The 103,944-nt window shown below is 42.7% G+C and overlaps 6 protein-coding genes across 11 annotated transcripts; 2 read left to right on the top strand and 4 right to left on the bottom strand.

The window, feature by feature from the left end:
- Window positions 1-3,127: 3,127 nt before the first annotated feature.
- SLC51B (SLC51 subunit beta) lies at window positions 3,128-7,092 on the top strand (the record flags this gene model as incomplete). Its single annotated transcript, XM_081336996.1, has 3 exons — window positions 3,128-3,505; window positions 4,976-5,066; window positions 6,873-7,092. Exons 1-3 carry the CDS (start codon window positions 3,310-3,312, stop codon window positions 7,090-7,092), a joined length of 507 nt encoding a protein of 168 aa, XP_081193122.1. The 5' UTR covers window positions 3,128-3,309.
- A 4,317-nt stretch (window positions 7,093-11,409) lies between these two features.
- Window positions 11,410-30,074, bottom strand: RASL12 (RAS like family 12). The gene is made up of 7 exons (XM_081337241.1): window positions 29,953-30,074; window positions 24,975-25,101; window positions 24,282-24,338; window positions 18,683-18,756; window positions 17,067-17,257; window positions 12,018-13,565; window positions 11,410-11,662 (listed from the first exon to the last, which is right to left on the bottom strand). The coding sequence occupies exons 2-6, from the start codon at window positions 25,090-25,092 to the stop codon at window positions 13,202-13,204; spliced, it is 804 nt and encodes a 267-aa protein (XP_081193367.1). The 5' UTR covers window positions 25,093-25,101; window positions 29,953-30,074; the 3' UTR covers window positions 11,410-11,662; window positions 12,018-13,201.
- Window positions 30,075-35,406: 5,332 nt separating this feature from the next.
- On the top strand, window positions 35,407-37,118 carry KBTBD13 (kelch repeat and BTB domain containing 13; the record flags this gene model as incomplete). The annotated part of the gene is made up of 1 exon (XM_081337718.1): window positions 35,407-37,118. One exon carries the CDS (start codon window positions 35,407-35,409, stop codon window positions 36,766-36,768), a length of 1,362 nt encoding a protein of 453 aa, XP_081193844.1. The 3' UTR covers window positions 36,769-37,118.
- A 3,364-nt stretch (window positions 37,119-40,482) lies between these two features.
- UBAP1L (ubiquitin associated protein 1 like) lies at window positions 40,483-60,976 on the bottom strand. The gene is made up of 6 exons (XM_081337588.1): window positions 60,775-60,976; window positions 58,265-58,412; window positions 53,457-54,218; window positions 46,497-46,706; window positions 42,437-42,538; window positions 40,483-40,696 (listed from the first exon to the last, which is right to left on the bottom strand). The coding sequence occupies exons 2-6, from the start codon at window positions 58,388-58,390 to the stop codon at window positions 40,562-40,564; spliced, it is 1,335 nt and encodes a 444-aa protein (XP_081193714.1). The 5' UTR covers window positions 58,391-58,412; window positions 60,775-60,976; the 3' UTR covers window positions 40,483-40,561.
- On the bottom strand, window positions 60,907-70,731 carry PDCD7 (programmed cell death 7). 3 transcript variants are annotated; one of them, XR_014027722.1, is made up of 6 exons: window positions 69,729-70,731; window positions 67,285-67,423; window positions 64,648-64,884; window positions 64,225-64,312; window positions 62,960-63,146; window positions 60,907-61,129 (listed from the first exon to the last, which is right to left on the bottom strand). XR_014027722.1 is itself a non-coding variant. In XM_081337587.1 (6 exons), exons 1-6 carry the CDS (start codon window positions 70,500-70,502, stop codon window positions 61,476-61,478), a joined length of 1,368 nt encoding a protein of 455 aa, XP_081193713.1. In that variant the 5' UTR covers window positions 70,503-70,731; the 3' UTR covers window positions 61,189-61,475. The 3 variants fall into 3 exon arrangements, 1 of the variants encoding a protein (XP_081193713.1); XR_014027723.1 differs by lacking the exon at window positions 60,907-61,129 and adding an exon at window positions 61,189-61,491; XM_081337587.1 differs by lacking the exon at window positions 60,907-61,129 and adding an exon at window positions 61,189-61,491 and having other exon boundaries at window positions 63,033-63,146.
- A 1,391-nt stretch (window positions 70,732-72,122) lies between these two features.
- Window positions 72,123-99,900, bottom strand: CLPX (caseinolytic mitochondrial matrix peptidase chaperone subunit X). 4 transcript variants are annotated; one of them, XM_081337583.1, is made up of 15 exons: window positions 99,644-99,900; window positions 97,222-97,248; window positions 94,683-94,843; window positions 92,589-92,706; window positions 89,698-89,852; window positions 88,424-88,583; window positions 86,678-86,719; window positions 84,494-84,670; window positions 82,428-82,592; window positions 82,069-82,157; window positions 80,914-81,078; window positions 77,630-77,929; window positions 75,961-76,053; window positions 74,335-74,441; window positions 72,123-73,614 (listed from the first exon to the last, which is right to left on the bottom strand). In XM_081337583.1, the coding sequence occupies exons 1-15, from the start codon at window positions 99,714-99,716 to the stop codon at window positions 73,524-73,526; spliced, it is 1,923 nt and encodes a 640-aa protein (XP_081193709.1). In that variant the 5' UTR covers window positions 99,717-99,900; the 3' UTR covers window positions 72,123-73,523. The 4 variants fall into 4 exon arrangements, with proteins under 4 accessions (XP_081193709.1, XP_081193711.1, XP_081193710.1 ...); XM_081337585.1 differs by lacking the exon at window positions 86,678-86,719; XM_081337584.1 differs by lacking the exon at window positions 97,222-97,248 and having other exon boundaries at window positions 99,644-99,899.
- Window positions 99,901-103,944: the final 4,044 nt, after the last annotated feature.

The following is a 103,944-nucleotide window of genomic DNA, read 5'->3' on the forward strand; positions in this document are numbered from 1 at the left end:
CTAGTCATGCCGGCCACATGACCACGGAGACGTCCTCGGACAAGCGCTGGCTCTTCGGCTTTGAAACGGAGATGAGCACCGGCCCCTACAGTTGGAAACGACTAGCACACACGTGCGGGGGAACCTTTACCTTTACCTTTTTACTACAGTTACCGTATTTTGCAACTCTGGTTTTGCTTCTCCTCTTCCACTCCAGGGAGCTGGGGAAAATGTGTAACTATCAGAGTGGTAGAAAACAAGTCTAGATTTGTTCATAAAATGCACTCACAAGTATTGTGTGGCATAGAACATAGTCCCCAGATGAGGAGGGGCAAGAAGTTTGTATAAAGTCCCAGCTATCTTCGCTGTCTTATTATGATGCAGTAAATAAAGACAGTTCAGAACATTTGTGCGCTGGAATATAAAATGGTCTTTGCTTTTTAAAAATCTGAGGTTGTTAGAAACTTGTTCAGAAAACTCTACGGAGATGCTCAGTCATCCGAGCCACGGTTGTCCGAAAGGTGCTTTTTCAAAAGGCAACTGGATTTTGTCTTTTCCTTGAAGGCATTTCGCTTCTCATCCAAGAAGCTTCTTCAGTCCTGAGCTGAAGAGAACTGAAGGAGCTTCTTGAATGAGAAGCGAAACATCTTCAAGGAAGACGTTGCTTTTTGAAAAAGAACCTTTGGTCAGGAAAGGAGAACTTTTCATTAATGCCACCTTCATTTGTGCGTATTTTCAGTTTTTCATGCAAGCAGAGAATCCCTGTGTGAGGGAGATGAGCAGTTTGTAAATTTGACAAATAAAGAAAGAAAACAACAACAACAGCAACAACAAACCAAGTAGTGAGAGCGGCATTCTAGCAGTCTACATCACACATCACAATCACAAATCACGATGATAGAAAACAGCTTCAAATTGGTTCACATGACATGTTTGTCCAAGTCAGAGAAAGACTCACAACACAACCGACTAAGCTTGGTTAGTTTAAATCTTGCTTAGCTTTTTTGGGGGGTTTTATCCTGTGGTACCAACCCAGCCCTTTAAGAAACTTTATGATTTACTGTATTGGCAAATCCAGTGAATGGATTAGTTTAGGGCAAGGGTAGGCAACCTCGGCTCTTTTATGACTCATGGACTTCAACTCCCAGAATTCCTGAGTCAGCTATGCTGACTCAGGAATTCTGGGAGTTGAAGTCCATGAGTCATAAAAGAGCTGAGGTTGCCTACCCCTGGTTTAGGGAATGAATGAATGAAATGTGTTATGTAAATGCAGAAGTCCAGAATTTTTGTTGTTGTCGTTCTCTCAGTGGTCAAAGAGTCACGGACAAAATTTGTTCTAATATTAACTACAGTTGGACTACAATGTATATTTCTCTGCCATGTTTCCCCCCCCACGTCTTTTCTCTTTTAAACTCATGTTTTCCACTTTTCTTTGAAGAGAAGGTCAACTTGCCCTCTCGTCCTCTAGCAATGGCTTTATCATTGAGTATGGAATGAACATTTTGTGTGATGATTAAATAGGAATATTATTCAAGAGCAAATAGATCCCACCCTCCCATTAAGAGAATCACACAGCCTTTAGGCTTGCTAGAGTGTGTAGGGAGAAAAAAGAGAGGAAAAGATGGAAAAAAGATGAAATTGTGCTAATTCTTGCATTGCACAGTCCCTTCTTCAATACAAGTGTCATTTTGCTTCTGCTATTGCAAACCGTTGTTTTAGGTAATGTGGGTGTTCACTCTCATTGAACTAAGTGATATTTACACCTTAATAGAGCTAGATGACAACCACAATTTGTGTGTTTGCAATTTGTTCTGAGGAAGGCAGGGGAGGACATCCTGTGGTCCCCATGCCTGTACTTTGCAATCCTTGGAGTCCTTCCAAACATAGTCTACAATAAACATTAATAGCATTTTTTTTTAAAAAAAATGATAAAACTAAATCCACCGTTGTCTTTTTGAGGTAGGCCAGGCTGGGAAACAATTCTTGAGTTTCTTTCTCACTTTCTCTTCCCTTCCTGGGCCAAGCTGATTTATGCATATATGTATGTATGCATATATGAATGTATGTATGTATGTGTATGTGTGTAGATAGGTAGATAAATAGATAGACAGAGATAGAGACATAAGCCAATAAAGGAGAACATTTGTAGTTGAACTGAGGAGTTGCAATGAGGGGTCCTTGGTGCTCTCTGAGCTTGCTTGATTTTCTTGCAGATGTTTTATTACCCACACTAGGTAACATCATGAACCCTGATGATGTTACCTAGTTTGAGTATTGAAATGTCTACAAGAAAAAAAAGCAAGCTCAGAGAGCACCAAGAACCCCTCATATGGATATCTATCTATCTATCTATCATCTATCTATCTATCTATCTATCTATCTATCTATCTATCTATCTATCTATCTATCTATCTATCTATCTATCTATCTATCTATCTAGAGACAGTAATAGCTCCTGCATACCTTCTTCAAGGCCATCTCCATATTCCCGTACAAATATCAGGTGCAAACAATCACATCCACTCATATGAAGGTCCAACTAAATTGATTTATTGCTACTCATGACAATACACAGGAATATTCTCAACTAACGGTTGGCACCTGCTAGGAGATAAGGGTGCACAGAATTCAAGAGGGGTTGGATTTAGTCCACTTGTGGCGGTGCAGTGACTCCAGGTTGATGCCTTTTTTGACTCCCCCTCCAGGCTCTGCCACTCCTTCTAGATCACCTGCCTTTCTCTTCCCTCCCTGTGGCCCACAGGCTCTGCCCCAAAGCTTCTTATGTTCTAATTCCAGGAGCTTGTCTATTCAGCAGTCTACAGATCAGCATGGCCGAGATGGGACGTTTCGGACACCTTGGCTCAATCTGAGTCACTGTCCAAGGCCTTTGGATCATGCACAAGGGCGTTGCTTTGTCTTTTCCAGCTCTGGATTGTCTCTGAAGCCACGGCTCTCTTCTTTCACCCCCAGCGAGAGCTTTTCGGGAAGGGCCTCCTCCAGTATTGTTGCCAGGCTTGCTCCATTTTCACAGAGCTATTCAAAGTTCAGGAATCTCATAAATCATAGATAGATTCATGAGGCTCTTTATCTAAGGAGAGAGTTTTATTAAGATGATAATTCAGAGCTCAAAAGCAGATCGCTCTTACTTTAGCCTGCCAGCTTCAGCAAGATGCTAAGTCTGAATGTTGATACAACGGGCAGTGTTCAATTAAATAAAACATACGAGGTCTTAAAGAGGTAGCTCATTTGGAACAATCTGCAAAAGTAACCGCTGGGTTGCTTGTCCTACCCCGTCCTACCCTGTCACATTTTAGCCTGGACTGGCATGTTATGTGTGTCCATAGTAGCGCCATCAATACTCACTGTCTCCTGATTTCTAACCTAGCATTGAACACAGACCTGGGTGTCCTGGCTAGGATGAGCTCACAGCCCCAGAAGGACTCAGAAGCACTTGACAACCTTTCAGAAGACCCCTTGTCTCCAGAGATGCTGCAGGAGATGTTGTGGCTTTTCCGACGAGAAGACCGTAAGTCCTTTCAAGGGGTTAACTGCAGAATTTGCTTGGACTAGGCTGAGTCCTGTTAGTTCAGGCTTTGGATCTTGAGTAGGAGAGCTGTGGGGAGCGTGGCGGGTGTCTTTAAAAAGGCATGAAAATGAAGGAACTCTCCTAGAAAAGAATCTCCGTAGCTCAGGGTTGAAGTGGGCAGTCCTTGGTGCCATCTGAGCTTGGTTCTTTTCTTGCAGACTTTTCATTCACCATCTAGGTAACACCATCACTGCAGCGGACTGTGTGGATTACTCTCTGTTTACATATAGCAGCTTGCCCTGCCAGTACTGTGGTTTCCTTGATTCTCCTTGGTACTTTCTTAATCAAGGAACTACCAAGGAGAAATCCAGACCTTCGCTAGGACAGGTCAGGAAACAGACACCAGAAGGAATGCAAGAATTTTATGTTATGGTTCTAGGGTATAATAACATAATCTTGAAAGCCTAATAGAGTTTCCCTCTGCCCCCCCCCCTTATACTAAATGGAATGAGGGTGGGGTTCTTTCAAATCTCCTTCCTGCATTCCCTCCTTTCCCAGGGCTGAAATGTCATTGGGTGTTTCTTATCTGCTAACAATTAACAATTCACCAGTGAGTAAAGAACAAGTAACCAGTGGAATGACTTGTCTCCAGAAGCTGAGAAGAGATTGGAGAACCTATTGTCTGGAATGGTATAGGGTAGGGGTAGGCAACCTGGGCTCTTTTATGACTCATGGACTTCAACTCCCAGAATTCCTGAGTCAGCATTCTGGGAGTTGAAGTCCATGAGTCATTTTATTTATTTATTTTAATTCCATTTATATCCCGCCCTTCTCCGAAGACTCAGGGCGGCTTACAAGCTTAGCAGTAGCCTTCATTCTATGTATATGCCTGCTTATTAGGGCTTTCACACACACCCCCAAGCGGCATTATTACAAAGTCAGCTTATTGCCCCCAACAATCTGGCTCCTCATTTTACCTACCTCGGAAGGATGGAAGGCTGAGTCAACCTTGAGCCTGGTGGGACTCGAACCTGCACTAATTGCAGGCAGCTGGTGTTACTTAAGGAGGCATTAGCCCACTGCTCCACCAAGGCTCATAAAAGAGCCCAGGTTGCCTACCCCTGGTATAGGGTCTCCTGCTTGAGCAGGGGGTTGGACTAGATGACCTCCAAGGTCCCTTCCAGCTCTGTTATTCTGTTATTCCTTTACCAGCTTTGTTTAGTTCCTCTACAAGGAGCAAGTCAAAAAAAGTCAACGTGATGCCTGCAGATGTGTAATGAACCCAGAATGTTGTGATTGCAGTTTCCATCTTTTTTTTTTAAAACTCCTTGCCTTCCACAGATGCCCTATTGAGGTATCTCCTTAGTGGTGATGGGACAAAACTGGACATGAGAAGCATCTCTTGAGCACTTGGACAATAAGCCAAGGTCATTAACCCATCAACATGAATTTTATTATTTTCTCTTTCAGCATCTGCATGGAATTACTCTATCCTGGGCCTTTCGGTTCTTGTTCTACTCATTGGTGTGGTCCTCTTGGGAGCAAATATTAGGGCCAACAGGTATGAAGAAGTCATATTTTGGAGTGGTAACCCTTGGTTGGCAGCCGGCATGCCTCTCTACCTCTGAATACAGGATTCCTTAGTTGCTAAACGAACCCACTTTCTGGGTTTGCCTGGTGTATTCAACGGCAACTTAACCAAACACAGTAGGATGGCAGAAAAAAAACCAAGGCACAAAACCCACCATGGTTAACTCAAGCAAAACTTGGTACCTTGTGCAAACAAAGTTGCAAGTTCTCTTAATAATTTAGTTGCACTAACCTGGCCAACTGTGTTGATTTTCACTGCAGACATCTGTGGAGATTTTCAGTCATCCAGGTCCTCATTTTTCCCAAACACGCTTTTTCAAAAGGCAGCTGGTAGAAGAAGACAGTTTGCTTCTCATCCCAAGAAGCTTCATCAGTTCTGGCAGGATGGGGGGGGCAATGGAAGGATTGGAAAGTCTTCCTCAAGGGAAAAACGATCCAGTTGCCTTTTGAAAAAAAAAAACACCTTTGAGCTTTCCCTGTAGACCTCGTCTTCAAACCACTTCTTTGCCCAGAAAGCATGAAAAGTTATAGTTTAAGAGGAATCCAGTCAAAGATGAGAATAGTCAGCATGTTCAGCTTCTTCTGAGCCCGTTTAGTGTAGTGCCTAAAACTACTAGGCTAGAAACTGGGAGACTGTGAGTTCTAGTCCTGCCTTGGACACAAAGCCAGCTGGGTGACCTTGGGCCAGTCACTTGTGGGAAGTCAGTTCCCCAGAGAAGGAAATATTGAAAGGGCAGGAAAATATATTTCCTAAAAGGATCTTAAAGAGACAAGAAAAAGCATGCCCAGGTTTTCTTAGTAGCCCCAAGTCTCCCTCCCCCAAGCGGAAACCTACTCTATAGAAATGCAGATGTAAACCGTTCAGGGAGGTTGAAGCTAAGAAGACTTCAGACTTCTCAAATCTACATACCCCTGCCCCAGGGAGGTGGGCTGGGACAGACAACCAGCAAGAATCCTAGAGTGGCACACCTAGGCTCAGGACAGAATACAAAGCTTGAAACAGGAAATAACTCCAGACAATAGAGTCCAGGGGTTATAAAAACTCACTACCCACATGTGGTCACTCTCTTCTCTCGCTCTTTTCTGTTGGATCCATCTTTCTGTCTGGCTTTCCTCTGCAATAAACCACAACCCTCTTCCCAAAGCAGTTGCCATGTTTATTCCCCGCTTGGAGGAACCATGATGGAGACTTTTCTTCCTACACACTTTCTCTCAGCCCTAGGAAGGAAGCAATGCCAAGCCACTTCTGAAATCTTGCAGGGACTAGCCCAGGCAGTTGTCAGACAGTCAAAAATTAACTCAAAAGCACACATACACAATGGGCAAACCCCCAAAAGGGCTTTTTTTTCAAAAGGCAGCTGGATTTTGTGTTTTGTTTTCTTTGAGGATGTTTCACTTCTAATCCAAAAAGCTTCTTCGGCTCTGAAGCTTCTTGGATGAGAAGTGAAACGTCTTCAAGGGGAACACAATAACAACAACCAAGTCTGGTTGCCTTTTGAAAAAAAGCACTTCTGGGACAACCATGGCCTGGATGACTGAGAATCTCCATAGACACAAAGAGCAAGCCAATATTATATTTGTCGTGTGATTAGGCTTAGGGGAGCCTGGTTCATTCCATCTTGGTTTCCAAACTTTCCCCAAACAGGGTTGATGTCTTTACATCCTTATTTTGAGCGATTCTTTGGTCCCCCTGAACTGCCCGCTATCATACAGTATCTGGAGGGTTTCACTCGGAAACAGATGGCTGAAAAAACATTATTTTTTCTCCACTCCGCAGAAACCAGAAAGTCCTTCACCTACACAAAGACGGCTATGAAGCCACCCCGCCTGATGAGATAGAAACGAAGCAAGCCTTTCTGCTGCTAAACAAAGAGAATTCGGATCAATCTGGAGACAGTTTGCTTCCCAAAGCACCAAACATGGGAGAAGTGATGGTAGAGTGGAAGGATGGGAAAATCTCATCGCTGTATGCTGAGCCCAATGAAGCAGAGGCGTAGCACCTAATATCCACATACTGGCTTTTATGAAACCCGTGAGGATTTCTGGACTATTGACATTTTTGGACTGTGGGTCTCAAAGCCAAATTCATTCAGCCAGCAAAAAAGCAGACCCCACACTGGCTGCCATTGAGTTGTACAAGAAAAACAATCCCCCAATCAATTCATCTACCAGCTGTCTTCACACGACATGTTGAGCTAGGTTGGCCTAGTGGCTTCACAACCTGCTAAGCCTGCTCAGTTGGTTCCCATTAGGGTTAACCTGGATCGGTTTTGTTTGTGTCCTAGTGTAGTGTCATCAGAGCGTTCACGGGGTCAAACAAAGCTGTGACAGGCCCCTCAAAGCAGCCAGAACTTCAGTTCCACACTTGGAGTTACCGTCTTGACTTGACCATCCTTGAGGAGACCTCCCCCACACACAACGCCAACCTACCTTAATGAGTTGAGCTGTGTGTGAACCTAGAAAAAGTGCTAATTCAAGAACCAATTAAGGATATTGTGTGAAGGTAGTTGCTTTGCTGTATTGCGCCAACCTACAAGGAATCTATCAGATTATCTGGAAAGAAGTTCAAAGTCTCCTGATTTTGACTCTCACTGATTCTGTCAAGTATAAGTTCCCTCACGGGGTGCTGTGCAAATCAGGTGGGTCCGTCACTCCCGAAATTCCTACTCAAGAGGGGTTTTAGTTGAGAATGTCAGAGGCAGGAAGGGTGAAGTATGTCTTGGGAGTTTTCTAGATTGGAGAAAATTCTTTATTAAAGATCATTCCACACACACACACACACACACACACACACACACACACACACACACACCGCCTTCCAGTTAAGAAATATTGAACTCTATTTTTCAGGGTCTTTGACGTGAAAACATTTGAACCCAGGCCTTTCAATGCCTTATTCAACTTTAATTTATATATTTGCTGGCTTGAAAATCAACTTTCCCCCCCCGCCCAAAGAAGCTATGTCAGAGTCATAGGTGTAGATTTTTTTAAAAAAAAAACAACATATAAACAGCCAGCCAACATGTACAGTACGTATAAACCGATCATTCCCCATTGATTACCTAGCTGAGTAATGAAATGTCTGCAAACAAACCAACAAACAAGAAAGAGCAGTGAATCCTCAGAGCCCAACCATTCCACCCTGAGTACAGATACTCTCTTCTATGGGAAATGTACCTAAGTAAACCTAAGAATTACAAGCCTATGCAATATAGGGATGGTGCCTGGAATAGTTGAAATGTAAATCTGTGCATATGGCGTAAAATTATTTCAGGATCGTAGAGATCAAAACAGATCAAATCCTAACCAGAGAAGGAAAGCTACGGTTGGGCCCAGAAGCAGAATGAAAAAGTAAACGCAGACTTGAATTTCCCCATTTATTGAAGGATTTTTCCTCAGCAGTTGCTATACTGGAGGTTTTTAAAGCAGAGAGTGGACAGTCCCTTGTCTGAGATGGTATAGGTTCTCCTGCTTGAGCAGGGGGCTGGACTAGAAGACCTCCAAGGTCCCTTCCGGCTCTATTCTATTCTGTTCCGTTCCATTCCATTCCATCCCATTCCATTCTACAGATAGTCCTCCACTTACAACATTCGTTTAGTGACCGTTTGAAGTTACAATGGCACTGAAAAAAGTGACAGATGACTGTCCCAAAGGTGGCTGTTTTTTTTGCAAAAATCAGTTCCCTTGGGAACAGCACCTTTGGGACAATTATTTTATTATTATTATTTTTTAATCCCATTTATATCCCACCCTTCTCCAAAGACTCAGGGCGGCTTACAATCTAAAGCAGAAATCAATGTGCTTAGCAATTATGACCTGGATGATTGAGAATCTCCATGACTTATGACCATTTTTGACACTTACGACTCTTGCATCATCCCACCATCACATGACCAAAATTCAGACATTTGGCAACTGACACATATTTATGACGGTTGCAGCCTAGCGGGGTTCATGTGATCACGTCTGCAACCTTCTGACCAGCAAAGTCAATGGGGGAGAGCCAAATTCCCTTAACAACGTTGACACTAACTTAAGAAGTGCAGTGATTCACTTATCCACTGTGGCAAGAAAGGCCGTACAATGGGGCAAACCTCATTAAACAACACTCTCGCTTAACAACGGAAATTTGGGGATCCATTGTGGTTACCACCAGTCGAGGACTACCTGTCCTGTATCGAAAGATCATTTGCAATTTGCATGTTTGAAAAGGGTGGAATTTGATCGTGCAGTCCCAGCCCTCATCTTGATCTATTTGGGTCTTTTCAGTGAACGCCACTGGTCTGTTCTTTTTATGCCGATTTTAGCTGGATTACAGTAAATAATAGTTTGAGGCAATTGGAGTCTCCAAAATTTGAAAAGGGACGGGGAGAGGGTCGGCTATGATGAGAGCTTTGGATGATATTTGAGCAGCCCTGTGAGTTCCAAGAAAACTAGGTTAATATTTTCACCCTCCAAGCCAAAGTCCATTGAGAGGCTTTTAAAGGCTGCTAGATCTCTAGATCTATCTTTATGTAATATAATGCCCATCTTTCCGATGAAAACCAGGGAGATTCCTTTGTCTTTTCTGTGATGCACTTCAGACCAATCTAGATATTCTCCAGTTGTCTTGATTTCAATCCTCTGAATTCTCTGGAATGATTATTTAATTTTAATTTAATAACCATAATTATCATGGCTGGTGTTGGCTGTTTCATATGTGTAAAAAAAAGGGGAAGGAAAGAAAGAGGGATCAAATTTGCAGATGACGCCAAACTGGCAGGAGTAGCCAACACCCCAGAAGACAAACTCAGCATCCAAAAAGATCCTGACAAACTTGAACAATGGGCCCTATCCGACCAAATGAGTTTCAATGTGGAGAAAAGCAAAGTCTCACATTTAGGCAGGAAAAACCAAAAGTACAAATACAGATTGGGTGAGACCTGGGTTAAACCCAGGTCTCGCCCAATTTGTATTTGTACTTTTGGTTTTTCCTGCCTAAATGTAAGACTTTGCTTTTCTCCACATTGAAACTCATTTTGTTGGATGATCACTTGACTATGAGCCAGCAGTGTGCAGCAGCAGCCAAAAAAAGCTAATACAGTCCTGGGTTGTATAAACAGAGGCATAGAATCAAGATCACGTAAAATATTATTATTGCTTTATAAAGCTCTAGTAAGACCACACCTGGAATAACTGCAGCCAGTTTTGGTCACCTTATCACAAAAAAGATGTTGACAGTTTGGAAAAAAATTCAGAGAAGAGCAACCAAGATGATCCAAGGCCTGGAGACTAAAACATACGGAGAACACCTGCAGGACTTGGATTTAGCTAGTCTAAAGAAAAGGAAATAGGGGAGACATGATAGCAGCATTCTACTATTTGAGGGGCTGCCACCAAGAAGAGGGGGGGTCACGTTATTCACCAAAGCTCTAGAGGGCAGGACGAGAAACAATGGTTGGAAACTGATCAAAGAGAGAAGCAACCTGGATTTAAGCAGAAACTTCCTGACAGTGAGGACAATTAACCAGTGGAACAGCTTGCCACCAGAAATCATGGGCACTCCATCACTGGAGATTTTTAAGAAGAGGCTAGGGGTGGGCAACCTTGGCTCTTTTATGACTCGTGGACTTCAACTCCCACAATTCCTGAGCCAGTTGAAGTCCACGAGTCATAAAAGAGCCAAGGTTGCCTACCCCTGGGACAGTCACTTGTCTGAGATGGTAGGTCCTCCTGGTTGATCAGGGGGCTGGACTAGAAGACCTCCAAGGTTCCTTCCAGCTCTATTCTATTCTATGTCCCACATCCTCTGAAATTATATCTGCCCCATGACTGAATTTATATTGGTTGATTGTAATCATCCCTACTCCTAATTTTAGGGCTGAAGTAGATCAGACAAACAAGTTTTAGCTTTTTTTCTTCTTCTCTAAGGCGCAGACTTCCAAGGAAACTAGGTAAATATTTTTGCTGCCAATCCAAGCAAAAGTCCATTAAAAAGGCCTTTTAAAGGCTGCTGGATCTCTAGATAGGCCATTCTTCCCAATGAAAACCAGGGAGATTCCTTTGTCTTTTCTGTGATGCCCAGCAACACATTCATTGGGAAATAACTAACATCTCTGTAGGGATACAGTATATCAAAATTTGCACAATGCCACGCACAACCCCATGATAGTGCCTCTTTTATACCCTGCATCACCAACCCACCCACCCCCAATCAAGGTGGGCTTTATTGCAATGCCACACCTGTGATCTTCCCAATTTAGGATAGCTGTCTTGCTTCCCCGGCTTGCATGTTCTGGTATTGTGTCCTGTTATATTTCTGACACTGGTGGAATTTCTACACGAGCAGTCACTTTAGATAGGGTTTGTTTAACTAGCTGCGGCTGGTTAACATTTACCACAAAAATAAGGATGCTTGGCACTTGGTGTGCAAGGGTGAGATTTGGGGTTCAGAGGAATTGTCTTAGATTGGCAGGGGGAACTGAGCTTGCTGTGCCCAAGACAGGATTTGTGCAAATTAGTGCTCATGGGCTCCATAATAGTAAGCCCCAGGCCTGACCATGGAACTTGATTCAATGCAGGAAGTTTCTTCTCGCGTTGATTATTTATTTTATTTATTTATTTTATTTTAATCCCATTTATATCCCGCCCTTCTCCGAAGACTCAGGGCGGCTTACAATTTAAGCACAAATCAATGTGCTTAGCAGTAGCCTTCATTCTATGTATATGCCTGCTTATTAGGGCTTTCACACACACACCCCCAAGCGGCATTATTACAAAGTCAGCTTAATTGCCCCCAACAATCTGGGTCCTCATTTTACCTACCTCGGAAGGATGGAAGGCTGAGTCAACCTTGAGCCTGGTGGGACTCGAACCTACACTAATTGCAGGCAGCTGGTGTTACTTAAGGAGGCATTAGCCCACTGCTCCACCAAGGCTGAACAAGTGATTCGTGATTAGAACAAGTGATTAGGACAAATCAATTTGAGTTGATTAGGAGAAATTAGCACAAAGGACAAAGGACTGAAAAAAGTTCCATTAACTCTCCAGGAACACTAGAGAGCACTGTGCATCTATACAATCTACATTTTGTCAATGCAAGGGGATCGTCACAAAACCCATTATCGGTGCTCACAGTCACATTCTCTGGCTGTGTCTTGCTGATGCTTCTGTGTGCATTTGTCCACTTTGTTCTTTCCCCTATTGTCCTGCCTTTGTTTTATTTCTACAAAAAGCTCATCCAAGCAGAGGGGGATAGGTAAGCGCCATGGATTATTTCATCCCTGGGTTGAACAAGCTCTGTGGTTTTGTTTTTCCAAACACCTTCCTGTTATTGATGGAAGAGAACTTAAACTAGGAATTAAGAAAAGAATGTTGGTGAAAGCATGACGTGGAGTGTGGTTTTCTTAACCACTTAGGGACATGGAAAACATGGGTTGGGTATGAATGTTCAAATTTCCAAGTGTCCAGAATTCCAAAGCATCCAAAGGCAAGACAAGAAAGAACAAATAGAAGCTAATCAAAGAGACAAGCAACATAGAATTTCCTGACAGTGAGAACAATCAACCAGTGGAACAGAAGTTGTGGCTCCTCCATCACTGGAGGCTTTTAAGAAGAGACTGGACAGCCACTTGTCTGGAATGGTGTATGGTCTCCTGCTTGAGCAGGGGGCTGGACTAGAAGACCTCCAAGGTCCCTCCCAGTTCTGATATTCTATGTTCTATGTCTTCTCGTGGTAGAATCCTTTCTTTGGCTGGTTGTAGCCTCTCTGTCTTCCCAAATCTCTATTCAGTCCCAAGAAAAGACTTCAAGAGCAAACTCTTTCTATGGGATTCTTCCACCAATTGCTCAAGCAGCATGTGGCAGGGTCCGTCACATGTTTATGACCAAGAAAAAGGTTTAGAACCACCTTCTCCACCTGGTGGTCCCATCCATAGTTTGTCCATTGTCAAGTCATGGTCTTTTTCCCAGAATGCTTTGCTGCATTCTTACCCAGCCACTTGGTCTGCAGGAAAGGCCAGGAGATGGATATTCAAATCTGGCCCCATCATTGCTTGGGGATCCAACCCATCCCAGCCATAACTCTGTTCCCTGTTCTGCCTTGCAGCGGCTCTGCAGAATCTCTGCTTAGAATATCTTAAACCCCTTCAGCAAAGTTAATGCTGGAGCCTTCCTCTTGCTTTGAGCTCTTGAGGATTTGACCGTGACCAGCTTGGCCCGGGCAACTGAAGGGACCTCTTTGAAGTTGACAGTGGAGAGCGAGTTGTAGGTGGAGGCAATGGTGGTGGTTGGGGCCAGGTGAGCTGAAGGCTTCTCCTCAATGATGAACAAGGGCCGGACTGCCAGAGGTCTGTCCGCCTCCCGCCTCACTTCCCGTACCGCCTCGTGGAAAATGTGCTGCACAGATTCGAAATCCAGGCATGCCGAGACTTCGTGGAAGGAGGAGCCATACTTGGTGGCAAGAGACATCCCCTCGACTTTGGTGACCTGTCTGGAAGAAGAAGCCAGGATAGAACATCACTGCAATGTTAACTTCACTTGCAATGCCCCAACATGCTGTATTATGGCTTCATGTGATCTCCTGATTCATGTCACCCCTATCAATGACTGGGAGGGGGTGTTTACATGATAGCAGTCTTCCAATATTTGAGGAGCTGTCACAAAGAAGAGGGGGCGGGGGTCAACCTATCTCCAAAGCTCCTGTGGGCAAGACAAGAAGTAATAGATGGAAACCTATCAAGGAGAGATCCAACCTAAATTTAAGCAGAAATTTCCTGACAGTGAGAACAATTAACCAGTGGAACAGCTTGCCTCCAGAAATCGTGGGTACTCCGTCGTTGGAGGCTTTTAAGAAGAGACTGGACAGCCACTTGTCTGAAATGGTATAGGTTCTCCTGTTTGAGCAGGGGGCTGGACTAGAAGACCTCCAAGGTCCCTTCCAACTCCTATTCTATTCTATTCTATTCTATTCTATTCTATTCTATTCTATTCTATTCTATTCTATTCTATTCTATTCTATTCTATTCTATTCTATTCTAGAAACATCCTGTTAAATAGCGGGTTCTTTGGCGCAGGAATGAAGACGCGGAACGGAGTACAGGGTAACTCATCGTTTATTTCGTGCAATGACTGTACTGAGGGAATGGCTGCAACTAGCCGCAATACATAGTCTAGCCCCTAGGCGGCAGCCAATAGGTTTGAATCAACCATTGCCGCCTGGAGATAGCCAATTGCAGCACAGGAGACTTGTAGTCTGGGTTGCTGGAGAGCCGTTAGCTGCTCCAGCAACCCACGTGGTATTCCCTCAAAAGCCCAGTACAAAACAAATCCCATATGAAAAGAGGCAATACAAGGAACTGGCCCATGCTCCTTAGTTGCCAGATGCAAAGCACTAAAAAAATTAAACAATATTTTAGCAATATTTAGCAGCAACCTTTTGGGCACCAGGGACCAGTTTCATGCAGAAAGTTTTTCCACTGACTAGAGGGGGAGTGGTTTTTTTCTTGATGCCTCCTGGGGCTTCGTTTGTTTGAATGGCCTGGTTGCTGGCATGCCGTGGCCCAGTGCTGGTCCACAGACTTGGGATTGGGTACCCCTGTTGTAAAATACTATGGAGCACAATATCAGTCTAAGTGCTACTGCTAACATTTGCTCTTTCCAAGCCAGCCTGCCAATACAGGACATCTGAAGATATCCATCCCTGTACAGCTGGTTAGCCATGCATTTTGTCAACTAGTTTGGGTCTGGTGAGCCCAAGGCACACAGGGGTTGTCTTCTAGCCTTTGCGTGTGTATTTGCTGGGGCTTAGAGGACACTCCAATCCAGCAAGACTTTGAAAGGCTTACATTCCAATCTAGCGGTAAGAAGATTAAAATAATAAAACAGGATACGCAAACAAGAGAGCTGCAATAGCATGAACCATCACAGAAGATTCCAAAAGAGATTAAGTTTACATGCTAGACTAATATCCAAGTGAGATCCCAGGTTGAATTTCCTATTTCTACCAATTTCAGTTCATCTAACGCACCAAAGTAAGGTCTGGTCTCAAGAAATAACCTAATTTTAATGAAGAGGAGTCGCTGTACTTGTTACAGCCATCTCTCTCTCTCCCTTCCTATCCATACTGGCTGAGAATTATGGGAGTTGGAGTCCCCATAGAATCTGAAAGGAGTCAGGCTGGGGATGACTGTGGTTAAAGACAGTCCCTAGGAGCAGAAATGACTCTTAAGAGATTAGAAAGGGGAGACCTGCCCAAGTGGGGAGAAAGAGTATGTCAACAGCTGTGTGAGTTTGAGTAGGTCACGTTGCTCTGACACTTAAGAATACAGCTGATGTTTCTTTGATATGATTTTGTAGCTCAGTATGATGTAGGTGGCTCAGTGGGTTAGGACGCTGAGCTTGTCGATCAGAAGGTTGGCAGTTTGGTGGATCGAATCCCGAGTGCCGTGTAACAGAGTGAGCACCTGTTACTCATCCCAGCTTCTGCCAACCTAGCAGTTCGAAAGCACATAAAAGCGTCTAGTCATGCCGGCCACATGACCACAGAGACGTCCTCGGACAAACGCTGGCTCTTTGGTTTTGAAACGGAGATGAGCTTTGGCCCCTAGAGTTGGAAACGACTAGCACGCATGTGCGGGGGAAGCTTTACCTTTACCTTTTATGATGTAGGACCCCCACCCCAACCAAGTTTCACTGTGTGAGGTGGGCAATCAAAAACATCAAGATAGCAGCTGCAATTGCCCAAAGCATCAACGTTATTTTGCAACGTATGTAAAAAGCATCCGGGCTTTGATAGGGTAGTTGCAGCCAGTATGTTGACTTTCTTCACCCTCTGCGTATGCTCCTGACCACAGTCACTTGCTCAGTCAACAACCCTGTGTGAGCTGAAAAAAGGGATTGAAGTGACCAAAACAAGACCGTTTTTCCCCAAGAGGTTAAAGAGCAATCCAGGAGGATAAATCAAAACTGGAACAGACAGGTTTGCTTCCTTTCCTCCCTTGTTTGCTTACTTCTCCTCCTTTCCCCTTGAAATCTTTCTTCTATCCTTCGCTGAGACAACCCCCTCCCCATTTGGGAAATAGTTTCAGAATCCAATAATTCATGTCAACCTGGATTCTTGTGGTGAGAAGAAACCTAGAGACAGGAAGGTAGGGAATAGAGAGGTAGGGTGTGTGTAGGAAAAGGGCAGACAGAGTTGGGGAGGTGGAGTTAAGCATGCCATCAGCTTAGAGTTGTTACATTCCCATAAATGGTTTCATTCCAACCCCTCTTGAATTCTCTTGACCATTAAGGTAAAGGTAAAGGTTCCCCCGCACATGCGTGCTAGTCATTTCCAACTCTAGGGGCCAATGTTCATCTCCATTTCAAAGATGAAGAGCCAGCGCTTATCCGAGGATGTCTCTGTGGTCATGTGGCCGGCATGACTGGATGCCAAAGGCGCACGGAACGCTGTTACCTTCCCACCGTAGTGGTCCCTATTTTTCTACTTGCATTTTTATGTGCTTTCAAACTGCTAGGTTGGCAGAAGCTGGGACGAGTAACAGGCGCTCACTCTGTTACGTGGCACTTGGGATTCGACCCGCCAAACTGCCAACCATCTGATTGACAAGCTCAGTGTCTTAACCCACTGAGCCACCACGTCCCTCCTTCTCTTGACCATTATCCGGTGCCAATTTATCACGGAACTTGAGTTGACTAGATTCTTGTAGACAGGCTTGAACGATCAATGTCTGAACTGCAACTTAACTTATGGTCCTGATCCTTTACACCTGACGTTAATCTAGTCAACTCAAGTTCAGTACTAAATTGGTGCCAGGTAAGGGTCCATGGAATTCAAGAGGGATTGGACTTGGACTGTTTGTGGCAATGTAATCATACATTAACTCCATCCTTCTGCAGCTTTGCCTGCTCTTCTCCTACACGATGCCCCATTTCCCCAGTGTTATGAATCAATCCACCCCCCCTCCTTTGGCCAAGCACTTAACCTCCTTACCTGTACTGTTCCATATCCAGCTTGTTCCCTACCAGGAGAACTGGAGATTCATGGAACATGTTCTTCAAGTGGAGAGCAATGAGATCCAGGTACTGCTGACATCCTTCAAAGCTCTTCCGGTTGTCTATGCTGTAGACTACTAGAAAGGCATGGGCCCAGTTCAGATACCTCTCACAGCTCACTGGTATGTCCTGACAGAGAAGCATGTGGGAATGGGTTAGAAGGCCCAGCATCTCCCTCATCTAACAGCAAACAACACATTCATCTTGGCAGGAATGAAGGTAAAATGGAACTGGGGGAGACATGTAGCAAGGCCAAAGGAGGCCCAGTTCCTTCTCCAGACATCTATTGTTTCAAAGCCCCTTTGGACCCAAAACAGTTGGACGCTGCCCTTGGCACTGCATTAAACACCCATTTTGAGTTTTGATGAAAGGAGTGAAGTGTGTTGCCTTGAGCCACAAGTAACTTTTGATCATATCTCAAATCAGTGTATTTTGATCTTCCAATAAGAGAGGGGAGTTGCATGCCTTCTCCGCTCTTTACCCTTTTAAGCTGCAACTCTGCTTTAATTTTAATTAAAAGAAACTTTGTTTTCCATTTTAAACAAAACACAATTCCCTTTATTTGACTCTGGCCTCCTGAGAAATATTCTAGAAGATAGCAGGAGACACATGAAACTGCCAAACTCCAAAGAATGCAGGGCTTATTCTTAGGTAAGCTGATCTGGAGAGAGAGAGAGAGAGAGAGGGAGGGAGGGAGGAAGGGAGGGAGGGAGGGAGGGAGGGAGGGAGGGAGGAGAGAGAGAGAGAGAGAGAGAGAGAGAGAGAGAGAGAGAGAGAGAGAGAGAGAGAGAGAGAGAGAGAGAGAGAGAAGCAAATAATATGAAAATAAAATATCTTAGTCTTGCTCTTTGCATTGACAAAGTCAAATGAGAAAAATGCCACGACTCAGAGATGGACTATTAGGTCCCATCGTTACTTGTAACTTTGCGTCTTGTAACTTTGCGTTTAGGGCAAAAACTCATGGATCCTGGCCACTTGCTACAAAACTGCACATTTTTCACCTTGTATACATCACTCAAGCACTTGGGTGATTTGCAAAGAAGGCAAGGTAGATACGGAATCACTGAATCACAACTAGCTGTATTCTAGTTAACCCAGGACTGGGAAAGCTTTTGGTGGGGGGATCCTTGACATTCTCGAAGCTTGGCTGCAACCAAGCTGATAGAGCATCAAGGACCCCTCATTGCAACCCTGAGGTGCAAATATTCAGCCTCAGGACCCTGCCACACAGCCATTAGTAAACAGCCCAACCAAAGAGTCCCTCAGACAGCCCCCACCCACCCAGACAGGCAAGACACCAGAATATAAACTGGTAACAAACCTCACTCCTCCTAACACTGATGATGTTACCTAGTTAGGGTGATGAAACGTCTGCAAGAAGACAAGCAAGCTCAGAGAGCAGCAAGGACCCCTCACATTTTTAAAAGTTTGACTGATGAGGTTACTTGGATGAGTAACAAAACATCTCAGATTAACAAACTTTACTCCCGTTGCCATGATTTTAACCTTTTCAAGATACTTTTGGCCTGGATGAATGAGCTTTCACTGACATACCTGATCAGCTGTATCCATCACCTTGAGCAAGACATGTCGTTGGTCTACTATCTCTTCCGAAGCGTAAGTGTCTTCTGCAAAGAAAACGGTTTACAAAGTTGGTAGGTCATTTTGGGAGAAGCCAGCATTTTTCTACCACCTAAACTAAGCTGTGCCCCTCAGAGGAGGGGGCCGATCGTTACTCATCTTTCTCATGTAGAGCAACAGTCCTTCTAGGGTGCCCCTGGATTGAAATGAGCAAAATGCATGCACGTCTTGTTGAGTCAAGAAGCCCTTGAGAAAGCTCTCCAACTATCCAAGCAAATTCCCTGGAAATTATTGCTCAACTCATGTCTGAGCACAGGAGGCAGACAGCAACAAGGCCTTATCCTGCAACCCATTTTTAAACATTAAAATAATAAAAAGGCAATGTTAAACAAATCGCATGCTTGTCCATCATCCGGTCACTTTTGTACTGATTGTTCAAAGGGGAAAAAAAGGAATGTGGAAATTAGATTGCTACTTCTTATTGAATGCTGCCTGCTTAAATATTGCCTGCATAATTTATTTTGTATACAGATAACCCTTGACTTACAACTGTCTGTTTTGTGACTGTTCGAAGTTACTTCACTGGGAAAAGTGACTTATGACTCTTTTTCACACTTATGACTGTTGCAGCATCCCCATGGTCAGATGATCAAAATTCAGACACTTGGCAACTGACTCGTATTTGTGACGGTCGCAGTGTCCCAGGATCACGTGATCACATCTGCAACCTTCTGACAAGGGGAAGCCAGATTCACTTAACAACCGTGTAACTAATTCAACAGCTGCAGTGATTCACTTAACAACTGCGGAAAGAAAGGACATAAACTGGGGCAAAACTCGCTTAACAAATGTCTCGCTTAGCAACAGAAATTTTGGGCTCAATTGTGGTCGTAATTCAAGGATTAAAGCAAATTAGTTCAGTCACAGGAACCTTCTCAATGAAAGCCACAGCTTTGGAAAAGAAATCTCAGTATGCTTAATGAACGGAAAACATCCTTGCAAAAAAAAAAAAAAAAAAGGATCCAGAATTTATTCTTCTGTGCCTTCCCTGAAAGCCTTCTCTGTCATTCTTCAATTTCTGGATATGACTCAAAACAGCTACCTGCCAAGAATTTCCAACACAATTATACCCCAGCTTCTTTGCTGCTGATTGATGAAGTTCCTAGCAGTCTGACTTCTTGCTCATAGTTCTCCCTGGATGCGCCAGTAAACAGAAAACAAACGGAAACAGATGCCGTAGATAAAATCACAATCTTGGTCTAGCTCACTGGCAGAGCGCTGGGTTTTGTGGGAATGAAAAGATTGCATGTCGTATGATTGTTGCTACTGATTGTCAGGACTGATTCACTGTCACCTGGAACTGTCCAGTGTCAACTCTCCACCAAACCCCTGTTCCTTCAGCCCAGGCCCTAGCCAAGATCTTTGTGCAGCACATCTACCGATTACATAGGGTCCTGAAGCACATTATTTCGGACGGGGGCGGGGGGGAGAGTGCAATTCACTGCAAAGTTTTGGCGGGAAGTTTGGAAATGATAGGCTCCTTCCAGGGACTTAATTTTGCCTATCATCCGAGTGCCAATGGACCTGCTGATCGCTCCAATTCATTAGTAGAGCAATACTTGGACTGTTATGTAAATTATCAGCAGACTAACTGGGCCGAACTCCTGCCTTTTGCAGAGGTGGCATATAACAAATCAGTGCACAGCAGCACAGGTTTTTTTTTACCCCTTTCAAAGTGGTCATTTTTGGACTGAGTTTGTGCCAGAGCTCCCACGGGAAACCCCATCCTTAGGGTCATTAGCTGATTGTATGGATAGGTTAAAAGCCACTTTGACACTGATCTCTTTGGGGACCCAGGAAATGGGACATTTGAGCATCACACCATCTTACTCAGTGTTGCTCACACTAACAGCAGGCGGTCCTCAAGATTTCAGACCAGGGTCTTTTAAACCCTATTTTGAGAAGACTAAACTTATAACCTACAGAAAACAAAAAATAGTGACCTTCAACCTCACAGAGTTCTAAAAGAGCAACAGGGTTCCAAGACAAGATTTGATCTCAGTCAAAGTTCTGTTTGTTTTCTTTCAAGGGATGGGTTTGCACAACCCACTCAGAAAGAGGGAGGAGTGAAAAGAAAATCACATTGTTGGCCACAATAGTATGATTCCCTTGATCTATGTCACCTTCCCTTCATGGATCACGGATCTCCTAAAGCAACCAGGCAAGTTAAGATAAAGAGGGAATTTGCCTCAACCAGCTAAGCTTGTTTAATTGTAACCACAGATGGGTTGTTTGTGGCTTATCCTTGGGGGCAAATCCACTCTGGCTGGCTGGTTCAGTTGATTGTGCAAAAGAAGAAAATATGTTAATTCAGGAAGGAAGTGAAGTCTGTGATGCAAATCCAACCAGTCTCCTGCTTTTTCTTTGTTTAGGCCAGAGATAGAAATGGGAGAAAATAATAAAATGCAAAGACCTGCAAATAGAAGTGGAACAACTGTGGCAAAAGGAAGCAAAGATAGCCCTAATGGTGATAGGTGCCTTGGGTGCAATCTCAAAAGATTTGGAGCACTACTAAAACACCATCAGCACTGACAAAGTCATCATCAGTGCAGTGCAAAAGGCAGCTTTACATTAAAAATTAGAGTCTTCACGGATACCTTTAACCACACAATCAAACAACCACATTTTGTTTATCATAGGTCCTTGAGAAGAACTTGATAGATGGATAAAAATGCCAAATCCAGTCTAAATATCTAGAATAATAATAGAGTAGAGTAGAGTAGAGTAGAGTAGAGTAGAGTAGAGTAGAGTAGAGTAGAGTAGAATAGAATAGAATAGAATAGAATAGAATAGAATAGAATAGAATAGAATAGAATAGAATAGAATAGAATAGAATAGAATAGAAGTTGGAAGGGACCTTGGAGGTCTTCTAGTCCAGCCCCCTGCTTAGGCAGGAGACCCTATACCTGGCTGACTGGGCGACCAACTGTAATAATCTTGACCTTGGATAGTCTCATAGAGCCTTGGGGGTTAATATTGGCCACTTTGGGGGATCCTGGTTTAGACACTGTGATATGCTACAATAGGTTTATTTAACTGAGTTGGCACAAAAAGCAAAGAAATCATATGATAGTTTAGTGCAACATGTATGTTCTCAGTTACTAATTCGTTTCTAAACTTAAATACGACTTTCGGAGTGACTCAATCCTTCAGCCACCATTTCACAATGGTCCAGTAAAATTAGACCATAAATCTAAGATCCCATTAAGCAGGATTGGATTTTAAAACAACACTCAGGCTGAGTTCACACCCAGTCCTCCTCCAAAAAGCAGATACTGACATCTCTTGCTTAGTGCCTCCTTTAAATCAAACCTTCATTTCAGAGCAGAGATAAAATCTATGCCCAATACAGACAGGTTTACAGAGTTTTAGAATTCAAGGCAAAGCAGTGTGGTTCCAATGCTGGTTTGCAGAGAATAAAAATGCCCCCATTTAATTGCAATAGTAAACTATTACACTTAGGCAAGATAAACCAAACGTACAGGTACAGACTAGGTGAAACTTGGCTCAACAGCAGTAACTGCAAGAGGGATCTTGGAGTTCTAGTGGACTTAAATATGAGCCAGCCATGTGCTGCAGCTGCCAAAAAAGCCAATACAATCCTAGGCTGTATTAACAGAGGGATAGAATCAAGATCACAAGAAGTGATAAAAAGGTAAAGGTAAAGGTTCCCCCGCACATGCGTGCTAGTCGTTTCTGACTCTAGGGGCCGGTGCTCATCTCCGTTTCAAAGCCGAAGAGCCAGCGCTTGTCCGAGAATATCTCCATGGTCATGTGGCCGGCATGACTAGATGCCAAAGGCGCACGGAACACTGTTACCTTCCCACCGTGGTGGTCCCTATTTTTCTACTTGCATTTTTACGTGCTTTCGAACTGCTAGGTTGGCAGAAGCTGGGACGAGTAACAGGTGCTCACTCTGCTATGTGGCACTCGGGATTCGACTCGCTAAACTGCCGATCTTCTGATCGACAAGATCAGCGTCCTAACCCACTGAGCCACCGCATCCCTACTACTGCTTTATAATACTTTGGTAAGTCTACACTTGGAATACTGCATTCAGTTTTGGTCACCTCAATATAAAAAAGATATTGAGACTCTGGAAAGAGTGCAAAGAAGAGCAACAAAGATGATTACGGGTCTGGAGGCTAAAGTATATGAAGGACAGTTGCAAGAATTGGGTATGTCTAATCTAGTGAAAAGAACTAGGGGTGACATGATAGCAGTGCTCAAATATTTGAGGGTCTGTCACAAAGAAGAGGGGGTCAAGCTATTCTCCAAAGTGCCTGAAGGCAGGACAAGAAGCAATGGAGAGAAGCAAGGAGCTAAGGAGAAATTTCCTAACAGTGAGAACAATCAACCAGTGGAACGGCTTGCCACCAGAGGTTGTGGGTGCTCCAATACTGGAGGCTTTTAAGAAGGGACCGGACAACCATTTGTCTAAAATGGCATAGGGTCTCCTGCTTGAGTAGGGGGTTGGACTAGAAGACCTCCAAGGTCCCTTCCAACACTGTTATTCCGTTATGGTTTTCCATCACCCAGAAATCCAGGAAGCAAATACCAGCTGAAGAGCAGGACAGCAAAGAAAACGTTTAAGGTCCCTTTAACTATCGGCTCTTAGGTCTCCATTTCATCTTGGCTCCCTGCCGTTTCAAGGGGGATTTGTGGCTGACAAGAGATCTGCATCACAGCTCATCAACTTTCCGGAAGTCTTTTAAGTCCAGAAGCCTCTCCTTGCCCTACTAGGCAATCAAGTGTTTTTCATCTCTACTTTCCTCGGTATGTGCTCTAAATTTGGCAAGTTGTTTTGAAACAGCCACGAAACATATTTGCAAGCAGAACTTGGAAGAACTTAAAATACCTTGCAGTATGTTTGGGGTGTGTGTGTGTGTGTGTGTGTGTGGAGGGGTGGTGGAAACCACAACTCCTGAAGGGGGCTGAAGTCTTCCAGGGACCCAAGAAGTGGGGCCCGTTTTTCTGCTTGCTAGCAGGATTGCTTTTTCTTCCCAGCCCTACCCTGCATTTTGCTTTGGGTCTGCTGGGTGGTTGCTGAAGGCCTCTGGATTTGAGCCATTTGCTTCCACCCAAAGTGGGATTTTCCTAACCTGATAATCAACCTGAAAATCTCTCTTTGTTTATCCAACTTCCAGTTTCTGTTCACAGTGGGAGTCCTCTGGATTAAACGTGGATTGTAGGTGGTTTTCCGAATAGATGGCAGGCTCTGGTTGACTCAGTCTGGGATCAGAAGCTAAGCTGGTCCAAAGCTGTTTAGCTGGCATGTCTGTGGAGATTCTCAGTCATCATGGTCTGACCCAAAGGAGCTTTTTCAGGAGGGCAACTGGACTTCCTTTGTTTTTCTTTGAAGACGTTTTCAAAGAAAAACGAAGTCCAGTTGCCTCCTGAAAAAGTACCTTTGGGTTTAGTTGGTATGGAAAACTAACTATCAGGAAATCCTGAGCGAGTTGAGATTGCACAGGGCAACGTGGAAGGACAAAGGAGCCACATTCAGACTTACCCAGATTAGGGTCGTATTCGCTTATAAACCTCTTGGTAAGAAACTTCACCGTTAGTGCTACAAGAAAAGACAGAGGGTTACTTCCTATGTGTAGGTTCTCCCCAACTGTAACATTTTTTTTATTTTTTTTTTTTTGCAAAATCAGTTTCTCCTTCAACTAATTTGAGATTCTTCCCTGGCAAACCCCCAGGCCGCGAAGAATATCCAGAAGCTTCACCTGATGCAAAATGTGATGGTGTGGGCAGTTATGAGCAGGGGGTTGGACTAGAAGACCTCCAAAGTCCCTCCCAACTCTGTTACTCTGTTATTCCCAGAACTGCACAAGTTACACCTCTGCTCAGCAAGCTGCACTGGTTGCCAGTTTCCTTCAGGGTTTAATTCAGGGCGCTGGTTTTTAACCTTATCCAGTGTGTTTTGTCAGCCCAGGCAATCAAGTTAATTGAGCAAACCATGATTAATTAAATTAATGATAAGCAGATACCAGGTCTACTTAAGAGAAGATGAAGAGGCAATGTCCTCTCCTGGATATCCAGGCCACCTCAACTTGGTTTTCTCAAGACGTGTTGTGTTTCCTTCCACATGTCCAAATTGCAAAATGGCGGACAAGGATAGGCAAAGCTACAATGAACCATCTTCAGAATAGCACATGAAGACTGAGATGCTGACCCAGAAGGAACAGTCTCGTCTCCTAACCTGATTTTCCAGATCCTTGGCAGCCCAGAATGGCCACATTGCATTCCTGCAGAAGGCTTGGGAGGTGGCGTTCGTTCGCCCAGGGGACAGCTCGTGGTTTGCCAAACATGGAAGACATCTTTCAACTCTGTGAATAAAACCCAACAATGAATAATTCTGCATCGACAGGGGCATAATATCAAGATCCCATGTAGCGTACCGCTTTATATTGCTTTAGTAAGACCACGCTAGGAGTACTGTGTTCAGTTTTTCATCACTATGGCACGAATAAGATGTTGAGACGATAGGAAAGAGTGCAGAGAAGAGCAACAAAGATGATTAGGGGACTGGAGGATAAAATATATAGTTGCAGGAACTGATTATATCTAGTCTAACAAAGAGAAAGACTAGGGGTGACATGATGGCAGTCTTCCAATATTTGAGGCTGCCACAGAGAAAAGGGGTCAACCTACTCTCCAAAGCACCAGAATGCAAGTCTTAAAACAATGGATTGAAACTAATCAAGGAGAGAAGCAACCTGGAGTTAAGGAGAAACTTCCTAACAGTGAGAACAATTAACCAGTGGAACAGAGGTTTTTAAGAAGAGGTTGAACAGCCATTTGTCTGGAATGGTATAGGGCAGGGGTAGGCAACCTCGGCTCTTTTATGACTCATGGACTTCAGCTCCCAGAATTCCTGAGCCAGCCAAGCTGGCTCGGGAATTCTGGGAGTTTTATTTTTTATTTTTATTTTTTTATTTTAATCCCATTTATATCCCGCCCTTCTCCGAAGACTCAGGGAGGCTTACAATTTAAGCACAAACCAATGTGCTTAGCAATAGCCTTCATTCTATGTATCATAAAAGAGCCGAGGTTGCCTACCCCTGGTATAGGGTCTCCTGCTTGAGCAGTGGCTTGGACTAGAAGACCTCCAAGGTTCCTTCCAAAGTTGTTATTCCATTATTCTTTTCTTTTGTTGTCAGTTCCACTGCACAGATTAAAATGGCACATTAGCACTTCTCTCCGATGAAATATTTCTGATTTTGGCAAAATCCTATCATGTCTGGTTTTGGATGGGGTGGCACTGCCACAGACAGACCTAATGGGCAATCTGGCCTTCCTCCTGGACTCTCTTACTAAAAAATAAATAAAAATCTTAGAATTAAACAAAATGGGCTTAACATGATACAGGGACTCAGGCACGGAATAAATAATTGAGGGAATTTAGTGTTAACTGAAATTTCAACCATTTGGGTAAATGTTTTCTTCTCCCTAGCCAGAAATGAGTCAGAATTTCTGAACATAACCAGTGACTTAAGACAAAATTATAGGTTTTTTTTTCCCAACCTGAACACAGCAATAGAAAGAGAAAGGTATTCACACACAACACCTAAGAAAACGTCTCTGCTTGTGCCTTAAAATAACTGAACTATATATCTTGGTTTACAGACCACCCAATACCATAAGCCAAACTCTGCAAATGACAGGATGACACAAGCTATGTTGCCAGCTCCGCCAAAAGGAAGCAGCTGTCTGGCTTAAAAAAAAAAACCAACGGCATCTCTCCAGCGACTTTCACTTTGTCCTCTTGAAGCTGAAGAAGCCGCTCTCTGCCTGAAAAATGAGATCGAGAGATATCTGGAACTCAAAGAGCAACAAGTAATTTTTTTAAAGTCCCCCCCCCCCATTCCTGAGAAGTTAGTCTTGCACCCTTTCTGTAAATAAATATTGTTGTTGGGTAATGGTGATTTGGCTGAGTTCTAGTCCTCCGAGAGTAAGAGGCAGGTATTCTCCCATTGCTGGCACCCCAAACAGAATCTGTTGGAGCATCAGTGATGGGGTAGTTCAGATGGAGGAATGCTCTTGGTCCCACCAGGTTGAGGAGACAAGCCCATAGAACAGGGGTCTTCGAACTTGGCAACTTTAAGACTTGTGGACTTCAACTCCCAGAATTCCTCAGCCATAATGATGTCAGGGTTGCAACTTAATGGAAAGGGACCGCTTCTGACATCATTCTGCCCAGTGAGACATCAAGGCCAAATCCGGTTCCCAACCTTGGTCAAGTTCCAATGATACTTCCAAGTTCCAAGAATAATCATTGAGAAGATGTTTAGGGGTCTGGAGACTAAAACATCTGAAGGACGGTTGCAGGAATTGGGCATGTCTAGTCTACTGAAGAGAAGAACTAGGGGTGACATGATAGCAGTGTCCCAATATCTAAGGGGCTGCCACAAAGAAGAGGGAGGGGAGGGGGTTCGACCTATTGTCCAAAGTACTAGAAGGCAAAACAAGAGGCAATGGGTGGAAGCCGATCAAGAAGAGAACCAATCTAGAACTAAGGAGAAATGTCCTGACAATTAGAAGAATTAATCAGTGGAACAACTTGACTCCAGAAGTTGTGGGTGCTCCAACACTGAGGGTTTTTAAGAATACTGGACAGCCATTTGTCGGAAATGGTGTAGGGTTTCTTGCCTGAGCAGGTGGTTGGACTAGATGACCTTCAAGGTCTCTTCCAACTCTTATTCTGAGAAAAATGGGGCTTCTCCTAATCAACCCCATCTGCTTGACAAAAGGGGGGGGAACGTTTCTGGGCAGCAGAGAACAGCATGAACTCATCATTCTTTTGAATCAGAGCCTTTTCACAAAATGGGTGGTGATCAGGACTCTGCACAGGCCCAGATGCTTGGTTTGCTTTTTTCATCTCTTGATGGGATTCAGCAGCAATCAGTTTTCGATTTTAGAACATGGAGGCTGCTTTTTTTTTAAAAAAAATATAATAATTCTAGAGTTTGTAACCTGTATCATTGTTTGCTGTTTTATAATTTTATGGTTTGGTTGCATGGAATGCTACTGCTGTAAACAACTAGTAGAAGGGTTCAGCTCCTTCCTTTAAAGACAGTGTAGGAATATTTGGGGTCAAACTAAATTCCAGGGCCTGTTAATCCAGGCCTGGAATGGGGCTCTGTTTAGAGCTGAGCTACCGATGTGCATCTTTTCTGCTTTAAGCCTTTTAGCACATCTGCTTTTGATTCAGAGAGCCCTGAGTTGGGATAAACACATTTTGTTGACAGGACAGAAGTCAGAAGGGCTTTTGAACTGTACGTAAGATAGGCCAGCAGAGGGGGGGGGGCAAGGGAGGTCACACCAAGCAGAAAGAGAGAGCCGGGCTTCGTGTAACTCAAGTAATGCCCTACTGAAGATCAAAGGTAAGAATCCTTCAGGGTTAAACAGCATGTTTATACAACATGCTAGTCTAAAATCTGGACAGCTAACCAGGGCTTAAAGCAGAGCGGTCCAACTTTGGCAACTTTAAGACCTGTGGACGTCAACTCCCAGAATTCTCGGAGCTGAAGTCCACAAATCTTAAAGTTGGCAAGGTTGGACACCCTTTGCTTAGTGTATAATGCAAATCTGAGTGAGCTGATAGTCTGGTGAGTTGTGTTATCCTTACCAGTTGGCTTAATTTGACAGTAGTTGGGGAAGCCAAGATTTAGGGGATCTTTGCCAACCTAGCCCCCCCAAGATTTGTCAACTTCATAGCATCGTATTTTTATTTAGTACTTTGACCTAAGCATAACAGACCTTGTTCTCCACAAACAACATCCATCCAGGTAAGTTGAGTTAAAAGAACATCTGCTTTCAACTTCCCCAGGGAGGTTCCGTAAGCGAAGAGGAGCTAGAATCTGAATCTATCTGCTCTTAATCTAGCACCTTCTCCAATGGACTGCATAGGCTTTAGGACCTGAGAGGGATTGACTGGCCCAAGGTCACCCACCAGTCTTCCAGGGCTGAGAAAGGACTAACATCTGGATCTGCCCACTCCTAGTCAAGCATCTTTCCCTCCACACCGTCTCTGCTTCATTCTCTCATTTTATACCTGCAAGAACCATACCCAGGAAACTCAAAGGCAGGTTAGGAGCAGATTTCCCCATCAATAAAACAAAGTTTCTTTTTAGATTAGAGTCAACATAAAAGGAACATTTAATTGTATGTCTACTTATTTTGTGCCTGTTGCAGTCAGTGGTCCAGTGATGAGAAGATGGCCGTGGATGAAACTCAGAATGACTCTGGGATTAACATTCCTAGAATTTTTCTTGCCTTGATTAAACTGATGTGAGTCTCAAATATTGAAGATGGGGTGTGTGTGTGTGGGGGGGGCTTTTTCCTCTTTTGAAAAGCTGGTCAGGCTTGTACAAATTTGCAAACCGTCACAGCTGAGTTTCCATAGCACAGACTTTAGAATAACGTGTGAATCCAGCATGGATTTCAGACAGACCTCTACATTGGAATTAAACAGAGGAAACACAGAGACCAGAAATATGGTATAGATTTAACAAAAGAACAGTTGTGTCCCAAATACCTCTCTCAATATTATAAAACACATTTTTCTGTGCTTCTTGGGTCAAAACTAGTGTCTTATGCCTTCCCATCAAATACAGATTGGCTGAATTCTCACAACACTGTGAACCTCAAACTAGCCAGTCTCATTCAGCCTGGCATCTTGTGCAAAGTTGGTCTGTTTAGGATTTAGGATGTCACGCACATCCATAAAATAGGATTTATTAAGCCAATATAAACACGGGCAAGCCTGCTGGGCAAAAACCCAGCCTGTAAGCATTACTAGGATATGCCCCTATATTTTGGCTGGGTTCTCTCAGCCAGCCTATATTTGTAGTCTTGTAGATTAGAAGAATCCAGGTTTATTGTTAGTTGGTAGCTGAGTGTGCTGTGCAGGCAATGTTAATTAGTAAGCTTAGTTAACCATGTATCATTGAAGACACAGCCAAAAAGAATTCTTCCACCCATCCCTGTAGTTGGGATGCTGCACAGCTACAAGGCTGGGGCTGATGCCCCTGGCTTTAGTGAGCAGAATGAGTCAGAAGATCCCCACGCAACCAGGGTTGGCTTAGCCAGTTTCAAAGTCAGTGGAACCATGCCCGTTGCTACCTTCAAAAGGGAACTATTTCCTCCGGAGTCTTAACTGCCACAAACCAGCTCACCTTCAGGTTATACTAGGAGCCCCATCGAAGAACGCTGGAGAAATTCAGGCCAGGTTAGAGGTCCATCCATCCAGGCTAGTTTGGGTCCAGCTGCCAGACAATTCCTGGTGACCAAGTTAGGGGAAGAAGCAAGCAAGAAGCCAGGTCTCTGCAGCCGAGAACGGAGATGCAACCGCTCGCTCTGGACAGCTGCTGGTCCCCTGGATCTGACTTGAATGAATGAGGCAGAGAACGGAGAGAAGTCCCTGGCCGTCTTTGCCAGCTGAGCTCCAGCCAAATTCCTTGTAAGGAAAGCGGCTGCCGAGTTTTTGGCCTGGGACGGACACGTTTTCCCATCAACAAGAGGGCAGGGCAGAAGCAAAGGCCTTTCTTGCTGGGGGGAGGAGGGGTGAGGGGCACGTCAAGGATGCCCAGAGGCCTGAGGGGTGTGTGTGTGTGTGTGTGTGTGTGTGTGTGTGAGCAGAAAAAGCAAACGCAAAAGTGCTGCTTCTTAGCTTCATTCTTCTAGTGGGAAAAAAAGTGAGCTCCAAATCGGTCCTGGATCTCCTTTAGCTTGTCTGGGGATCTAAAGCTACCAGTTTAAAAACTGGCCCAGTGGCTGGCCCACTATGGGCAAGGGGTGCAGGTTTATCTCTGGGAAGGAGACTTTGGGCAACAACCAGCCTAATCCTGCTCTTGGGATAAATATAGGCATCAAGAAGCATCTCTTTCAAGAGGCATTGCGGGCACCATATTTGGCATCTTCAGACAATCGCTAGTGACCTGGACTGACACCTAACTTGGCACCTCTCTAATTTCACTGCCCACCCCAGCCTGGATCTTGAATTTGTGAGACTAGGGATGGATGCAGGACCCTGAAGTCTTGCGTGTAACCCAGAACCCCTCCAAACATTGACAATCAAAGGGAGGAACTTGGCATTTAAGAGGTTTCCTTAAAGGTCCTAAAATGACCTCAGTCCTGCACCAGTGGAAGGTCTTGCCTAAAACATTTGACCACCATCTCTGATAGAACCAAGATCAATTTCTCACCATTCTGGGTAAGAGGTAGGATTCAGCCAACACATCAAGCTGTTGTTTGTTTAATTGTGTTGTACTGAACGAACTGTAATGGACTGGATTCACCTTAAGACACTGAAACATAAATTATGGTGGAGAAACCACTATAGTGGGTTAATTAACCGGTTAATCCACACCCTAGCAAATGACATGATTGCTCAGAAATTGCACGAATCCATCTACTATATCTATGGAGATTTCCAGGCGTTCAGGCCACGGTTGTCCCATGGGTGCTTTTTTTCAAGAGGCAGTTGGATTTTGCTTGGTTTTTTTTTTCCCTTGAAGACATTTCACTTCTCATCCAAGAAGCTTCTTCAGTTCTGGCTTCAGTTCAGTCAGAACTGAAGAAGCTTCTTGGATGAGAAGTGAAATGTCTTCAAGGCAAAAACACAGTCCAGTTGCCTCTTGAAAAGAGCACCCATGGGACATTCACTCTACCATTTCCTTGTTCTTCGCTAGGCTGTTTGTATGAATCTAGCCAGATGATCCTTTGAGATAAACCCAGGGTAGAAGGTATGGAAGGACATGGAGCTTCTCCCCAGAAAGCGCAGATGTTCGAAGGTGAATCCAACGCAGCGTGCTTCGGACCAACTTGTGTATTATTATTCTTTTTTCCTTTCTGCCTCTGGGCTGTTTAAACATGACAGGCAGTCCTGTTGATCAACTAGACTGAGAAATCCTTCTGTTGAGAACGATTAAAACCATAATACCTAATCTGCTACTTTCGAGATGTGTTAACCGCCACAATTCTCAGGCTGAGGATAGTGGACTCATGACAAGGCTTTGAGTAAGTTGACTTAGCCATAATTCCTATTTAGTACGATAGGATTTATGGCATGCAGTAATGATGTTGGGTTCTCTGACTGCCTTTGTTATATTCACGATCTGCAGGGAGAGGAGAAATGTTGTTACAGAAAAGGGCTGTTTGTATGAAACTCCAAACTTTCTTCTAAATGAAAAATACGTTGAAGGCTCTTGCATTGCTTTGCAGCCTGGCAGCTGCTTTCTGCAAAACATACTGAGACTCGCGCAGATATGAAACTTTAGAAGTTCAACTCAGGTTGGCAGGAGGCTTTTTCTGGGCATTATAACACTAGATTCTGTGTTGTGCATTTTTCCCCCCTACATACATCTATGTTAAAGAGGCAAGCGCCCTCAAAAATTCAGGTCGCAATTACTCCAGGAGGGAAAAGGAGCCCAAAAAAAGAAATATTGCAGCCAAATTTATAGGGTAGACATTGTAAAAGTTAGAAAGGAGACACAGGAAGGAAGGAAGGAAGGAAGGAAGGAAGGAAGGAAGGAAGGAAGGAAGGAAGGAAGGAAGGAAGATTCTATTTGGACTTTATGTGTTCATTCTGCCTGCCACAAATTCCTTGGGGCAAAAACTGCAAATCCAATGCCAAAAGAATACTTGCTAGAATTCTTTCATCTCTGAACAACTTCATGAGTTCAGCAGGATCCTGAGCATTATTCACCTACCTTTTTTAAGGGACAGCTTTTGACCTGGATAGCGGCTTCTTCAGATAATCTGACTACAGCTCCATACACATTAGCTACTGTGTGCACAAACACACAGAGACAAACAAACACAGACACACACACACACACCCCTGTAATAAAGGAGTGATGAAATCCGATGGGTTTTGGAGTAAACAAGTTATGTGGAAGCAGATCCAAATGGGAAATGGGACGAGAGAAAATAACAGGTCTTCACTGTACTGCACTTTACTTTTTGTAAACTTGGGTTCTGGCAAACGTCCATCCTCTTAAACAGGAGGCTCAACCCTGGAAGATTTGCCTGAGTGTGTGCTCATGTTGCAACCCTCAAACTTTCTTGTATGAAAGGGACGAAGCAGAAACACTTTATCTTTTCCATGCAATGAGAGTTTGGGGAAATGCAGGGAAAACAGTGCTGTGGGGTGGGGGGGGGGGAAGAAGTACAGTTGATTCATTTGCACCCTCAGCACAGAGCGATTGGGCAGCAGATTTCAAGTTCTGGTCCCTTGCTTTTCTTTCTTCCTTAAGCCAAAATGCTTCACCAACGAAATCGATCATGGCAGAAGATGCCCAAGGGTAGCTGGTTCACCCAGGTCACCTCTACTCTTAGGTGCTTGTTTTGTGCTATATTGCACTTTGAAAGGCTCAAGGAACAAAGGTTCAGTCAGGAGAGGCTTTCGATTTAGAAGTCTAAAGTTTACAGTAGATGCCTAGTTTAATGAAGAGAAGGACGAGGGGGGACATGATAGCAGTGTTCCAATCTCTCAGGGGCTGCCCCAAAGAAGAGGGAGTCAAGTTATTCTCCAAACCACATGAAGGCAAGGCAAGAAGCGAAGGATGGAAACTAACCAAGGAGAGAAGCGACCTAGAATTAAGGAGAAACTTCCTGACAGTTAGAACAATTAACCTGTGGGACAACTTGCCTCCAGAAGTGGTGAATGCTCCAACCCTGGAAGTTTTTAAGAAGAGACTGGACAGCCATTTGTCTGAAATGGTATAGGGTTTCCTGCCTGAGCAGGGGGTTGGACTAGATGACCTCCAAGGTCCCTTCCAGGTCTATTCTATTCTATTCTATTCTATTCTATTCTATTCTATTCTATTCTATTCTATTCTATTCTATTCTATTCTATTCTATTCTATTCTATTCTATTCTATTCTATTCTATTCTATTCTATTCTTATCCCTGCTCTTGCATTTTGGAAACACCTTTTCACTCAATGCCAGCCCTGCAAGGTAGACAGGCTAAGCAAGCAATGCTATGTAGGTCTGGAGTACTTTTACAGTATGTGAGAACCACAGTAACAGAGAAAGCAATTATGTTTGGAAGAGTTAGTGGTAAAAGGAAACCAGGCTACCAAAGAACACCATCAAAGCTGAGATCAGCCCGAGCATAGAACAACTCAAAGAAGTAGTGCAAGATTGGAAGGTGTGGAGAGATTTGGCCCACACAATTGCCAAGATTCGGACAAGACTGAATGGATATCATCATCATCATCATCATCATCATCATCATCATCATCATCATCATCATCACAGAATCTTGCAAGTCTGAATGTGCTTCCTTCTCCCTCCCTTTATCACTGTGGGAACTGTGAACGGGGTGAGATGTTTTCTCAAGTTACTTTCTTGGCCCAGGGTCCACTCCAGTGTTGTATATCTTGGTAGCAGCTCTTCCTCCAGGCCCTGCAGAAGACAAACTCATTCCCTTCTCTCCTACAGAGGCCTCTATAGGATGTTGGGGAAAAAAGTCAGGATGGGCCGTGATGGTGCAACCAAAGAGCGTATGACATATGTAAAAAAACAAGAAGAGCTTTGACTGTACTACTGCCATCTTGACTTTTCTCCCCTTAGCACATCCCTGGTGCTGCTCAACTGCTAAAATAGTTGACAATAAAAAAACAAACAAAAACAAAACAGTTCTGGAGAATAAGCCTCCCTGGAACAGATTGCAAAGCCCTTGCAGTCCTTGGTGCGCCTGAATCTCCTATTATCAGCCGGAAGCCAGATGTACTCACCCCTTGATGTAACCCTAGACTCCTCTGACCCAATGTTTCTCTACCTTGGCAACTTTAACCTGACTGGGGAATTCTGGGAGCTGAAGTCCGTCGGCCTTAGTTGCCAAGCTGAGAAACACTGCCCTGTGTAATTCTTGAAGGACCCTCTCCAACCGCCAAAGGCTGCAAGAGAAAGTGTCACCTCATTTGGAAATTCCTGCTGCTCCAGACTAAGGTGCAGCCCCCATTGATCCTCAAAAGCTATATCAAATGTGCAATTGTTTGACCTGAAAGAGAGAAGAAATAATTAAATATGTGCCTGGATACGGAAAGAAATTTAAGTTGAACCTCAGCTAGAGTGTAAACCAACAGAAATCAAATGTAGGGTTTGTCCTGTCCCAGCCACATCATCCACTGTCCCATCACTTTCAAAGTGTGGCCCCTGGCATTCCATCCACAAGCCAGGTGCCCTTGTACTCCAGAGAAAATGGGGCACCCCCATTCTAGAGGCAGGGAGGGCCGTTGTGCTCAGCGTCACAATCACCTTGTGTCGAAGGTGACCTTTGAAGATCTGTCTAATCGAAAGAGAGTTTCGTTTTGTTGTCTTTCTTTTGTTTTGTTTCAGCCTCTCTCTCTCCTTTGCATGGAACCAAAGAAATGCTGCTGATATCAGTTTGCAAAATGCATTGGAAGGATCTGATCCTGCTCATGTTGCTGGCTGCTCTGGTCACATGGAGACCAGTTATCTTTAGCAGGACGTATTTATATATAGAGAGCGTGCAAGCATACCTTAGCCGCTCAAGCCAGCACAGGAGGTTAGAAGTTAACAGGGACCGCTGCTATATCCCCGGCAAGACGCTGGTGGATGGGCTAGGGAGGAAACAATCCTGGCAAAGAAAACGGAGCCATGCAGTCACAACTGGTGGATCGTGTCCGGATCCAGGTGGAAGACACTTTTTTCTCAGTGGACAAGGATCTTCTGGTGGAAAACAGTGAATATTTCCGTGCTCTCTTCCAGTCCGGCATGAAGGAGAGCACTCAAAAGGAGATCCAGATCAGGAATCTGAGTTCCGCTGGATTTTGCATCCTGTTAAAAGTTCTGGAAGGGGAATGTCCACTGCTGAGCTGTGAGGAGAACCTCAAAGCGGTAGAATGTGCCTCCTTCTTGCAGGTAAAAGCCCTGGCCAAGTACTTGATTGTGTCCATCAATTCTGACAACTGCATCATCCTGTACCAAGCTGCTGCAATGTTTGGCCTTCTGGACCTTTTCCATAAAGCTGCCCTCTACATAAGAGATAGTTATTCCGATCTGGAGGAATATCTGGACTGCCTTTCTCCGGATCTGTTGGATTATGTCGAGTCTCTTCTCCCCAGTAGCTTTGTGGCTGTGGGAGCTCACACACCCACCTTCGAGTTCCTGGAGGACGTCTCGCGATCCATTTGCTACCTGGAGGAGGAAACCAACACCTGGAGGACTCTTTCTTATTTGCCACTCACTGCCAGCACCTTTCTAGCTGGCATGACGACCCTAGATAACAAAATTTACATTGTGGGTGGGGTCTACGGGTATAACAAGCAGGTGGTGGACCAAAGCTTTTGCTATGATCCAGTAACCAACCTCTGGAGTCAATTTTCTAGCCCTCAGCAACTTCGGTACGATATCACTTTGACAGCCCTGGAAGATACTCTTTATGCTATTGGTGGTGAATTTGAGAAGACACCTCTGAAATCAGTAGAAAAATTCAATCTATCCACCAACAAGTGGGACTTCCTGTCGGATTTGCCCCAAGCGGCAGCGGCTGTACCCTGTGCCCAAGCCATGGGACGGATCTTTGTTTGTTTATGGAAACCTCTTGACACCACAATCATCTACGAGTATCTGCCCCAGAAGGATGAATGGCTTCCCATATCGACCCTGACTCGGCCTCAGAGTTACGGCCACTGTATGGTGTCTCATAGGGACAATCTCTACATCATGCGCAATGGGCCTTTCGATGACTTCCTGCGATGTATGATAGACCGTTTCAATCTCACTACGATGCAATGGACATCTTTACCTGGCCAGTACATGAACAGCAAAGGAGCACTCTTCACTGCCATCATCAAGGGGGACACGGTTTATACGGTCAACAAGATGTTGACTTTGCTGTACACCATAGAGGACAGCACGTGGAAGTTCAAAAAGGAGAAGGCTGGTTTCCCAAGAAGTGGATCGCTGCAAACCTTCCTTCTCAGGTTTCCGAGAACAGATCACAGTATTGCAACATAAAACGTTGGCAACTCCGTGGATTATGGAGCGGTGGCCATCTGGCATCACATCTGGACTTTTCTGGATAGTCTGCTTTTTAATTTTTCCAGACTTCCTGTGATACAGCCAGATCTAACCATTATAGGATCATGATGGTTCATGCAAAGGGAAGAAAGTCCCAAGAAGATACTTAGGGCAAACTTCAGCAATTGCACCAGAAACCATGGTCTTGTCTTCTTGGTACTTAGCTGGGCTTGAGGCTGTATGAATGGTGAGCAATGAAGGTTTCATCTACCCCTTAGTGGCAATAAGATTATTCTGACAGGCCAGGCCTTGGTAGAGGTAGTAGATGGGACAGACCTATAAGCAGAAAAAGCCTTTAATCCAGTGATGGCATACCTTTTAGAGACCGAGTGCCCAAACCGCAACCCAAAACCCACTTATGTGTCATCGGGTGCCGGGTGGGCGTGGCCCATTGGGTGGGCATGGCTGCGGTGGTAACGGCAGACTGGGTGGGACTAAAAAGTTCAATCAATCAGTTCCAACTTTGCGAGATTTTTTTTCCCCGCATGAAGTTGAAATTGAATCGATTGAACGTTGTTGGTTTTTTTTGCACCCAGCAGTGGAGGCCTAAAGCGAAAAAGTTTTATAAAACCCAGTTGAAGGCCTAGGACTGGGGCAACGGTGCGCATGCCCACAGAGAGGGCTCTGTATGCCAACTGTGGCACACGTGCCATAGGTTTGCCACCACTGCTCTAATCCATCAGAAGGCTAGGGATGCCCGGAGGGGAAATATGGAAAAAAGAGAAATGGGGATCTAGTACATTTAGGATATGGTCTCCTGAAATTTTGGCCATGTTGGTTTAGCCCAGGGGTAGGCAACCTCGGCTATGCTGACTCAGGAATTCTGGGAGTTGAAGTCCATGAGTCATAAAAGAGCCGAGGTTGCCTACCCCTGGTTTAGCCCCATCACCTGGCAAACAGAAGCTGGCTAACACTGACTGGGCTCAGGCAATACATTTAATTTGCTTGTTGATTTAATCCATTTTCTAGACAAGCATAATCACGAGAGAAATCAAACAAATAGGCTGGATTTGTACAACTCATCGAGTCATTAAAAAAAAGAAGAAGCTAAAATTAACCCCGGTTAACACAGGTAGAGATGCAGTTCTCTTTCCTTAGCCTGTGTCCTATCTGAATTTTAAGCTTTTTTTTTTTGGCTTAAGGCAACAGCCAGGTTCATTCTGCACTATGGTGGGTACCCAGGACACTGAACCAAAACTACTGATCTCCATTTAGCATGTAGTGCAAAACCCAGTGGAGATGTTGCATAGGAAATGCCCTAGGTCTGGATAAATCGCATTCTCAGTGCAGCTCCCTCTATGTCACCCCCTGAATGTCTCGGAGGCTTCAAGAAGGAACATTTCCAGATGCTGCCAATGATGCTGGGAGTTGATCCTGAGACTTTTGCCTGCCCGAAATATCTTCTACCCCTGAAGGATACCGAGGATGAGGCCTCCTCCACAGCGCTAAATAAGTTTTGCAGAGAAGAGACCATTCTTCCTGGACAGGTTAAATCTCTCTTGGTGTGTTCTCCGAACGGAAGGATGAAATAGCTTCATCCTATTTCATCCTAAATCGGGGAGAAAAGTGCCTTTTGCAGCTCACGGATCTGTTTGTCTCAGCAGAAGAAACAGCTGTTTCCAGTCACAGGCAGGAAACTTTCCCGACTCTTACCTGTAGGCTTGAACCTGGGACCTTCTCTATGTCTTTTGCATCTGCTGAAAAATGAGACGGATTAACCGCCCTGGGTTCTCACCAACTGAATCGCACCAACATTAAGCACCCTGCTTTTAGAGCAGGGCGTGTTTCGAGCATTTCAACCAGAGCACAGGAAATGTAAAATACTATTTTTTTAAATAATAATAATAATAATAATAAAAAGTGTACCAGGAAGAAACCTGCTAAACGTTAGGGAAAGTTGAACCTGGTTTTATTCCTTTTGAATGCAGTGTGTTGGACTTCAGTTCAATGTGAAGTATTTTAAGTCTCGGGCCTTCGGAGGAAAACACTTGCCCTTGCATGGAGCTGGGGAACGCTTGCCAAGATTGTTCCTTCAGCTAGCAACCCCTGTTTCCTGTGGTGATATAAACAAGATCTGTGTATGTGTTTATAGGATTGATATTCTCAGCAATTAAAGCTGAGGCAGGCTATAAATAGGCCCTGGGTAGGGGACTAATGATTTCAAAATAAGTACAGATTGAGCCAATTTGGAGAGGAATTTTGAGCAGGGTTTATTCTTTTGCACTAAATGATTTTTTTGTTCAATCCAGACGGTCTTGTTAAAAGGACACAGTTGATTCTGCCAGCTTCTGATGCAAGAGTAAAACTGGAGTCGTAGGCTGTAGGTGAGAGGGATCTAATCACAGCGTGAAACACTTCCGTGGGACTTGCAACAGAAATATGTATGTCTTAGCCTATTAAAGAGAAGGATCGGGGGCGGGGCGGGGGGGAGACGAGAGCTGTCTTCCAGTACTTGAGCAGCTGTCACAAAGAAGAGGGGACTGAGTTTATTTATTTATTTTATTTATTTTATTTTTATTTTATTGGATTTATATACCGCCCTTTCCCGAAGGACTCGGGGCGGTTTACAGGGTATTTAAAGTTTATTTATTTAAAGGTTATCCTCCAAAACGCCAGAGAGCAGGGCAAGAAGTAATGGGTGGAAGCTTGTTAAAGAGAGATCCAATCTAGAAGTAAGGAGAGTGGAACCGCTTGCTTTCCAGAGCTGTGTGTGCTCCATCACTGGAGGTGTTCAAGAATAGACTGGACAACCATTTGACCAGGATGGTATAAGGCAGGGGTCTTCAAACTTGGCCCTTTTATGACTTGTGGACTTCAACTCCCAGAATTCCTCAGCCAGGCTGAGGAATTCTGGGAGTTGAAGTCCACAAGTCATAAAAGGGCCAAGTTTGAAGACCCCTGGTATAAGGTCTCTTGCCTTGAGCAGGGGGTTGGACTAGAAGACCCTTCTAGCCCAATGATTCTAAATAGCAGAATTAAGTGCCCAGTGTGAGCACTGCCCAAGAAACCGGAAAATATTGCAACGTTGTGAAATGATCCAAGATCCACAGTCTCCTTTCTCGGCGAGACAGGTGGCCTGCAAATTTAATAAGTAAACAAAACAAATCAAAGCATCTCATTTCGTCTACATTAGCGGAAAACTTAATATCACAGGGAGAAGGTTGCGCTTGTAAGAAACCACCTCTGGTGCTTCATCCCTGGAGTTTTTGAAGGACACTGCACAGCCACTTGTCTAAAATTGCGCAGAGGCACTTGCTCGAGCAGGGGGTTGGACTAGAGGACCTCCAAGCCCCTCTCCAGCTCTATTCTGATTGGTCCTGCTGGGACAGATTACAACTCACCTGGTTTTGTTCCTTACTTTGTTGTTGTGGTTATTGTTGTTTTAAAAATGTCAAAAGTGTCAGCTTAAAATGTTTGATAATAGTAATGATGATGATGATGATAACAACAACAACAACAATAATAATAATAAACAAACAAAGCCTTTCAGGCACTATATGAACGAACTAGAATTAAGTCATCCAGGCTGGCTTGTACATCCCCATGTGTATCCAGGGTTGGCTCAATCACAAGGAGCTTTTTCTAAAAGAAGATTAGCTCAAATCACAAAGGCTTTCCAAATGGTGATTAAAGAGAATCTTAAGATAAAGGTTGGAGAGAATACAATATTTACAGACTCATTTGAGGAGGGGGAGGAGAGGGGAAGGGCGGGGAGGATGCTGGTCTGCTGTCATTGGCTTTGGGTCATGAGCTCCTCCAGGGCCCTGTCTCGGTGGTTTTCACACAGCAGGAGGACCTCTTTGATGTCGGCTTGTCGGAAGCCCATGTCATCGAACTGGGCTAAGAGACGAAGAAATTCTGCTGCCTGTCATGGGAAGGAAGCACAAGGGACCGTGAGACCACGGTGGGAAGGAAGCGCGCGTTTCTACAAGTGCTCTGAAACTCCCGTTAAGAAAGAAGCCCAGCTTTATAAAAATCATGAGGATTAGAGCCTTCGGGATTCCGAATAAGAAGAATATGACCTAGGAGGCTATATCTTGCCAAGAATAACAATCCGTATTGAAATATCATATTTTTTTTTAAAAGCAGCGAACTGATCTGTTAATGTCAGTGAATTATCAATAAGCAAACATGGGAAAAACGCTGAGCCCACATCGTGGCAAAAAGAAAGTCAGGCTGGCAACTGGCTTTTAGCAAGTTGTGTCGGGTTTTTCCCCTCTCTTCCCCCCCTCCTCCCCCCCCACCCGCTTCCAAACTCCTGCATTGTGTTTCTAGCATTCCCATTTAAAAAAAAGGGACCTTGCTTTCAACTTGGGGACATCTCCAGGCTGTTAGTTCTCCCTGCAGCCTGCAGCTTCCCTGGCTTCCTTAATGTTTGGAATCGGTTCTCCTGCGGTCCTTTGAAAAAGGACTTTGCACTTTGAAAAGTCTGGGCAGCCTGGGAGGCTACAGAATGATGGGGAGAGAAATCCCCTCCAAGACTTCCTAATGCCACTTGCTACTTTTAGATGTCTATGGAGATACTCAATCATTCTAGGCCAGCGTTGTCTCAAAAGTGTGTTTTTCCCCCCCCCCCAAAAGCTAAGGAGAATTTCTTCGTGTTTTTTTTTGTTGTTGTTGAAAACATTTCGCTTCTTGGATGAGAAGTTTTCGAAGAACCCCCCCCCCCAAGAAAGTCCACTTGGGGCTTTCTTCTTCTTATTATTTTTGGAGGGGGGAGGGGGAGGGGCTTACCTTTAGATCTTCACAGAGAGTGACACTGAAAGTCACCCTCAAGCCTTTTGCCCAGGAGCTAGAAAAAACCGCTTCATTGCCTTCTAACCTGAAGGCAAAGGCCATTTCTTCTAAAAATTTTGATTTCAAATTCTTCCCAACTCTAGTCAGGCTGATTTTCTTGCATGTTCATACTTGGTTGTGTTCTGGTTTTCTTTCTTTGCTTTTTTAGTTTTGTTTTGTCATCAATCTTATTGTGAGTCATTTTGGCTTTATCACTGTCAGAACAGAATTAGAAACTATGCAGATCCTCCCTCTCTCCCTTCTTCCTTCCTTCCTTCCTTCCTTCCTCTTTCTTTCTTTCTTTCTTTCTTTTTCTTTCTTTCTTTCTTTCTTTTCTTTCTTTCTTTCTTTCTTTCTTTCTTTCTTTCTTTCTTTCTTTCTTTCTTTCTTTCCTCTTTCTTTCTTTCTTTCTTTTTCTTCCTTCCTTCCTTCCTTCCTCTTTCTTTCTTTCTTTTTTCTTTCTTTCTTTCTTTCTTTCTTTCTTTCTTTCTTTCTTCCTTTCTTTCTTTCCCTTCCTTCCTTTTTTCTCTTTCTTTCTTTCTTTCTTTCTTTCTTTCTTTCTTTCTTTCTTTCTTTCTTTCTTTCTTTCTTTCTTTTCTTTTCTTTCTCTCTCTCTTTGTTTTTCTTCCTTCCTTCCTTTTCCCCTCCATATTAGTCTGTGTTAGGTTTTTATGCTCTCTATCAACTGCTAATGACGTTTACACACATAGGGGAAAAAAAACACAAACTCCATGCAGGTGGAGACAGCCATTTTTATCATTCATTTGACTGATACTGCATTGTAAGCAAAGGAATTTGATCAACTTTCCAACCAAAGTTGGGCTCTCACCTTTCTCTCTGAGTTCTGGAACATTTCCATTGCCTCTATAACCTGGGCCTCTTCATAACCCTGTTTCAGAAGCCTGTCGCAGGCACTAAGATAACTGAGAAACTGTTAGGGGAAAGCAGAAGAAATTAAAGGCTTTGATTAAAAAAGCGAATTCTCCCAGACTAAAAAGGCAAGTATGCACGCAAACCCACCACTTTGGAGAAAGAAAAGTCCGTCAAGTCACCATCAAGAATTTTGGGGGCACGGATGCAGAATCGCTATGTCGTACTCAACGAGTCTTTTCTAATGCAGCTAGTGGTCACTTTCACATTTTTAAAACATTCCTGATTAATTCCTATGCAACCGTGCTTGAGTATATATATGTACCGTTGGGTTCCTTGGTGCTCTTATAAGCTTGTTTTCCCTTGCAGATATTTTATTACCAAACTAGGTAACACCATCAGTACTAGAAGGGATTGGAGTTTGCTGTCTATTCTAGCACTGATGATGTTACCTGGTTTGGTAATGAAATGCCTGCAAGAAAAGCAACCAAATTCAGAGAGCACCAAGGACCCCACAATTCAACCCCGAGCTACACATAGATTCTCTTCTATTGTATATGGAATCTATTCTAATGTCTATAAAACACTTCTTTTTCTGGAGCATTATTTTCTTTTCCCATCTTCCAAGTCAGTGTAGACTGCTTGGCTAAGCCCTATGGTTTCCTTGGCGATAATTCTGGAAGTGAGCTACCCTGGGCTTCTTCCCAGGACTAAGAGGATAACTTGAAACAAGACTTAGAACAAAACTTCACGCATCGAAAAAAATCGAAAATTAATAATAAAAAAATAAAAATAAATAAATAAATAAATAAAACCTTCACGCATACGATTGCAACTGTCAACTAATACATTTCTTTCTAGGCTTCAAGGTGGTATCGGCCTCTTTCATCTTGTTTTGGCAGAAAAAATATATATGAAGGACATTATACCTTTGGAATGTTATCTATCTTGAAGGCAGAATGTCAGAACCGGGAGACTCAAGATGACACAATTCGTGGCTGGCAATGGAGAAACCATTTCTAAGCCTTGAATTTCTGAAGAAAAGCTCCAGGATTTCACCACCGAGGGGGGGGGGGGCGGTGTCACGTAAAGTAAACATTTGACCTTCACGTAACATTTTTAACAGGCGAGGAAAAGACTGGAGCAACAATAGGGAGAAGCTTGCCGAAGCTTTTAAAATGGTGCAGCAATACCACACAATACCTGAAAGAGTTTGGCTATTCATACATTACAGGCTGTACTCCTCTGTCAAATTAATCTTCAGTTGTTGAATAAGCCATGTTTGGCAAGGTTCGCCCACATGGACTAAGGTCCAAAATATGTCTGCTGATGTGTGAGGAATCTGAAGACCGGCACATTTAGGGATATAAATCTAATCGCTGCTTCCTGTAAAGGCAGACACAAACTCTTTACAGATTTCCTTCAGCTTCTCAGTGCAAAGGTCTCAGAAAAATGCTAAGGCTGCTTGGTTGATTAGATGACTCTCCAGATCCAGGAAAGCCTAACTGAGCATCTTGGGAGAGGAGATTGGGGCCAGACAAAAGTCCCCTTCTTATGAGTCTGAGAAAGGGACTCTTGTCATGGAAAAGACAGACTAGGATTATTTTTGACTTTACTCTTGGAGAACTGACTGCATAGTTCTCCAAAGCATTCTCCTTTAAATATCACGGCATCCATTTGTCCCTTGGGAATCTGTGATTGGTGAGCCAAAGTCTCCATCCTATTTTTAAAAACCCATTTTCGTGGAAACAGAACGTTCTTCCAGGTCAGAAATGGGTACAGCTAGTGAAGGGACCTAGCCATAGGCCCTCCCACTCAACTCCACCCTCACTCCCAAAATTGGTGAAAAAGTTGTGAGCAAGCGCATAAGTGTCTCCTTTGGGGAACTGGGGATTAACAATCAGCCTTAAACTCAATGGCTGTCGAGGGAGATAAAGCTGGGGTTCAAATGTAAGCTAATAAAAACAAATAGCTTCCAAATATGAACTATGGAAAATAAATGATGTTGATATTAGAGAGGAACAATTATTCGAAGGCTAAGGAGAAATTTTAATACAGCCGAAGTGTACAATTGTTCAGCTAGCTTAGTTTTTATCCCTTTAACTGCAAAATTATTTTCATATTTCTTTTTGATTAAGAGGGATGGGTATCCTTTTGGGGGGCATGCAAATGGTGATGGGGTCAAAATCTTCTGACCTTGAACCATTTTCCTTTTGTTGGGCGGCAGCAGAAGGTAAAATGAAACTGGGTGAAATTTCTGCCCTTCTAGAAGTTGTTAACATAAATAATAGGCACACATGCAAATCATGTAATCACAACAATGATCCTGGTAAAGGCGAGATTTGGGGGTTTATGCAGGTTCATATGCAAGTATTTGTTTTGTAAGTAAGTATTTGTAAATAAAAACTGCTCCCTTGAATGAAAGATCATTGACCATCTTCACCAAGGACAAGAGCAGGCTTCGATCTCCACCTTCCCAGCCCCAGAGCCTCTCAAAATGTTTCTTGGCTGTGCTTTTGACTATGCTATTTGTTTCATGTTATTTTATTGTTGGTCACATATTGATTGTTGCAAATCACCCGAATCCAGCTTGACCGGAGTTGGTGGTGCAGTATGCATGTCTGGCATAAAACTGCACTACCAAAATAGAATGACCTATTGACGATTTCTGTTCTCGAGGTTTTCACTCGTTAATTAATCCACTCATTTAATTTCTATAGCTGCCCATCTCAGCCAATATTATAGTTCACTATTCTTTGGGTGGCAAAGCAGAAGCGGCTATGGAAGAAGTCCAAAAAGTCAAGACGGTAGCTACCAGCACACGGTCAAAACCCCACTCTTTTTTTTTTAACAATGGAGCAGATGTAAAAAAGGGCAGAGTTTGGATTGTGTGGTCAAAGTTGCCATCTTTGTTGACTACCCTCCCCACCCCTGGTTGCGTTGCATCTCCAATATGCTTGGAGTGTTGCTGTGGTTGTTGCTGTTATTTTGAGGCAGCTCGGATGGCATCTAACCCCAAGGATGAAGAAAACGGACTACCCCAAATAAGTTTCCATGGCTAACAACTACTCCATCAAATCTTTCAAGAAAGAGCCAGCAACGTTGCCTCCCCCCCCCGTCTCCAGGGTTATCACCTCAGAGGCCATGCCCCCATGGGACCTCAAAGCCCTCTCCCCAAATTATGGCACTGTGGGGGGCGGGGAAAGGGACGCGGTGGCTCAGTGGGTTAGGACGCTGAGCTTGTCGATCAGAAGATCGGCAGTTTGGCGGGTCGAATCCCGAGTGCCGCGTAGCAGAGTGAGCGCCTGTTACTCGTCCCAGCTTCTGCCAACCTAGCAGTTCGAAAGCACGTAAAAATGCAGGTAGAAAAATAGGGACCACTACGGTGGGAAGGTAACAGCGTTCTGTGCGCCTTTGGCGTCTAGTCATGCCGGCCACATGACCATGGAGACATCCTCGGACAAGCGCTGGCTCTTCGGCTTTGAAACGGAGATGAGCACCGGCCCCTAGAGTTGGAAACGACTAGCATGCATGTGCGGGGGAACCTTTACCTTTACTTTGGGGGGGAACACTCCTTACTCTGTCCTAAAGCCATATGCACACCTCAGCCCAATTTCAAATATCTGTAACAAAACACCAGCAAAAAATAAAAAAAAGGAGAAGGATCTGCCTCTCCAGAATCTGGGTGGGCAAGGAAGGGAGTACCAGAGAGAGAGAAAAATACACGAAAGGGATGCTCCCACCCTACCAGCACTTAATGTAGTCATGCTTTCCAAGGAAAGTCTTCTCCTAGACCTGGACACTTTGGAAGCACCTTCCCCACTTTTGAGGGGGGAATTTTGCCCGTCCTTATTTGGAGAAGGGAAACCCAACCCTCAAAGCCTCTGCAGAGCTTCATTCCTTCCACTTTCGATAATCAGGTGCCCCCCACGATAGCCTTCTGGAAATCGTGTTGCGCCGCCAGGAGAGGACACGTGTCCCCTGTTTGGGAAGAGAAACCAGTCCTAGCTCTGTCTGACCTGGCCTAAGTTTGGTCTCCCCGTCTTCTGCAGAGCGAGGATCGCTCGGCGGATCGGATAGCCCAAGGCTACAACCGGTTCGATCAACTGGCGTTCCTCTTGGCTCAGCACCGAGAGCAGATCGGTGGTGGAGTCAGGGCGAGCTCCGCGGGGACGCCGAGGTTGCTGGGTCCCTGGAGCGGGTGGGAGGCAGGAATACGGGCTGAGAGCCTGAAAGATAAAATAAAATAGAGCCGTTTAATGTCAGTTAACTGGGGAGAGATCTTTATTAGCCATCTGCTCTTTCTTGAGGCTTTTCAAAAGGATTCTGTTCTCCTCTGGAATACGGGCAAGTGTTGTGGGTATGCCAAGGCAGCGCGCGCTTCGAATCTTCATCATGTTAAAATTAAATTAGGCCAGCCATAAAGCGAGCCAGGAAAATTCCCATAGTTAGAACACTCTTCCCCCACTCCACCCCCACCCCTATTAACATCCTGTTTTCATTTCTGTTTCTCTGAAGCTGATTCAGAACCAATCCTGATTTGGAATAAAAATTGTTATGTTTCCAAGGAGATGACAAAGGCTGGTAAAACAATAACGAAGACAAGAAAGCTGGGTCCTGGGAAATAAAACGTCGACACTTTGAACTTAAAAAAACCCCTGACATCTTTATATCATTGGAAGATATGCTTGATGTGGTGTCGGGAAACTTTCTCCTTTCAGATGGTGGTCAAGTCCTTCCATGTCTATTTTTCTCTAATCATCATTCAAACCCTCTTAGGCTATCTCTGGCTATGATAGCCATGGGATATTGTTCCCAGCAGTGGATGCGCTTGGCCTGCATGTATATAAAAATGGGAGGGTGATTCTGCTCTTGGTCTGTGTGTGGACATCTACACAGAACATAGAATGAGAGGGATGGAAGGGAACACAGAGGTTTTGTAGTCCAACCCCCTGCTCAATGAGGAGCATTAAACCATCCCACCCAATTGTTGTCCAGTCTATTATGGAAAACCTCCAGTGATGGAGCACCCACAACCTCTGGACGCAAGCTGTTTTGTTGGTGACAGGCAGTCCTTGACTTACGACCATAACTGAATCCAAAATTTATGTTGTTCAGTGATACATTGCTTAAGTGAGTTTTTCCCTGTGTTACGACTATTTCTTGCCATGATTGTTAAGTGAATCACTGCAGAGTTGATAAGGTAGTAGTAACATGGTTGTGAAGTGAATCTGGCTTCCCCATTGACTTTGCTTGTCAAAAGGGTTGCAAAAGGCGATCATGTGACCTTGGGGCACAAGCGATGGTTGTAAGTGTGAGCCGGTTGCCAAGCATCTGGATTGTGATAAGGTGATCTTGGGGATTCTTTGGAGATCATAACTGTGAAAATTGGTCACTGAATGAACTGTTCTAAGTTGAGAACCACCTGTAATTGTTCTCACTGCCAGATAATTTCTTCTTACTTCTAGGTTGGATCTCCCTTTAACAAGCTTCCGCCCACTAATTTATTAATTAATGGATTCTACCCATTAATCTAATTTCATCCCATCGAAGCTCCTAAACCTACCAAATTGACTTGGCTGGAGCCCAAAGTGCAAATTTAGTCTCCATCATTGCTGAATTTATACAGCAAGGTTTATGAAACAAGCGGGTAATATAATATAAATTTCTATTTCATTTGCTATGGATACCTCTAAAAATGTTCAAGAGTTGTTGCTGGAATTGCAACTGAGACATTGGAACATTAACTTATACAGTTGGATATGTCTGACTGTTGTTACATTTTGGGCAGAAATCCACAGGATTGCTAACAAGAATTTAGATCAATCTTGGTTGATCAAAATTGTGATGTTTTGCTGGGTTATATCCCCAGCATTTGGAATCTATCAAGACATCAAGAACTGTGGCTCTTTGGTGCATGGGACACAGCCAAAATAATTATTATACAACATTGGAAGGACAAAGAGCCTTGGTGGAGCAGTGGGCTAATGCCTCCTTAAGTAACACCAGCTGCCTGCAATTAGTGCAGGTTCGCATCCCACCAGGCTCAAGGTTGACTCAGCCTTCCATCCTTCCGAGGTAGGTAAATGAGGACCCAGATTGTTGGGGGCAATAAGCTGGCTACTGCTAAGCTTGTAAGCCGCCCTGAGTCTTCAGAGAAGGGCGGGATATAAATGGATATATATATATATATATATATATATATATATATATATATATATATATATATATATATATATATATATATATATATATATATATATATATATATATATATATATATATATATATATATATATATATACCTGTCTTGCAGCAATGGATTGCTGATATGTGCATTTGAGTTAGAGTACTTTGAGTTTTCTGTGAAAAAGGGGCAAGAAAGAGGAATAAGCAATTCAACCAACATCTAAGATTAGTTTTGTGGATGAGATAAATTTCTAAGCTTTTTCCCCTTTCTGTCTATATGATATTATTTCTGGGTGGTGGAAACACACATAGACAAATGGATTATCCTGATAACATGTTTCAAATTTCTAATACACACTAGGGAGAAACAGAGGAAGAATTTTACAGAGCGGAATTTGCAAAACCGTGTTCTTTCAAGAAAGCAAGCCAAGGACATTCACACAAATCAAATCTTAAAATGCAAACTCTACACATGTTTAGATTCCCTCCCTCCCTCCCTCCCTCTCTCAAATACATCTCATATATATTATTTATATTATGGGACTGAAACATTAATTTGTTTACGTATATTGAAGCTTGGCAGTCACGTCCCAAAATATATGGGACTCTTCTCTAAATGTTAACAGCTCCTTGTTCACATTAACAATAAGCAATGCAGCCAGATACTCATCAGACAAAACCACATGAAACAAAACCCCGGCAAAATGAAAACAAAAAATTCTGAAAGATGGGACTTAAATAGAATTAAAATATTCCATTCCACTCATTCTTCCTGCTAAACTGATAAGAGTCCAATAGTTTGGCACCATACAAATGATGTTTATATTACCTTAAGCCACCCTAGTTTAACTCTTGCCTCCCTCTAAATAACTTACAGAGAATTAAGCTACTTTCCTTGGGGATATGAAATGTCATCGTAATATGAGAAGATAATAGGAAACTAAGGTAAAGGTAAAGGTTCCCCCGCACATGCGTGCTAGTCGTTTCTGACTCTAGGGGCCGGTGCTCATCTCCGTTTCAAAGCCGAAGAGCCAGCGCTTGTCCGAGGACGTCTCCATGGTCATGTGGCCGGCATGACTAGACGCCAAAGGCGCACGGAACGCTGTTACCTTCCCACCGTAGTGGTCCCTATTTTTCTACTTGCATTTTTACGTGCTTTCAAACTGCTAGGTTGGCAGAAGCTGGGATGAGTAACAGGCGCTCACTCTGCTACGCGGCACTCGAGATTCGACCCGCCAAACTGCCGACCTTCTGATCGACAAGCTCAGCGTCCTAACCCACTGAGCCACCGTGTCCCTTTTAATAGGAAACTAGGTATGTCTAATTTAATGAAGAGAAGGACTAGGGGTGATATGATAGTATTTGAGGGGCTGTCAGAGAGAAGGGGGGGGCTGACTTATTCTCTGAGGGCATCTGAGGGCAGGACAAGAAGTAACGGGTGGAAGAGCATTAAAGAGAGATCTAATCTAGCATTAAGGAGAAATGTCCTGATGGTGACCACAATTAATCAGTGGAAGATGTGGGTGCTTTATCACTTGAGGTTTTCAAGAAGAGATTGGACGGCCATTTGTCTGGAATGGTATAGGACAGGGGTCCCCAACCCTTGGGCTGCGGTCCTTTACCGTGCCCTGGCCTGTTTGGTGCACGCATGGAGCTGGATGTGTGTGAGCAGCGGGCCAGAGCACATGCGTGTAACTTGACTTGCACAAGTGGCAGTCCGGTTCACCTCTTCCCCACCCCCCGGGCCGCCACACCATAATTTTTGGGGACCACTAGGATAGGGCAAGACCTCCAAGATCCCTTTCAACCCTGTTATTATTCTATATTCTATTTTCCAACAGAATTTTTAGCATATGCAGAGAGCTTTCAGCACTGTCAGGGAGAAAGTTTCAAATATTGTACAGATGTTAATTTGGATAGAAGTAAAATCAAGACCATCTCAAGGCTGTCAAAGCCATTCCTATTTGATGTGTTGCATAAATTGTTTCCAGGCATAAATTAAGAATAAGCCCTGTATCTGGGTTGGAGGAACCAAGAAGGTAAGGAAAAGGAAGCAGTTGCCCAATCAGCTCTTCATTTTTTTTTTCAACATGCTGAAAAAAGTCATCAAAATGTAAAGCCTCTTTGAAGCTTATCTCGTTTGTGGATTTTTGGAAACGGAGAAGGATAAAGGCTGAGGGATAAAGATGATTCCACAGCCGCTCATTCATGGCAGAATCAACTCCTCATGAATGGCTTAAGAAAACAGGAAGGAAAAGACCAAAAGACAATGTTTCTTCTTGAATGGCATTCATCGGGACTAGATAGGATATGTTACAAATTCTCATCCTTCCCTACCGTGTGTTAATCAACCCACAATATGCATATGTAATAAGGAAGCGTACAAAATGAAGCAGTCTAGGCCAGTTGTCCACAATCACCCGTGGAGCTGACTTCAATTTCTTTTCATTGGTTTTAAGTAAAATAACTTGAAATGCGGGAAAGAAAGAAGCCATCTTCAAACAACGTTCATATTCAGAACATAGAAGGATTGGGAGGGACCTTGGAGATCTTAGTCCAACCCACTGCCCATGGTAGGAGATCCTATGCCATTCCGGAGAAGTGGCTCTGCAGTCTCTTTTTTAAAAAACCCTCCAGCGATGGAGCACCCACAACTTCCAGAGAAAAGGAGCAGCTGGGATTTGAACCCTGGCCTTCTAGACCAGGGGTAGGCAACCTTGGCTCTTTTATGACTCGTGGACTTCAACTCCCAGAATTCCTGATGAGCCGGCTGACTCAGGAATTCTGGGAGTTGAAGTCCACAAGTCATAAAAGAGCCAAGGTTGCCTACCCCTGTCCTAGACCAAGGACAATAATGTAACTGCTAAGTTATTCAGCCACTCACCCATTTAAACAAATGCCATAAAAAAGTGACCCTTAGCTCAAACAACAAGGCAATGTGATATATTTTAACAGCTAGAAGATTTTGTAGAGAGCAGCTTCACCAGTAAGTTTTTGCTAAGTGGGTATTTTATAACTAGTCAAAGCCAGTGGTCATTTTGTGAGGTTGAAATGCCCTATATTTGCCCACAAAGGTTGCCCATCTCTGCCTTTATGCTATGCCCAAGTCAGTAACACTCAACCTTTTTAATACAATACTCAAGATTCCATATCCAGGCTAGGCAGTAAACTACAGATCTCCAGACACTTAATCCTTAGTCAGCTCTTGGCTAGACTTTTCAGAAAACTGCCATAGATCACTTTAAAAAAAAAAATTATATTGCAGAGAAGAACGAAGCCATAGCACAGTGGCTGACTGCCCATATCAGTGCAAAGAGACCAGAATTTTCATATGTCTATCCTGCAGCTTTTACGTTTCTTCCTCCTGTGCTGCCAAGCTCGTGGATATTTGGTATCTCCCTTGGGCCGCTGAGACGTTTAAACAATGATCCTTTCAAGCCTGGGAATCACTGGTTTTCACATTGCCACTTTCAGCTTTAAGCAGATCCCCTTTTAGTACAAAACAGACGTTCTGATTCCAGTTAACCGTGCATTTGTTTAATAGGAGGGACGCTGGATTGGGCTGTGATTTAGCCACACTTAGTGCCTGAATTATGAGCTGGCTCGTTCATGCACACGTGTTTATCAACACTGTTTGACAACTGCATATAATCCAGAATGCCCTATACGCTTCTCTTACACTGTCTTTAAAGCGTTTTGTAACATTTAATGCATTTGGCTACTATTCAGCAGGCTGGAGAAATCAAACAATTGATGTCCATATTTGCAACTAGGCTTCGCTCTTGCCAATTTGTACAGATTTGTTTATTTTATGCTGTTTTTCACAGAAATCACAAGGTATACTGGAATAAAGAGCAAGCACCTGCGGTGGAGGGATTGCTAAAATATTAAGCCACGTTTTGCTATGTTGTCCTTATTATAAGGACTGATTGCTGCTAATAACTGCCTCTCTAGCCAGATTTGCAGGCCACCTGGATTCATTTCATTCAGTTGCCACTGGCTATCGATGCGATTTTATTTCTCTGAACGCGGTTACGTTTTCCTTCACTGTCTGTAAAACATGTTGTACTTTGTCCAGATTGGTTTTATGATTAAGTTTTATTACGATTCTTACATTGCCATCTTGGAATTTCTTTTCTTTTTAATTGATTAACGACTGTAATGACGTGGGTTGCCTTGCTTGTTCTGTGTAGTTTGACTTCCTGCTAAAACTGCCGCATCTGAATTGCGCCAGAGACTGGAATACAGATAAGTCCTCAACTTAACGACTACAATTGTGCCCGAAATTTCTGCTGCTAAGTGAGATGGTTGTCAAGTACATCTTGCCCCATTTTACGACCTTTCTTGCCACAGATATTACTACGTGATTCTGGCTTCCCCATCGCCCTTGCTTGTCGGAAGGTTGCAAAAGGTGATGACATGCCCCTTGGGACGCTGCAACCATCATAGATACGAGTCAGTTGCTAAGCATCTGAATTTTGATCACGTGACCCCGGGGGATGCTGCAACGGTCGTAAGGGTGAAAAACGGCCATAAGTCACTTTTTTTCAACGCCGTTGTAACTTCGAACGGTCACTAAAGAAATGGCTGTAAGTCAAGGGCTCCTTGTACGTAGCTGGGCCCGCAAGCCATTTTGCAAATCAGGCCATTTTAAATGCAGGGTTTATGAAAAGCATAAAGTGAGGGGGAGATGGGGGAGGACAGATGCTCAGCTCCCAGATCCTGTAATTCTATAACAGCAGGACTCAGGAAGAAGGGAAAAACAAAAGACGGGAAAGATTCTTACTTACGGCCACGGTAGGTTTATGGTGTTGGATGGGACGGATAAGCCCTGCTGAATGTAGGGAAGTAGCTGGTGGGGTGGGGTTTAAAGTCTGTGCTAAGCGAGGTGGGGAACCGGGTCCGAATCTGAAGCTCCTGCTGCTTCTGGAGTGCTGGTGGAGAGAGAAAGCCTTCGAAAGCAAGGCAGAGTCTGTGGTGGTTGGGTGTAAGGGATGCATGATGGCCATCAGCTTCTTCTTGGCACCTTCCAACTCATTCTTCACGTTGCTTAAAAAATACGTGGATTGCCTCTGTTTGCCCCAAAGTGACCTCGGGCAACCGCTTTCTGACGCAGCACTTAGATGTCCTGGTGATGTCTTGGGTCTGCTTTGGGGAAGATCGAAAAGCTGAAGTAGAGCACCGGGCACCGGCGCTTCACTGTCCTGTTCTTCAGAGGTGGCTGAGGGAGACTCCTTGCCTTCTGAACTTTCCTGCTTCTCGGGACGCTGTTCTAAATTCCCCCTTTCAGCCATCTTCCCTCCGCTCCCAGGGCGGTGGAGCCTCTCAAATTCGGTGTCCAGATTCATAAAGCTTTGGACAGTTGTCCTTTCCTTGGATTTGCCACCTGTCGCCTTGGGGCTGATGGCCTCGTTTTCTTTAGCATCCACCAACAGGAGCCAGCATGGAGGGGCCGTGGGATACGTATTAGCAGTTACATTAAACCAGGGGATCTCTTGCCGTGAGGCAGAGTCGATCCAGTAGAGGACCTTTTTCTCTAGTGAAAAATCATGCTGTCGAAAGGCAAGAAGATTAAACGTTAGCATCTTCCCCAGCCAAGCTAAACACGTAAAGACAACGAGACAGAATATATGATGTAACTCCAGATCCAGTGTCACAACATCTGGAGCTTCTCTTTACTCGGGCCAAATCCTAAACTATCTATGTCCATCAAACCCATTGGGGGGGTCACCTTGAAAATAGGACTTTGATTTTAAAAAAAACAACCACCACCCTTAAAGCAACCATTTTGACTGAGACCTAAATGTCTCTTAAATTCTACTAGCGATAGTAATTATTTTGGGATGCTTCCAAGTACAGGTAGTCCTCGACTTACGAACACCATTGAGCCCAAATTTTCTGCTGCTAAGCGAGACATTTGTCAAGTGAATTTTGCCCCCAATTTACAGCCTGTCTTGCCGCAGACGTTAAGTGGATCACTGCAGTTGTTAAGTTAGTAACACGGTTGTTAAGCAAATCTGGCTTCCCCATTGACTTCACTTGTCAGATAAGAAAAAAAAAGGGGGATCACGTGACCCTGGGACACTGCGACCGTCATAAATATGAGTCAGTTGCTAAGCGTCTGAAGTTTGATCACGTGGTCATGGGCATGCTACAACGGTCGTAAATGTGAGAAATGGTCATAAGTCACATTTTTCAGCGTTGTTGTAACTTTGAATGGTCAGTAAATAAGTCGAGAAATACCGTAGATGGTTCTACTTCATCCAGTATCTGAAATTCTATTGGCAGATTAGAATGTTACTGAAAATATTAAAACTTTCTAAAAAATATGAATGAAGAGTAAAATAATGAGCACCATAAACTGTAATTGATAATGCAGCAAACAAAAACCAAAAATCCTCCACTACGACGCAGAAAAGATTGAAAAATCGATCTGAAAATTATTCTATCTGTACGTACATTTCTTAAGCAGGCAAGGATCCAATGAATTAAGGAATGTGGAATTGTAGGTATGATCCCGCCCAAGACAAACTTAAGCCAATGATTATAAAGAAGATCATAACCAAATTTAAAGTTGACTAAATTGAATTCTGCTGCCAATACTGTAGATATGAAAAAGTAAAATGCTAACATAGGATCAAGTAGTCATACTGAAGCTGTATTTTTATGATAATAAATAAAGCTGCTTCATTTAGAAACCTGAGTCATTTTTTCCCCATCATTGCAAAGCTCCCAGAATTTGGATATTCATATAGCTACTGAATTGTTCCCCTTTCCCACTTTATTCAATCTTCTTTCAGAAAATAAAGTGACTTTTTCTTCAGGAAACCTTTTTAAATTAATTAATAAGTGTTGCAGCTGTTTTCAATGGATTTTAACCACTCAGGTTTATTCTTTGTACGGTGAAGTACAAAGAACCTTTGTACTTAAGTACCTTTGCAAAGTACCTTTGCCCCGTGTGACTGTAGTCTATTATTAGAAAAGCAAATCCTGAATGTTACAACTCTGCCTTCAAATAAAGTCCCACTCAATCTCAATTTTCAACTTGGACTGATGATTAATTTCTTTTGGGTTGGCGCTTTGAAGATAAATATATATTTTTCCAACTGCAAATTCACCCTCATAGTTCAACATACAAAATAGATTGGGCCAGTATTGGGATTCAGATATGTGAACAATCAGTTCCCTGTGTGAATGCCGCTTCTGGAAGCCGCCCTGAGTCCTTCGGGAGATAGGGCGGGATATAAATCCCATCAATAAATAAATAAATAAATAAATTCTGGGCCAGGGCAACAAAAAAAATTAGCCTGAAGTGGTGGGAACTGGCTGAATCCCACCACTGGATTGGGCCATCCAAAACACCAATTCTTTCCCTATTTTGTGCATTAATAGATTTGAGTGTTTTAAATAGGAAGCCCGAGAAACCTAAGCAAATGAACACACGAAGTGACAGAAGGAAAGGGGTTCTGAAAATTTACACTACAGTTTAATAACAAAAAGAATGTTAAGATGGTTTCTGAAGAAGTCTTATTCCAAAAATGCAATGGTGCCCTCTGATGGTGGGAATGCTCTGAATACATAACACAACAGGAAAAAGTAAAGTATTGAAATGTTCAAGCCCAAGTAATAATAATAATAATAATAATAATAATAATAATAATAATAATAATAATAATAATAATAATAATAATAATAATAATAATAAGAAGAAGAAGAAGAAGAAGAAGAAGAAGAAGAAGAAGAAGAAGAAGAAGAAGAAGAAGAAGAAGAAGAAGAAGAAGAAGAAGAAGAAGAAGAAGGAGGAGGAGAAGGAGAAGAAGAAGTTGGAAGGGGCCTTGGAAGTCATCTAGTCCAACCCCCTGCTAAGGCAGGAAACCCTATATCATTTCAGACAAATGGCCATCCAGTCTCTTCTTAAAAACTTCCAGTGTTGGAGCATTCACAGCTTCTGGAGGCAGGTTGTTCCACTGGTTAGTTGTTCTAACTGTCAGGAAGTTTCTCCTTAGTTCTAGGTTGCTTTTTAAGTCAGGGGTCTTCAAACATGGCCCTTTTATGACTTGTGGACTTCCACTCCCAGACAGAGAGAGACAATTAGAAATAAAGGCATTTTATTTTGAAAGTGCTACATGGATTGCTAGGGAAACACACTTCAAAAAGGCTCAGGAGAAAGTTAATTCTTTGCAGATGGACTTGCATGTATAATGGAGGGGAAAAAACAAGAGAAATGTACAGCATTGATAGTAATCTAGCAATTGCATTTTTAGGATTAGTTGAAATACAATCTTTCTGCTGAGTGAAGAACACTTTTGGTTTGCACAGATTCGTGTCCACTTCCCCTTTGGCGATTCAGCCTCTCTTTTTCTTGATTTTAAGGCAAGCCAACACAAATTAGCTTTTTCAACCCCACAAACTACGATCGAAGCTTGCTCTGCAAGAATCCAGACATCAATTGAGATTATCGCTTCTATTATGTACAGCAAAAATATTTGTCTGCTTGTAAATTTGGACAAATGGAGAAAGTATGTGTTGTTATTTAGCAACAGCTGAGAGTGACTGGCCCAAGGTCATACAGCTGGCTTCATTCCCAAGGTGGAACTAGAACTCACAATCACCCAGTTTTTAAGATGACGCTTTTACCACTACACCAAAACGGCTTTTCCCTTAACCCATTTTTATTATTTATTAGTAGATTCTGGTTTTTTTTCACATTTTAAGAAATAAATATGAACTGGTCAACTCAAAGCAGCAAATATACCTAATACTCTAGCCCTATATTTCCCATCACAGCAGCCCTGTAAGGTATCTTGGGCTGAAAGAGAGGGGTTTGCCCAAAGTCACCTAGTTAGCTTTCATATCTAAGAGAAGACTAGAATTCACAGTCTCCTGGTTTCTAGGCCAGCACCTTAAGTACTACACCAAACTGGCTCTCATTTCCATTCTTCTTTTCTCCTTTGCTGCAATTTCTGCTGGAAGGGGAGAAGGAGATGGCAGTGTGTGACCGTGTCCATCCAGTGCAGCATAGAGAATATTTATTGTATCAATAAAGGAGAAAATTTGTAGCTCAGGTTGAAATGAGGGGTCTGTGGTGCTCTCTTGGTCGTTTTCTTGAAGACGTTTCATTACCCAACTAGGTAACATCATCAGTGCTAGAAGGGAGTGGGTGTGTTCGCTGTTTATATACAAGCCCCTTCTAGCTTTGATGATATTACCTAGCTGGGTCATGAAATGTCTGCAAAAAACAGCCAAGCTCAGAGTGTACCACGGACCCCTCAATATTTTCTCTTGCAAACAATAATTATTAATTCAATTAAACGCTTTCGTTAAATGAACTGTTTTGATCCATGGGGAAACACGGATTCTGATGAACGTATATCATACATACACATATTTATCGGGGAAAAGGATTGGCTTCAGCAAGAGCTGTCAACCACACTTACAAGAAAGGGAAGCTTGGTATGACAAATGTGCTTACAATCTTTTTTTCCCCTATTATACTTTGATGATCTTCTTTTCCGGTAAACGTTAACATTTATTCTACACTCTTGTCATTGTTTTCAGCATAGTAAGTGAAAAGAATTACAGCAATCAATCTGTTTACCATTGTGCATGATAAGACCTCTGCACACGCGGGCAGCTCAATCTGGTCAGCAAAGTTGGCGTCTCCCACAGGATCATCCACAAAGCTTACGGTCACTCTGAAAGGCACATCTTCCAAGTAGCTCATTACGTCCCTGAACTATGTTAGTCTAATGAAAAGAAATCAAAAGGCGTACTTAGCACTTCAAGACCCGTTTAATTGATACCGGTTATATTGGAGGACTTACGGCCATTCCCAAAGGTGCTTTTTTCAGGAGGCAAGTGGACTTTTTATTTTTCTTGGAACTTTTCGCTTCTCATCCCAGAAGCTTCTTCAGCTCTGACTGGATGGTGGGGTAATGGAAGGATTTATACTCCTTGCAGACAGCTGGTCATTTGCATTTTCTTAGAGTCATTGAGGCCACAAGGTTTACCTGTGTCCTCAGGGTCACCTGAATAGTGCAAATGTGTGCGGGGGCCTTCTTAGCTGCCCTGTGTCCCTTCACTGTTGAAGACAGGCGCAGGCTGTTGGGGATGAGTCTGCGTTGTCTACGTCTCCAACTGAAGTGCAAATGGCTGCAAAGAATGCTAGTGACCAGCTGTCTTCAAGGAATAACAATCCTTCCATTCCCCACCATCTAGTCAGAGCTGAAGAAGCTTCTTGGATGAGAAGCAAAATGTCTTCAAAGAAAAACAAGGAAGTCCAGTTGCCTCCTGAAAAAGCACCTTTAGGACAACCAGGACCTGAATGACTGAGAGCCTCCATAGAGACTTACTGCCAGATGTTTAATACGGAGACTGAATCACTTAGTGCTAACATGGAAGCTAGGGGGACCACGGACAGCTTTAGCATGCTACACGTATGCTTTTGTTAATTCACTCCATATGTGGCCCTGTTGCACGCATTCTCAGAACATAAGCCATCTGTTGCTCTAACACAAGAGACTTATTAAGTCAAGTGTCATTTGAAGGTGAGGGACTGAACAAACTTAAGCAGGAAGTGATGAATCATGTTCTTATTTTGCCCCGTCTTGAATCAGCTAAGGGATGACAGCCTCCATCAATCTATTTGCTTTGGTCAGAAGTTTAACTGTAAATTTCAATTTAGAAGCAAAATTAAAAAATATGTATTTCACGTATGGTAATGGGGTCTGTTTCCCACCAGAAATATGGGACTGAATTTACAAATAATGAAATTACAACTAAGGCTGCATTGCAGATCATCTGTACTTATATTTCCACATTCTCAATTTGGTATATAAAAACAGATGTTGCAAAAGGAAAAGTTGTGTACAGCTCCTTCCCATCTGCAACTTATCTGTATTTGTCAACAAGCCAGGATTAGACATTCCCAAGTTCTAGGCTGTTGGCATGGCATACTATTTCCAGTTATTTCAGAGTAGAGAGGCTAATGTGCCATGGTCTGCAGTTACTTCTGCAACATTAGAAGAAACTAACACATGAGAACTTGTTCTCCTTAAGTCCAGAGAATTCCATATATTAAACTAACTCAGATGCATATAGCACATAAAATCAATCTTGAGTTAATCAACTATCATCTTAAGGAACCATTAGACATTAAAATCAGTTAAAATAATTAATGACTTCAGATGGAAGTTATAAAAGATTCAAGGCAATGAAACAAAATTGTCAATTTCCAGAAATCTCTTTCCGGGTATCTATTAAATATTGTAATTGCTTTACAATGACAACTTTCCTTTGTAAAACATTTAACAAGTAGTATTTTCATATCCTTATCTGTAAAGCAACACGGAACAGAATTAAGCAGTCTTATTTCCTCCAAACTCAGCACAACAGTTCCCATAACATCTAAGAAGAGTGATGTGAAAGGCATCAAGTTAGGAAAAAACTGCCCCAGAGTAATTTTGAGATTGACAGCTGAATATGGAGATTTAAAAGTGCCAGTTAAAACTATAGAGGCAATAGAATCCTTTTATTCTGCCACTTTGAATTAAGATGAAAGATATAAGATGAAAATCTATTTTAGCAATTCCTAGATGGCAAAAGATATTAGATTTTATGAAGATACCAGAATTGTCTAGAAAGTATATGATCCCAGAATTGATCACGAATATTAGGCGTGTATTAATTTATCTCTGATTGCAGTTTAAAATGCCAGTTTTAAGTGGCATTAATATATTAACATGTTATTATTAATATCTATATCTATGGATAGATATCTTAATATATTTTTTAAAAAAAAAACAAGTAAGAAATATACAAGCAAAAAGAGAGAAAAAAATGACAATCTATTGAGTGGAGAAAGGAATTACTAAGTGTGTGTACTTAGTGCTCAGTATATCATTGGTGAACAACTGATAATAAAGAAGTACATTAAATTATTTCGTAAGGATTGGAATCCCTGAGCTAAAAAAATTATTCTTTAAAGAAATGTTATCATCTCTGTCTGTACACAAGAGCAGCCGCCTATGAACCCCAATCTATTTCTTCAGCTTAACACTCAACTTTCCATGTTGCACACCTTTATTTCTTAGGTAAAGGAAAACTCACCTTAGCAAGGAATTAGGAAGGCATTTGCCAGTTGAAGACAGAGGCGTCTTGCTGGCTGTGACCTCCACAGTTGAAGTGGGAGCCCTGGCCAAGTCTAATGATTAGAGCTGCTTGAGTAAGCCCCTGTCGTCAGGTTTTCCAATGGGGTAAGCAGCCTAATCTGCTCTAGAATCCATATATAGGTTGCCGTGCCCAGTGAAAACATATAATCAGGACTGTCTCCACTGAAAACCTCTGGAACGGAGAAGATGCTTTTGGGCTCCGTATTTTCAGTAATATTATGAAGAAAAATTCACAACAATTCTGTTTCCAACAGCAGCCACTGCTGCATCTTGTGGCCTTTTGCTTGAACGTTCTGTGCATGCCCACGTGCCACAAAGGAAGAAGAAGAAAAAAAGCCAGATACAAGCGTGAAATGGTAATAATTTATTAAGTACAAACAAAAGGCAACATACTTTTATTAAACAGGACTATAAGTCACTCTGACAATTTACAGTTTCTTGTTACAGCATCTCCAATACTTTGTCGCAAAGCTTTACAAGACAATAAACCATGCTTTGCAGATTATTTGACAATTATCTTGCAACAAAAGTTGAACAAGTCTAGTTATTGCACATATGTACCAGACAAAAGCTATGGTTTGTACTAGCAATTTGGGTACAACATGCTCTTTTATGCCATTAACAGCCATGCCTCAGGTTTCAATTTTTCTTAGGTCTGAGAAAAGATGATCAACAGGGTTTGTTGGTTTAGTTATACAAATAAAATGTGTTAAACTGAAATAATAATAATATACTTTAAAGAAATACAGGAAGAAGTATGAGATTAGAGAACATTGTATTTCCAGTATAAATAATGCTGAACTAAAGCAACTGGTATTAAATGCTTAGGACTTTGTGTTTCAGAAGTAAACAGATCTGAAGGAGCAAGTGAGTATAATATATCCAACATTTGCTCAGCAGTGGAGAAATGTTTGGTATGAATACATTAATTTTGTTCAACAATAGTAATTTCTAGTTTTTTGCAATTTATGAATCACAGAATATATGCAGAATGTGTATTGTTTTTAACAACTTTACAAACACAGAAAATCTATATAAGCACATATAGATTTCCTGAACAGCTAGTAATTCAGAGGTAACAAAATCCGTTTGCTTCTTCTTTATATTTTTTCACTTCAAGGAATGATTTATGTTTCTGTACAAACTACAGTTTGCCATTTATTTAAACTGAAAATGTGCCCTTGAACTAGGGTTGCAAACTAGGCTGGCAAGGGGTCGTTTATTAAAACACAGAAAGGAGAGCAGGATTACACAGAAATTCAAGATTCCTTTCCTGAACACCAAACTATGCTTTGATGTTATAATAAAAAATATAAAGAGGCAAAAACCCTTTAGCTCATATTCCTATTCTAATTATCCTACTTTAAGAGAAAAACAAAACAAAACAAATGCTCACCTAAGTATGTGTAACATACAGTATGTGTGCACTTTTTATGGCAACATGGAAAAGCTACTGTTAATTCACTCTATACAACTCCAATTTAGCGCCGTAATTTTTGAAAGCCAAGCACTCAAACTTCAAAGGGAAGCACTATCAGCCCCATCTGTCAATTCATTTAATTCCTGCCTTGTAAGGCCAAGATAACCACAGAGGTGTTTTGGAAGATAGCTGGATATTTGAACATCTGGATACTGTTCCAAAGAATGTTGATGTTGCCTCGGGCAGTGAATTCTGAGTTCCCCCCCGGTTTATTTTACATTAAGAACACATACAATAATATTTAGCTGATGCATTAATTCCATGGTCTCTGAACTATATAAGCTCCATAGATAAGCTGAGCTTTGTATCTGGCCTCTGTTTGCCAATGTCGCCCTGCAGATCCACGGCATACTTACTTCTCTATCTCCGGGATTACACCGCTGATTTGGTAGCACTTGCATCCCATTTAAGGTAAACTCGGATAAATTTCTGAGGAAAATCATTTTAAAGTATAGACCTATCCCACAAACTGCCAATACATGCACAGCAGCGATTCATTGATACTTCTTTCGTCATCAAAATCCTGTGATACTGAAGTATAAGCAGATGCTAGAGGGGACTTGCAAGCACTATCGTAAGTATCAGTGCCATACTTTTCACAGCATCTTTAAGGACAATACTGGTCTTCTCAAAGAACTCTTACATTGTTACTTCAGCCTTCCCAAACTGGCAAATTGTGCTAGGTCTCGTCTTCAATGGTGCTCCAAAGTCCTCACCTGACAGCAGTGGCCCACGTGTCATTGGAGGGAGGACTGGGAAGGACCCATCCTGGTGGGATGAAATCTCCTTCAGGGTGAGCTGCAGGCACCAAGTACTGGTCCCATTCGTGCCTTTAATGGAAAAAGTTAAGACAACACACTGAGCACTGTTATGTGTTCCTTGTCTAAATTGTTTCACCCGAAGCAGGTACGCGGGCAACTGCAGCTGAATACAGAGTGCACAAACAGGCACAAAATATTTGTAGGAACTTGGCTACAGGCGATTTGAATGAACTGTGGCTACTCAAGGGACCCTTAAAAAAAAGCTATTCTATTAATGTTCCATCTTTCTTTCAAGGAGCTCGCAACGGTACAGATTAGATCCACTCCAATTTTATCCTCGCAATTATTTTGTGAGGTAGATTAATTAAAAGAGATTCACACAGCCGGTTTACCCTGTTCCTGAGTTAACTTGCTTTTATGGATTTGCACTATAAATTAAATGGCTGGCAGTTGTGTAACAAGTCATAGAGTACTAGCCAAACTTAGCTGTTGTGCAAATACAGCTGTTAGGTTTATAAATAATTTAGTTCAGTATATGGCATAAATGCAACACTGTTTTTCAGGGACCTGGTGAGCATGAGTGGTGAGTTGAATCAAAATCTCCAGATTATGACCTGTGATGGACACCAATACCGGTTCTACTATAGCCAAAGAGGCTGAATCATGCTAGAGACAGGGTTTATATCTTTCCTTAGAGCAATGCTTATATATCACAAAAATTAATTTAAAGGGAAATAAAGGAAGCACACAAGGAAATTGGGTGGGAAGGAAGTCACAGGACAATTGTCTTTTCCCTCCATTCATTCCAGATTCTGGATCTAGTTAAAACCTCAATAGGTTTTATTAAACAGGGCTATAAATCATTCTGACAATTTACTATTTCTCATTACAGCATCCCCAGCAGACAACTTTGTTGCAAAGCTTTATAGGAGAATAAAACATGCTTTACACAACTACTGACAGATATACAATCTGAGTTGTGCAGAGTTAACAGTTGCAACTGGACATTAACATCTATAACAAATGGATTAACAAAGAATTCACACGGCAGCCTGAATTCAAGACAGCTGAGAATTCCCAGGCTTTTATGTAAAACAACATTCTCCAGCAACTCAATTTGTTTTATTTACTAACAAATGACTCTTACCTGATCTGGATGAGAGCTGGCAAGGAACATTCAGCTTGCAAATAGTATTGTGTGAACGGCTCCAAGAAATGGGCAAGTGGAAATTCTTCTAAAAATATAAATAATAAGTAAGGATATCTTTACAGTCAGAGAAATAAAAGCTTCCACTAATGGTAAGAATAGATCTCCCTGGTTGCTTTTTAGGAGGAAACTTTATTTTAAATTCAGTAAGCCAGTTCTTGTGTTAACACAGAAGAACTACATAAATAAATATTTTGGGAAATAGTATTTTTTTTTACTGTTTGGAACTGAAATAAAAATAAACACTTTTAATGTAACTATTCCCACCCCAAAGTGGCTACGTAAATGAAACAGAACACTCCTGGATTTCAAGGGTAAATCACCTTCTCCCAAAGCATAAAGCATGAACATTCTGAAAATTACCTGGATCCCCAAACAGTTTGGAATCCATTTCGCGCTTCTGCTGCAGGAGTTTTTCCTTTTCCTTCTTCTGCTTCTTCTCCATTTCCCGTTTCCTTTCTTCTTCCTGTTCCCCTTCCAGCATGACTCGGAGAGCTCGTTCTTCAGCTTCATAGAGTTCAGTGCGTTTTTTAATCGATGCTTTTAAATTCTGAACTTCATTTTCAAAGGCTTCATCTGCAGCTGGTGGCGGACAAACACCTGCACCAAACACACACAGGCTATTTTCTTTTTTGTTTCAGAAGAATCCCACAGTTGTCATAGGCCAGTAGTTCTCAATCTTTCCAAGCTAAAATCCCATCAAGCTAGGCCTCACCATGAAAGGAAAAAAAATCAATTCTTTCTAAGAAGGACATTTCTATGGTTTAGGGGGGTCTTTTCTCATTTACAGTTTATTATTACAGTCAAAGGCCACACATAAATCAAACGTCCAGATAAAACAAAACAGAACCATCACAAGAGGACATAGCAAAACATCACAATCCATGATGCAATCAATAGGCGACCAAGGTCTGGCTAGTTTTACAGGCAGTATATCAAATACAAGCTATCTTCGGAAAACTGAATCATACTGGCCTGACAATAAAAATACAATGAGCATACTCTAAAACTGGATAAAACACGTAATAAAATTATAAAAGATTATTAAAAAGATCTACAATGCTTATTTATGTTTCTGGTGAATCCCCAATGCTGCTGCACAGAATCTGGCCACCTGCATGTCGTGATCTCTGCCTGCTCATCCTTAAGCAGCCACTGGAGATAAATACTTTCCCAATGACCGGGATGCCTATCAATTATGGGGAGGACATGTTTTTTCCCCGAATGGCACTGTAGAAGGAGCATCGAAGTATGTGTCCAATGGTCTCCACCTCTCCTGAGGCACAAGGGGCAGAGTCTTTCAGACAGTGGTGTCTTTTTGTACTTGCCGTACAGGATGGCCGATGGAAATGCACGGCACCGTGCAAGCGAGAATGCTTTCCGGTGGTTTACCGACTCCAACTGACTAAGATACCTGGCAGGTGTAACCACGTATCTAATAGAGTCTGGAGCCACATTTGCAATAGATTTTATTTCAATAACATACTTTGTTTCCCATCTAGCTTTCTGAATTTGATTTAAATCAGGGGTCTTCAAACTTGGCTTTTTTATGACTTGTGGACTTCAACTCCCAGAATTCCTCAGCCAACGTGAGATTCTGGGAGTTGAAGTCCACAAGTCATAAAAGGGCCAAGTTTGAAGACCCCCTGATTTAAATCAATACCTTGGAAAAAGTGAATATGCTATCTGGGATTTTTTCCCCCCACCCCTTCTTAGTTCTTCAATTATTTGTAGCAGAATAACTGAACAGGCTGTCTGCAACTTATGATTGTTTACCAGTGATTTACAGCAGCAATTAAAAAGTGACTTATAACCCATCCTCAAAGTTACACCACCACCCCTGTGGCCATGTGCTTGCAATCTGAGCTCTTGGCACCCAGCTTCCATTTACGATGCTTCAGCATCCTGCAGTCACATGACTGCAATCTGCGACTTTCCCAACAAGCAAAGTCAATAAGGGAAACTGGATTCATTTGCCAACTACAGTGATTCATTTAACAACTTCAGTAAAAAGGGTAATCAAATTGGGTCTGGTCATGTTATGACTCGCTTAATGACTACACCGATTAGCAACCAAAATTCCAATCCTAATTGTGGTTGTAAGTGAAGGACTACTAGTATTCCTCTTACCCTCAATGCTTCAAGATTGGATGAGTGAGTGAGTGAGTGCGTGAGTGAGTAAAGAAAGAGAGAGAGAGAGAGAGAAAGAAAGAAAGAAGGAAGGAAGGAAGGAAGGAAGGAAGGAAGGAAGGAAGGAAGGAAGAAAGAAAGAAAGAAAGAAGAAAGAAAGAAAGAAAGAAAGAAAGAAAGAAAGAAAGAAAGAAAGAAAGAAAGAAAGAAAGAAAGAAAGAAAGAAAGAAAGAAACCAGGCAGGCAGGAAACAGAACAGAAATATGCTAGCTATTTATAGGGAAACAGTCACAAAGCCAGAAAAGCAACCGTTTCAATACTCTTCTGACTGGCATGACTTTTTATGCAAGTCTTCTAAATTTATAATGATAATTATTTATTTTTTTAATTCCATTTATATCCCGCCCTTCTCCGAAGACTCAGGGCGGCTTACAAGCTTAGCAGTAGCCTTCATTCTATGTATATGCCTGCTTATTAGGGCTTTCACACACACCCCCAAGCGGCATTATTACAAAGTCAGCTTATTGCCCCCAACAATCTGGGTCCTCATTTTACCTACCTGGGAAGGATGGAAGGCTGAGTCAACCTTGAGCCTGGTGGGACTCGAACCTGCACTAATTGCAGGCAGCTGGTGTTACTTAAGGAGGCATTAGCCCACTGCTCCACCAAGGCTCTTGATAATAATTAATATATAAAGCACATTTTAACAAGAAAAAAAAAGCAATGTAAAGACCCACTGGCAGAAATGTTGTGACTTTCACACAAAGTTTCCCAACCATATAGAGTACTGTAGCCCAAAAGGAGTAAACACAAAGCAAAACACAGAGTCACGATTATGAACAACAATAAAAAAAAATCCAGAGAATTTACCTTTCCTTCCTGCTGCTTCTTTTCTTAGTTTCCTAAGCTTTTCTAAGCCACGCAGAATCTCGGCCATCCGCTTTGTGTCGGCTTGCTTTTTTCTCACTTCTGATAACACACTATCGGCGGCAGCTTTAAGTTCTTGTTCCTAAATGAAAAGAATGTAAATTAGAAAACAGAGCAGGGAGAAACAGAAAAACCTTGCCAACAAGAGGTAAAAGTGGGTCTGCTGGGCGCAAAAAGGCAAGAAAAGGGGAACCTTTGTGGAAAACCTTCTTGCTCGGCAACACAGTATGAAGTTCAAGATAATATATGAGCAAAGAAATGAACAGACGACTGAGAGCTCTCTGGCACATGCTACCTTCACCCCAAAAGTACAACTCAATGGCACAGAAATAAAAACCTTACAGTTGTTTATTTTCTTTCTCCTATAAGAGATACTTACAAGACAACTTATAAAATAAGCTGCTAAGCTTGTAAGCCGCCCTGAGTCTTCGGAGAAGGGCGGGATATAAATGGAATTAAAATTAAAAAAATAAATAAATTAAAATAAGTAAAGACAGATAGCCCTTGACTTACAACCACAATTGAGCCCCAAATTTCCATTGCTAAACGAGTTATTAAATGAGCTTTGCCCCATTGTACAACCTTTCTTACCACGGTTGTTAAGTGAATCACTAGTTATTAAGTTAGTAACAAGGTTGGGAACTGAATCTGGCTTCCCCATTGGGGGCAGGCAGAAGGTTGCAAAAGGCGATCACATGACCTTGAGACACTGCAATCACCATAAATACACGCCAATTTCCAAGCCTGGGAATTTTGATCCCTTGACCGTGGGAATGCTGCAACGGTCATAAGTATGAAAAATGATCATAAGTCACTCCTCTCAGTGCTGCTGTAACTTAGAACAGTCACTAGATGAATCGAGGACTACTTGTATACAGTAAAACTCTTTTTTTTGCTCCTATTGCCATGGCAAAACCACAGATGCTTGTATTAGCAAGTCTCTGGTGTCATCATAAGCTGTATTGTAAAATTATAAATATTTCACTGGTGAGTGTATACAAGAGTGGGCGTGTGCACTCACTGTCCATTGCTCCATAAACATGCTGCCGGCATCAAGCTCCCTTCGTCCAGTGCGCTCCCACAGGGAGGGTCTTCTCAGGGTGCCGCCGGTTAAAGATTGCCGGCGGGTAACACCCAGGGGTAGGGCCTTCTCAGTGGGCGCGCCTGCCCTTTGGAACCAGCTGCCCGCGGAGCTTAGGACTGCCCCCGACCTCCGTTCGTTCCGCCGGGACCTGAAGACCTGGCTCTTCGAGCTCTCTGGCCCAGGCTGAGAATTTTTTAATTTTTAATTTTAACTGGGTTTTTATTTTTTCTCAGGGTTTCATTTAATCTTTTTTAATTTGTTTTAACTTTTGTATTGATTTTCTTTTAAATGCCCTGTAAACCACCCTGAGTCCTTCGGGAAAGGGCGGTATATAAATCTAAATAAATAAATAAATAAATAAATTGAGGAAGAATAGGCCAAGTGTAACTGGACACACAAGGAATTTGTCTCCGGTGCATAAGCCCTCACTGTACATACAAACAACAATGTGGTAAGTTATAGATCATAAAGCCTAGTTACAATTACAAATCATAAGATACAAACAACAAGCGATAAATCATAAGATGCCAATAGGAGAAGGTAGTAGGGAAAATGAGAAAGAGAAGTATAGAAGCAATAACAGCCCTAATACATGGTTTAATATCTTTAGGCATTAGACAGGGCTGTGGGTTAGGTTAGGTGTTCAGCAGTGATAGCAGCAGAGTGGCTACCTCTGCAGGTATCGTAGTCCTCGACTTACGATCACAATTGAGCCCAGAATTTATGTTGCTAAATGAGACATTTGTTATGTTATGTTATATATTTAATTATTTTAATTGTTCTTAACTTTGGTAATGTGTATTGTTATTTTAAATTCCTTGTGAACCGCCCTGACTCCGGTATATAAGTCCAATAAACATAAACATAAACATTTGTTAAGTGAGTTTGCCTACATTTTACGACCTGCCTTACCACATTTGTTAAGTGAATCACTGCGGTTGTTAATAACATGGTTGTTAAGCGAAACTGGCTTCCCTGCTGACTTTGCTTGGCAGAAGGTGACCCCCCCACCCCGTACTGCAACCGTCATAAATGTGAGCGGTCAAACACCAGAATGTAAATCACATCACCACAGGGATGCTGCAAAGGTTGTGTGTGTGTGAGAAACGGGCACAAGTCACTTCTTTCAGTGCCGCTGTAACTTCGAACAGTCACTAAATGAACTGTTGTAAGTCGAGGACTGCCTGCATTTTCTCTGCATCCATGCACCGAAAGAAGCAGAGCATCGGGAGGGCCTCTGCCATCTGCTTCCCCTCTCCCCGTGACCGCCTTTCTTCCCCGTCGCCCCCCCCCCCAGACCCACCCGGTGCCGGTCCTCCGCCTCCTGGGCCCGCCGGGCCCTCCAGAGGTCGACGCGGGCTTCACGCTCGGCGCGGCGGGCCGCCTCCTCCTGCCGGGCGGCGCGGGCCTCCTGCCGCCGCTGCCTCCGCCGCAGCCTCTTCCGCCGGCCCCGCTCCAGCCGGCCCCGCAGCAGCTCCAAGGCGCCGGGATCGCGCAGCGGCCGCACCAGCGCGCGTAGCTCCTCCAGGCCGGCCTCGGCCGCCGCCACCTCGCCCGGCGCCGCCTCATCGCCCCGCCGCCGCCACGCCGCGCACAGGCCCGCCACGCGCGCCAACGCCCGCAGCGCCTGGCCCGCCGCCCGCGCCGCTTCGTCCGCCGTCAGGCCGCGCTCCCGACGGGGAGACCCGGCGGAGACGGGCGGGCGGCGCCGCGCCGCGAAGCGGCTCAGCCAGGCCTCGTCGCGGTCGCAGGCCTCGTCGCCCGGCGCGTCTGAGGCCTCGGGCGCCGGCCGCGGCGGGCCCTCCGGTCTCCATGGCAACGGCGGCCGCTCCGGCAGGGCCGGGGGCCACTGAGGGGTCGGAGGCGGCGGCGGCGGCAAGAAAGGCGGGCCCGCGGGAGGCGGGAGGCCCCCGGCTGGGAACGGCGGGTAGAGGGCCCGCGGGAAGGGCTGGGGCGGCGGGCCCCGGAAAGGCCCCGGCGGGGGGAGCGCGGGCGGCGGGAAGGCGGCGCGCTGGGGCGGCCCCGCGAAGCGCGAGCCGAAGGGAGGCGGCGGCGGCGGCGGCGGCGGCTGAGCCATAATCAGAGCAGGCCGCGCAGGAGCCGCCTCTGGACAAGGCCTCTTCCTGGCTGAGGGAAGAGCAGCGCCCCCTGCAGCCTGGGAGGAGCGTCAGCAGCAGCAGCAGCAGCAGGAGGAGGAGCTTCTCGGTGCTGGAGATGCTTTGTGCCAGAACTGAAGAAGCTTCTTGGATGAAGGAGCGAAACCTCTTCCAAAGCAAAAACCAAGTCTGGCTGCCTTTCGAGGAAGAAGCACCTTTGAGTACGCGGGGTAGGGGTGGGTGGGGTCGTAAGGAAAGCGGGGCCAAGTAAGACACACCCCCCCATTGGTAGCCTCCAGGTTGCAGAGTCTTTCTTGCGTATGGCCACGAGGAGATGAGTGTATAAAACCTCTTGGATTAATTGTGACCTGCCCAGGTTGGGATCTGGGTGATGTTTGGGTGAGTTTTGAAAAACTGGATCACCAAAGTGTTCTTTTCCCATTGATTCCTCAAGCAGAACATTTTAAGATGCGGAAAAAAAAGCAATGGGTGTTTGGTAAAGAGAAAGGAATTCTTTCCCTGCCTTTTGCACCCTCAGCAAGGCAGGGATTTAAAGCAAGGGAGTCCAGCTTTTGATAAGAGCTGAAGCCTGCGCAAGTCTTCCCAAGTTGCAGTCTTAGTAGAGCAGGTTAAGAAGCTTCTCTTCTTGCAGGAAGAGATTTCACTTTTTAAAACTTCTGCTGCATTTCTTTTGACACAGGCACGGCCAGCTTGGGTAATCCCTAACTGCAAATTCAGTCGTGGCCAGGGGGACCGCTGGAATTACTGGATCTGTTGTGACAAACACATACATACAATGAACCATTTACATAAATGCATGTTCCAGGTGACATAGCTTTTCAGGACAGCAGAATTGTCCTGCCTTAAAACAGCAAACCAGGTACAGCACCACTGCAAGCATCTGCCAGACCGCTATGCTGTATCTTCAATCTTCTAAATACTTTGTTTGTAGGATAATTGGCATCCTGCGCTGATGGCCATTCCCGCACCGTGTTATCTGAAATGTAAAGCCATATTCCCCTATTGGAAACCTAGTAGTATCTTTTACAAATAGCCTCTGTATCATAATTTCATTATTGTACATCGAACCAGGAATATGTGGTCAGAAATCTACGGAAAGCAACTTAGGAAACTGGCAATCCTGCAAACCAACAGTATTTCGGCTTTTACACAAGTCATACTAAAAACTGAGAAGCTGTGCAAAATGAATCTGCAGAGCACAGAAAATCAATTCTTTCAGACTCATTCCCACCACTGATGACAGGTACCCCAAAACAGGTTGAGGAACCTTAAAAGTTATTTGAGATATCCCTCATCCACCATCAGTCATTATTGGTTGTGATGGAAATTCCCATCTGTTTAAACCAGGGGTCTTCAAACTTGGCCCTTTTATGACTTGTGGACTTCAACTCCCAGATTTCCTCAGCAAGGCACGCTGGCTGAGGAATTCTGGGAGTTGAAGTCCACAAGTCATAAAAGGGCCAGGCTTGAAGACCCCTGGTTTAAACCAAGTGTTTGACATAATAACCGGTTTAATTATGTGCTTAAACAGAGATATAATTCGGTAACAGACTTACATCTCGACACAGAGGAAAGACATCAAATTTGTAGGCAGAGACTTTAATTGTCAGAAATGAATCAAGAAAGAACATTAGCTGTCCTTTTTCTGTGCTTTTACAAATACTAAAGGATTGAGTTAGCTGAAAAACAAAAATTAAAAGTAACAGGATGCTGTGTCAGCATTGAGCTTATAATTTAAATAAGAATTTTGTGCAAACAGTGCCTACTGATCACATGAAAAAATATACAATTTTGTTATGTTCTGGTGTCTCTTTGTGGTATAAGGTAGTCTGGGAAAAATATCTGGCACCAAAGAAACTGAAGCTTGATGGTTCAATTCATGTACAATATTAAAAAGTTGGCATAACATTTTTGATGTTGTATTGGACTGTTTCTGTAAACCTTTATTCTCCTCACGAAGGGTCAGCACCTCCTTTGCCTGTTCTTATAACACTTCTATTTTTTTTCCTAAGTGACATATATATTTAAATATTAAAAACCTTTGGTATTACACATAATTATTTAATGCATTGCATTATGGTTTTAGGAAAACAGACTGCAATACTCTAAAATATGGCCATTGTACAGTCTGTTTACTCTAGAGCAATCTGGATGCTTGACAATAAATTTGTGGGTGAAAATAACAGCCTTTTAAGCTTCAATATCCCATTTTTAATGGTCTCCAAAATAAATGTAACAAGAAACTCCAGCTCCCACTGCATTTAAAGCAGAACTATTAACCCATACTGAATGATCCTCAAAACAAGATAATCAAAATTGTGTATTCATATATAAAATAATTTCCCCACGCAATTTTTCAGTTTCCTTGCAAAAAATACCAGCTATATATGCATTTTAATTTCTGAGCAAAATTAACCAGATCTTAAAAACTTGTCTTTGCCCAATGACCATTCAAATCGTTTTCTATGATGGTGACAAACCAGACAGGCAGCTATAGTTATTTTTGAATGTGTTCTTTAACCTCAGAGGGGAATTGCCGATGTCACTTAATCTTAGTTTTAGGAAAGACTGCAGGCTGCCTAAGATATTTCAATATGTATGTTAAGGTCCTGAACTCGACAGGCTTCGATTTGGGAATGGGAGGAACGGGGGTAAAGGGGAAAAATGTGTTTGCGTTACCATCCCTCTTCAGCCATTTTAAAAAGCACGTTTTTGTGTGTTTTTTTAATTGAACAAAACTTAATATACAATTCACTTTCTCAACATTACATCATTTTTAGTCCAAGTGTCCACTGAACAGACCAGTGTGATGTTACAGAAACTCATGATCTGATTTCCCCCACTAGAGAAGCCAAAGTTTTCAACCATGTGTCCTACAGTCAGGAGGAATCCAATGTTAGCAACAGGTTGCAGAGCCACACATGGTCTCAAACAAAGACAGACACACTGAGTGCTTTTTGCTGAAGGACATTTCTGACTGTTTAATGGTTTGCAGCATCTGCTTGGCGGGCCCAACTTTCTTCTTCTACTCCTGAGTCGTATTCTTCCTCTGAGGAATCTTTAGTTGGAGTCCTATAATTGAAACAGAGGTAAAGTCAAATGTCTGAAATAATTAAAACAGAGATCTTATCAGAAAATGCAAAGAAAGCAAGCTGAGCTCTTAATACCAAAATGCAAACGTGCAGGTATGTAGCCTGGAACAAAAGAGGGATTTAAGCTCACACAGCTTTTTGTGTTCAGCAGATTAGATATACATATAATTTGCTGTGATCTTCAAAGCCTTTTTGTTTAATAATATATTGCTACAATTGCTGAAGAGGGCAGGAAGTTTAGGAGAAGGGAGGCGATACTCCTCATGATGCTATTGGAGTTAAGCTCTCCTTCCCCAGTAATTGTGACCTAAACCTCAGCAAATGTTGAAGGACTTTTACGAGACATAAAGATAAGTTTGTGCAGAAGGATCAGGGGTGACATGATAGCAATGTTCTAATGTTTGAGGGGCTGCCACAAAGACGAAGGAGTCAACCTATTTTCCAAAGCACCAGAAGGCAAGACAAGAAGCAAGGATTCAAGTCTATCACACCAAACTACATTTTTTCTTTATACGTTGATACAAAATGTCCAGCTGAATTCTGAACGTTTTTAACAATAATTTCCAGAGTTAATCTAAATTGCCATTAGCAACTACAGACTTAATTACAAAATGATCACTTACCTAGAAAATTCTCTGAAAGGTTCTTGAGAAGATAAGCCAGCAACCAACTCAATCTAACATTTGAAACTCAACTTTACCTGATGTATCCTGGCTCTTTCTTCCCTTCCACAACATCTTTGTCCACCTCCACACATACTATGTCAGAGTTGGGCACTTCAAACATTGGTTCTAGTAGTAACTTTTCCTAAAGTTGGGAGATGAATAGAACAGTTCAAGGTTTTTTGTTTTGTTTTTTTAAAAAATCATTGTACACAATTTCTCTTTTAATAACCATCTAACAGGCAGTTGTTTGGCCTATTTCTGGATCTGAACAAAAGTGCGAAAGTTGGTCACTCAAACTGTGATTCTGCACAAGATACGCACTTGCCAAGGAATCTATGGAGTTTCTCGGTCATCCTGGTCATGGTTGTCCCAAAGGTGCTTTTTCAAGAGGCAACTGGAGTTTCTTGTTTTTCTTTGAAAAAGTTTCGCTTCTCATCCAAGAAGCTGAAGAAGCTTCTTGGACGAGAAGCGAAACGTCTTCAAAGAAAAACAAGGAAGTCCAGTTGACTCTTGAAAAAACACCATTGGGACTTCCAAGGAGACATACCAAAATGCAATTCCCTAGTTTCGCGATTATGAATAAAACCATTTCCTCCTAATCCTGCCTTGCAATCCCAAAAGCAGTGCCGTTACCGCAAGGCAAAGTGAGACCGCTCGGAGAAGGAGAAGTTTTGGAAATGAGGACAGAGGGCACAAACCGAAAGACAAATTTGTCTGATTCGTGGCAGGCACCCTTCCTCAAATGCAGAGGATGAGTACACAAAAGGTAGCAGTTGCCTTAACACACCTCCCCATTTACTGAAGTCATGCAAGTATATCAGTGTTGTGATTCAGGGTCAGCCTGTGGGTTCGGCAGTTGGGTCGGACGACTCAGAGGAGGAGGGGGGTGTTGAAGACCTTGCTGAGGGGGTTGAAGATCTTGCTGATGAGAGCCCTCAGCCAGGCCCCTCCCACTTGGTCACCACGGAGACCCAGCTGTGTGAGCCTGACAGCGTGGATGAAGATGACCCACAGCTGGCCCTGTTCAAGGACGCCCGACGCAGGAGGCAGTCAATTAGGAGTAAACAGAGGAAGGCAATGGGGCTCCTCGGAAGGAGGCAGAGAGAAGCCAAGCCCTGAACTCTATATAAGGGGAATGTGTGGGAGGGCTGGTTTGCTGAAGGCAACCGCTTGGATAGTTCATGTTTCTTAAAGCTCCTGTTTCTTGGTTTGTCTTGTTCCGTTTGTTTTTGTGGTAATAAATTTGGCAGGCGTAATTCCAGCCTCTTGCCTTCTTGTAAAAGGGGTTGTCCCTGCCTTTTCTGTAGGGCCGGTAGCAGGCTGGTACAGAACAATCAGCATATGTTTTTCCTAAGCCACACTTTTACATCATTTTATCTTCTAAGACGATAAATCGCCAAATATGAACTCTCTTCATATTACAGATATATTTCAGTTCACAGGGAAGAAACTGAAAAACCACATAACCATGGAATTTTCTCCTATCGAGAAGGAAGGGTTTTTATTTTTTTAGTGTGGTCCCTTCCCATTACTTCCAGAGATTTTATACACAGGCAAAGAGAATAGGGAAGAGAGTGCAAAACTTTCTGCAGTCAGACACTTAAAATTATTATATGGAGGATTAATGGCTGCGGCAATCGGGGAAAAAGTCCCACTCTTACCATTATAGATCGAAGTCCTCTCGCTCCAGTCTTGCGGTCCAGAGCCAATCTGGCTATTGCCTTTAAAGCATCCTCTGTGACGTTTAATTCACACTGTAAGACATAAGATTATAGACATTTTAAAATGCTACATTTTTGAATACTTGATTTCCCCCCCACTCCCCATGAGAATTATGGTTCTGTTTAGAGAAATGTAATGGACTTAAAGGTAAAACAGATACCGTCACTACGGGTTGTCCTTGAATTATGACAACTGAGGCCAAAATTTCTGTTGCTAAGCGAGAGTAGTTAAATGAGCTTTGCCCCATTTTATGACCTTTCCTGCCACTGTTGTTAAGTGGATCACTGTATTCTATGGCTGTTACGTGAATCTGGCTTCCCCATTGACTTTGCTTGCTTGTCAGAAAGCCACAAAAGGGAATCGCACATCTCCAGGACAGTGCAACCGTCATAAGTACATGCCAGTTGCCAGGCATTCAAATTTTGATCATGTGACCATGGGGATGCTGCTACGGTCCTAAGTGTGGGAAACAGTCAATAAGCCACTCTTTCCAGTGCTGTTTTAACTTTGAAAAGGTCACTAAACAATATGTAGTAAGTCCAGGACTACCTGCAGTGACACAAGCACAAGTTCATAAGAACTCAAAAGAAACAGATACCGACAGGCTGTCCTGAAAAAAAGGGATGTCCATCGGTGATGGATAGTTAAAAACAACAGAAAATAGCAATAACCTAAACTAGGAGTAGGCAACCTTGGCTCTTTTATGACTCGTGGACTTCAACTCCCAGAATTCCTGAGCCAGCATGAGGGAAACTTTGGCCCCTTCATAACTTGTGGACTTCAACTCCCAGAACTCCTGAGCCAGCATGGCTGGCTCAGGAATTCTGGGAGTTGAAGTCCACGAGTGTTGTGATTCAGCATCAGCCTGTGATACCGGCAGCTGAGTCTGATGATTCTGAAGAGGAGGAGGAGGAAGGGTTTGTAGAGCCTTTGGTGTCAGAGGGAGGCTCTGATGCACTGCAGGACTCTCAGCCTGGCCCCTCCCGTCATGTTCCTCATCAGACTCAGCTGTGTGAGCATGAGGTATTGGACGTAGATGATTCACAGGTGGATCTATTCAGGGACGCTAGGAGCAGGAGGCAATCCAGCAGAGCAGAACAGAGAAAGGCAATGAGGCAACTCAGTGAGAGGAAGAGAAGGCAATGAGAAGCCACGCCTTGGGACTGCTAATAAAAGGGGAAGGTGTGGGAGGGGCTGGTTGCTGAAGGCAACCGTTTGAAGATCTTCTGCTAGAGTCCTGGTCTGTTATGCCTGTTTAACTCGTTTGAACTTTTGGTTTAACTCTTGTTTGAACTTTTGATTTCTTTGTAAATAAATTTGGTTCGGTTTTTTCCAGCCTGTTGACTATAAAAAGGGGTTGTCCCTGACATTTAAACAGTGCCGGTCGTAGGCTGGAACAGAACAACGAGTCATAAAAGAGCCAAGGTTGCCTACCCCTGACCTAAACCATGCTTACATTTTTTTAAAAAATCTTTGCATCTTTAAAAAGGGATTACCCTTCAACATCACTCAAAATCAATCCACTCTTTGAGCCTACACAAGTCTGATCTGCAGGAAATAACATGCTGCCATAAAAAGATAGCCCAAGCGGCAAAACGAAAGCCGAACCTTATCCATGCTGAATAACGCCTGGTACTGGGGAATGACTGCATTCCGGGGCTCCGTAAGTATCCGCACAAGAGTTTTTTCATCCAGGCTGTGCAGGGGGACCACCACTGGCAAGCGTCCCACAAATTCAGGGATCATGCCGAATTCGATCAGATCTCGGGCTTCCACGTGTCGAAGCAAGCGGTCTTTCTCTTCCATCTCTTGCTCAGAATTGGACTCGCTGCCCAGGTTAGCCAAGTCAGCGGCTGCCGCAGCTCTTCTGCCTTTCCCCATATTTGACGAGGCGCCAAAGCCGAGATACTGCAAGGGAAAACATTCTGCCTTTAAGAACAAAACCAAGCTGATGTTTTGTTTTGTCTGTGAAAATGCACGGCAGGAAATTACACAAAGTGCACATGGTAGGAACCGTCAATTAGCTAAGGGTCTTTTCCAAAACTGATGGCACAGAGGGAAACCTCTGTTGTACGTCTCCCTCTTCAGTAGATTTTGAAGGCAACCAAAAGAACACAAAGTCACGATTGCTTTAATGAACCATAAAATCCATTGCTTTATGAATTAAGACTGGATGTTTATACACTTTATATAATTAGTAAATTTGGACACAGAGGTATTCAGATGCAATATGCAATGTTTTCCCCTGTTTGGCTTGTAAAGCTGAAGTTTAACGGTTGTCATGTCTCTTTTTTCACGAGAAGCTTAGAGTATTATTTCAACAAAATCAACAAATGAGTCTAAATTGTCCAGAAAATTCACAGCAGGATTTGAATCCAATTTCTCCATGTGAAAGCCATGGATAAACAGCCTATGTCCAAAAGAAGTCATTACAGCAACTGAAGCACACGGCAGTTTTAATCTTCCAGAAAATGACAGCATTTCTCATAAAACAGGATATGGCTATTAACAAATATTCTCTTTAGAGTTGGATGTAAACTGCCATGCATCACGACATCTTGACATTTCTGCCTGGAAGCTTCACTGTAGTTAGGTTAGCATCAGGATTCATGAAGCGACAAGCTATTAGAGGCCTCTATCAATTTTGTGATTGACTCTGGATTATTCTATGGTGCAGAGAAGTTTAATTTTGCAATGGTTTCCTTACTGCGGCTAAGATCATCCTCTCTGTGTGCTTTTTATAGTTTTGCAGGTTTTTAATAAAGATTGTTTTTAATCTAAGTTTATTGGTTTTCTTTTTTAATGAAGCGCTGTACACCACCCAGGGTCACACTCCCTTGTGAGATGGGTAGCCATACAAATGTGATAGATAGATAGATAGATAGATAGATAGATAGATAGATAGATAGATAGATAGATAGATAGATAGATAATAAATCAGCTGAGGAAGGATCAGGTTGTGAATGAAGGCGAGGGGTACGTTATGGAAGGAGCTCAGGTGGACAAAAAAAAAACAGTAAGGAAAAAATGGAGATGGTGAAGAAGAGAATAAATGTCAAAAAACAAAACAAAACAGTGCAACACTAAAGACAGGGAGAAAGACAGCGTAGTGATGAGCAGTGTGAATGAACATCCAGGGACACTGTTATGGAGGTGAAATTTATTTTGATGGGACTAGCTGGAACAAGACACGGCCTGAAATGTTCAGTAAACTGGAAAATACACCATCATGGAAATGTACATTATTCGCTAATAAGGTAATTGTATAAACAAACATTACAATTTGTGTCTATTTACATCACTATACATATGATGTAATTGGGTAACACAAGTGGTAAAAAATTGCTGCAGAATTCAGTCTATTGCCTCAAAGTCTGGTAAATCAAAGTTTCTTCGGATTGTTATTTCATTTCTCCCAGAAACAAGGTATTTGTTGAAGACTTCGGATTACTGAGTTATTAATAAAGAGTGGCTCAGTGAGGGACACGGTGGCTCAGTGGGTTAGGACGCTGAGCTTGTCGATCAGAAGGTCGGCAGTTTGGCGGGTCGAATCCCGACTGCCGCGTAACAGAGTGAGCGCCTGTTACTCGTCCCAGCTTCTGCCAACCTAGCAGTTCGAAAGCACGTAAAAATGCAAGTAGGAAAATAGGGACCACTACGGTGGGAAGGTAACAGCGTTCCGTGCGCCTTTGGCATCCAGTCATGCCGGCCACATGACCACGGAGACGTCCTCGGACAAGCGCTGGCTCTTCGGCTTTGAAACGGAGATGAGCACCGGCCCCTAGAGTCGGAAACGACTAGCACGCATGTGCGGGGGAACCTTTACCTTTACCTTTACTATTCTTTTAACCTCTGTACATCACATTTCTTAGCTATTATAATAAATGCACAGGATGCACTTATTTTCATCTCACTTGTTTCCAAACCATATTTTTCAAAACTAATGTGATAAACAACCTATGCCAAAAAGAAGTCATTACAGCAATTAAAGTCTTTAGTAAGTGAGCAGCCCTAGAAAAAGTAAAAAATAATAATAAAGCAAAATGGTTATCTAAGTGATAACTAAATAGCACTTCAAAAGTACTTCATGTAAATAAATAAATAAATAAATGCTAAACCAATAACTCAGATGAATCAAAAAGATCTGATAGTGTGATGAGAAAATAAATAGAATAGGATAGGATAGGATAGGATAGGATAGGATAGGATAGGATAGGAAAGGAAAGGAAAGAAATAGAATAGGAATGGAATGGAATAGAATAGAAATAGGAATGGAATGGAATAGAAGCTGGAAGGGACCCTGGAGGTCTTCTAGTCCAGCCCCCCACTCAAGCAGGAGAACCTATACCATTTCTCACAAGTGACTGTCTAGTAGTCTCTTCTTAAGAAACTACTACTATCGTAGTGATGGAGCACCCACGATTTCTGAAGGCAAGGAGGAGGGGGCAGAAAGGAAGGTAAATCTAGTCTCCATGCTGCTGCTGAGGTTCAGTTCACAAAAACCTTTCTTGAATAAAAATTGCTAATTAGAAAAGGCAAAAGGTGACCTTTCTGATTATTTGTTATCATAGATTAACACAGCTCTCCTTTTACAATGTTCACAATGTTATAAGTCATTCAAAGTATCCACAAAGGTGGTTACGTTAAGTGCTCCCAATGTAAAATTGCTATCTGTTTAATAATTCAAATTGTCTGTTTTAAGCCATCAGCCACTTGCCCCTCCTTTAGCTTACCTAGCCATCTAGCAAAACAGGAACTCCAAAGTCGTCGGACGCAGCCCTATTTTTTCCATGTGAGCTGAACTTTATATTTGTTTTCCTTCTAATGGTGACCACTGAAGATATTTAGCAGAGTTCTATTCTTTATACAGCTAAAACGTGCAATTTCCTTACTTTTTCATTTTTCCTCCGGCTGATGATTCGATCCAGACCATTAAATGCACCAGAAGCTACAAAGAGGATATTGGTTGTATCGACCTGCACCGTTTCACCACGTAACTTGCGGGAATTCTTCTCTGGAACATTCACAATGGTACCTTCCAGTAATTTTAACAATCCCTAGGTAAAAACAGGAGAGGCCTAAACAACGCAATCATTCTTAAAAACAGGCACTGAACACCTTACAAATCCAGGCAGTTTATGACAGTGACCAAATGGGGCCTGTAGGAACCTGTCAAACAGGCACTGAATGAATGTAATTACACAACTCTCCTTCTGTTACATCCTGAGAGGAAAATCAGAGAGTTCCAACGGGAGAAAATGTATGTAGCTCAGGATTGAACTGTGGCGTCTTTTGAATTGAATGAACCTTTATTGTCAAAGTACAACCATGTATACATTGAGGTTGGTTGAGCCTCCCTTCATGCCCCCCCCCCAAACTCACAGTGACAACAAACCCTCCATCTTATTACACCATGTGAGCTAATTGCACAACACACCGGCCTCGCAAGTCCATCATGCATAAAATTTATACAATTATTTCCCGTTCAAGAGCCTGACAGCCCATGGATAAAAGCTGTTCTTCAGCCTGTTGGTACGGCTGGCTATACTCCTGTATCTCCTATCCAATGGTAAGAGAGTAAAGAGATACCGACCAGGTGTGAGAGTTGTTCTCTCTGAGCTTAGTTGTGCTCTCTGAGCTTAGTTGTTTGCAGACATTTTATTACTGAACGAGGTTGTACCCTCAGTGTGTGTGTGTGTGTGTGTGTGTGTGTGTGTGTGTGTGATTTGCTCCCCGTTTAGGTACAGAAGTTTGCCCTGCCACTTTTGGCAGGGGTGTGGTTTTCTCCCACCTAAAGGTGCGTGAATCTGTTAAGAATGGGAGCGATGAGCTTCCCTAAGCATCAGCAATGCAGGTTTTCCATCTTTTAGTGCTCACTCCCACCAAAGTGTAAAGAAGGAAAAACCTGATAGGTAGCTGACAAAGTAACTTCTGCCTCGGCCTTGCCCTTCCCAGGGAGGGAAAACTGGTTCTTCTCTCAGTCAGGGCTGGAATTTGATAATAACTGGAAATACTTCACTGGGAGAAGCAAAGCTCTTCGTACTTACCTGCTGGACTCCTTCTCCTCCCACGTCCCGTAACTGGTGAATGCCTGGAACGCTGCCAATCTTATCCACTTCATCCAGGAAGACAATACCTGCAGATTAGAGGCAGCTGAAGTGAGGAATTACAGCTCTGAATTACACAAGTACAACTGGTGCACAGGGAACCCCATTTTGTTCTAGGATGGCAGTGACGCAGTAGAAAATGCACCCTGGGTCATATGCTTGAAATCAAAAGGGGTGGTCAAAGGTAACGAAAAACCTGTCCAGAAAAAAAAAATTCTGGTTCAATAAAAAAGCAAAGTTGTAAGCAGCAGCCTGTAGCTGTGCTTTTTAAAAGGGAAGGTCATGGGAAATGATTTTACCTTGCTGAGCCTTTTCCACGTTGTAATTTGCGTCCTGCAGCAGCTTTGCAATGACAGACTCAATGTCTTCTCCGACGTAACCAGCTTGGGTCAAAGTGGTACAATCACAGATTGCAAAAGGGACATCCAGGCATTTAGCCAAAGTCTGGGCTAGCAGAGTTTTACCTATTCATTAGTTTAAAAAAAAACTGTTAGTGCAAGTCACAGGAGTTTCAAAAGCATTTAATTTTGCCATGGAAAATGATTACCAATTGGGGGGTGCAATTGTTCTAGCTGAAAAAAGCAATGTATTAAAACAGGGGTTCTCAACCTGTGGTCTGTGGACCCGTGGGGCCGTGATGTCATCATAAGGGGTCTGCAAAGTGTTGAAAAAATGTTATGATGTAAATCTTGAGTTAAATCTTGGGGTGATCTGTGGCCAAGGTCCATGGCCATAAAAGGTATTTAAAGGGGGATCAAGAAAGAGTTGAGAACCACTGCATTAAAACATTCAGTTAAGCACACATCGACTTTTTAAAAATTTACAGGGATTTATCATGTAAGTTTGTCATCTACACATACAGCAGTAGATGTAGCAATATTCTTATTATCACATCAAAGTGCTTGAACTTTAAGTTATCATTACTATTCAAGAGGAATTCTTTCTCCCATGCTGACCAGCCATGACGGTCTTGTTTATCATTGACCGATACATACATACGAAGGGCCCCCGTTACAAGGTTTATGGGCTCTTTGTATTAAATCCAGATTAGCTTTTTGAGGAATAAATCCTAATTAGGTTCCTGGAACAAGAAGTGTTTAGAAAGCCGCAGAAGAGATGGTATGATTTATAAGCAGAGAAACGGAGGAAGGCAGAGGTGGCCATTATTTAAAAGGAAAACTGCACAATTGTAACAACATCCTAGAGCTAAGCTGCCAGAACTATTCTTCAAGCAGCAGAAATAAACCTTTTTTTTCCTCTGTTCCAGCCTGAAGAAGAATTTTGTTCGGTTTGCAAGGTATTTATTTTTCAGGGCATAGTGGAAAAGTGTCTGCGTGGGCTAACAATATCATTGTAGGTGTAGTGGGCTGAAATTTTCTGATTCTTTCTTGGGTTTGGGACAGAGGTTGCCTGGCAGCAGACAAGACGGGATGCATGAAACTTTCCAAGGCTTAAAAAGGTACATGATGTCAACAAGGCTAGCAGAATAGCATTTGGACCAGTTGACCCACTCATGCTACGGGATAGATCCTTTCTGCCAGTTTATTCAACTTTATTGGCTTTCTGTGCTTTCAACTAAATGTGCTTTAAGGCTTTCTATGTATTTTTTTATTCATTCTTTTACTGCTTTAAAAACAGTGACCAAAAAGACAGAGCAAATAAAAAACATATACATTGTGCAACAAAAGAAAAAAACAACCCACAATTTTAAAAATAAAATAATATATATATACATACATAAAGGAAAAAGAAAAACAGTAGGTCAATTTAACAGTCAATATTTACAATTCTAATATAAAATTATGCATAAATAATGCAACTGTTTATCTAACAACTGTATATTTCTAGTATATATATTTCTAGTAAGGGGACGCGGTTGCTCAGTGGGTTAGGACGCTGAGCTTGTCGATCAGCGGGTCGAATCCCGAGTGCCGCGGAACAGAGTTGAGCGCCTGTTACGCGTCCCAGCTTCTGCCAACCTAGCAGTTCGAAAGCACGTAAAAATGCAAGTAGAAAAATAGGGACCGCTACGGTGGGAAGGTAACAGCGTTCCGTGCGCCTTTGGCGTCTAGTCATGCCGGCCACATGACCACGGAGACGTCCTCGGACAAGCGCTGGCTCTTCGGCTTTGAAACGCAGATGAGTACCGGCCCCGAGTTGGAAACGACGAGCACGCATGTGCGGGGGAACCTTTACCTTTATATTTCTAGTATATATATTTCTATATATTTCATTTTTGATGTGTGCCATCGTGCCCACAGTAAAATGACACTAAAGATTATCTTATGTTATATAACTATCGTATTTTTAACCTACTGTATTTTGTATAATACATTTCTAAATTTTATTTACAAGACTTGCACACCTGAGCCGGTTGGTCCAAGCAGCAAAATATTGCTTTTTTCCAGCTTGATGTCATCATGGACAGAATCTAATACTTCACCTCCTCGTTTTTCCGGAGGCATCTGTTGATTCACCTGCTGCTGCATGGATGCCCCTAAAGCATTGCCGTGCGGACTAATGCCAGCAATCTGGAGAAGTTCTGAAATACACAAGCATTCCATAAACTGAGAAAGGAAGTGACTTGATAGTCCATACAGTGTGCACATTCGCAACTCCACGAATTCTTCCACTTGCCTGAAAGTTATCAGAGAGGAACGTTAGAAGACAGTCTTGCAGCACAATAGCTCGGTGAACACCCCCCCCCAAAAAATATATGGATTGCTTTAACCTTGACTGCTTGAATTAGAGGTTAACAGTGCAGTTCACATACAGCACTGCGTCATTAACCGTGGTTTACAAACCACAACAGCTGCACTTGGAAAAACATGCTAACGCACTGACAAAGAAACAAACGTTTGGTTCAGGTCAAGGGAAGATTTAGGTTTTAAGATATGGATTGAGCAACGCAAGGATATTCTATTTAAATTGAATAAATAATTCAAATGTCCACAATAATGACTGCTCTGCATTATGCATTGCAAAATAGACTGAAATATTTATTCTGCAAGTAATTAAAACACATCTCTGGTTTCTCTTCAAATCGTATAAATTTTTCCCAATAAAGTTAGGGGGAACATTTTAAAAAGTCAAACAATTGGACCAACGAGCTCAAAATAGTTTAGTAACAATAACAACAACGATATTCCCTTTTTATTTAGGCTAATTAAGGAAGAAAGTCTTTTCTTTTCTAGAGATTTTTTTTGTTGTTGTCTATATGTATATAGCCACGCTTCAGGACCTATTCATGGCAACCATACAAATGTAATATCGCATCTCTTTTTAAAAAAAGATTAATTTAGAACTTTGTGCCCTTCCATTCATCCATCACAGCTCCCTGGACTGTCCTCTCGCTCCTGATTGGGCATCATTAATGTAAAATGAGAAAACAGCAACAACAGTATAATAGATTTCAAATACTACAAAAATAAAATTCTTACGGATTTCAGCTATTATTGGTATCAGTAGAAACCTGAGGCACTATTCGTTTGATCTCCCCTTGTTATTTACTATGTATTTATTTATTCCAAGTAAACGTTTACGGGGGTGTGTGTGTAAAGAGGTCAAATCCTGATTACACTGAGAAGCGTTTAAAAGACACAGAGTTTACACTGAAGGGGGTAACCTAAGTCTGAATGGCACCACTGCAGACTGTGGGCAAAAGTTCCCAATTAGATGCTGTTCTAGCCAATAAGTGTGTCTTTGTACACAGAAACTAAGCAATTTGGTAAATACATAATCTGGTCTCTTTATATACAGTTAGTCCTCGACTTACAACATTTCACTTAGTGACCATTCAAAGTTACAACAGCACTGAACAAAGTGCCTTATGACCATTGTTTACACAACCATTGCAGCAGTCCCCAGGTGGTCAACGTGATCAAAATTCAAATGCCCGGGAACTAACTCCTATTTATGACTGTTGCAGTGTCCAGGGGGGGATCACGTGATCCCCTTTTGTGACCTTCTGACAAGCAAACTCCACGGGGAAACTCGATTCACTTCACAACTGTGTTACCAACTTAACAAGTGCAACGATTCGCTTCACAACTGTGGCAAGAAAGGTCGTAAAATGGTGCGAAGTTCGTTTAACGACAACTGTCTCACTTAGCAACAGAAATGCTGGGCTCAACTGTGGTCGTAAGTCGAGGACTACCTGTGTATGAATCCCGAGGAAGCATTCCTCACCTCAATGCCCTTTCATCACCTGCGAGTTAAAAGTGGCAAGGATGAGTCACAAATTCACCTTCACAGTGAAAGTGAGGCTCAGGGGTCTGGTTGCAAAACGAGCACATGATGTTCTAAATCAGGGGTGCCAAAACTGCTGGCCCGCGGGCCGGACGCATCACCAGGAAACCGCGCCCATCCCATTGCTGGCAATGGAGAAAAAGCTCCGATACGTCGCACATCATCACGTGATGTCGTGAGTTTGACACGTCTGTTCTAAATGTTTCTTAAGAGGTACAGTTCAAATGCTACTCGTGGTTAAAATAAGGGGGGGGGGGAGGAAGAGATATTGCAGAGGAGGCCATGAGGAGAGACCACTTACTTGTAAATCTGTACTCATCCTCCCGTCTTCTTATCTCTAATTCTAAGAGACAGGATGAAAATAGTAATATGATGGAGACAGAGATATATATTAAAAAAGCACTACATTTTCTTCACCTCTTGCCCTCTTCTGAATACAGGTTTATGGAACAATGGACTTCACCGACAGCAAGCAAAAGACATGCACACACCCACGCACATGTACACTCACCAGTGAAATGTTTACAGTTTTATAACACAGCTTATGATGACACAGAAGCTAATACAAGCATCTACAGTTTTGCCACGGCAAATGGAGTAAAAAAAGCAAATTCTATGGCAATTTACTGTGTAGGTAGTCCTCAATTTACAACCTTCACTTAGTGACCATTCAAAGTTACAATGTCCCTGGAAAAAGTGACTTATGACCGTTTTGCACGCTTGCGACGGCTGTAGCACCTCCAGGGCCATGTGATCAAACTTCGGATGCTTGGCAACTTAAGTGTCCCGCGGTCATGGGAATCACCTTTTGTGACCTTCTGACAAGCAAAATCAGTGGGGAAGCCAGATTTGCTTAACAACCAGGGTAAGAAAAGTTGTAAAATGGGGCAAAACTCACTTAACAACTGTCTTGCTAAGCAAGAGTAAATCTGGGGTTCAGTTGTGGTCACAAGTTGAGAACTACCTGCAATAAACAGTTAGGTTCTGCTGAATTCAATAGGATTTCCTCCCAAGGCTGCAGTCTGCCACGTGGCATAAAAATGGGAAAATATTACTGTATACTGTATATCAGATAGTGCCATCCCAAAGAAGTCTTCACATTGAAGTCTAAAAGAACTTAGAAGTTCTACTTCTATATTGTAACAAATCATTACAGGAAATCAAATGCTTTGATTAAAGCACACCCTTGAATAAATAAAATGGCCCACTCCCATAGTGGCTGCAACAATTCTACGCATTTTTAAAAATGATAATACTGTGGGTTTTTTGGTCCTTCCTTGTGGCTGGAAAGGAGGTTTGTATTAATCTGTTCTTTAATTTGCTAATAATAGTGGATGTGCCACACCAAAAATAGCTGTGTTGGCTTTGGCCATATCCACTTTTTATTACTGTTTATAGCGGAATCAAAGATCAAATAGTATCCTATTCCATTCATTCTTCATAAATTCCTTATGTGAATTTATTCACAAACACCTGAAGGAATTCCAGCTGTTAGTTCCTATGTATTGAAAGTACACAGAACATGAAACTAGTACTGATGTTTAAAACAGCTTTTGAAATCTTTTAAAGTAATGGGAAAGAAAAATGGCAAGAGGAAGGCAATAAAAACATAGAACTGCTCTTGTTCCATTCCTCCATTTAAAGATTTATTTTTTTACCTCAAAAATCTGTAATTCCATTTGATTTTTTTTTTAAAAAAATTCATTTCTTCTGTTGCCTCTTTTAGATATATGTTTTCTATGTTTGTCTGCTTTATTTTTTTTTATATGTTATTAAGGAAGTCTTAGGACTCATCTGGGGGATAACAGTTTTAACAAACAACCATTATTAAGTGCTAACTTGCAAAATTAAAAATAAAATAAAATAAAATAATAAAATAATAAAATAAAATAAAATAAAATGAGTGCCAGCTATCTGCTTTCTGCGTAAGCAAGCTATTAATACCAACAGTCTTTGCACTTTTTTAACAGTCATTTGCACGAGGACCATAGGAGGAAAGATTGTGCCCAACGGTCCTTCAGCGCAACATAAAATGCTGTACACCAACCTCTTGGAGTTAGAGAGGCTTGTTTTTCAACTTCCGCTTGTTGCCTCAGATTGGCAGGGATGTTGTTGTAGATTCTCTTGTAGTGATTGTACACAGCAACGGACAGCACCTTCTTTGCGAAACACTGACCAACAACGTATTTGTCGAGGTAGTTATAAATCTAGCAGAAAAAGCCAACAGATCCTCAACATCAGAATGCTTCATTGGCAGAGATAAAACAATAAAAATCCAGGATCAGATGGAGGGAGGGAGGGGAGACCTTACTGCTAAGGCTTCATGACTGTATTTACCATTCAGCTTCTTTTTAAGATTCAAGAGTCTCCTTTCCCCACAACTGTTTTTATACTATGAGCTCTTAAGATTCCTTATCTCCACCATGTGAGATGGTACCAGTATTTTAAAAGGCCTTGGAATGGGGACAAACTTTTGGATGGACGTGAAGGACCCAATTGTTGGGGGCAATAAGCTGACTTTGTAAAAATGCCGCTTGGGGCCCCCGAAAGCCCTAATAAGCAGGTATATACATAGAATGAAGGCTATTGCTAAGCACATTGTGCTTTAGATTGTAAGCCGCCCTGAGTCTTCGGAGAAGGGCGGGATATAAATGGGATTAAAAAAAAAGTCACACAATCCATAACAGAATAACAAAAGTTCGAAGGGACCCTGGAGGTCTTCTAGTCCAACCCCCTGCTCGAGCAGGAGACCGTGCCTATACCATTCCAGGTAAGTGGCTATGCAGTCTCTTCTTAACAGTCTCCAGTGATGGAGCACCCACAACATCTGGAGGCAAGCTGTCCCACTGATCAATTGATCTCACCATCAGGAAGTTTCTCCTTAGTTCTAGGTTGCTTCTCTCCTTGATTAGTTTCCATCCATTGCTTCTTGTCCTCCCTTCAGCTGCTTTGTGGTAGATACTGGAAGACTGCTCTCGTGTACCCCACCCCCCAGTCCTTCTCTTCATCAAACTAGACCAGGGTTAGGCAACCTTGGCTCTTTCATGACTCGTGGACTTCACGAGTCATAAAAGAGCCAAGGTTGCCTACCCCTGAACTAGACATACCCAATTCCTGCAATGGTTCTTCTCTGTTGCTCTTCTCTGCACTCTTTCCAGAGTCTCAACATCTAGAGGAAAGGGTAGTATGATTTGACAAGAGATGGTAGATTAAGGGCCCAACTAATGAGGCTAGGGTAATTTAGTTCTTCCATTTAAATTTTTAAAAAGCATGCAATATGAAAGAGGTGACGTCCCCTCAGCTGAGGTCAGTCGACTGTACCTTCTTGGGTGGAGGGGGCGGCTTCTGTTGGAAGGCCAATTTGACCGCTTCTGCCGCTGTCTCTGGTTCTTTAAGGATGCTTTTCTTGGAGTCGGCTTCTGACAACACAACGAAGAAGTGGTGGCATTTTTCACATTTCACAAAGCGGGTGGAGGCTGCAAAAGCAATAGACTCAGAATCTGCTTGGCAAGAGTTGGTTTTCCAATCAGACAAGTTAAGCAGTCGGTTTGAAATACGGCGCTTACAAAATGAGTTAACAGGTCCCTTTACGATAAGGGTAGGAAGTGTGGGGAGGAGGGGGGGGGAATAGGCCTTGGTCTATAGGTGGCCCCTCAAAACTCATTTGACAGTTTTGGTGCCCAAAGCACTAATTTTTGGTAGTATGAGGCCCTCTCCCCTTTTTCAAACTTTAATAAAAAAAAAACACCCTTCCTGCAGCCAATTTCACAAACTTCTAATGATGCACAAGGACTAAATTCCAGCCATGCAAGTCCCAATTCCAGTTTCTCCTGAAAAGCCCCAGGCCAGGTAGCACTACCTGTCTTTCTGCACATAAGAGATTAGTCACATGAAAACTACTGTTTGATACCTTGGTACTTTCAAAAGATTTTTGAAAATAACCACTCAGAAAATTGGCTTTTCATCTACTTGAAAAACTACATACTTTTTCCACTGTGGTGTATTGATTGTTACTGTGCCATACACATTCTTAGACAAAGGGATGACATCATATATCACAGATTTAAAAACTAGTGTACAGCAATTTTCAGGATCAATGGCCTTTGTTCTGAGTGGTAGTTGAGACGGCAAGCAAATACTCCCATTGTTTAAAGTTATCTTAAACTATGATTTCCAAATACTTTAAACAATTCCTGAAAGGTTTGGAACTTTTGGACCAAATAAGGCAACCAGACTCTTTTTTCTGGTGCTTATAAATCAGAACATTTAACTCTTGATTGCCCAGAATTTCCACTGGCTTCCTTAAAGGCTTTTAAGTTCAAGACCTGAACCTAACTTTTAAAGATTTAAATATTTGGGGACTGGGTCAATTTATTCCCATATAAGCCCACCTAGGATTTCAAGGATTTTGCTCACCAGCTCATCTGGAGATTGAATTTAAAAAAGACAAAAAAAAGATTCCTACTGGAAACTGACCAAACCTACATTTAACACATTTGGAAGACTATTTCAGTTTATTTTAAACATCAATGGAATCTTGGTGTTCCTTTTGAAATTCTTCACTTGCCCTTACGTTTCTTGTTTATAAAGTATCTTACGTGATTACTGATTACTGATATAGTACATTGTACGGTTAAATAATTAATTTTGCATACCAGATGCTTCCTGTAAATGAGAGGGATGTAAGTAAACTATTCTGAGGTAATTTAGACAACTCTGTTGTCTGTTGTCAAACGTAATAGAGAACACCAAATCTATTTTACTTTCTAAGTGAATTTCATTTTATTTATTCATTTAACCATGTGTATGGGATTTATTTTCCAACCAAATACACTTAAAGTCCAAATGAATTTATTGAACCTTATTCCAAAAAAGACTGGCAAAAAACTGGCCACAGATCTCTGCTGCAAACTGTGTATAACACCACAATGCTGCACAAAGCTCATTAATCCTAAAATTATGCCTTTCAGTGGTAGTGACCAACAAGTATAGAGTTTAGATTACTGCTGATATTCAGGTACAAAATGCGTCGTAAAACTGTTCTTTATTATTTGCTCCTTGACAAGAGGCTATGATAGCCTTCTACCCAAGCCATTTAGGTAACTATGATTACCAGTTTCTTTCTTTTTTGCTGATTGTGTGAATGTTAACATTTATGACATGCTTTGAAGGAAATCTGGTATATCTTAACATTTATAATATGCCATATTAGTCTCTTAGAGGACTTAACAAAAGTGCTGCCTTATTTAGATACTAGTCCCTGAAATGCATGTTTTAGAAAGTGGCCATGAGATAAACTTTAATTCCTGTGAAGAATATAACTATATAAAAACATTAAAACTTATTTCATTGAAATATAGTATTAAGTTCCCTATTTAAAAAAATCATTCTTGCAGAGTGTTTTTGAAACTTGAGCTTATCTATTTCCAGAATTTTAACTATCAGGACAACATAAACTTAAATTTATGTCACTTGAGATACTGGAAAAGATAACTGAGATTTATGAAGCCACTTGAGATACTGGAAAGTCACATAAAGATTGTTTTCTGGCCATGTTGAAAGATTGGTTATTGAGTAAGCATCTACAGTGATAAAGCACAATTTTGGGACATGCAATACATGCCCCACCCCTTGGGTGGAGGGAAACTGCCATTTAGCAATTAATGCAAAGACATCAGTAATTAGGGCTAATAAACACAACTCCACCAATTCCAGAGTATAACACAAAAAGCTGATATACTGCATATAGAACAAGATCCCTCCGAAGTTAGTGAGAAAGATGATTTCAAAGATCAAGATTCAAGCGTATCGTAAAGATTACCCAACATCAGGGCTTCTGATGCGGGCTGCATTGACAACTCCAAGAAGATCAGATGGCTGGTGATTACACAGCCGAGAAACAAGCTTTAGTATTTACCCACCATTAAACTCTTTTGATTAGAACCTGGCTGAATCAGGAAATAAAAAAGAAGGACCAAAACAGCACAAGGGCATGGTTTGTGTAAACGGTAATATGAAGCTGTGTTGTCAGTACTTGTTATTCCAAACTCTGGATGTTGGGGTGTGGTACTTATTTCCACAGCATTCAAGAATTAATGTCTAAAGTCATTTGCAAAATGACTGGCATTCAGGATGAATGAAGTGGAGCAACTTGAGCAAATAATGCGATTTTTACGGAAACGGTGTCAGAATACGTGTCTTCTAGAACTTACAGACAAAAGTCTCCACGTGTGTGCATAAATCACCGCACTTTGGGCACCGCAGCTGGCTTCCACCTTTGCCAGAGCTTCCGGAACTTGACTTTTTACCACTCCCTTCCCCAGCAGTTTTCTGATTAAAAGAAAAAAGAAACAGGATCTCGACAGTCAGATAATAAGATTTATAATAAGCTACCAGGTAGTCCTCGACTGATGAGCTCAATTGAGCCCAAAATATCTGTTGCTGAGACAGTTAAGTGAGCTTTGCTGTTTTACAAACTTACTTGCCACAGCTGTTAAGTGAATCAGTGCAGTTGTTCAGTTAGTAACATGGCTGTTAAGAGAATCTGAGTCCCCCCCCCCGCTTGTCAGAAGGTCGCCAAAGGGGGGAATCACATGACCTCAGGACACATAACCATCATAAATGCGAACCAGTTGCCAAGCATCCAAATTTTGATCATGTGACCACGGGGATGCTCTAGCAGTCACAAGTGTGAAAAACGGTCATAAGTCACTTTTTTCAGTGCTGTTGCAACTTCGGTCACTAAATGGTGATAAGTCATGGACTACCTGTACATCTTTTGCTCCTTTGAGATCAGCAGCCACCCTCCCCTCCACACAGAACTGGGATCTCCACTTGTAACCTTGCCCTCCCTTTCTCTCCCAAACTGTGTGTTGTGTTGTTTAAAATCCACATGCAACAACCAAATGTTCTTCCGTGAAGATACTCTCTGCATGTTACTGAAACTGGCATCCTCAGTGAAAGTTTAATTGTCATCGTTCACTTGAAGAGGTTTCTGATTCAGATGGATCAAGGAAAAAAAAAGTTGCTAAGCCTGCCAAAAATCCAACTATTCATGTTGTGTAAACTGAAGCAACTTCAAATTTCAGGGTGTGTGTGTGTGTATGTACATATACATACATGCATATAGATATATGTAAATTATTCAAATTGCTAATAAAGAATTTGGGAGGCCTTGTCAAAAGCATTGACAAATACTTAACACACACACACACATATACATATATATATATATATATATATATATATATATATATATATATATATATATATATATACACACACACACACACACACACACATGTATGCATATATACACACACACAGACATTTTTAACAATAAACCTTTAGGGACTCTCCTTCAGCTTCCTTTCCCCACTGTTAAAGCTACTCATTTACTTCCTCAAGTCAGTCCCCAGACCGTCAAAAAAGAGGGGACAGGGCAAGCAGAGAACACTTCTCCATTTTCTTTTTCAGTACACAGCAAAGGGAAACAGGGCCAGGAAACTCTCATCGTTGGCAGAAAGCTCAAGTGAAGGGTGCCTGCCAGCTGTAGCAGATGCTGGATGCTGTTGCTTCTTCTGCAAGCCAGCCATATTTGCAAGCCAAAGACAATCTCCGTGCAGAATATATCAAGCATTTAATCCGAAAACTACCTACGCTGAATTTTAAAAAGGCACCGATTTCTAAACATGAACGTTTATGGCTCAGCTCAACCATTACATCTAATACTTCAACGTAATTTATGCTCCAAATCATGATCTGTACTTCTAAAAATTCCAGACAGCAAGTTTGGGTTTAAAGTAATTTGTCTGGGTTTAGTTTTTCATTTACTTAGCTTTATAAGATCAAAAGTCCTCTGACAGCATGAACGCGTTGCTTAAATTCAGACAACTGCATTCCAAGTCACAGGGTTCTTTGTGTTTTTTTTTATCATCAGTGACTGAGTTTATGGCCGCTGACCTGGTCCGTCTCTATCTCTCTGTCCTGAATTAGATGGTTGATGACATGATTCAAGATGTCACTCAAAATATGTACATTTTTTACCTTTAAAGGTAATCCTGCACTTAAGACTGGTCATTTAGCAACCATTCAAAATTACAACGGATCCCACCCTCCAAAAAGGTACTTAGGTCCCTGATGATTCAAAGTTCCGACAGCGGTAAACTTGGGTCAGTCATGTGATGACCCACTTCACAACTGGCATGACATATGACAATAATTCCACCCAATTGCGGTCACACGTTGAGGACTACCTGTGGTATGTGGGACAGAGGTGTGGTTTTTGAAGCACAAAAGGTGCGTACCTTATTGCCATCTCCTGAACCATCTTTACTTGCACCATCTTTAGAAGCAAAGTATGCAGGTGTTTCAGAAAAAGTTCTAAAAGGAATAGTTCTTAGAGACGGAGTTTCACAAGTCCCAATTATTCCTAAAGCAGGGAAGCAGGAACGGCCACATGAAATTCCTGAAAAAAAGGAAAAAGAAACGAAAGATTATTGATTAGTCTGTGTACCTTTTCAGTAACTTATCCCCCACTTCCTGGAGTCTACTTGATGAACCTTGAACCCAAGAGGTCATGGAATCTCATTCCCTTAAGAGACTTTCTCAATCTTGGCAAATTTGGACACATGGACTTCAACTCCCGGAATTCCCCAGCCAACCCCTCATGGATCATGAGTATAAGAGCTGAAATCCAACCTTTTTAAATTTCCCAAGGTTGGAAAACCTTGCATTAAGATGTACAGTCGAATTCCATAAGCAAATCCTCCCCTTCTGCAGCAAATATTCCTCTTTAATATGAATATTCTTTTTAAGTCTAGAGTGCAACTATGCTCAAAACGCAGACCAGTTTATGCAACACATAATGGGGGATACTTTCACAAAGTAATTTCTGCTGAGGAACGGCATCCCGAAGGTGCTTTTTCAAAAGGAAACTGGACTTTGTTTTTTGTTTTTGGAAAAACAAAGTCCAGTTGCCTTTTGAAAAAGCACCTTTGGGACAAACATGACCTGGAGGGCCATAGACATGAGGAATAGCATCTATTAAGCCCCAAGGATTATTTCCCCTGTAAAAGATATTTTTTTCTTTTATTTTGAAAAATTTTAAGATGACCTACAGTCCCAAAGCAATTTATCCTAACCAGAAGAGCAACATAAATGCTTAAAAAAAGAAACAAATTGCCAGGGAGTATACCCTTGACCTTACTAAAAGGAGAACAGTGAAACATCAAGGATGTTGAAAATCTTTTGCCTAGCAGAATTTAGACAACATTCCAAAATTTATTTACCATAATTACTGCTTGTTAACTGGAACTGTGTAACCTTAGCATTCAAATTATTTGAGTTACAGCGTAACTCAGAATCACACAATGGCTGTCTTTGCAGAATAATAAGTTAAATTTCTGTTTTCTTCATGAATGCTGCTCTGTTTATGTCTTTGACTCTGATGAACTCAAATCATGAGTCTGGCTTGTTCTCCTTTGCATAAATTAATTTCAGAAGCCTGTCTATGTGAAAGTACCTATTAATTCAGATTACGGCTAGTGCCAAACTACAGAATGTCATTATACAACATTCTTCCTTTGCAAGTTCAGATTTAATTTGCTGCTTTGGCTCTTACAAATTAAGTCTTGCAGAGACATCTGTATAAGAACAGATTGTGCCTGTTTTCTATACTTAACAACCAGTTCTGAATTTTAGAGTACTGTACTGGTACATACCCAATTATGCTTTGAATATAAAAGCAAAGTAGTATAACTGAACTGGTCCAATATCTGCAATTCTCAAAAAGAGATTACTTAAGACATTTCAACTTCTATTTTTCAAAAACTTTCACCTTTCCATTTTAGCAGAAAGCGTAACTTGGCTATACCCAGTGCTAAATTTGCAACTGCTTGTTTACATTTTTACTGTTCTAATACTAATACCTGAAGTATATTTGAATATTTCAAGTGTATAATTATCATATGCCTAATACTGGTGTATAATTAAAAGATCAGATAATGATATGCTCAAACTAAAAAAGGTTAATTCAAGTCCCAGTGGAATGTGGTAGCAGAAGACAGAGAGGGAACCTGAGAACAAGGCTTTTAAGTACATGAAGGCAGAATAAAAGATTGAGATATAGTGATAGAAAACAGCTTTTCTATTTTCAGCTTTGGTGTTAAATAATCAGGACAATAATTCAAGACAAGTCGCTTCTATGTAACAGAGCAATTACCAATGATGGATGTTAGAATGTTCATTGTGCTGGTGTGTTTTGATGGGAACTAATCAAAAACACTTAAAAACAAATACTGTACTCATGTTATTGTTTTTGCACACATACAGTAAGCCACTGTGGCTTTTTCAAACAGAAAAAAACAATGGCCATGTAAAATGTGTGAACCAGTCAATATGTTGGATGACTGTGCAAATAACATGAAAATAGAAATACACAGAACACTTTACAGATATGGTAACTCAACTGTACAGAAGCAGAATATTTATTATTTTTTAAATGGAGGTATTACAGGCCAAGCAAAATATGTTCATTTCACCCAGATCACAGCAGTGTTCAAGCAATGCTTGTCAAACAGTGCCTCAACACTAAATCCCAGAAAAATCTTTCATCAGCACAACAGAGCAAAGAGCTTGCACAACAAAAGTTCATGAGCTCAGGATACTAACTGGGCATTATTTTGCAGTGAGCATGAACCCTGATCAATCTGAAGCAACATTACAAAGTTCTCTTCTCCACACATGATATTCTGGCAAGACTATTTAAGACATAAACATTGTTAAGGGTAAACTGGTATATACTTATCCAAGATTAAATCTAATGGAAACATCAATGGGACTTACTTCTGGGAAGATATGCATAGATCTGTCCTGTCAGAATAAAGTTGAGAAGAGAAAATATACAAATAAACAAGCAGAATGATATTTATGGTATCAGTTCTTTAAAAAAAACTCTATGAGGATATGAAGGAAGTAAAACTTTGCTCGGCTGATGACTGACCTTCCTTTTAATATTGTTTGCTCATTAATCCAAACTTGAAATATCTGAAATTGCCAATCAGGTAATATACATAGCTTTATGTGTTAAAAGCCACTAAAGAATCTTATCATAGATTTAACAGCCTTCCAGAGTCCAATTATCAGTTTTATGATAACAAAAAAGGCAACAGCTGCACATAAGCAAACAAGATCTTAACAAAATTCAGCAACAATCTAACAAAACAGAACATTGTAAACAAAAACAAAGTCGGGGGCGGGGCTTCTCAGAAACCATACTGTGTAAATCTAGGCATGTCTATGGAATTGTAAGTTCTCACTGGGTTTAAGAGGGGCTTCCACTCAAGAAAACTCAAACCTAAATATAGATAGTCCTTGACTTATGACAATTGGGACCAGAATCTCTGTGGCTAACTGATGTTATTCCTTCAGTCATGTCAGACCCTTGGCAATTCTACGAACTAGGTCTCTCCACATCATTGCTAAGTAAGGAAGTTGTTAAGTGAGTTATGGCTAATTTTTCAGCCTTTTTTTGCCAAGGCTGTTAAGTGAATCATTGCAACCAAGTGTTTGCTAAATGAATCACGTGGTTGTTAAATGAATCCAGCTTTCCTCCATTGGGTTTCCTGGCTGGCTGGGAAACTTGCAAATGGCAATCACATGACCCATCATAATACACGTTGGTTGCCGAATGCCCCAATTTTGATCACATTACTGTGGGGATGCTTTAGTGGTTGTTAAGTGGAAGGACCAGTCATAAATCAATGTTTGCAGTGCTGTTGTCACTTCCAACTATCACTAAATAAATGGTTGCAAATCGAGGATTACCATATATACCATAATGGAACTCCACTTGCCTGGATACTGGGGGGAAAGGCTCAGATAATGCAATATTATCCAAGCACAAGTCTACAGGTAGTCCTCAACTTACAATAGTTCGCTTGGCGACCGTTTGTAGTTACAACAGCACTGACAAAAGGAACCTGTAACCATTTTTTCATGCCCCTTGCAGCCTTCCCTGGGTCACGTGATTTACATTCAGCTGCTTGACAACTGACTCACATTTACGACAGTTGTCGCGTCCCGTGTGTGTGTGTGTGTGTGTGTGTGTGTGTCACGCGATCCCCCTTTTACGACCTGCTGACCAGTCACAAGTCAATGAGGGAAACCGGATTCCCTTAACAACGCTGCTACCAACGTAAGAACTGCCTTGACCCACTTAACAACGGGGCCAAGCTCACTTAACACCTTTCTCCTCACTTAGCAACATAAATGTTGGGTTCCCGCCGAGGCCGTGAGCGGAGGGGCTTCCTGTCTTGGCGAAATGCTCTTCCGGCTGGAGCAACGCAATGAGGACCCAGATTGTTGGGGGCAATAACCTGACTTTGTAATAATGCTGCTTGGGGGGGGGGGCGAAAGCCCTAATAAGCAGGCATATACATAGAATGAAGGCTATTGCGAAGCACATTTAATTTGTGCTTAGATTGTAAGCCGCCCTGAGTCTTCGGAGAAGGGCGGGATAGAAATGGGATTAAAATAAAAATTAAAAAAAAATCGTCCTAGGGCAGGCACCCCCCCACCTTAAACGTGGGGTCACCTTCTCAGGCAGACCCCACTTTTCCAAGCTTCTTGTTTTCCTCCTTCATTTTCCTGGCCGGCCTCCCAGAGCACAAACACAAAGGCTTGCCAGACAGGGAAGCAGACGGCCGAGACCTTTGCTCCAAAGCCAGAGAGACTTGCACGCGCAAAGGTGGGCGTGCAAGGCACACCTATCCCCCCCCTCCCCCCCCCACCAAAAAAACAAAACAAAAAAAACCCTGGTGCTTCTTCTAATCCAGGGGTCTTCAAACTTGGCCCTTTTATGACTTGTGGACTTCAACTCCCAGAATTCCTCAGCCAGCAAAGCTGGCTGAGGAATTCTGGGAGTTGAAGTCCACAAGTCATAAAAGGGCCGAGTTTGAAGACCCCTGTTCTAATTTGACAGCTGCGGGGCTATTCTTGGAGGGGGGGGGCGGCGGGAAGAGAAGGTTTGAAAGCCACCCCGAAGCGAGCCCCCTCCTGCCACCCCCCCCCAAGAAAAGGGGACAGGTTAGGGCCGCCTTCCCACCCCGGGGGGCCTCCAAATGCCCGGCTGTGGCTGATGGGTGTTGCAGTCCCCGCCTCAGAGACAGCAAAAGAGGCGCGGGGGGGCGGCCTCGACCGGGCCTGCTGAGGGAGGGAGGGAGGGGGCCCCACCGCGACTGAGGGGGAGGGTCCGCCGGGCGGTTACCTCGGCACGCCGACGGCAGCGACGAGCTGACGAGTCGCGCCGCGGCGGCGGCGCAGGTGCTGCAACCGGCCATGTCCGCGCTCCGCTCCGCTCTCCGGCCGGAAGAGAGAGAGAGAGAGAGCGCGAGAGAGCGAGAGAACGAGCTCCGCGCCCTCCGCCGCTCGGCCTACCCGCCGACGCTGCCGCCTCCTCAGCGCTCGACGGCCTGTGTGGCGTCACGGGCCTTCGCCCGTCAGACCGCCGGAAAAAGGCGGCGAACTACGCCTCCCGGCAGGCAACGCGCCGCCTTTCCGAGCGACCGAGCGGAGGGGAGCGCGCGCCGCCTGCCGGGAGCGCCCTTTCAGATCGCGCGGGGAAAAAAAAGAAATCTCGCGAGAGGAGAAGAAGGAAAAAATGAGAGAGAGAGAGAGAGAGAGAGAATAGAAATAGGAAGCGGGTGGCTGGGATTTCCTAGCGCAGGGCTCTTCAAACTTGGCCCTTTTATGACGTGTGGACTTCAACTCCCTGCTGGCTGAGGAATTCTGGGAGTTGAAGTCCACAAGTCATAAAAGGGCCAAGTTTGAAGAGGCCTGTCCTAGTGGTCCTTCCCATTCCCCACCATCCATTCAGAGCTGAAGAAGCCTCTTGGATGGGGAGTGAGACGTCTTCAAAGAGAAACAAGAAAAAGCACCATTGGGACTTTTATCCATTTACTGGCCAGGTTCAAGCCAGCTGAGCTGATGATTAAAGCACCTGAAAGCAGGACAAGAAGCAACGGATGGAAACTAGTCGAGGAGAGAAGCAACCTAGAACTAAGGAGAAACTTCCTGACAGTTAGAACAACGAACCAGTGGAACAACCTGCCTCCAGAAGCAGTGAATGCTCCAACACTGGAAGTTTTTAAGAAGAGACTGGACAGCCATTTGCCTGAAATGGTATAGGGTTTCCTGCCTTAGCAGGGGGTTGGACTAGATGACCTCCAAGGTCCCTTCCAACTTATTATTATTATAAATGGCCTGGAGACGAAAACATATGAAGAACGGTCGCAGGATTTGGGGATGGCCAGTCTAGAGAAAAGAAGGACTAAGGGGGGACATGACAGCAGTCTTTCAATATCTCCGGGGCTGCCACAAAAAAGAGGGGGCTCAACCTATTGTAAGGGTTCTGGAACTGGAACTAGAAAAAGGAACAAATGATTTAGCCTAACTATTGCTATCTCACTTCTGTAATCAACTTTTGCATCAGGGACCAATTTCATGCAAGCGTGGGAAACATGTACACAGATGGGATGTACTGAAGGAGGGAATAAGGGCATGCACAGGAATGGTTGATGTCTTCCTTATATGGTAATAACTATTGTCTGATGTTGACTGGCTCACAAAAGTTAATAAAGTGATGCCATTAACTTTCTAAGATGTGGCACTTCTGAATGCACCTGCTGCCAGCATTTCAGATTGTGTTCCCACCCAGGACTTAATTCGATCGAATAAAAGGTACTGTTTGTTTAAGAAGCCTCTGCTTGAGTTTTCATGATTGGATTCTTATGATTTCTCAGGTTTTGCCAAGGGTCAGTGACATTACACTATTCTCCAAAGCACCTGAAGGCAGGACAAGAAGCAACGGATAGAAACTGATCAAGGACAGAAGCAACCTAGAACTAAGGAGGAATTTCCTGACAGTGAGAACAATTAACCAGTGGAACAACCTGCCTCTAGAAGCTGTGAATGCTTCAACACTGGAAGTCTTTAAGAAGAGATCGGATAACCATTTGTCTGAAGTGGTATAGGGTCTCCTGCCCGAGCAGTGGATTGGAGTAGAAGACCTCCAAGATCCCTTCCAGCTCTATTCTGATTGATTGATGACAAAGTTGGCCACATACTGCTGCTTGCTGCATGCTAAGCCATCATAGATTGCTTTTCTTTGTGTGGTGGGAACTCAGCCATTGTGGTTTGTTAAACCATGATTGAGTGACTGGTTTTGCACAAAAACCTGCATTAACAAAGCAGTGGTTGTATTTCAAAAAGTAGGGCATGGTCTGGTTCAAACAGTATGCAAAATTTGTGGCTTCTTCCCCACAAATTGCTAAACCACAAGTGACCAAGCTATTTTAGCTGTTAAATTGTGTAATCCAGGCTATATTCTGCAGCAATTCTCCTTCTCCAGCCTGGAATCTTCAATGCATTGTAATTAATATTCACATTTGATATCAATCCCTTCATGCAGATGATACCACTCTAATGGCAGAAAGTGAAGAAGAACTAAAGAGCCTCTTGTTGCGGGTGAAGGAGGAGAGTGCAAAACTTGGGTTGAAACTTAACATTAAGAAAACTAAGATCATGGCATCCGGCCCTCTCAATTCCTGGCAAATAGATGGGGAAGAAATGGAGGTAGTGACAGATTTTATTTTCCTGGGCTCCAAGATCACCGCAGATGAGGACTGTAGTCAAGAAATTAAAAGACGCTTGCTCCTGGGGAGGAAAGCCATGGCAAATCTAGACAGCACACTAAAAAGCAGAAGACATCACCCTGTCAACAAAAGTGCATATAGTCAAGGCTATGGTCTTCCCAGTTGCAATATATGGCAGTGAAAGTTGGACCATAAAAAAGGCTGAGCGCCAAAGAATTGAGGCCTTTGAACTGTGGTGCTGGAGAAGACTCCTACGAGTCCCTTGGACTGCAAGGCGATCAAACTGGTCAGTCCTAGAGGAGATCAACCCTGACTGCTCTTTAGAAGGCCAGATCCTGAAGCTAAAACTCAAATACTTTGGCCACCTAATGAGAAGGAAGGACTCGCTGGAGAAGAGCCTCATGCTGGGAAAGATTGAGGGCAAGAGAAGAAGGGGACGACAGACAATGAGGTGGCTGGATGGAGTCACTGAAGCAGTAGGCGTGAGCTTAAATGGACTCCAGAAGATGGTAGAGGACAGAAAGGCCTGGAGGAACGTTGTCCATAGGGTCGCAATGGGTCGGACACGACTTCACAGCTAACAACAACAATAGCTATCTGATGTTTGTTTGAGGCTTCCAGTCGGAACTGCCAATATACTAAACCTTGATCTATTGATCTATTGTTGATTGTGCTGACAGTTAGAAGCTCTTTAGAATTTCAGTCAGATACTCGGATCTTTCTCTTTGGGCAACTGACTCATCTGAAAATTTCTACTTAAAATGACTGAATTTACCTTAAGTTATTGCCTTTCCTCTACTAAAAAGACAAGAGAAAGGCTACTGTAGAATGATATCTGCATCACTATTTTAAGTATAATGGTAGCTATTCTCCTTTATTCCTAAGTGGAATTCAAATAGGATAGAATTACCGGTAATTTATTTCTGACATATATAAAAAGCAGTTTATATCTCTGTCAATAAATACTAACCTTCACCTCTGGGTGGCAGGCAATGCCCAGGTTTCAGGGGGTGAAACAATGAAATATATTGGGAGAACAAACTTAAATCCATAGTGAATTTCAGCATGGTACATTCTGTAAAATTCTAGCGGTAAAACCAACAGTTTTCTTTGGTAAGACAGCAGTTTTGAAACAAGTATCTTAAAAAGCACACCTGTATTTTTATAGTAATTTTATTAAAGGTTACCATTTACTATAGTACAAATTAATGCAAACTTTAAAAAAGGATTAAAAAACAATAGAATGTGGACAAACAAATAGGAAAAAAGTAAAAAAAAGAGAGAAATGCATAAAGAAACGATATCCTGCCGTCATCACAAGAAGCACAAATAATTTTAGTAACTTATTAAGGTAAAGGTAAAGGTTCCCCCGCACGTGCGTGCTAGTCGTTTCTGACTCTAGGGGCCGGTGCTCATCTCCGTTTCAAAGCCGAAGAGCCAGCGCTTGTCCGAGGACGTCTCCGTGGTCATGTGGCCGGCATGACTAGACGCCAAAGGCGCACGGAGCACTGTTACCTTCCCACCGTAGTGGTCCCTATTTTTCTACTTGCATTTTTACGTGCTTTCGAACTGCTAGGTTGACAGAAGCTGGGACGAGTAAGAGGCGCTCACTCTGCTACGCGGCACTTGGGATTCGACCCGCCAAACTGCCGACCTTATCGACAAGCTCAGCGTCCTAACCACTGAGCCACCGCGTCCCTTTAGTAACTTATTACCATGTCTTAAAATACAGCAAGCGATCTCTTCTTCCTTATCTCTAAGCAAATCCTTAAAGCCTCCTTGTTCAGTCCTAATGTCAGCAAACGTACCTACACGCTTCACCACTGGGCTGAAATTCCTAGCAGGGGCCATCCCCAATCTAGTGATCTTCGGATGCAAAAGACTGCAACTAATTCCCACAATCCCATGCTTCCTA

Source organism: Vipera berus (assembly GCF_964194415.1).
Source record: "Vipera berus genome assembly, chromosome: 12".
Taxonomy (NCBI): Eukaryota; Metazoa; Chordata; class Lepidosauria; order Squamata; family Viperidae; genus Vipera; species Vipera berus.

Excerpts from the sequence above, each read along its gene's own strand:
- RASL12 (XM_081337241.1), bottom strand. The coding sequence starts at position 25,092 with ATGTCTTCCATGTTTGGCAAACCACGAGCTGTCCCCTGGGCGAACGAA. Across the intron at positions 17,258-18,682 it reads TGATGGATACAGCTGATCAG|GACATACCAGTGAGCTGTGA; the intron begins GTATGTCAGTGA and ends CTTCTCTGTCAG. Across the intron at positions 13,566-17,066 it reads CTGGATATGGAACAGTACAG|ACAGGTCACCAAAGTCGAGG; the intron begins GTAAGGAGGTTA and ends TTCTTCTTCCAG.
- UBAP1L (XM_081337588.1), bottom strand. The coding sequence starts at position 58,390 with ATGAGCTACTTGGAAGATGTGCCTTTCAGAGTGACCGTAAGCTTTGTG. Across the intron at positions 54,219-58,264 it reads AGGTCTTATCATGCACAATG|CATGATTTTTCACTAGAGAA; the intron begins GTAAACAGATTG and ends GCCTTTCGACAG. Across the intron at positions 40,697-42,436 it reads TCCAGAACTCAGAGAGAAAG|GCAGCAGAATTTCTTCGTCT; the intron begins GTGAGAGCCCAA and ends TTCCCATGACAG.
- PDCD7 (XM_081337587.1), bottom strand. The coding sequence starts at position 70,502 with ATGGCTCAGCCGCCGCCGCCGCCGCCGCCGCCTCCCTTCGGCTCGCGC. Across the intron at positions 67,424-69,728 it reads AGGCGGAGGACCGGCACCGG|GAACAAGAACTTAAAGCTGC; the intron begins GTGGGTCTGGGG and ends CTTTTCATTTAG. Across the intron at positions 63,147-64,224 it reads CCAGCTCTCATCCAGATCAG|GCACGAATGGGACCAGTACT; the intron begins GTAAGAGTCATT and ends TTTCCATTAAAG.
- CLPX (XM_081337583.1), bottom strand. The coding sequence starts at position 99,716 with ATGGCCGGTTGCAGCACCTGCGCCGCCGCCGCGGCGCGACTCGTCAGC. Across the intron at positions 97,249-99,643 it reads GCTGCCGTCGGCGTGCCGAG|GACAGATCTATGCATATCTT; the intron begins GTAACCGCCCGG and ends TTATTCTGACAG. Across the intron at positions 88,584-89,697 it reads CGCCCCCTCCACCCAAGAAG|ATTTATAACTACCTCGACAA; the intron begins GTACAGTCGACT and ends TTTTTCTGCTAG.